At 38.9% G+C, this 144,179-nt stretch overlaps 2 protein-coding genes and 1 pseudogene across 6 annotated transcripts; all 3 read left to right on the top strand.

The window, feature by feature from the left end:
- Window positions 1-35,447: 35,447 nt before the first annotated feature.
- Window positions 35,448-116,515, top strand: ATP13A3 (ATPase 13A3). Of its 5 annotated transcripts, XM_063089202.1 has the most exons (35): window positions 35,448-35,586; window positions 36,366-36,409; window positions 40,146-40,260; window positions 60,794-60,892; window positions 62,228-62,401; window positions 63,084-63,266; window positions 63,502-63,572; window positions 65,144-65,224; window positions 66,417-66,486; window positions 67,912-68,046; window positions 68,557-68,629; window positions 70,272-70,403; window positions 71,619-71,798; window positions 71,939-72,096; window positions 73,044-73,232; window positions 75,193-75,254; window positions 78,554-78,704; window positions 80,997-81,113; window positions 81,723-81,740; window positions 81,828-81,981; window positions 82,508-82,628; window positions 85,210-85,334; window positions 86,939-87,105; window positions 87,634-87,756; window positions 87,836-87,915; window positions 89,313-89,355; window positions 89,447-89,556; window positions 89,861-89,957; window positions 90,856-90,928; window positions 92,518-92,695; window positions 94,049-94,236; window positions 96,030-96,118; window positions 99,088-99,168; window positions 100,717-100,806; window positions 113,094-116,515. In XM_063089202.1, the coding sequence occupies exons 4-35, from the start codon at window positions 60,842-60,844 to the stop codon at window positions 113,289-113,291; spliced, it is 3,762 nt and encodes a 1,253-aa protein (XP_062945272.1). In that variant the 5' UTR covers window positions 35,448-35,586; window positions 36,366-36,409; window positions 40,146-40,260; window positions 60,794-60,841; the 3' UTR covers window positions 113,292-116,515. The 5 variants fall into 5 exon arrangements, with proteins under 5 accessions (XP_062945272.1, XP_062945264.1, XP_062945283.1 ...); XM_063089194.1 differs by lacking the exon at window positions 40,146-40,260; XM_063089213.1 differs by lacking the exons at window positions 36,366-36,409; window positions 40,146-40,260.
- Window positions 116,516-122,112: 5,597 nt separating this feature from the next.
- GP5 (glycoprotein V platelet) lies at window positions 122,113-123,699 on the top strand. The gene has a single exon (XM_063088990.1). The coding sequence runs from the start codon at window positions 122,113-122,115 to the stop codon at window positions 123,697-123,699; it is 1,587 nt and encodes a 528-aa protein (XP_062945060.1).
- Window positions 123,700-130,488: 6,789 nt separating this feature from the next.
- Window positions 130,489-134,852, top strand: LOC134385459 (heterogeneous nuclear ribonucleoprotein F-like; annotated as a pseudogene).
- Window positions 134,853-144,179: the final 9,327 nt, after the last annotated feature.

Raw genomic sequence — 144,179 nt, 5'->3', positions numbered from 1 at the left:
TTTCTCTTTACATCTTTTGCCCACAAATTTAAAGCCTTTTCCATCTAACTAAGCACAAATCACACACTGTGGCTGTAACTTTTTTTTTTTTTTTTTTAAAGATGACCGGTAAGGGGATCTCAACCCTTGACTTGGTGATGTCAGCACCACGCTCTCCCAAGTGAGCAACCGGCCATCCCTATATAGGGATCCGAACCTATAGCCTTGGTGTTAACAGCACCACACTCTCCCGAGTGAGCCACGGGCCAGCCCTGTGGCTGTAACTTTTGAAGTTTGAAGGGTAACAGCAAAAGTAGTACAAATTTCTTTTTCCTTCTTCACGATTTCATGAATAGAAGATTTGTTCTTGGTGTAGATCTTAGCAACCTCCACATATGATTTTTTTCTTTCCTTATGAAGCCGAGAACTTTTACCTTTTAACTTTATGTAAGCCCTTTACAGCTTCTCTTTGGCCTATATGAATTGCCAGCATCACTGCTCTTGTTCTTTGGTGCCATTACTAAGTAAAATAAGGGTTACTTGAACACGAGTGCTGCGATATCGGTTGATCTGATAACCAAAATGGCTACTAAGTGACTAACAGTATGGGGTGTGGTGGCAGTGGGGAGGATGTGGGTAGCAGATATAACGTGGATATACTGGTGAGTGCAAAAAACCCAAATTGTTTTCCCTACTATACTCTCACAACGTCCTTCTTCTAACAACAGATGTGTGGGGACTTCTCCCTACCAGCAAGCAAGCAATCAGTTCTGCAGCAGACACCAGCTGGGTGTCCTCCAACTCAATTATAATACTATCTACCTGGAGATAGAATCAGATCCTACAGGTTGAGGGCTCAGTCTCCAAGACTGCCCCCTATTTCCAATGCCAATGGCAAGCTCTAGGTTGTTTTACCTGTGCTTCTGACTGACTGGCTATAAACCGGGGTTCCCGTGATCCTTTCTTTGGGTTTGATTAATTTACTACAGCAACTCACAGAACTCAGGGGAACACTTACATTTACTGGTTCATTATAAAGAATATTACAAAAGATCAGATGAAGAGATGCACAGGGTGAGGTGTGGAGGAAGGGGAGCAGAGCTTCCATACCCTCCCCAGGGGCACCACCGTTCAGGATCCTCCATGTGTTCAGTTATCTGGAAGCTCTCTGAACTGTGTCCTTTGGGTTTTTACGGAAGCTTCATTACACAGGCATAATAGAAGCATGGACAACTGTGTAGAAATGTGATCGGACAAAAAGGGCATGATCTGGGCCGGCCCATGGCTCACTCGGGAGAGTGCGGTGCTGATAACACCAAGGCCACAGGTTCGGATCCCTATATATGGATGGCCGGTTAGCTCACTTGGGAGAGCGTGGTGCTGACACCAAGTCAAGGGTTAACATCCTCTTACCAGTCATCTTAAAAAAAAAAAAAAAAAAGGTATGATCTAACACTAATGGACTGAGCGGGGAACCTAGCAAGGCCTGTTTCTTAAGAATCTTCTTGGCCTCTCTGTGCAGCATTTCTTCATCCTGTGTATGAGGGTCCCAAAATGGGGTCTTATCATCTACAATCAGACAAGGTGAATCAGAGGATTTCTTAATGACTAGCTACAAGACAGAAAGAGGAGGAAGATCAGAGTCCTGCCTTGAGGAGTCAGGAACCATGGACGAAAACCAATGAATACATATATATATCATAATATCACAGCTGGACAAAGGGATGACTCATGTCCTGGGCAAGACAGAATGGGACAGTGAGAGACTTCGTCATGCTACTCAGAATGGCGCACAATTTAAAACTTATGAATTGTTTATTTCTGGAATTTTCCACATAACATTTTCAGACCTCGGTTGACTGCTGGTAACTGAAACAGTGAAAAGTGAAACTGTGGATAAGGGGGGACTACTGTATATAAATGCAAGGGACTCAGTCTTCATTTGTGTATCATATGATCCAGAGCAGAAAGTGGAGGAGGAACGTTGACCTTCCTCACTCTCCCCCCCCGTATTCAGTTGGCTCTTGTTGGACAGCTTTCCAAGACAGTAAGCATTTTTTGAGGGCGTACAATGTGTTCTGGAAACCTGGAAAGAAAGATTTTTGAGGACTCTTGCCCTGTAGGGAAGTTTATAGCCCAGAGAGGGCGTGAGAAAGGAACAGAAAAAAATCACACTAATAAAAGGAATCATATGATGTGTTAAAATCCTGGAAAAGCTGATACTAATTTTGCCTTGAGGCAGAACTTAAAGAATTCCACCAAAGAATGGGAAGGAGGGGGTTGGCCAATTAGTACAGTTGGTTAGGGCATGGTATTGACAACACAAGGTCCAGGGTTCCATCCCTGTTACTGGCCAGCTCGCAAAAATTAAAAAAAGGAGCAGGATTGAGGAAGGATGAGCGGGTGGAAAAGCCTTCTTTTTTCCCATTTTAGCCACAAGAAGAGAATTTCTGGGGCCCTTTACCCACCTTCACTAGTTTTATTGCCTGGGCTCTGTACTAGCTATTCCAAAAAGAGAATAGGCCAAAGTGTGTACAACGTTCTGTCCAGTAATAAACTGAAGTGGTTACTATGTGCAAGGAGGTCTGCCAGACATTGTCCAACCGTCCTCTTTATTTCTGACAACAACAAAATGGTGGTGTTATCACCGTTTTACTAAAAAAACTAGGGTTTGGAGATAAAACTTGTCCATGGTCACACAGCTAGTAAGGGGCTACCCAGGACTGAAGCTGAGTCTGCCGAACTTCAAAATTCACTCTCTTTTCCTCTACTTCATATGGCTGATTCGGGCTGGTTCTAAGGCTTGACGTGGTACAATCAAATACACACATACACAGCAGAAATTTAATACTTGTTTAGTGAAAAAATGGATACGTTAAAAAAAAAAAAAAAGAACAAAAGACTAAACTTCTCAGTAGGGGACAGTTACCAGGAAGCCCTGCCCTGAACATCCTGCAGAGGGAACTTATCTGCCTTCCTACCACCATATCATCAGTCAGACTCCAGGTGCAGAGGAACATTCCCCAAGCCAGGAGGAACATCCCCCTCTCAAACTGAAGCTGAACGTCTAGCTGGAGTGGCTACAAGTAGTTACCAAGTTGCAGACTCTGTGCTTGGTGCTGCAGTTCAGCAGGGATGATGCACGGCCATCAGAGGGCCGGCCCGGTGGCTCACTCAGGAAGGTGTGGTGCTGATAACACCAAGGCCACGGGTTCAGATCCCTATATAGGGACGGCCAGTTAGCTCACTTAGGAGAGTGTGGTGCTGACAACACCAAGGCCACGAGTTCGGATCCCTATATAGGGACGGCCAGTTAGCTCACTTAGGAGAGTGTGGTGCTGACAACACCAAGGCCACGAGTTCAGATCCCTATATAGGGACGGCCAGTTAGCTCACTTGGGTGAGCGTGGTGCTGACAACACCAAGTCAAGGGTTAAGATCCCCTTACCGGTCATCTTTAAAAAAAAAAAAAAGAAGTGACTTCATTTTTATTTTTCTTTAGGTTCTCTGCGTGGCTTCATTGCGTATTTTTCTCTTCATTGATTTCTCTCTCTCTTTTTGCTTTGTTTTGTTTTACTACGGAAAATTTCTAACATAAACAGAGACAGAAGCGGTAATGAAACCGTATAATCCTATCACCCATCTTCAACAATTAATGAGTCATGGCTAACCTTATTTTCTCACTAATCCCTCCCTGTATAATCCTGAAGCAAATCATATCATCATATCATTTTCATCAATAAAGATTCCAACATGCCTCTTAAGTCCTTTTTACTTGATAGGTTCTCCCTCCTCATAATCTATTTTTTAAAGAAGCTGGGTCATTTATCTCATGGGATTTCTCACAGTCTGAATTTTGGCAATTGCACCCAGTGGTATCATTTAACACGTTCCCCATTCTCGGCATTTCTTGTAAATAAGTAGTTGGATTTCAAGTAGTTGATCAGATTTAGGTTCATGATTTTGGCAAGACTACTTCCGAACTAATTTTTTTTTAAATCAGAAAACACCTATTATCTGGTAATATCTGGCTCTTTGTCTTTTGACAGTCATTGATGATCAAAGTCCAGGTTCATTAATTCATTAAGGATTGTAAAATGGTGACGTTTTACTTTATTTTTTTCTAAAAGATGACTGGTAAGGGGATCTTAACTTTTGACTTGGTATTATCAGCACCACACTCTCCCGAGTGAGCCACGGGCTGGCCCCAAATGGTGATATTTTAAACTCTCATTTCCTTCTTTGTTTAATAACTGTGTAACATCCTCCCCACCCCCCAAAGAAAGCTTTCCCTGATCACCTAAGTTATATTTGTAAGAACCCAAATGCCCCAAGGGATCACACCCTGATCACATAAGTCCTTCTCGGCCACACCCCATCATGGCGCTGGTTGCCCTCTAAGTAGGGATTGTATTTTAAGCCAATCAGCCTTCCCTAGAAGCCCTACATATATGTGTGTGTGCCGCCTAATAGACGTCAACTGGTGTCGACTCGTCCTTTCAATATTTATCACTGGAAAGTTAAAATAATCACTTCTTTCTCTTTATTTACCAACTTTTAAAATAATAAATAAATCCCTAGCACCCTCCAAAGGTGACCAATATATTTAACTAAAAAAAAAAAAAAAAACATTATGGGGCTGGCCTGTGGCTCACTTGGGAGAGTGTGGTGCTGATAACACCAAGTCAAGGGTTAAGATCCCCTTACCGATCATCTTTTTTAAAAAACCACACAAAAAAACCCGTTATGAATTCATGGTTTTAAACATATATGATGAGTTCCAATTCATTGCAGTTATAATGTAAGAATCTACGTTTTCTTACTGATGCTCAAATTATCCTATCTTTGGCCAGTGGGAGCCTCTTCAAGTTGAGTCCTGAGTCCTTTTGATATCACCCTATTGTCCTTGATAGGTTTTTTACTATCAAGTGTATACTATGATGTTCCAGGCTCATCTTGTACGTTTCTGTTCCAGGAGCCGGATCTGGAATCAGCCATTTTTCCAAGGAACCCTGTTTTTTTTAGTAAATGGCATTTAGAGACCACATTCTGTGTGCAAGGAATGCTTGCTCCTGAATTGGTAATGGTTTCCACAAATAATTTTTTACAAGAAGATACTTCTGAGTTCTTACAGATATTTCTATTTCAAAAGACTAAAGGCTTTCTAATTAACTTTATTTTTTTATTTTATTTTATTTTTTTTAAAGATGACCGGTAAGGGGATCTTAACCCTTGACTTGGTGTTGTCAGCACCACACTCAGCCAGTGAGCGAACCGGCCATCCGTATATGGGATCCGAACCCAGGGCCTTGGTGTTATCAGCACCGCACTCTCCCGAGTGAGCCACGGGCCGGCCCCTAATTAACTTTATTGATCTTACATCCATACCTCCTTTCTCCCATGTCAAACATCCCACTTTTCAGAACAACTAACATAATTACTCATTGCTTTATCCCATGATATATACAAAACAGTTTTACAATAACAATAAAAAAACTACCACATTTCACATTTCATTACTGAAAACAATTTCAGATATTTTGCAAGATTTTTCTGTTTGGTTTGGTTTGATTTGGGTTTGGTTGTTAGCGGATACCCCCCACTAGGAGTGTACAGTCAAATTCCTGATATTTAAGTTCATTTGCAATAGTTCCTCACTATGTAGTTACACCACCAACTTAAATTCATTTGTTTCATTTTGTCGAAGCTAATTTTATTTTCTAATTTTTTAAAATATTTACAAACTTCTAAAATAAGTCTACACAACAAGACACAGTTAGAAAAGTCTAGCTTCTATCTCAGTCCTCTCCATTTCCTCTTTCCTCCTATAATATATATACATATTCATATTTCCCTCCACAATATTAGCATACTATAATAATAACCTGGCCTTTTACTCATAATGCTATATCCTGGGGATCATACCATAGAAATATGGAAACACTCTTTTTCCCAGATGAATAGCACTTCACTGTGTATATGTGTAAGAACCCAAATGCCCCAAGGGATCACACCCTGATCACATAAGTCCTTCTCGGCCACACCCCATCATGGTGCTGGTTGCCCTTCTCTTCCCTATTCTCCTTCCCTCCGGCGCGAATCGCACACCAATCAGCTCACCCCAAGCCCCATGCGGTATGCTAAGTAGGGATTGTATTTTAAGCCAATCAGCCTTCCCTAGAAGCCCTATATATATGTGTGTGTGCCGCCTAATAAACAAGCTCTCTCTGGATCCTCAACTGGTGTCAACTCGTCCTTTCAATATGTACCCTAATTTATTCACCCTGTCCCCTATTGATGGACATTTAGTTTCTTCCAGTGTTGCTTCTACCAATAGTGCTACAATGAATACCCTTGTGTATAATAATTTTCTTCTTTTTTTTTCTTTTTTGTGGCTTGCCGGTATGGGGATCCAAACTCTTGACCTTGGCGTTATCAGCACCATATTTTCCCAAGTGAGCTAACTGGCCAGCTCTGTTAAATAATTTTTGAATTTTGGACTATGCATCTTCAGCATGGATTCTTAGAATTGAAATTTCTGGGTCAAAGGGTGAATGTCTATGTAAAATTGCTAGATATTGCCACATTCCCCAAGAAACTTATTTCTGATGTGTAAGGAATTACAACTGTGACTATACAAAGAAGGGATAAGGAGGTGGAGGAAGGAAATTGAAACCTCCCTGAAGGGCTGGCATCAGTCCTTCAGCAGGAGAGACCCACCTTGACAGGTGGTTTGTTCGCCTGCTGCTGAGAAGATTAGGGTGCTTCCCACCACTCCCAAATCCTCAGGGACAGGAGGTATGGTGCCGCTTCCCCTCCCTGAGCCCACTGCTCCTGTTGCCACAGCCTGCTTTATCAGCTCCATGGAAGGCAGTGCATATCTTAAAGCAAAATCAGTCTCATAAACTAAAAAGTGGGAAATAATGTTGCAACTTGCTAGTATCAAAGTTCAGTCAGCTCTCTCCCTCAGGAAATCAAATTGAGATCAGGAGAAGGTGCCACGTGGCCTGCAGCTGTTCATTTGAATAAGACAACCAAGGGCAGAGCTGACCACCTCCCTTGGCTGGAAAGATGGCAGACCGTGTTTCTCTCAGTACTGTTCTTTCAGCTTCTGATGACATCAAGGATTTCCTGGAGAGGCCCCTGAGAACAGAGCAAGCAGCTTTTGTTTCTGAGTGTCTCCCTACAGAAAGGGTGTGCCCTCTCTGCTGCAGGCACCGTCTGGTGAAGTGTAGATCTGCCCAGCCACTTTATATCACGTGCCTGCAAACTGAGGGCTCCATCTCTGATGCCATTGCCAGACTTGGCCGCGGTCTGCCTTTATTGTCACCATGTGTGGAGAGACCTTGCTTTGTGAATGAGGCTCTCCATGTCCTGAAGATGGGGTCCTGTCTGCATCACTACCATGATCTCTAGGGTCCCTAGTACTGACACTCAACAGCTGGCACAACTGGAGAAGCCCTAACATGCGAACTCCTTCCAAGGCTTTTGTGAGGATTTACAGATGAATGGTTGTGACATGGAGCCCTTTGTAAAGTATAAAGTTACATATAGTTATTGTTATTATTAGAGCAGGCACTAGATAGATGTTTAACAAATGATTAAACAAATGGTGGTGTTGGGGGAAAAAAAGCATGATGGGAATAAATGTTCCAAGAGCTTAGATTAGTGTATGGGGATGGGGTGGGGACACTGAAGAAGGGAGATTGGAGGATGGGAGGATTTGGATATGTTGGCAAATGGGAGTGGGGAGAATTTCTGGAAAGGGAAAAATTGCATCAGCTCTCAGTTTAGCAACAAGCACTACCGTCATCTCTTGGTATGAGGGGTGATTGGTTCCAGGACCCCCTACCCCCTTACCAAAATACACGGATGCTCAAGTCCCTGATATAAAATGGCATAGTATTTGCATACAGCTTACGCACCTCCTCCAATATGCTTTAAATCATCTCTAGATTACTTATAATACCTAATGCAATGTAAATATTCTATTCCAGCTGATATACTATATTGGTTTTTATTTGTATTTATTTATTGCTGTATTGTTGGGTTTTTTTCCTAAACATTTTGTATCTGCCCTTGGTTGAATCCATGGATATGGAACCCATGGATACAGAGGGCCAACTGTATTTATTTGCAGCAACATCCTGGTCAAAGCAGTTGTATAAGGAAGTTAAGGGAAATAGGGTCCAAAGTTAACTAAATGATAGCTAACAATGATCAAGTGTCACTTTGCGCTGGAAAGTGAGCTGAGTGCTTTACCTGGATGAACTCATTTAATCCTCATGACAGCTCCATGAGGTGGTTACTATTATCATCCTCAACTAACAGAAGAGGAAATTGAGATACGGTGAGGTAAATTAACTTACCTGCAGGCTAGTAACACATTCAGAGCCTTTAATTCCAAGCCAAGAATTTGAACTACCACAAGCAGAGGGGAGCCACTGAAGGGTCTTGAGCAGAGTTAGTAGTATTGGTGCTTCAGAGAAAAACAATATGGTAGAGTAGTTAGGAGTTTGGACTTAGGGACCAAACGACCTGGTTTTTTAAAGTCCCAGTTCTGTTACTTGCTAGCTGTGCAATCTTAGACATATTATTTAATTGCTGTGTGCCTCAGTTTCCTCATCTATAAACTGGGGATAATAAAGACATCCAGTTTATAAGGTTTCTATGAGGACTAATTGACATAACACGTGTAGAACACTTAGAATAGTGATGTCACGTATGTGTATGATGGCTGTTAGCTGTTATCAATATGTGAGCTATCTACCAGGAGAACTGGAGAAAAGTCAGAAGCAGGGAGGCCAGCAAGAGGCGTGGACTGAAGCAGAGCTGCCTGGGGTAGTGACAACTGGAATAGAGAGTAAGATTTTTTTTTTTTTTTTTTAAAGATGACTGGTAAAGGATCTTAACCCTTGACTTGGTGTTGTCAGCACCACGCTCTCTCAAGTGATCTAACCAGCCATCCCTATATAGGGATCCAAACCCATGGCCTTGGTGTTATCAGCACCATACTCTCCCTAGTGAGCCACGGGCTGGCCCTGAGAGTAAGATATTCTAAAGTATGATTCAATAGGATTCATTGATTAGAAATGCAGGATAAAGAATAGTTTAGAATGGCTCTCAGGGCTGGCCCATCGGTCATCTTTTAAAAAAATAAAAATAAAAATAAATAAAAATAAATAAATAAATAAATAAAGATGACCAGTAAGGGGATCTTAACCCTTGACTTGGTGTTGTCAGCACCACGCTCAGCCAGTGAGCGAACTGGCCATCCCTATATAGGATCCAAACCTGCAGCCTTGGTGTTATCAGCACCGCACTCTTCCGAGTGAGCCACGGGCCGACACTTACTGGCCATCTTTAAAAAAAAAAAAAAAAAAAAAAAAAGGAATGGCTCTCAAATTTCCAGTCTTATTAACTGGGAAGAAAACGGCTTCTAGGGCCGGCCCGTGGCTCACTCGGGAGAGTGTGGTGCTGACAACACCAAGTCAAGGGTTAAGATCCCCTTAACGGTCATCTTTAAAAAAAAAAAAAAAAAAAGAAAACGGCTTCTAATAGAAACAGGAAAACAAGAGGAGCTAGTTTTGGGGGAGAAGACCACACCTGGGGAAGGTGGGGGACAGAGGGAGTGGTGGTCAAGAGGACCCTAGGTTTTATTGCCAGTTCTGCCACCAGCTGGCTATGTTACCTTGACAAAAGCCTCCTTCCTTTTCCAGGCCTGAGTTTTCCCTTGAGTCAAATTAAGCTTTTACACTTGAAATCTCAAAATTCTTCCCCAACTCAGATATTCTCCTGTTTCACCTGGGTTATCTCATAGTGCCTGAAAAGGAGGGTGGTGCTGACTGCCAGGCTCCTATGAGCCTCTTGGAGGTTCAAGGTAGGCAATCGGAGGAAGCAGCCATGTAAGAAGAGGGAGACTTTTCTTTCTCCACACTCCCTTAAATGTTGTACCTGAGGCCCTGCAATAGCCCCCTCAGCCAGGCTCTCCAACACAGCCTCTTCCTCAAATCCTCCCACCTCTCAAGAGATTCTAGGCTTGTTGTCAGAGAAAGTCAACTGCAATATTTATTTGATTTAGCGGCACTCTCTTCTACTTGATTGTTTCCTAACTTGGGCTTTGTTTTCCTACCAGATTAGAGAAGAAAGGATAGGTTGTTTTAAAAGTTCACTGTCCTTAATACTGGCATCAGAGATGCAGTGACAGTGAAACCAGAACCCTTGGGGGGTGGCAGCAGCCCCACAGAACTTGTGTTTACCCAGAGGGTGCACCTGAGGGGGCGGAGCATCACTTGCCCAGGTGTGTGGCCTGGACCTGGCCTCAGGCAGGTGCTTAGTGCCTTCCATTCAGGACACCCTGTAGCAGAATGGGCAGGCACTCTTCTGGGAAGAGGTGTATTTCAAAATAGAGTTCCACATAAAACAAAACAGAATGACAAAACCAAGGCTGAATAATGACATGTTGAATGCATGCCAATCAACCTAGATAGAAACAAACACCTGGGGAGACATTTTTTTCTCAAATAAAATACCAGTTATACAACACCACAGAGTAGTACTGCAGAGAGCTGCCATCTCCCCCTGTTTTTATTTTATTTTTTTTATCTTTATTTTTCTAAAAGATGACCGGTAAGGGGATCTGAAGCCTTGACTTGGTGTTGTCAGCACCATGCTCTGCCAAGTGAGCTAACTGGCCATCCCTATATAGGGAACCGAACCCTTGACCTTGGTGTTATCAGCACCACACTCTCCCAAGTGAGCCACGGGCTGGCCCTCCCTCTGTTTTTAGCTGGCACCTGTGCCTAGACCATTTTCCTCATGTTGTAACAACATTTAGGAGTAAACTTAGGAACTGAAAATTAATTCTAATATACAGGGATTGACAGTATTTTAAAAACTTAATTGGCTCTCAGACTTAATGATCAGAGGGAAATTTGACATTAAGTTGACTTCTTTTAGTTCACTCAGAATCATCATTGTCATTCCTGTCAGCAAACATTTATTGGGCATTTTTGTATTAAATAAGATCCTATTTGTAAAAATTATTTTATACACTTTAAAGTACTGTGTAAAGATGTTAATGTGCTTGGTGAATTCATAGACTGCAGAAATATCATGCCCCACATTTTAAAGATAGGGAAGCTGAGACCCTGGGAAGCAAAAGACTTACTAATCATCTCTCCTTCTTTTGAATGATAGCCCCAGGCTCTCCTGATTCAAGGAGATGAGACAGGCAAGTAATTGATAATCTAGCTCAAAAGAGAGAACACTGAGAAATTAAACCCATTGTGTTTAATTCTTCATTTGTGCTTCACTTGAAGAGCATGTCCTGGTGCTTCTGAGGGTGAACTGGTGACACAGGAGCTCAGATCTTCCAAGCAAGTTTGAAGAGACAGTAACGAAATCTAAAAGAGAAGAGTGATTGGATATAGAATTGTATCCATGGCTCCCTGGATACCTATAGCAGGTTGCTAAAAACTGGCAGTGACTGAGACCATGCAGGTGCCATCTAAGGAAACCTAAGCTGCAGGGTGCCTGGCCTTCTGAGGATCCCAGTGAGGTGCAAGGGTACCTGGAGCATAGTATTATTCATATAGTCTTTCATTCACTCATGTTTATGAAGCACCTACTCTGTTTCATGCCACAGGATCCTGGCACAGAGAGCAAACAGGAGTCCATGGAGGCTGGCTGTCAGCATAGGGGCCAACAGTGAGGAAGTAAGGGCAGAACTGGAGACACATTTACACCTTGTGAGTGGAACCAAAACCATTCATTCAACAAAAACATCTGTCAATCATCTTCTATATGCCAGGAATAGTTCTAGACATGGGGGAGAAAGCAGTGGACAAAATGCCCTTGTAGATATGACATTCTAGTGAGGAGGGGGATATAGACAATAAATAAACTACTGTCTATAAGATGGCAAATGGTGATTAATGCTACAGAGAAAAATAAATCAGGACGAGAGATAAGGAGTGTCAAGAAGAAAAGATTGCAACTGTAGGGTGGCCAGCAAGGCCTCAGTGAGAAGGTCTTAAGTAAAGACCTGAAAAAGGTAAGAGAAAAAGCCATGGGGCTATCTGGTGGAGGCAGAGGGCACAGCAAGTGCAAAGGCCCTGAGGTGGGAGAGTGCCTAGTGCATCCTAAGAAGATCAGGGAAGGCAGTGTGGCTAGAGCAGAGTTGGGGGTGGGGGTAGGAATGGTGAGAGGAAGTCTGAAAGCTATGACCTTGTAGACAAGCTGTTGGACAGACTTGGACTTTTTACTCTGAGGGAGATTGTAGAGAGGGATTTTAAAAGTTAATACCTGTGGCCTGGCAGGTTAGCTCTCTTGGTTAGAGCATGGTAACACCAAGGTCAAGGGTTGGATCACCTTACTGGCCACACATCAAAAAAAAAAGTTAGGGCCGGCCTGTGGCTCACTTGGGAGAGTGCGGTGCTGATAACACCAAGGCCACGGGTTCGGATCCCTATATAGGGATGGCCGGTTCGCTCACTTGGAAGAGCGTGGTGCTGACAACACCAAGTCAAGGGTTGAGATCCCCTTACTGGTCATCTTTAAAAAAAAGAAAAGATAAAAGTTAACACCTAGTCGGGGGCTAGCTATCTCTATAAATGTATGGCTAAAGACACTGGGGAAATAACCAAGCCCAATCAAGCTGATCAGGGTACAATCTGAGTAAAATCTAAATACTTATCTTGTTCTGTAAGAAAGAATAGGAAATTTCTATTCTTTATGGAGCAGTATCTTTGGAGTCTAGAAGAAAGAACCTTTGGGGAAGGTTCATATCTTCCTAAACTTAAAAACAATGGAAGAAATCACAGAGAAAAGATCAATAGACTTGATAATGTACAAATGATGAATTTCTGCAAATTAAAAAAATTAAACAAGAAATTAAAAGGCAAACAACAAACTGGGCAGAATATTTGCAGCCAGTATAAAAATTAAAGTTGACATGTAAGAGATAAGCAGTAGTATATACGTAAGCCAGTGAGAAAAACAAAACTCTTCAAAAGACAGATAATTCACAGAAGAGAAAATACAAATAACTAACAAATATTTACTTTAAAAAGTTTAAACTACTCATTTATGGAAATAAAAATTAAATGGGATATTATTTGTGCCTATTAAAGATGACAATGCTCATGTACTTTCATGCATAGCAGGAGGTAAGATTATCATAAATCTTTCTAAAAAGCACATTAGTAAAAAGCATCATTCCATTCTTTCCATTTATCTAACAAATGTTTATTGACCACCTACCTCATACCAGGCATAGTTCTCAGAGGTGGGAATAGAGTTGAGAGTAAGAGTTCTGGCCTTCATAGAATCTATGTTTTAGTGGTAGGGGGAGAGATAACAAGCAAAATACACACATGCACACACTTACACAAAAAAATTATAGATGATGTCAAATTCTAAGAAGGAAATTAGAACAGGGCGATGATGCACACAGTGGTGTTTCCTAGATCTGGCTGTGATATTATTTTATATATATATATATATATATATATATATATACACATCATAATATATGTGGAGGAAAACATAAATATAAATATGTATATATAAATATAAACATAAGCATAAGCATAAGCATAAATATATATATATATATATATATATATATATATATATATATATATATATATATATATTTTTTTTTTTTTTTTCCCTCCACAGTTCCTGGCTCCTCAAGGTAGGACTCTAATCTTCTTCTGCCTTTCTGTCTCGGAGCTGGGTTTTAAGAAATTCTGTGACCATCTGGTCTGATTGTAAATGATAAGACTCTTATTTTAGGAAAGGTCCTGTCTCATACCCAGGAGGAAGGAATGCTGCATAGAGAGACCAAGAAAAACCTGAGTAGACAGCTCTTGCTGGGTTCTCCCACTGAGTCTGTTAGTGTTAGATCATACTTTTTTTGTCCAATCACATTTCTTCATAGTCACCCACGCTTCAATGATGCCTATGTAATGAGGCTTCCATAAAACCCCACGAGCACAGGATTCAGAAACTGTCAGGATAGCTGAATATGTGGAGAATCCTGGAGGTTGGCTTGCCCAGGGATGGCATGGAAGCTCTGCTATCTTTCTCCCATACTTCACCCTCTCCATCTCTTTATCTGCATCCCTTGTAGCATCTTTTGTAATGAACCAGTAAACCTAAGTAAGTGTTTCTTTGAGTTCTGTGAGTCTCTCTAGCAAATTAATCAAGCCCAAGGAGGGGATCGTGGGAACCCTGATTTATAGCTGGTCAGTCAGAAGCACAGGTAAAACAACCTGGGCTTTCCATTGCCATTTGAAATGGTGGTAGTGGGGCAGTCTTGGAGACTGAGCTCTCAACCCGTGGGATCTGATGTTATCTCCAGGTAGATAGCAACAGATTGAGCTGAAGTACACACAGCTGGTGTCCACTGAAGAATTGTTTGGTGTGTGGGGAACTCCCCCTCCTCCCACATTTGGTTACAGAAGTCTTCTGTGTTGATTATTGTGGTGCGAGAGTAGAAGAAAAACGGTTCATGCTTTTTTCTATCACTTGCCAATATCATTCTCACCACTCACTAAGCAGAATCTTTAGGAGAGAGGTCTGGGAATCTTTTTTTAACCAGCATCCACAGGCGACTTCAATGACTGCCGAAGTATCAACCTGGGAAACATGGGGGGAAAGCGAGGAGGAGGCAGAGAGTCTGTCCTGTGGCCTAGTCATTCCACAGCTGGGAGTCAGTCTTAGTGAGATAATCAGAAACATGGGCAAATGTTTACACACTCTGGAATTACTTCTAATCGCCTCTGGTCTCTCATTTCCCCTCTCCACCCCTTGCGGGAGTCACACTGAAATGCTTGCACTTCCCCCAGATGTGCCTCATCCTCTCTCAGGTCTCCAGGCCTTTATATGCTGCATCTTTCTACCAACCTTCCAGAATCGGCTAAGTGTCACCCCCAGAAGCATTTCCTGTCACAAACTGTTATAGGCTGAATTGTGTCCCCCCACATTCATGTGTTGAGGCCCTGACCCTAGTGTCTCAGAATGTGCTTGTGTTTGGAGGTAGGGCCTATAAAGAGGTGATTAAGCTACAACGAGGCTGTTAGGGTGGGCCCTCATCCAATCTGACTGGTATCCTTATAGGAAGAGGAAATTTGGACACACAAAGAGACACCAGGTAAGAAAACAGCATTTTGTTTCTTTATTAAAAAAAGAAAGAGAGACACCAGGGATGCAGGAGCACAGAAGAAAGACCATGTCAGGACACAGCAAGAAGGAGGCCATCTGCAAGCCAGGGAGAGAGACCTCAGAGAAAACCAGAACCACTGACACCTTGATTTTGGCTTTCTTTTTTTTTTTTTTTTTTTTTAAAAAGATGACCGGTAAGGGGATCTCAACCCTTGGCTTGGTGTTGTCAGCACCACGCTCAGCCAGTGAGCAAACCGGCCATCCCTATATAGGATCCGAACCCGTGGCCTTGGTGTTATCAGCACCGCACTCTACCGAGTGAGCCACGGGCCGGCCTGATTTTGGCTTTCTAACCTCCAGAACCATGTGATGCTTTGTTATAGCAACCATAGCGAATTGGTACACTATCTAAGTCTTTTCCTCTTTGTACCTCCTTTTGTCACCGTATATTAATTGTAGGTGTCTGCCTCCCAGTAATTTTTTTTTTGATTGTTTGAGTTTCTGAAAGTCCAGATTTACTCATTTTTTTCTGTATCCTCAAACCCAGCCCAGCGCCTGACTCTTGAAAGGCAAGATCCAATAAATGTAGAATGAATTAATTATATGAATGAAAACAATATGCAATGTCAAGGACAAACAATGAGAAGCAGGATAAGCCAATTGTGGCATGTTCACATGACTGAAGTGATGCTTACAACCAGGTTTTAATAACGTGGAGGAAATGCTTATGTTTTTATATTAAGTGGGGGAAAAAGTGAGATTCTACCTTCAGGATGAGCACAGCTATATTAAAATAAATCAAAAGCAGGGGCTGGTCTATGGCTCACTTGAGAGAGTGTGTTGCTGATAGCGCTGAGGCCATGGGTTCGGATCCCTATAAAGGGATGGCTGGTTGCCTCACTTTGAAGAGCCTGGTGCTGACAACACCAAGTCAAGGGTTAAGATCCCCTTACCGGTCATCTTAAAAATAAATAAATAAATAAATCAAAAGCAACTGAAAGGAAATATGCAAATATCCATAGGCCTCATCTGGACAGTGGGATTATAGATGTTTGTCTGCCTTCTTGCTTCCTATTTCTGAAATTTGTACCTCTGGTGTTTCCCATTGAAATTCTCCTTATAGGGGCTGGCCGGTTACCTTAGTTGGTTAGAGCACAGCCTTACAATACCAAGGTCAAGGGGAACTCATACCAGCCAGCCACCAAAAGACAAAAAACAAAAAAAAAAAAAAAAAAAGAAAGAAGGTAAAAAAGAAAGGAAGAAAGAAAGTCTTCATATAAATATGTCCAGGAAGACTCCACGACAATCTGTACTTACCTCCTTTGTTGTGTATTCCTCTTTCTGTATTCCAAATTCCTATTTTCTTATTTTTCTTTTTTACTAAACTAGACTATAAACTCCTTGGAACAGTAACGGTGTTTTTGTACTATTGTTTCTCCAGTCCTGGGCACATTTTAAAACAGTCATTCACTAAATAATTCTTCAATGAATGATGGAAACAACAAGAAAGAAAGCCTTTTTTGAAAAGGAAACTCTCATCAAAGCTCTTTTCCTTATGTCTGTGACAAGAGAGCAATATATGAGCAGAAGTGTTGGTTTGTCACTCTGAATGAAGGCCAGGAATGATTCAAGTAACCTCGCACCAAAAAAAGGGATGGGATTGACCAACAGGGAGGAGAAGGATTTGGTGATTTGAGAAAAGTTTCTGAAAGGCCCACATGTGCAGCATGCTGAGAGTGGGGAAAAACCGGACCACATTTTTTCTGAGCTTTTCAAAATCCTTTACCAGTCAATCTACTTGTTAATGTACAACTTCAGGTCATGGTAAGATAATACATGCATGCTTACAATGAAAAGTTACAAGCAAAACACACAGAATGTTTAGTTGCCGCAAGCTAACACTTGTTCCTCTCTGAAGTTTAACTTCAATTTCTGGCGAAATTTAGCAATGAATACTCACACCCACACTTGTGGATGAGAATAGACCAACACCATAAATACTAGGTCAGTAACTCCTTCCCAAGCTTAAAAGCTGGGGAGTGACTGTTTGTGGGACCCACCACTGAGCCCCCCACCATAGGTTCAACACCCTGGGTTCACCTTAGTTTCACTGACACACTCAGAACAAGGTGAAACCCACTGGGCCTGAAGCAAAGGTGGGGATCTTAGAAAAACACAGCTGCATGTTTTAGCTCGTGTGTAAATATTCCTCTGCATCATGTGCTTGCTGTTTTCTGATTTGCTTGGCTCTGAAAGCCGAGCTTTCAGGCTTTAAACTTAATCCCAACAGACATGAATTGATGCCTCTTAATTATGGCCGTGATGTAGTAAATCAACACCCTATTAGGAAGTCATTCAAGTATTAAATATTTAGGAACTTATTACAAGAGAATTGCAACATGTAAGTCCTCAGGCAAGAAGAGATGCTGGTAACCTGTTTTGTGTACAGAGCAGTGCTAACTGACCCTGCAAAACAGGGCTAAGCTACCAATCATATGCCTATTCATACAGTTCATCAAACCAAAAGTTTAAGCCCCACCTTTTAAATAACTGTAAAACATGCAGTATAATCACCACTCCCAACTTTCCTACTTAATTCTTTTGCCTCTTTGTGGTCCTCTTTATCAAGAATTAAGTTGAAATTATGTACTGATTTACAGAGAGAGAATATTCATTCATTCAGCAAAAATTTTCAATATTGAGTACCTTCTCTGTGCTGGGTACTGCTCTAGGCATTTGGGATATGTCAGTGAATAATAATAAGATCTGTCCTTGTGCAGCTTATATTCAAATGGGGAAAACTGACAATAAACAAAAAGCATAATAAACAAGAAAATTGTATAGGGCATTAGAAGGTGACAGGTGATATGGGAAAAATATGTAGCAGGACCAGAATTGCTGGTGGTGGGGGTGGAGGGAGTTACAGTGTTAAAGAGGGTGATTAGGACAGGTCATTCAGAGAAAGTGAGACCTGAAGAAGGTCTTGAAGAAGGTGGGGCAGTTAGCCAAGCAAATATTTGGAAGAAGAGCCCTGCAAAGAGGGACCAGTCAGATTAAAGGCCCTAAGTGGCATGTGTGTGTCATGTCAGAACCCTAAGGAGATGTGGTGGATGAGGAGTGGCAGGTAGAACAGTAGGTGGGGATGTCAGAAGGGGAAGAGGGGAGAGGAAGCAGATCAGGTAGTGGTTTGTAGCCTGCAGAGGATGTTTATTGGCTTTTCTAGTTTACATAGAAACTGGAAGATGTCAAGTGACCAAAGAAGGAGAGCTGGTTCTTTGAGTAATCAGAGCAGAGACCTGGGAATCAGGAGACCTGGATTTTGCTTCTCCTTCTGCTGTTATGTTAATTGCCTGACTGTGAACAAGGCCTATTTCAGAGCTTTTCTCCAGGGTCGAACTAGATCATTCCTAAGGCTTATTTCAGTTTTAAGGTCCTATGACTTTAGGCAACCATCTCCAACATGTGATTGGAACAGCAGGGAAATGTCTGGCAGTCCAAAAACTTCATGCATTGGCAGCTACCAGACCTAAAGTCCCCAGACAATCCTCAAGGCCTCAGCGTTTTTGATGGAAGCCCTTAAAGAAATCTGACAAGAGCTACAGAACCTCTTCTCACAGAAATGTAGAGCTACATGTGCACACAGAATGTTGCTAACAGCTGTAGGGAGTTCATGGAGTCCTTGAAGCACAGCCATGCACCCTCTTCCCACCTCCTTCCCATCCCCACCCCCTCACCAATGTGATTCATGGGCTAGTGGGCTACTCATTCAGAATCCTGGCATTAAGGAAGCTTGTTAATTTTCCCCCAACTTTCTATTATGGAAATGTTTCATGAATTCAGAAAAATTGAAGACTAGTGCAACAAACTCCTGTACATCTTACACTCAAAGTTTTAAAAATTATAATCTTTTACGATATTTACTTTATCTATTTATCATCTTTGTTTTGTTTTTGGCCCATTTGAAAGTTACAGATATCATGTCACTTTATCACAAAGTACTTTCAGCATGTATCTCTCTCTTTTTTTTTTTTAAAAGATGACCGGTAAGGGGATCTTAACCCTTGACTTGGTGTTGTCAGCACCACACTCTCCCAAGTGAGCCACAGGCTGGCCCTTCAGCATGTATCTCTTAAGAATAAGAACAGTCCCTTATTCTACCACAACACCATTATCACATCTAAGACTGTCAGAGGGAGCAGGACTGAAGCCGTGTTGGGACCTAAAACTGCATGGGCATTAGGGGAAAAAAAAAAAAAAAAGATTTCTTTTTCTTGGCATGCATTTCTCTGGAGTTCCCTCTTTCCCATGGTTATTTGATATTTTGAAAATTGGTTACTGGGCACTATGACATTATTTGCATAGATGTAAAGCAGTTTTCCAGTCAGCCTAAAGTGGCAGACTTGTCACGTGGCACATACTATCCAGACCCTGAGAAACCAAGGAAGACATCAACAAAGCTATGCTGATTTCACCCTGAAGCAAATCAAAATCCTGCAAGACCCTAAGATAACAAGAATGAGAACAGAAGCCAGGCTGGTTCTTGGCAAGAATTTGCTCCTGGCCCCTTACACGTCCCCCTCCCTTCTGCTTCCCTCAACCCCCTTTTTAAAAAACTCCTCAGTAGATCTGAGTCTTTGAGTTAGGTTTAGTCTGGCTGTTCTCCTTCAGGTTTACCAGAGAGATGGGTTAGCCTAGTATCTCTTCTTGGGTCATCAGTGTTCCTGAATAAAAGCTGACTTCCACTTTGACCAACATTTGACTTTTCGGTCATTTTTTTTTTTTTTTTTTAATAAAAGATGACCGGTAGGGGGATCTTAACCTTTGACTTGGTGTTGTCAGCACCATGCTCACCAGTGAGCTAACCGGCCATTCCTACACGGGATCTGAAGCCATGGCCTTGGTGTTATCAGCACCACACTCTCCTGAGTGAGCCACGGGCCAGCCCCAAATTTTGTTTTCTTTTTAAAGATTGTTTTGGTGATTCATGATTCCTTGCATCTTTTTCTTTTTTTTCTCTTTTTTAAAAAAGATGACTGGTAAGGAGATCATAACCCTTGACTTGGTGTTGTCAGCAGCATGCTCTCCCAAGTGAGCTAACCGGCCATCCCTATATAGGATCCAAACCCATGGCCTCAGTGTTATCAGCACTGCACTCTCCTGAGTGAGCCATGGGCCAGCCCAATTCCTTGTATCTTCATATGAATTTTAGAATCAGCTGTCAATTTCTGCAAAAAAGGCAGCTGGGATTTTAGTAGGGATTGCATTAAATATGTAGATCAATTTGAGGAGTATTGCTACCTTAACTATTAAATCTTCTGATTCATGACATGGGGTGTCTTTCAGTTTATTTAGATCTTTAACTTCTGTCAGTGATGTTTTGTTATTTTCAGTGTATACTTTGCACTTCTTTTATTAAATTTATTCTTAAGTATTTTATTCCCTTTGATACCATTGCAAATGGAATTGTTTTCTTTTCTAATAATGTGGAAATATAATTGATTTTTGTATATTGGTAATGTATCCTACAACCTTGCTCAATTTTTTTATTAGTTCTAATAGTTTTTTTGTGCACATTTCTTAGGACTTTCTACATATGACATTATGTCATCTGTAAATAGAAATAATTTTATACCTTCCTTTCCAATATGGATGCTTTTTTTTTCTTTTCTTGCCTAATTACCCTGGCCAGAACCTCCAGTAGTGGTAAGAGTGAACATCCTTGCTTGTTCCTGATTTTAGGGGGGAAAGCTTTTAGTCTTTCACAGTTAAGTATGATGTTAGCCAAGGGTTTTTTGTAGATGCCCTTTATCAATTTGAGGAAATCACCTTCTAGTTTGTTGAGTGTTTTTATCATGAAAGGGTGTTGGATTTTATCAAATGCTTTTTCTGCATCTATTGAGATGATCCTGCAGTTTTTGTCTTTTATTCTGTTAATACAGTGTGACCATCTCTGTGTAAGCAGCATTCTCTGTTTCAGATTCTTGTATACAGTAATAATTAAGAGAAATGGCTTAGGAGGGACACCCTGGTCCTTCAGTTTACCTGGCTATGTAAACTTGGTCAAATCCTCTCATGTTTAGGTTTCTTCATCTGTAATATGGAAATGGTAATCCCTTCCCGGATACCTAGGTTATGTTATTATTAGGATTATTTTCTATCATTAAAATATCTAGAGCAGAGGATGTGAACATATCTAAAGAAATGACATAAAGAAATATTTTCTGTTAGTGCTTTGTATAAGAAATAGGAAAAGGAAATATATATATATATATATATATATACACATCTCCAAAGTTCTTTTTTTTTTTTTTTTTTTTTAAAAGATGACCGGTAAGGGGATCTTAACCCTTGACTTGGTGTTGTCAGCACCACGCTCAGCCAGTGAGCGAACCGGCCATCCGTATATGGGATCCGAACCCGGGGCCTTGGTGTTATCAACACCGCACTCTACCGAGTGAGCCACGGGCCGGCCCCACATCTCCAAAGTTCTAAGGCAGGTATTTGAGAAATGTGATGATCTTTTTATGTGTGAGTTTGATTAGGCTATTGTTATAGGGCACAGGCTCCCCCAAATTGATACCAAACTCAAAGATCTGGCTGTCTGCTTCCAGATAAAAGCAAACCACTCAAAAGTCAAATGGTGAAAATGGAAGTCAGCTTTTATTCAGGAATACTGGTGACCTGAGGAGAGATGTGAGGCTAACCCATCTCTCTGGTAAACCTGAAGGAGAATGGCCAGGCTAAAGCCATCTCAAAGACTCCGATTTACTGAGAGGTTTTTAAAGAGGGGGCTAAGGGAATGGAATGTGGGAAAATGAAAAGCAGGAGTGGGAGGACCACATGAATAGTGAGGGCTTCATGCAAGTTCTCAGGTGCAACATCTCACCAAGGCTCCATCCGGTTTCTGCTCCCATCTTTGCTGTTGTCTCAGGGTCTGGTTGGTATGTGTAAGTCTGTAGCTTCAGGCTGACTAGAAAACAACTTCACATTCATGTAAATCACATCATTGTGCCCCATAACCAAGGTTCAAAATATCAAATAACCATGGGGAAAGAAGGAACTCAGAGAAAAGCATGCCAGGAAAAAAACTGTGTTTTCTAAAAATTTGCCTACAGCCCATCCGGTTTTATGTACCAACATGGCTTCAGTCCTGCTCACCCCAACACTATGTGCCCAGCTATTGTATTTTATCTTTTTGTACTTTTTGGCTGGCCAGTATAGGGATCTGAAGGTGTTACCTTGGTGTTACCAGTACCATGTTCTTCCAAGTGAGCTAACTGGCCAGCTCCTTCCAGTTATTCAATCAAACACTTATCTAGGTGTTGTAGTGAAGGTATTTTGTAGATGTGATTAAATCATTACTTGTATATCAGCAAAAAAACCAAAAAAGTAAAAAAAAAAAAATTCCATGATCAATGGGAGATTAGATAATCTAGGTGGGCCTGATCCAATCATTTCCAATCATTTGAAAGGCCTTAATGGCAGAGCTGAGGCTTCCTTAAACAAGAAATTCCAGTCTGCCTTTTCTGATGGCCAGCCCTGCAGAGTTCAGACTTGCCTAGACAGCCCCCACAACAGTATAGGTGAATTCCTTGCAATAAATATCTTAATGTCTATCTCCTACTGATTCCACTTCTCTGGTTGAACGCTGATTCTTACAAGGAGGGCCAAGTTGGCTGGGAAGAAAAGTTAAGAATTTTAAACCTCCTTCTCCTACATTTATTAAGGCTATAAGCTAATTTTTTTTTTTTTTTAAGATGACCGGTAAAGGGACCTTAAACCTTGGTTTGGTGTTTTCAGCACCACGCTCAACCAGTGAGCGAACCGGCCATCCCTTTATAGGATCTGAACCCGTGGCCTTGGTGTTATCAGCACCATACCCGCCCGATTGAGCCATGGGCCGGCCCCACAAGGCTGTAGGCTAATTTATTCAATATTGTTTGAGTGGCTACGACCTGCTGGTTACTATTCTAGTTGCTGGGCTATGGGATTGAAGTAAATAGTTTCTGCCTTCATGGAGGTTATACATCAGCAATAACGTTTACTGACCACTTACTGTTATATGTAAGGCACTGTGGCTACATACTGTGGGGGATAAAAAGGTGAACATGGCTGAATGTTTTCTCTTGGCGCTTGTGATCAGTCTGTGAATATTTGAATTGGCATGGAGGAGGGAGAGCTGAGTATGATTTTTATTTGCAGAGTAATTTAGAAACAAAATTTTTAAAGAAGGGATAAAACTAAGAATTTCAGGAACCCAAATGAGCTATTAGGGATATTTGAGATCCTTAGTGTCCTGAGTCTTCTTTGAAATTATGTATATTCAAGGGATGAAGATCGAAAGTTTGTGTCCCCACACCAGCCAGCCAACAAAAAAAGGAAACAAAACAAAACAAAACTTAAGTTCATGTTTATTTAAAGGTACCCTAAATAAATCATATTTTATTTTATTTTATTTTTTATTTTATTATTTTTTTTAAAAGATGACCGGTAAGGGGATCTTAACCCTTGACTTGGTGTTGGCAGCACCAAGCTCAGCCAGTGAGCAAACCGGCCATCCGTATATGGGATCCAAACCCGGGGCCTTGGTGTTATCAGCACCGCACTCTCCCGAGTGAGCCACGGGCCGGCCCAATCATATTAAATTTTAAAAGGAACTTCTAGTAAAGTTCCAAGAGGTTTCACTTTGGTTGCCTTCGCTGGTAACATGAGCTGTTTAAATGTTGTTGGGAAAACATAGGAAAAATGGTCAGGGCCCCTCAGATGTTCAGAATCTTGCTGAGCATTTGGGCCAGCCTCATGACTCACCTGGGAGAGTGCGGTGCTGGTAGTGCCCAGGCCATGGGTTCGGATCCTGTATAGGGATGGCTGGTGCGCTCACTGGCTGAGTGTGGTGCAGACAACACCGTGCCAAGGATTGTGATCCCCTTACCAGTCAAAAAAAAAAAGGAATTTTGCCAAGCATTTGATGTAAACAGACATATGCGCTCAGGTGTTCCTTGGTTATCGTCTAGTGTAATTGCGCATGTGCACCCAAGTGTCCTGGGTTATGGACTTAAGTATAAGGATGAGTGGCTCTGATCCATGGTGCCTGCCATCCCCGGGATGCCCCCCCCCCCGTGGGGGGGTGAGTCTGGGGTTGCCACTACTCAGCTGCTGCTAGCGCCCCCAAGACCCTCTGCAAGGCCACTGCTGCTGTCCGACCTGTAAGCTGCTGCTGCTGAGGAAGCTGAGGACTGAGCTCAAGTCATCTGCCAACAGCCCCTGGAATCTTTCCCAATTACTTAGCATGGACCTGCATGTGAGGGGTCTGGGGGCCCAACCTGGCATCTGGTGACCCAGTCTGTACAATGGGTTTGGAGGGTTGGAGCCCTAGCTCTGACAACATAAATGGAAACTTAGTATAACTAAAATAATAGCTAAAATAATGAAATATTTTGGCTTTAGTTGTGATTTGCCTTACTTTACAAGTGTATTTAAGGAGTGTAGTGACAAAGAGCAATGTGGGAATAGCAAGATGTTTCTGGCATTCTCTGCCTTTTAAAGCCATGCTGTTTCATTTTGTGGCTGCAGCTATTGTGGAAATTGCAGAACCTCAAGCCATTTGAACTCTGCTTCCTAGGCTGAATTAGATTACAGGTAATCTCATGGTGGAGGCGTGTTTTGAATCGACTCACTTTTGAAATGTTTATGAAAGAAATTCTTTGGCAATGGGACTTCCACACTGGAGGGGGCAATCTGTTGGGCAATTGCCTTACTTTACCAATTCTGGTGAGGCATCTTTGCTTTGAGAAAAGAAACAAAAAACAAGAACAAATGGGCTCTTTTTTTTTATTACCGTAAGGAAGCAACTGTCTTCTGCAAACAGAAGATAACAGACAGCCTTCTGGCGATCCTGATTGCTCTGTGGTTTACAGTGCAATGAAAATCTACCTACCTGAGTGGGGCAACCAGGTGCCAGTCTGACCTACGATCCTTCCACTGAGCAATTCTTTCTGGTGCCAGAAGCCTGAAGGAAATGCAGTCAACCACCTGTAGCTGGGCTTGTTCTGAGTTTTCTCTCGAAGCCAGAACTACTAGTTCTGAAAATAGGTCACAATTGACTGGCAGTCCCTGAGAGGCTCACAGGAAGTAGCTGCAAAGGTCAGGGAGGTTTTTAACCACGATACAGGAGGCCAGTGAATGACAGAGTTTAAGGAGCTTCTCTGCCTGGCATTTGAAACAGCCATATGGAGGAGGTGCCTCAGAGAAAGAGTGACAGGTGTGAGATGTGTTCCTAATGCCTCAGCCCCATGAAAGATTGCCCTTGCTCTTGTTATAGGCATCGGGAGAAAATCACCCTTGGGGACTGATATAGAAAAAGAGAAAAAGATTTTTATTTCCAGCGCGGCCCCGAACAGTTTTTTTTTTTTTTTTTTTTTTTTTTTTGTGACCGCGCTCAGCCTGAGCGAACCGGCCATCCCTATATAGGATCCGAACCCCGCGGCGGGAGCGCTGCTGCGCTCCCAGCGCCGCACTCCGAGTGAGTCCGGTAAGGGGATCGCAACCCTTGGCTTGGCGTCGTGTGCACCGCGCTCAGCCAGTGAGCGCACCGGCCATTCCCCTATAGGATCCGAACCCGCGGGAACGCCGCTGCGCTCCCAAGCGCTGCACTCTCCCGAGTGCGCCACTGGGCCGGCCCCTGTTCTTGGTTTTTATTTTTTATTTTTATATTTTTTAAGATGACCGGTAAGGGGATCTTAACCCTTGACTTGGTGTTGTCAGCACCACACTCAGCCAGTGAGCGAACCGGCCATCCGTATATGGGATCCGAACCCGGGGCCTTGGTGTTATCAGCACCGCACTCTACCGAGTGAGCCACGGGCCGGCCCCGTGTTCTTGGTTTTTAAAGCTGCAAGTAAGGCAACTCGGTCGAGCGACCACCTCTCCAGGAGGTATTAGCCAACTCAAGCAAACCAACAGTATGTGAGCTAATTTTGCAGTTAGCGGAGCTCCTCCCTTCCCACCCCCACTTTCCCGCCTAACTTTCACACAGTGGAGGGGCTATCTTAAGTGGCGTCGGTCCTGCTCTTAGAAAAGAGGGCATTACTTCACTCTGCTGTACAAAAAGCTCATCTCTCTATAGGAGGATCATCATGCAGGACTCAAGGGATGATCGTGAGGGACTTACAGCATTAACTTTGGAAACCCAGTACGATATTCCCAAAGGGAGAGTCAGGGTAAAGGCTCAGATAGAAATTGTATTAGTCTGTTTTTGTTTCTCATAACAAAATACATTGAACTGGTGATTTATAAAGAAAATGAAACTTATTGCTTACAGTTTCTGAGGCTGGGAAGTTCAAAGTCCATCTGGTGGTGGCAACAGAGACCCAGGGGTCTCACATTGCAAGATAGTGGAAGCAGAGAGAGAGCAAGACAGACTCTCCTCTTTTTTCAGAGCCCTCAGAACCACACCCCTGACCACCATTTTTAATCCATCCACTACTGCATGGTCCTACAATTCAATAACCTCTTTACGGCTCCACTTTCAATTACTATAATAGGAATTCCCACTCACTTACCAGTCACAGTGGGGACTAAGTTTCTTTTTCTTTTTTTTTAAAGATGACCAGTGAGGGGATCTTTACCCTTGATTTGGTGTTGTCAGCACCATGCTCAGCCAGTGAACGAACCGGCCATCCCTATGTAGGATCTGAACCTGTGGCCTTGGTGTTATCAGCACAGCACTATCCCGAGTGAGCCACGGGCCGGGCCTGGGACTAAGTTTCTAATACAGAAAACTTGGAAGACAACTCAAGCCTCAGTGAGTTTTGGGGGGACATAATTCAATCCACTACAGAAATATTTTGAGCTTTATGGATCATATGGTCTCTGTCACAACTACTCAACTCTGCTGTTGTGACATAAAAGCAACCACAGACAATATGTAAATGAATAAGCATGGTTGTGTTCCAGTAAAACTCTGTTTATAAAAACAAACAGCTAGCTTTGTCTTAGACCCCTAGAGGGTAAAAGCATGGGCTCTGGAGCCAGGTTCAAATCCTGACTCTATTACTTGCTAGCTGTGTGAACTTAGAGAACTTAGTTATCTTCCCTGTGCTTTGGTCTCTTCATCTCTAAATTGACAATAGTACTTAACCCACAGTGTTGTTTATATGATCAAATGAGGGGCTTGCCGGTTAGCTCAGCTGGTTCGAGCACAGTGCTGATAACACCAAGGTCCAGGTTTCCATCCCTGTACCAGCCAGCTGCAAAACAAACGAACAAACAAAAAGATTAAATGAGGTAAATTTCTAAAGTACATAAACGGTGCCTCACAGTAAGTGCTATATAAGTGTTTGTTAGATAATTAAACAAACTATGAAGTAGGTAATATTATTCTTATTAAAAATTAGATTAAAAGAAAGAAACACATGACTTTTTAAAATTGAAATGTAATTCTTTATACATATTTGTGGGGTACAGAGTTGAATATCAATACCTGTGTACAATGTGTAATGATCAAGTCAGGATAATTAGCATATTCATCATTACAAAATGTAATCATTTGTGTTGAAGACATTTGAGCTCCTCTCTTCTAGTTATTTGATAACATGCAGTAAATTAATATTAATTATATAGCTCGACCATCCATCAGTAGAACTTATTTTTCCTAACTAGCTTTTTTTTTTTTTTTAAAGATGACCGGTAAAGGGATCTTAACCCTTGACTTGGTGTTGTCAGCACCACGCTCTCCCAAGTGAGCCAGCCGGCCATCCTTATATAGGGATCTGAACCCATGGCCTTGGTTTTATCAGCACCACACTCTCCCAAGTGAGCCACGGCTGGCCCTCTAACGAGCTGTTTTGTGTCCATTAACCCATTTCTTGCCACAGTCCCCCCCCTTCCCCCTTTCCCACTTGTAGTAACCACAGTACTGTTCTCTTCTTCTGAAAGTTCAATGAGAAATACATGACTAAGACTAAGACGAAGTCAGTTTCCCCATTTCCAGTACAATTGCTCTTTTCTCATCAGAGGTCAAATCATCACATCTAAACACAGAGAACTTCCCTGTAACAGCTTATGAGTCAGGCCTTGATCCTTAAAACCATAATTTTAAAGACTTCTCTCTCCATCCACGTGAGGAATTACTATAAGCAGCGGTGTGCTGGAGCTGGTTTTTACTGGCTCACTAGAGCTGATTGCTACATTTCTAGGAATTTTGTGAACCAGATGTTAAACTGTTGGTAGATTGAAACTGGCTGGGGCGGGAGTATTTACACCATGAAATTGGCAGGTGCTATAGATTAGGGCTTTTCATCTCTTGGAGGGTCAGTTTACCAGCAAACCACAGGCTCTGTGCCAGCAGTGAGCACTCCTCCAGCAGAGGCCCCATGTCCTAAACAGTAAGTTGGTAAATAATATTCAGTGGCATGTGACCTACCATATCTTAGGGCACCATGGCCTCAGAATGCCAGACCCATGGCTTTTGCTTCGTGGCAGAGGCAAAAAAGATTACATGCTTTGCTTTGGAACAGAAATGAGTCAGTGGTGGCCCTATACTCTGATTTCCAGACATCTGACTCACAGCTCTGCTCTCTGTTCCTGTTCCAGTACACACTCACACCCACATGCTCTCACACACATGCACTGGCCCACATGGTTCAAGCTAAATAGGGACAGAATGGCTTAGGAGGCACTAAAAGAAATATAGAGCTGTTTGGCAAACATCGTAATCAAAGTACTTTTAATGGTCACTTTTTCTAGGAAAGGCACTGTGAGTGCTGTGTGTGTGTGTTTTAAGCCATTTCTTAAGGTGTTCTTCCTAGTCTAAACACGTGACTTAGAAACTTTTGTGGAAGCAGCAGAGGGAGTACAAAAGAGGGCTGGAGTCAGTCAGAAGGACTCTTAGGACACTTTCTCTCATGAAGTTGTGAATCTCATTTTTCTTCTCTATAAAATGGGAATCATAACCATTTCATTGCTAGTCTGACATAGTGGTTTTGAAAGTCAATGATAATTTGTTATTCACTTACTCAGCATACTTTTTTTTTTTTTAAAGAGGACCGGAAAGGGGATCTTAGCCCTTGACTTGGTGTTTTCAGCACCATGCTCTCTCAAGTGAGCCACGGGCCGGCCCTCAGCATATTTATTTTTGAGTACCACTGTGTTCTCTACTAGGTGCTCAGGATCCAGAGATGGGGGAGTAAGGTCTTTGCTCATGAGGAAGACAGAGTCTGGGTGCTTAAACAGGTAGTCCGAAGAGTTTGCATGCCAGAGGATGGATTACTATGGCTTCATTTGGTCATAGTGGTCAAGAGTTTGGCTCTGGAGCCAGGTTGCCTGGGTTCGAATCCCAGCTGTGCTGTTTACTAGCCTTGTGACCTTGGGTGAGTTACCTAGCATATCTTTTTCTATTCTGTCAAATGGGATTTTAAGCCTCCCCCAGTTTTATCTGTAAACAGATAATAATAGTACCTATTTCCTAGGATTGTTATAAAGATTAAATGAGATAATACATGTAAAGTCTTCAGTTTCTTCATCTATAAAAATGAAGATAATGGTAACTACTAATTTTTGTATTGGCATTGTTGTGATGATTAAATGAATAATACCTGAATATCCCCATGGCAGACAGCCACCAAAATAAATACATAAGTAAATGAAATAATACATGAAAGCATTCAGAACCATCCTTAGAAACAAAAACATGAATAAGACATAGACTAATGGAAGACACAACACTAAACATTATTCAAGGTGGTAAATGCAGTGGTAAAAATACACACAGAAGATGGATTCTTAACTTAGCCTGGGAGTCAGGGAAGGCATTTACAGATGATGTTTAAGATTGTAAATTAATCAATCAATTAATCAGATGATAAATATTTAAGTGTCTACCATATGCCAGGCTTCATCTAGTGCTGGGTATGTAGTGATAAATCAAACTGACTCAGTCTCTGCCAGCAGAAGCACTAAGAGATAGCTTGGGTTGGGGATGAGGAATGCTTAACACACCCCTTCCCATAATTCCAAAAGTCCTTCCTGCATTCACAAAAATGTACAGTTGATATTTTGTTTATCTTATGTGATGTACCATGCAAACACAGCCTGAAGATAAATCCTCATTTTTTCTTCTAAAAAGATTGCCACTTTTAAGCTTCTTCTAGAAAAATTCTGGGGCTACTACTGCTCCCCATCTTCACAAAGCTTGTGGTCTGGTGGGAGACACAGGTTTTAAATTTAAAATTGTGATAATGATTATAAAGAAAAAAAATGGAGGTCATGAGAACATAAAAGAAATGAATTAGTGACCAGGGGAAGCCTTTCTCAGGAACTGATGTATATGTATTTAAGCCAAGAGTTGAACTTGTAAGAGTTAGCCAGGCATAGAAAAAAGGGAAGAGGTTGTGCAAAGACCCTGAGGCGGGAAAGAGCTTGGTGTGATTGAGGAACTGAAAGAAGTCCTGGTGTGGTTGGAATGAGTTGGGGAGGGGATCTGGGGTGAGAGGACAGTGAGGGTGGAGGCATGCTGGTGAAGGGGGAGAGGTGGGCAGGCCTCATACAACACTGGGCCTTGTGGGCCAAAGAAGTTCACATTTATTCTAAGTGAAATGGGATGCAATTGAAAGCTTTAGTTAGGAGCTATGTTCCAAGCCACACACAGTAACACTTCTGCTACTGTGTGAGAATGGATTGGCGGCTAGGCGGTGAGGAGGTTGGTGTCAAGGGTGGAAGTGGAGAAATCAGTTGGGGGCTAATGCAGTAGTCCCAGGTGAGAGATGGAGGTGGCTTGGATTATTTTAGTGACAGTGGAGATGAACAGATGTGGAAGTATTTGAAATGGACTTAGTATTGGGTTGGATATGAGTGGTGGAGGAGAGGGAACTGTAAAGAATGACTCCCAGGTTTCAGGCTCGAGCAGCTGGATGGGTGGCAGTGTCTTTGCTAAGGCCAGGAAGGCTGGGAGAGGAGCCGGTTTGGGGAAGAAGGGCAAGAGTTGAGTTCTAGATAAGTAAATTTATGAGATGACAGTGAAACACCTTGTAAAAGTGATAGGGGGGTATAGCCCAGGAACCCTGAAGCGAGGCCTGGGCTGTGGGAATACAGTTGACTTATTAATGTAAAAGCAGATGATGGCTACAGCCATGTTGGATGAGGTGACCTGGGGGAGAGCACAGGGATAAGGGCTTTTATCCTTTTTTGGGGTTCCAGACACCTTTGAGAAGCTGATGAAAGCTCCACCTCTTCCTTTTAAAGTATTTGCATTCAAGTTTAAGGAACTTATAGATGAAGCCCATCCATAACTCTTCCAAGGTTGACAGACACCAAGTTAAAAAAATAAAAAATAAAAAACTTGTGTACAGAGAGGAATGGACCCCAGGTTGAGCCTAGTAGAACAGCAATTTATTTTATTTTATTTTTTTTAAAGATGACTGGTAAGGGGATCTTAACCCTTGGCTTGGTGTTGTCAGCACCACGTTCAGCCAGTGAGCAAACCGGCCATCCCTATATAGGATCCGAACCCATAGCCTTGGTGTTATCAGAACCGCACCCTCCCGAGTGAGCCACCGGCCGGCCCTAGAACAGCAATTTTTATGGGGAAGGAAGAGAAAGCACTCACAAGAGGTTGAGAAGGAGCAGACAAAGAGAAACAGGAAGGAGGAATTCCAAAAGAGAGTACGTTATTAAAACTAAGAGAAAAGTGTTTCAAGAACGGGAGATGCACACTGCTGAGAGGGCTAGAAAGAGAAGGCCTGCAAACTGTTCACTGGAGTTGGCAGCAGTGGTGGCTTCTGGGAGGCCTAGTATTGTAGCTGTGGAGTGTTAGCTTTGACCTCTGGAGCGAGGAAAGATACACCAGATGCAGGTGTGGGAGGATATATAAATTTGTGGATGGGAAGATTAGAGTGTTCCCTGTTGACGGTCTGCATTTTCTTAGTGAAACAGGAGGAAAAGTGACAGTGAGAGCGGAGGGCAAGCAAGGATGGGAGTTTTGCAGATGGAGGAGCTGGTAAGTAGATGACGGGAAATTGTGAAATGTAAAGTCAGAGCTTACTAGAAGAACTGTTTTCTATTTGTGGTGGAGATCAGGGGTTGAGTCTTAAAGCGTGAGTAGGCTCAGAGAAGGGAAGGGCTAGGCCCAGCATCCAGATCATCATGGACTGAGAATCAGTAAGCCTTCCAGAGCTTCTCAAGACTTACGCCACTACTTTTCTCTCCCCTGTCTTGGGCTTCTCCTCTTTCTCTGGCTGATTCTTTTCCTTCAGCCTATAAACAAGCTCATCCTTTCCTGATGCCTCAGCATCTGCTCCCAAATCAGAGTCCAAATTCTTTTCTCTACATACGCAAAACCTCTGTAGCAAGAAAGTTTTTGAAATATTCAACTGCTCTTTTTTTTCCCCTGTAGTTTTTTTCTTTCCTGGCTGTGTGTTGTCTCACTTTGGAGATTTTGGCTGCATCTTGAATTCTGGGGCTCTTTGTGGTCTTTTTTTTCTTGTGGTGGTGGCTGGCAGGTACAGAGATCTGAACCCTTGACCGTGTTATACCACCACACCCTAACCAACTGAGCTAACTGGCAGCCCCACTTGTGGTCTTTTAAAAGCTTGAGTTCACTGTCAGGTTCATGCTGCATAGCTTGGAGTTAAACAGTGCAGCCAGAAGCCTAGGGGAACCCCTAGGATTTTAATTAGGGGTGCATTGTAGGTAGTTCACTATGGAGGCAGAATGGAGATTAGTTTGTCAGAAGACTGTCAGAAGGCTGTTGCTACAGCAGGCTAGAAAGGAACAGCAGTAGGAATTTGAGACGTTTTAAGGAGATGAAGTAGATAGGACTTGGTGACTGGGTAAGGAAGAGGGCTAGATTGAGAAGACTCACTTATTCCCAACTTTCTAATTCCGATGACCATGTAGATGGTGGTACCAACAGCTGAGGGAAGGTCAGCTATGAAGGCAGAAGACAGGTTCAGTTTTGGACATGCTGAGTTTGGGATATCCCTGTGACATCTAGATAGAGCTGCCTGGGCAGACAGTTGGATATTTGGTTCTAAATTTTGTGGAAGAGGTCTGGGCTGGAGGTTGCTGATTTGGGAGTTGAAAACATGAAGGTGGAGGCGATTCCCTAAAAGTGAGTGGAGTGAGAAGAGCTGTGGGCGTTGAGTGGACTCCTGTATTTAAGGTGCAGATTCACAACTGGTGACACTTAAGTATCCCATGAAAGGAGGCAGAGTCCTTACTTATGGAGATGTGATCACTGGGAGAGTGCACCCTTCTGGAAACCAAGGTAGTAGAGAGATTCCAGAAGGTGAGAGCCATCCAAAGTGTCAAATGTAGCAGAGAGATCCAGAGAGATAAGGCCTGAGGAAGGCCTGCCAGGTTTGGCAAAACGAAGGTCAAGAAGTTACTCTTGCCTGAGCAGGGTGAAGGGTGTGAGTGGGGGAAGGAGAAGCCAGACTGCCAAGCGCTGAGAAAGAAGGAAGTGGAGGCAAGCCAGCGAGACCACTATTTTAAGTCTGCCTGAGAGGAGCACTAGGAAGGTAATTGGAGAGGGCACTTCAAGTGGAAAAGTGGCTTGATGGTTTTGTTTTTAGGACTCCCGAGCTTGTTTAAAGGCTGGGGAGAAACAGTTAGGAGTCAAGAGAGCAGGAGATTGGGGGAGGGGTTTTTTAAGGCCCAGCTCCATCCAGACTGCTTTCTTAAGCTTTGTCCAACACTTCCACACCCCTTATCTCATTTAATCTTTTCAACACGGTGAGGTTTTAAACAAAAGGCGAGGCTTGAAACAAAACGGTGAACCCAGAGGTTGGGAAGAGACAGCTGTGGACCCACTTCGGTTCAGTGTTATGTCCACGCCACTATACGTGAGGAAATGCCACGGAACTGTCCAGCCCCACACAACCTAGGGAGACGTGGTGGGGGTGGGGGTGGGTGGGGAGGGCGTGCTCTTTGCTCCCGATAAGGTGTTTTCAGTGCCGTGGACTAGAGGCGGTGTGCTGCTCCACATGAGGCGTCACCATGTCCCGTGGGGCAGGGGTGGCAGCCCCGAGAAGAGTCCAAAGGCTGAATGCTCCCTGCCTCTGGCAAGGTGTCTCCAAGGTGGAGAGAGGCCGCGTGCAAGCTGTTCTAAGACGCTCAAGCAGCTAAGAGTTCTGTTAGCCGCAAGGCGGAATAACAATAACGGTGATGGCCGGACATCACTGGCGTGGGCTAGGTAGACCCAGGGCCGAAAGGTGGTAGGAGCCCGAGGCAGCAGGTTGGCTGGGCACATTCCCGAGTCCTGTGCGCGTCGCCGAAGGGACGCCGCGAAAACCAAACCAGCGATGTGGATATCCGGCCGGGGCTCTACCCTGAGATAAATCTTCCGCGGAGGGAAGTATTTAATTTGCATCTAGCACTGCCGGAAGAGACAACTTCCCGCCGGAGGCGATCAGTGGGCAGGTGGGTGCTTTCTCTTGTGTAAGCCTCCAAGTCCTCCGCCCGAGGCCGGCGCGTAGAACCGGTTGTCAAATGTGAATTACCGTTTTTTGTTTGTTTGGGGGAGAGCTAAAGGAAATGAAAAAGACCTGGATAGGGAGGCTAGGATCTGGTTTCCTCTCCACCATTCTAGAACAAGCTTTCCTCATGACCGTGACTCTGGGCAAGTCGAGTCTAGTCACTGCGCCTCAGTTTCCCTGTTCAGTGTATGGGGATTTGAACTATAATCTTGTCTCTGCAGTGCCAGGACGGTAAATTCCACCTCCTTCCGCCAAAAGAAACCACCTTCTAATAGCAGCCCCCGCCCTAACACCCAGCCCTTTGAGGCTGCCTTTACCTAGCGGTCTCTCCTTCCCGGACTATGGAAAGGCGACAGTCGCGGGGGTGGGCGGGTCCTGGGCCTTCGCCCCGCCCCTCAGGCGGGCCCGCCCCCTTACGTTCCCTCGCGCCCCTCTGCCCTCGGCGCTGGGATGAGGCAATCACGTGACCTCACATCCGGCGCGGGAGTCCCGAGCTCGCAGCGCGCTCTCCGCAGCCTGCCTGCAGGCTGTCCCCGCCGCGTGATCCCGGCGCAGCCGCGGAGGGGAGGGGGGTCCGTTACGTCGCTGGCTGCGGGAGGCGGTTTCGGAGTGCAGACCGCCCCCCTCCCTGCCCGCCTCCCCCTGCCGCCCTCCCTTGTTCTCCTCCTGCCAGGCTGAACGCCGCCGCGGGCGCCGAGGAGGAGAGCGTGGACACCCCTGCGCCCGGCCCGGCCCGGGCCCCGCCGCGGCGCCTCCCTCCCCTCACCCCGAGCCGCAGCGCGCGGCGGCGGCGGCGCCTCGAGCCCGAGCGACCCGCGGCCGCCGGCGCCGGCCGAGGGCGATGGGGCTGGGCTGAGGCGAGGCGAGGCGGCGGCGGCGGCGGCGACAGCGGCGGCCCGGCCCCCCGCGGTCCCTTGGTTGCTCCGGCCGGGAGGCCGCGGAGGAGACGGCGCGGCGGGGGTCGGTGAGTGGCCCGGGCGAGCGGGCGGGTGGTGGTGATGGGGGAGGTTGGAGGAGGCGAATGGTATTGTCGAGGGTGGCGGGTGCCTGGTGAGTTTACGGTGTGCCTTCTCGCGCCGGAATTGGGCATCACTTCTGATGGAAGGTGTGTGTGGTGGGAAGGGGACTCTGAAACCGCGGAACGTGTGGGACACGTGAGGCGAGGAAGAAGGATCCACGTTGTAGGTGTGGAGGCCTGGTGTGGACACGCTGCTTTCGGGGAGGGCTCGTGTGTGAGGGCCCGGGAGCGGGATGGTGATCTAGCCCTTTTAGAATGTTCGGAAGATGGTGTGGTCCTGTGTTCGAAGGTAGAAGTGTTGGCAGGGCTCTTGATGGGTTTTTGCGGGTGCTGACGGAAGGAATCCGAGTTCGTCCTTAGCCTGGGAGCAGTAGAGCTCCTTGCTAATCACCGCATTTCACAGTTAAACTAAGTGAGGCCCAGAGAGGAAAAGTGACTTCTGACTTGCCTAAGGCCTCTCACTCGGACTCTGCGGCAGTGAGGACTAGAACAACCCGGGACCCTTTCCTGTAGTACTTTTCGTGGCCACTCTTTATGAGCTTTCCTTCTCATTCCCTTCACAAAGTCAGGTTCTAGTGGAAGTATGCCCTCTGGGTTTTTGTGGGGTGAGGTGGGGTAGGGATAAGAGGGAGAGAGTCGGGTTGGGGATCGACAGTTACTCAGTTCTGGGCTTCCCGATTTGGAAAGCTTTTGTGACAGGTGTTTATTGTTCCCTCTTCCCGCAGATCTGACAGAAACATCTTAGGATCTTGGTGTTTGGACATAGGAGGTATGAATCACTCACATAATTAACCACTTTTAATCATCACTGTCTTGAAGCTATGTTTAGTGGTTATATTAGTGCAAAATGAATGGGTAAGGAGTCGTAAACCTAGAAACAAAAACCTGTGTTCCTCTACGTATGCTTCTGAACTAAATGAGTAGAACATGCTTGAGTATATAATGGCTATTTTAGATCTATGCGGCAGGAAGTTAGAATTTTTAAAAATGTAGGAAATACAGGGACTTTAAAGATTATTGTCGAACACTGTCTTCTAAAAGTTTTGTTGCTAAAATAAAGGTGTTCTGTTTTGATTATTTTATTTTTTTTGGTGTCTGGCCGGTACCGGAAACCGAACCGTTGACCTTGGTGTTATAAGGCTGCGTTGTACTGATTTGATTCTTTTTGAAGGGCAAGTACATAGTTAAAACTGCTCTACCTTTGGTTAGAACTCAACTTCTTTACCAAGGCACATGTATTAATTTTGTTGCACCGGAATATATGTGGCATTCTTTTCCCTAGAGAACCGTTGCTTTGCTGAATAGGTTACAGTTGTCAAAATAGATGTGTATGGGCCTCCCATCCTGGTTTAACAATCCCTTTTTAAGGTAAATCAGTTTCTGGAGTTGTTTGAAATAGTAAACCTATTATTAATGATTGTTGTAGAATATAAGTTTTGCTACTTTCCTTGTTTTTGTGTTATTCACCATTTATATCAGGCTGAGGGTGAAAAAGATAAGTAAGATTTTTTAACAATGTTAGAACAACAATGCCTGTTTTTGGTCAGGAGATTAGATAGGAAAAGTGACACTGTTTGGTTGCTTCAATTTATAAGTAGTGCAATTATAATTAAAAAATATTAAGTAGCAGTATATTTGAAAATAAAGTTGACAAGCTTCAAGTTGATGCAGTGTTCAAATTATGTTGTGGGAGGGCCAATATCTTCGTCCAGGCTAATCAGTAATCTTTATTCGGAAGACCTCTAGTTATTATTATTATTTTTTTTAAAAAGATGACTGGTTAGGGGATCTTAACCCTTGACTTGGTGCTGTTAGCACCACGCTCTCCCAAGTGAGCGAACCGGCCATCCCTGCATAGGGATCCAAACCGGTGGCCTTGGTGTTATCAGCACCATACTCTCCCAAGTGAGCCACGGGCTGGCCCAGACCTTTAGTTATTAAACTTCTACTTTACAGCTGGTTTGAGATAAATAGGATAAATTCCTACATAGATAGGAAACTAGATTTGTAGTAATTAGAACATAGTTTTGTATGCCTGAATGTCTAAAGAGTCTTCTGTTAGGTTTTCTACTTGGTTCTGCTGGTGAATTTTCTATTTGATTCTGCTTATCAGATATTAGAAATAAAATATTTATGCTGGTTTTAGTTGGCTCTTAGTTTTCTCTTTTAGGCAATATCAGCTTCCCATCTATGTCATATTTCAAGTATGAATTCTCATGTGGATAAGAAGTGTGTATTGGCAGCTACAGCATGTTGTAGTGGAAAGAGAATGGACTTGGGAATCAGACCTGAGTTCGATTTCTGATTTTCTTAACTAGCTTTTTAACTTTGACCAATGCTAATATTACTGAGTGAGCTTATTGTATACTAGGCTCTGAATTAAACACTTAACATGCATTATCTCACTTAAACCTTGTTTTACAAATGAGGAAACAGGTTCAGAGGTGTTAAGTTGCTCAATTACATACACCTAACTTCATAAACCTAGAAATAGAAACCTCTGTGTCACATATAGTAACAGAGTTAGGATTCTGGCGGTCTTCCAAGTCCCTTATACTGTCAGTTGCTTAACTTCTTTGTTCTTTTTTCTTCTTTTATTGACAAAGAATACTAATACATCAGGGAGATTTGAAGATTAGCTGAGAATACATGTAAAGAAAGGAGCACTCTTCCTGGCACATAATAAATAGTTTCTTTCCCCATCTGTTCCATACACTGAATCAAACTATGCTTGTACAGCATGATGGGTTTGTAACCAGTGTGAATATGAGGTTTTAAAATATGAATATGCTTTATCCTAAGATAAATAGTAATCTTAAGAGATGTGCTCTGTATCATGTTACTATAGACATATAACCTACTCTGGTCAAACTCAGTGAGAATGAGCAGTGATATGGGGGCACTCTGTGGATCTTTGTCTTTATTCTGTATTTTTTCTCAGTAGTCTGGGTGATGGTGGAAATAAGAACTTTATACTTGTGAATGACAACAAAGTGGTTATAATTTCTAAAATCTTGGAAGACAGAAATAGAATCTCAAAATGATTTTGATAATGTGGTTTATTTAAAGTGGATTCTGTTTGCTGATATACTTGGTGACCTGAGTATATAAGTAATAAGTACTGAATGGGAGACCATATATGTGACTGGATCATAAATTGAATAGGAGTTAGCAGCTTATCACTTACTAAAGAGAACACTTTTAATTCACAGTGGCATGCTAAATAAAGATAATCTAGTGCCTGACGTTTGTTAAGGTGACATACCTGCTGCATCACCAGAAGGATTCTAGTGATGGAATGTATTCTGAGTTTGTTTTATTTCATCTGGTTAAATCTGGATCCAAGAAGTAGCTGATGGATTTAGTCTTTTGTTTTGGAACATAGTTTGTGTGAATGAAGCTAATTGGTCTATGGAGAGAGTAAATCTGTAGTCATCAAGGCCATTTTCTAGTTAACCCACACAACTAGTTCAGATAAACATGCAAAGAAATAGAAAGAAAATAATTGTTAGATTTTTATTTGAATTTTGTTGATCTTCATATTTTGAGAGTAAAGAAATAAGAGATTCAGAATTGGGGCACATATTTTAGTAAAGATTTAGGCACACACACAAAAAAAGGTTCTGGGCTTATTTAATCTTGAGAAAAGTAGGTATTTATAAAGTAGAATGCCCTGAAGTTGATGATTGCAAAGTTAATGATTGTAAAAGTTATGAGTTAAATACACTTGTATTAGTGAGATTAAAAATAGAGGTAATGTGAGATGTCATGAATAAATGGTAATTGGAAGACATAATCAGTGATATTTAAAAAAATGATTTTATGGTTATCAGTAAGGCAGAAGAAACATGGAATGAAGGAAAGAGAGAACTGTCCAGATAATCAGTGTCTGAGACTCAGGAAAGTTGCTTGAGGATGGGGATTGCTGAAGAACAATTCTCCAGAGAGAACTACCCCAACACCATGTCTGTTAACATCTTAAAGTCTGTTAACATCTTAAACCCACAGGGTCATATGGGGCCTTTGTTAGAGTCAGAGATGGTTAATAGATTAACTCAAATAACAAACTTTAAGACAGCCAAATTAATCTGTTAATTAGAATTTTTCCTCTTGTTGACTCTTACTCTCTGTGTATCTTGCTTTTAAATGATCAATTGACACTCAGAGAATAGTTAGGTAAGAAATTAAATTTCCAGAAAAAATGAGTGAACTGTGAAGTAGAATTTGCTGATTACATGGTGTGGAATTTGCTAATGTCTATAGAATCATTCTCAGAACTTTTAAAGAAAAAATACATATAACAGGGCTGACTGGTTAACTCAGTTGGTTAGAGTGTGCAGCCTTATAACATCAAGGTCAAGGGTTTGGATCCCTATACCGGCCAGTCGCCCCCAAAAAGAAAAGTACTTATAATTTATTGTTGGGTGATGAGGTGAAAGACAGTTCTGTCTCAGTGATAGCTAGATTGACTCTTTTATTTAGTTTTCCTTATTTTCTTCACAAAGCAATTGGGCATTGAAGTAAAGAGGTATGAGATTGGAAGATGATAATGCTGAGAGGTCATAGATTCTTTAGACAAGCCCCTTCTTTTTACAGAAGAGGAAACTAATATCTGGAGAGGTAAGTGACTGCATAAAGGATTTTGGGTTAGAGCCTACGTCCTTCCCTTAGTGGGTATTCTTTTCACCCCTGCCTTTATTTTGAACTTTGTAGTAATGGCACTTCTCAAAACTAAATTTTTTTTTTTTTTGGCTGAGAACCAACTTTTAAGGGTTGCCTTTGACTGCTTGATAGACTTCTTAAAACTATTTTTAGTTTGTTTTAAAATGAGTCATGGAATTGCTCCTACATATGTATGTAGGGTGGCTTTATAGCATCCTTGCTCCTCTATTTTTTTAAATTTGTGAAATAGGATGAAAAATACCCGAGTTATTAATTTATTTGGATATTAATAACAAGTGTTTTTGTTCCTAATTTTTTCTGATCTAAAGAACTGAGTAAAGTGGAATCACATTTTATTTGGGGCCTTTGGGTCTAAATTATGGTTTAAGATAGAAATCATGTGTAGTCAAAATTACTCTTGAAAAAGTCCTTTGAAAAGGCACCAGTTTGAAAACTGGTTGGAACTGACCTACTGTCTTTCAGTTCCAGCAGCTTTAGAAGAGGTTACTTTTTGTGTGAATTGGAAACCTAATCAGCTATGTGAGATGCCTTTTGACAGGTGAATAGGACTGTGGATTGACTGAGGAACAGCAGATTTATATTCTTCATTTCATGCTCACTCAGGGACAGGGATGTAAAGGCAGGCATCTTAACACCATTATTTAAATTATTTTTCTCTCTTGTTTTTCTCTCCTTCCACCCCCAACCCCAGTATAGATAGTTGAATTGGTTTAATTAAATGCATGTATGATGTAACTCCACAGTGTGAATAATGGAGAAAGAAATTAGGTGTTATGAAAATCTGCCATCTCCCGAGGGTTATACCACACAAAGTATCTAGCATAATTAAAAGGCTATTAAGTTGGGAATATTGGGAGACTATTGGTACTTTGTGTAATTCTAGGTTGATACTCAACTACTTTGAGTGTTTTTAAGAGTTAATGCCTTTTTTACTACTAGCAAGGTCTGCATTGTTTTAAAAGAACTATATAAATTGTAATGCTTTCCGTGAAATTTAAATTATTTGAACTTAAACATCACCCTGGGGATAGCACAGTAAGAAAACATCAGTCTTTAAAAAAAATTGTACTGGCTAAAGATTTAGCAGTCATGTGCCCTGGGAGAGGGCATAGTGTATTGGGAAAAAATGTGTATTTCAGAGTCACATTCAAGTGATTTTGAATTAACAGCCCCATCATTTACTAGCTCTGTAGTCTGGGTCAAGTAAGTCAATTAGTCTTTTTTGATTCCCTCATTTGCAAAATAGAGGCAATGGAACATACCTTAGAGAATTTTAAGGATAAGAATCTGAGTAAATGGTAACTTACTGTCTGTTAGTTTAGTAACATTTAACATATTCAAAACAAGTTGTGTGTGTGGTTGATGATTGCTGGGGTTTTTTTTGTTTGTTTTTGTTGTTAACTAGAGCAGCAGGCAATAATGACATGATTCAGGCTTTTCATAGGGAGAACACAACACGATTTTGCATCTTTAGTGGCAGTATCTGAAAAAGGTCATCAAGATGTTAACCTCAGGTAGTCTGATGTACATTTTATGTATATTTTAGTCTTTCTCTTTATGTCTTAGGGTATGTTGTTAGCTTCTTTTCTCCCTCAGCCTCTATGTTACTGTTACCCAGTGTCTGTTCCTGGCAACATTATAAAATTTAAAACTATGTTTAATTATGTTTATTTAATAGAATTTCATTTTCATTTAAAAATACTGATAAGTGAAATGTTTATACATCTTTTTTTTTTTTTTTAAAGAAAACTTAAAATTTTATTTTACTTTTGTGGCATTTGGATTGATTTCTTTAAACATGGGTCACTGGTTCCTCATAGACCACAGATTTTTCATCCATCTTTATATCGTGCCTGAGCTTCTTAAGCCATAGGTTTTTAAAGCTCAATTTATAATTTGTTTTTGTCCATGATTTCCTAAAGTTTCTCCTTTTTTAATGTTTTCTGGTTTTCCTAAGCATAAGAGATGGTAACTTTATTTTCACACTAATTATAATAATATAGTTTAGTTTACTAAATAAAATGTAAATTACTATAGGCAAGTAGCATAATTTTGTTTGGAGCACTTATTTGAATCTCGCAAATTTTTAGTTAAAAGATATTATTTTATGGGTCTCTTTTATATGAAAATATACTTTTTATAGTTATCAACACTGCCTTAGAGTTAGTTGAAGAGCAATTTTGAGCTTCCTCAAGGTTGTTTTCTGCTCAGTTTTGTGGGGATTGAATAAACTACTTAATTTAGTCAGGATCAAAAGCATCTTTTTTTGTTTGTTTGTTTTTGGCAGCTGGCCAGCAAAAGCATCTTAATGAGTTTTTCTTTCTCCAAATCTTTTATCTTTGGTGCAGTCCACAGTGAATGACTCTTTATCATGTTCCCTTAAAAGTTGTGGCAATTACCAATTATTGTAGAGCATAAGAGTTGTGATTTTATAGGCAGGAAGGAGGCTTGGTTAGGGCTCTTGGTTATCCCCTTAAGATTCTGTTGGCACATCTAACTATTCAATACTATGTATTTTAGTTCTTTTATGTGCCGAGCACAGGGTTAAATGCTGGGTATACACTGATGAATGAGTTCTACTATCTCACAGATAAACGATCCAGTAGGTGAAGACAGTACTGCTGCATTGCACACGTTCGGAGGACACTGTTCACATTGTATATTCTTTGGGAATATGGCCTCTTGTCCTGGCCTTGGGTCTCTTTCAGTTGAAAAAAGTTCAGAATCTTTATCATGTCAAACGAAGCCCTTCTTCATAATCTGGTCTTGTCCCATCTCTTCTTAGCTCCATTCTATCCCTTATCAAAGGCCACTCAGCCAGTTTAAGTAACTTGTATTCGTGGCATTTTCTAGCATATGTCACCTTAGTACTTCCGGATATGGTGATCTCTCTGCTTGGATTCCATCTCTCTGTTTTTCCCCTAATATTTCCCCTCTTATTGCTAGTTTGCTTGATGAACTTCATATCCTTCAGGTCTTAGATCAAGGGATAATTCTTTGAAGGCTTTCACGTTCTTAGTTCTCTTCTCCTCTTCTTCTCTATTCCTCTTCTTGCTTCCATTGCTCACTATTTTGTTTGACATATGTTTACTTATTTATCGGTCTAGCTTACCAGACTTGGTTTCTCAAGGTTAGAAACTTAATCTTTATAATCTCCAGCATTTAGCCCAGTAGTTGGCACATGGTAGGCAATAACATTCTAATAAATGACTTGTTATGAAATTGGAAGTGGTAATAAATGATAGTGATTCTTGCTAGAATGCTAATTTAATATTTACAGATTTATTTTGAAATGTTAGGAAACTTGGGCAACATCTTGGTTTTCTCAATAAATTTGTCTTTTAATCAAGCAACAGTTTGGGATTAGATTTCAAGGCGCTATTTGGCTGGAATAAGGGCACTGTTTTAAGATCATTGGTGACTATGTTGGTGAGACTTTCTGTCTAATGTAAAATTAACCATAAGTGGTCTCTAACTAAAACAAACAGCAATTCAACCCAAGAAGAATGGGTCATCTGTAGGATTGCCATGGCTCCAACTTCAGCTCTGGTCTGCCAGCAGCACCCACTGCAGCTACTGTGCAGGAGTGGATGAAGTGAAGAAGTGGGAACATTGCAGGGAAGCTCAGTCAGGGAGAGACTCCCAGACTCTTACACAGGCCGGCTTTTCTGAGTGCTATAACTGTGATACCCACTCCCTATATCATCTCCATACTTCTTTTTTAAAATTTTGTTACTAAGAGATTCATCTTAGGTTTGTCAGTTTTGAGAAGCTGTCACTCATATATGGATTAACTTATGAACAGAATGACTCTTGATTAAGAGACAGAGGAAGTAGTTGATCCGAAGAACATAGTACTGTGGTGGGGGTTGTGTAGGGTTATATGAGGTCACTGAGGAACCTGGAAAGAGGGTATCAGGAGAGCTGGGAAAGGGGGATAGGGATGAGATGTGGGAGCATGCCAAAGACAAAACTTTGTTGTAAAATTTTGCTCAGAAAAAGAGGAAGGACTCCACTTCTTCCTCACTGTGGTCTTGTGCTGTCTCATTTATTCAGCTCCACTGCTGGTTGCTGGTCTGTTTCTCAACCTTTTAAGTTTTAGTCTATAAGTTCAGTATTATTGGACAAGTGCTCTGACACATGCAGAGGTAGGACAAAGGTGGGAGGAAACCTCTGCTAGGAGGTGGAAAGGACAATCAAAGAAAGAGTAGTCACTTGAGCTGGCTCTGGAAGGAGCTCTTCAATCCGACTAAGTTGGGGAAGAGCATTCTTGGCAGAAGGAATAATGTATATAAAGGAAGTCAGGAAACAGTAGGGCTCTGAGGAACTGCAAATTGTGTTATAAATGAATGGGATGTGGGGTTTGTAAGGGGTGAATGATAACCATTGATGAATGACAGATGGTGTTTACAACTAGACAGGGCCAGATTCTTCAGAATGTTACATGTCTTGCAATGAGTTTTGACTTTGCCCTTGAAGCCAGCTGGGCCTCTCTTCTTTCCAGTTCCCCATGGTAGGGAAATATGTAGTATTGTGCATTTTAAGACTTCGAAATCTTGCTAGTTAGAGGCCTGTTTAACTTTAACTCAGTATTTCTTCAATTTTCAAAATGTCTTCTGAAAATTTTTTTTTATTTTGTAGGTACTCTTTTATCAGTTTGGGAAATGCTGCTGCAAACAATAGGAAGCTGTTGAAATTTGAAGCACAGAGAGAAATGATCATATCTGATTGTATATAGATTTGAATGAGGGAGACTAGGGATCAGGACCTGAATTGAGGCAATGACAATGGAGATAGGGCATGGTGAGGTGGATTTGAGAAGGGTGTTAAATAATTAAGCTTTAGTGCCCAGTTGAATTCAGGATGCGTGAGATAGGAAGATTGTAGGATAATTTCCGAATTCCTAGCATGGCTTTTTAGGCAAATCATTATCATTAAAGGAGTAGAGGTAATTGGTGCAGAGGAAGGAGAGGCGTGTCATATTAGTCCATTTGTGTTGCTTATAGTTTTCAAGGCTGGGAAGTCCAAAGTCCATAGAGAGACAGAGAGAGAGACAGAGAGAGAGACAGAGAAGAGAGAGAGAGACACTCTCCTCTTCTTTTAAAGCCCTCAGAACCACGCCCCTGACCACCATCTCTAATTCACTCACTACTTCATGGTCCTTCATGGTCCTATGATCCTATCACCCCTTCAGGGCTAAGTTTCTAATATATTAAACTTGGGAGACAATTCAAACTTCAGTGAGTTTTGGGGGGACATAATTCAATCCACTACACATGTAGTTTTTGGAAGAATTATAAAACGAACCTGTTGAATTTTAGCTGTTTGCAAACATGTATAGTAAACAGTCGAATCTGTGGACCTGGAGCTCATGAGAGATCAGTGCTGAAAATATTAATTGGTAGTTACCACTGTGGATAGCTCCAATAGTGCCACCCTTGGCCCCTGATGAGATTGTTACGAAGACAAGAGCCTGGGGAATAAAAATTAAGAAGTGGGCAGAGGAAGCAGAGGCTTGGTAACCTGGCTACCTGCCCCACGACCCAGGCTAGTGTAATGTGAATTGCAGTTCAGCAGAATTGTGGGAGGTAGAAAGGGCATTTATGGGCCATCCTGGGATCCTAGTCACTATTTCCTTATGGAAAATGTATGGTGAATACATTTGGAGCAACAACTAGTTTTCAAATGAATTTTTGGAAAATAGCCCATTGAAAGATGGTGCTGCTACATGTCATTCCTTAATTTGCTGGTAAGGCTTTTTGATGTAAAGTGACCCCATGCTTAACTTTCTAGAGAAACGAAAAAATGTTAATCTTGGTTAAGTGAAGATTATTTTTTTCCTGTTTTTAAAAGACTATATTGATTGAAAACTGGCAAGTAAATAGATAATGCCTGTAAAAGTCCTTTGTAAACTAAGTATCCCTGTACAGATGTCAGCTACTACTATTTTGGTTGCTATAATACCCGAATATGTTGATTTCCCCCCCGCCCCAATCCTGGATAGTGGATTAGAGGATGACCATTTATGGGAAATTAGAAAGTTAACATTTCTGTGATGGTTATACCATGAGTAAGGCCATTATCCTCTTCAAGGGCAATTAATATTACTATATATTTGAAATATTTGTTGAATGTAAATGTTAAGGACTTTGTATTGCCTTTCTATGCTGACTCAACATGACTAGGTTTCAAATTAGGACAAGGAGTAAAGTGGGAAAAAAAAAAATTCATGTAAGTTAAAAAAAAGTTGACTCGGGCCGGCCCGTGGCTCACTCGGGAGAGTGTGGTGCTGATAACACCAAGGCCACGGGTTCAGATCCCATATAGGGATGGCCGGTTGCTCACTGGGTGAGCGTGGTGCTGACAACACCAAGTCAAGGGTTAAGATCCCCTTACCGGTCATCTTTTAAAAACAAAACAAAACAAAAAAAAACGTTGACTCAAGTGCCTGTCAGTTACAATTGTAAATTTACAGGATTGTACTTTTTGTACAGAATAATTTTCTAGTGATTTTGTGCTTCATTGTGGTTGGATCTTCAAATTGTGATGTCTAGAACAGTGAAATAGGAACTATGCTGTGGTATATAGATCGTGAGTAAATCTGATTTTGCTTTCTTGCAAATAATGCAATAATCCTGAAGTGAACCATATTCAGTTGATGGAAAAAATCATTTTTAGGTTTGCTAATAAGAAAAATGAATGTTTTTGGGATTTATATGTATTTCCTGAACATACTGAAGACTTAGAAGTATAATCCTTTGGAAAGTTTGCTTCTGTTCCTTTTTTTTTTTTTTCCTATTCTACTCTTCCTTATTCCTATGCTCCCTGTAACCCCCCTTTTCTCATCCTAGCCCTTCTCTACTGCTCTATTTTGGTACCTTTCTGAGAACACTGTTACTTTTTGTTTCAGTATGCAATTACAGTATGATATTTTTAATCAGCAATTTAAACTCAACATAGTATTACCAACAATGCACATTACTTAACTGAGATGACAATAGTATGAATACTAAGATCAACTTTGAGCATGTGTGCACGGTAATTGCTGCATCATGGCAGTCACCTGCTGATAGCAACAGTAAGGTTTCATCTAAGCTGCATCCTGATTTTAGCTGTGGTAAAATGTGAAATATGAGTCTGAGAATTAGTGAATGTTCACCTTTCAAAGACCATCTTTAAATTTTTTAATGAAATGTCAAATTCTTTGGGACTTTGATTAATAACATTGCAGTTTAAAAGAAATAGCCACTGATTTGCACTAAAATGGAAGTAACAGTTATTTACATATTATATTACTCAACAAACTCAACAATAACTGTTACCTTACCTCTGAACTTAAAATTACAATTTTTAGTTTGGGGGAATTAGGCTCACTTATTTGGTTTGTTTACACAAGCTGTTTTTGGAACTCTTGGTTTGTCAATTCCTGTTGTATTAAATGCCCAACCACACAATTTTTTTTGATTGATTTAAAATACTCTTGTTTGTTCTAGGTGTTTTTGCTTCTAAGTACCCACTCTTGCTCCCAAGGAAAAAAGCATAAAACTTTTATGTTGTTTTTCATAAGTCTAACCATGTGGAGGAATTTGAAGAAACCATTAATGGTAACCTCTGCCCTACAATAATACATAACACCTTCTGAGGGAGTGTTAACAGTTACTTACACCTTTCTTTTTGCTCCTTTTAAAATACATATCTATAGAGTTTTTGATTGTTACAAAATAGTGTATTAGACATATTCCTTTTTTTTCTGTCTTTATGTATTATGTAGATCTGTCTTGTTCTCTACACGTAGATTTAACTCATTCTCCTTAATTCCATAAGTTATTCATCCATTCTTCTTTTGATAGACATTCAGGTAGGTTCTAGGTTGATTTTTCTTTTCCTGTTTTAAACAGTGCTGCAGTATACTAGTTTTCTACATACATACTTATATATAGGTAACATGTCATGGACTTTTAAAATTGGGATTGTTGGATCAAAGTGTGTGTAGATTTTAAATTTAAATACAATATACCGTCAATTGGTTTTCCAAAAAGGTAGTGCAAAAACCAAAACAACCCCCCAAAAAACACACATACACACAGAACAGAAAAGTAGTACATATTCACTCTTAATAGCAATGTGCAAGGGTGTTCCTTGTCTGTATTTTTTTTTTTTTTTTTAACCAGTTAGTGGGCAAGTAATGTATTAGTACATAATTGTATACTTTAAATATACCTTCTTGTTCTCTAATAGGTTCATGTGCTCTTAAGTTGTTACTGTGCTCGCTTCCCTTTCTCCACAACATTATAAGATCCCTAAATTCTAGTTTCAGATAATTGTGAGTTTGGGAGTAATCTGTGTAAAGGGAGTAATAATGCATCTGCCTTCCCCCTCCCCATTTTCATTTGTTTTGTGTTTATTACATGTGTTATTTTTCTGTTGAGACACATGAATACAGGGGCTCTTTTAAAAAGGCAACCCCTCCCTTTCATATCAGGATCCCCAGTTGTACTAAAAAATCTTTTAAAAGTTTTCTCATCTTTACTCACCTTGGTGACTTTGGATAACTGCAGCTTTTCTATTTATTAAGGCTTGTTAAAACTGTCATCTTTTTTTCCTGCCAGTGTTGGAATGTCACCTAGTGGTAAAAGAGTGCAGCAGCAGGTCACATACAAAGGCAATGATTGTGTAGGTCAAAACTTTCATGGTTGAAATCTGTCATAGGAATTATCCCGTCTGCCTCATTTTAATGGCACAGAAGTTGAGGCCAAGACAGGTGAAGGAACTTGCACTGTAGTTCATGTTGAATTCATTGTCATTTAAGGACAAGTTAAAGCTAACTCTTGAGTTCTGTGTTCTTTTTGTTTGTTTTTTTTGGGCGGGGGGGACTTGTACTTGGATAGCCTGCTGTGTTTAATATAGTAATTAACCTGGCATATATGCTCACTTAATACTTACAGATGAATTAGTTTGATAAAATAATTTAGAATTTGCTACTACTTAAGCTGTATTAAGGGCTCATACTTTTCCTCAGCTTGGCCAAAATGTAGAGGAGAAATAAATAAATCTAACCAACTGTTTCTTAACAGAAATGTACTTGTTAAAGGATGCTTTTGAATGACTACTTTCTCTTGACTGGGGTAAAATAACATAAGAGAGAGATCTAGGCAAAGAGATAGTCTGATAGAGCATCGTGAAGTGTTTTGAAGATTCCTACATTGTAGAATTAGAAGTTTATGCATACACTCAACCAACAGTTCAATCCTCCTTCTGGTAAAAGCATTTAAAAAGCACTAAAGTCTCTCCCTCACTTTCACCCCAACCCAGAGGTAGCAATTGTCACAAATTATTGATATATTTGGCTTTTGATTATCTTAGGGTGGGTGCTAGTTTTCTTTATAGGTCATTTTGGTTCAACCAGTTTTGAATATTCAGTCTGTAGGATGGGCCTTATCATTATTGCCTATTATCTGCTGCAGCATTTTTCATAATAGATGGTAAGATTTTGAAATCTGTCTAGCAATTACAACACTTTCATAACTTTTAGCCTTGCATGTGGAGCTTTGAAAAGTCATAAGAAAAATTTAAGGGGAAGTATGAAAGTTTAAAGACCAAAGTAGCTTGAATAATTGAAATAGAAAATCTCTCATTTACATAAGTGGACATTTTAAAAACAGACTGTTTTATTATGAGGTATGAGTTTTTATACATTTTCTGTTTTATGAAGAGAAAGTAAAATGTAGAGATCATTTGTCAGTGCAAAGGTAACTTTTTCTCTTTTTTACGAAGTACTATACATTTAGACAAAAGCCACCATTTTGTCTGATGATGACAGTCTTACAATATGGGGTGTCTCTCAGTAAAAGGGTTGATTTCTTCTTTTAAATAGTGCATATGATAAAAGTGATAAAGATGTATGCAAGAATGGTATAGTGCAGGCTAAACCCATTCTTCATATTGATCCTAACAGATTATTATGTTATCTTTCCTAATTATAACTTATTTTATTACAGCTATCATATTGTTTTATAACATACAAAAGAAAAAGTACACTTATACAAAGACTACACTTTACAAATGTAAATACAGTCTTGGTTTGGTGTATATTGGATACAATGGTCTTCCTTAAGCCTAAACACAGAAACAAAAGCATGCATTATAAGAGAAAGTCCAAGATGGGAAGTGATAAAATGGGTATTGAGTAGAGCTTTGTTAAAATTTAGCTGGTATCCTTGTAAAATTTCCATGTATTCATTAAATTATATTATGTCATTCTTATTGTTAGGAGCTGACTTAAAGTTAAGTTTTGCCCTCATAAAGAGTTGTCGCAATTTGGTTATTGTAGTTGGAAGATCCAGACTTTTTTCATTCTTTTTACATAAATATTTGTCTGAATATTAAAATTGAAGTTGTTTAGTGTGGAGAGTTACGATTTTACATGTATTACGGCATATTTTATTTCAGCTGCAAAAGGTAGAACTGCTTTTGGATTACAGAAGGTTATCTTAGTTGCTGTGGATGCTATAAATTTGAAGATAAAATAATAATCAGAATGCTAGCTGTGCTGTTTATACTTCAGAATCTTTAAATCCTTTGCTTGTAAGGTCCTTAAAGATGGGTTTATCAATCTTTATTTAACATTTGTAGGTATATTTAATTCAGGGGGAAAAAAAAACCAAACTAGAACTGCAAACCAAAGTAGGAGGATTCATTTTCTCATTCAACAATACAAGATGTCCCAAACGTCTTAGTGCAGTTTTAATTTTTAAAACTCCAGAAGTATATATGAGTATGTTGAAAACATAAAAAACACCATTGGAAAACTCAGTTACCTAAGTTTTTTAATACTTATTTAGTTTTGTGAATTTTGAATAATACATTTTTAATGTTAGTTTTTTATTTCAACCTTGCTGAAGATGGCAACATTGAAATAAAAAATTAAATTAAAAATTTATTATTCATACTTGGTTTGCTTGAAGCTTTGCTTGAGTTACAGATCATCCTCTAAGTAACCTTGTGAAATTACCTACTTTGGAATTCTAGGCATGTATGTAGAATATCCTTAACCCCCAACACTCTGCACACTTATTGTTATAATATTATTGTTATAGCTCATGAAAAACTCAGGTTTGAAGCAAAGATGTCTTCGAGGTTTGGGGGTTTCTATGCCTGTTGAAGCCAACTTGTTTTAGGAAATAAGATCTGACCAACTTTTAGCCTAAAAGTTAGCCTGGATTATGCTTTAAATGGTTCTTAGTAATTACATAATGTGAAAAAATTCAGTAAATTTTCAATAATTGGCATATTAAATTTAGTGAGATTTATTCCTGTTAGCTTCACTTTGTCCTGTACTGGTTTTTTTACTCATATGGAAAATTAAGTTCATTATAAATTCAAGGAAGGGTTTGGTTAAGCACAATAGCCTGTAAGCTTCTTGCTATTTAGATAACATCAAAACTCAGGCAAGCACTGTGGAATTAGGACTTCAGTGAGCTACCCTGATATGGTTTATTCAAATAATAGGAGCTCTACCAGTAACAGTCAAATGGTAGAAGGGTATATCTTCTGAAAACCTATTTAAAATTGGTGAATTAAGAAATTCTACATTTTAATGTTTTAATCATTTTGAAAGCAGTTCAAACAGAACCCGAACAGAAATACTTGAATGGATTTTTGTGCTTAGTTTTATTTTTATCTATAAAAGCCAGCTTTTGAAAGCCTTGCTAATACCAGCAATTGGAGGAATGGTGATATAGTGCTATTGGTAAGATAAATTTCTTTAATTTGTTTTCTATGATGAATTGAAAGCAATTGACTTGATTAAAAAGCACATGTACTCCAGCAAACTACCAAAGTTATACCTTCTTTAAGTTAAATGGATTTTAGAAGTTCTCTCTTAATGCTTCAGATGTCTGATTAGATTATATGGTAGAATAGTATTTAATAGGTATTTTCATCTTGATAAGCAGTGCATTTTAAAATATGTTTATACAATTTTTTATCCATGGAGTCATTGAAATAATATAAGGGCTTTCTATTTTGTGTTTTAAAAATTTAATACACATTTTCAGTATACATGTGTTTTATTTATTTATTTATTTTATTTTTTAATTTTTTTGTCTTTTACATGTGTTTTAAATGTAGCAGCTGTTGCAGTTGTCTCATTGAAGTTTACTAAAAGTTTGTGAAATGTGAATTCTTGGTAATTTCCTATGAGATATATAATGTGTTTAAAGTGAATAATAATTGATGGTTTTTACATCAATTTTTTATTTAAATTTTAACATTTTAACTTTTGATAAGACTTAAGAACTTTGCCTTAAAATAACTAAATATTAAAGAAATAACACTGGTAAGAAGAGTAATTATATACTCTGGTCAAGAATTGTATTTTGAAAAGTATGAAAATAAATTGTTATAGGCAGTGAACTATCTGTAATAGCTCATTTAAAAATAAATTGTAGTATCCTTTCTTGCCTTGATTAAGTTTTAACTGTACAAGATGAGATGAGAATATAGTTAAGCTGGACTAAGGTGAATTTGTTCAAGAGATATTTGGGGAAAAGACTTTAAATAGTTGTAAGTACATGGGCTTAATGTAAACATTGAATTTTAATGGCGGTTCCTTTTCTAAAATTATAAAATGCATGCTTATTTATCTAGTAATATATTCTACATTGAAAAATAAGGATTTACGGAAGTGGGAAGTACATCTATATTTCTAGACAGTGAATAAAAGACTGCAGTGAAGAAGAAAGAGTAAGATTCAAAATCCTACAGTAAAAGTGGGGTGAATTAAATAAAGGTTTATCAGTAATGCTTTGTACATTGTAGGTTAAGACAGTGGATTTGGGACTCTTAGAGGCAGAGTTCTTAAGTTTTACGGCCCTTTGTGCCAGGAATGAATGTCTTCTGAAAATTTTCTTCTATCCAAAAGCTTCAGATGGGTAGTTTTTATTTATTTATTTTTTGAAAACCTATCTGTTATGGACAGTTTCTACATACAAGGGTACTTCAAAAAGTTCATGGAAAGATTTGTATTATCTTTTAATTCTGTTTTTTTGTAAGCTTTTTGAGGTACAAAAAGCTCTGGTGTTAAAAAGTAGAAAGATTACAGCACTAATGGACTCTTATATAACCTTATATAACCATTCACCCAGCTTTTAACTCAGGTTAAACAGTTATGCATGTTTAGCAGTTTAGCGTGGCCATCCCCTGACAGGTAAAGTTGGGTTTTTTAATTTAAAATTTTTTTATGTAGAAGTAACTTCAAACCTACAGAAAATTGGGGTATTGGTATAAAGATGTTTATTAAGTTCCTTGATTATCTTCCTCATACCTGCAGAATCTGTAGTGACATCTTCCCTCTTATTCCCGATGTTGGTAATTTGCATCTCTCCTGTTCTGTTCACCCTTTTTGATGAGTCGTATAGAAATTATCAATTTTATTGATCTCAAAAAACCAGCTTTTGGCTTTGTTGTTTTTTCTCTACTGTTTTTCTGGTATTTTATTTCATTGATTTCTACTCTGAATTTTATTTCCATTTAGTAGTTATTCTGTTTCCCTTTAATGTTTCTTTTTTATTTTCTTATTGGAAGCTGAAGTCATGACCTTTTTCTTCTCTTCAGATATTGGAAATTAGTGCTGTAAATTTTCTTCTAAGTACTGTTTTAATGGCATCTCTTAGAGATTTTTTTAAAAAAACATGTTTAAATTTCTCTAATTTGCTCCCCCTCCCTCTTTCTTTCTTATAATTGATTTATTTACATCAGGATCCAGACAAGTTCTGCTTGTTACATTGGTTGCTATGTCAGCTGTCTCTTAAGATTCTTTTAATCTATAGGTTCCCCCTTCATCTAATTTTTTTCCCCTTTTACCCCATAACGTTTCCCAAGGTCTGGGTTTGCTGGCTCCATCCCAGTAGTGTCATTTAACATGTTCCACCGTCCCCTGCATTTCCTTGTGATTCGTGGTGGATCCTGAGGCTTGGTCTCACTCAGGTTAGATTTGGCTTCAAAGGTATATATGTTCTTACTGCAGGAGGCCCATTATGTCTGATCGTCTCTCTGTGATGTTAACAGACATTGATGATCATTTGCTAGATGCATTATTTCAGTAGGGGTTTGCCAAATACCCTATTCTAATTATTTATTCCATCTTTATTTACTAGCTGGGATACTTCAATAGATAGAAATGTTCCCTCTTCAGCTATTTATGGTTACGCTCAGGAACAATTAATATAGGAAAGACAGGATAAATGCTTGATTCTTCCATTTTACTTACTAGTTTTAGAAAAATGAATTGTTTCCCTATCATCTTCCAAAGAGACTGAGGGTTTGTTTGCTTTCTTTTGATTGTCATTATGGGTTTTTGTGGTGGTAAGATTTAGTTTCTTTCTCTTTCTCATTTGCATTTTTGTTCTACCAGTGGATTTTTGTTCTTTCTTGTGTATTCTTGGTAGTGATTATTTTTTCAGATTCCAGATATAGGACTCTCTTGATTATTTCATGCAGGGCTGGTTGTGTGATGGTGAACTCCCGCAGTTTTGTCTGTCTGGGAAATATACTATTTCACCCTCATTTCTGAAGGATAGCCTTGCTGGGTATAGTATTTTTGGCTGGTAGTTTTTCTCTTTTAGTATTTTGAATGTGTCATTCCATTTTCTTCTGGCTTGTAGAGTTTCTGTTGAGAAATCTGCTGTGAGTCTGATAGTGTCTCCCTTATAGGTGACTTGATACTTTTCTCTTGCTTCTTTTAAGATTCTCTCTTTGTCTTTGAGCTTTGCCAATTTGACTATAATGTGTCTGGGAGAGAATCTTTTTGGATTGAATCTGTTTAGGGATATTTGGGCTTCCTGGATCAGAAGGTCTGTGTCTCTCCCTATACCTGGGAAGTTTTCTGTTGTTATTTTACTGAATAGGTTTTCCATGCCTTTTCCTTTCTTCTCCCCTTCTGGAACACCCATGGTTCGAATGATTGTGTGCTTAAGGTTGTCTCTAGCTCTCTTAGGTTTTTGTCATTTTTTAAAATTCTTTTTTCCTTTTTTTTTTATTTCATCTGCCTGGGTTATTTAAAAAAAACTATCTTCAAGATCAGAAGTCCTATTTGTTCTAGCTTTCTGCTTAAGCTCTCCATTGTTTTTATTTCACTGAGTGGATATTTCAGTTCCATGAGTTCTGCTACATTCCTTTTTTAAGGTGTCAATCTCTTTGTAAATTTTCTCCTTCATATCCTGGATTTTTTTTCTCATTTCATTATGTTGTCGAACTGAATCTTCTCATATCTCAGTGAGTCTCCTTAAGATTGTTTTTTTTTTTTTTTTTTTTTTTTTTTTTTAAGATGACTGGTAAGGGGATCTCAACCCTTGGCTTGGTGTTGTCAGCACCATGCTCAGCCAGTGAGCAAACCGGCCATCCCTATATAGGATCCGAACCCGTGGCCTTGGTGTTATCAGCACCGCACTCTACCGAGTGAGCCACAGGCCAGCCTAAGATTGTTGCTTGGAATTCCTTTTCAGTCATTTCAAGGGTTTCTTGCTCTTTTGGGTGTGGTCTTTGAGCATTACTGTATTCTTTTGGTGGTATCATATTTTCTTGGGTTTTGATATCTCTAGAGTCTCTATGTTGATGTCTGGTCATCTGGTAGAGCAGTTGCTTCTTTTATTACTCTGGAGTGGGCTTTGAGGAGAGAGATGTCCTCTTCTTTTTCTGGTTTCCACTGCTGACTTTCTTTGTGTCAGTGCAGTCAAGTGTCTGGTGGGATGCCTGCATGGTGGCTGTGACTACTGCTGTGATATTGAGCTTCTTTTGTGGCAGCTGTGGCTGTGGTTGTAGCTGTGGTGGGACAGCCACATGGAGGAAGTGTTTTTGATGTGCTCCTTGCCTGCTTCTGAGTGGGGAGGTGCTGCCTTGGCTCCTGCTTAGGACTCTGGGCATGCTCCTTGCCTGCTTCTGCGCAGAGGGGGCTGCCCTTGGCTCCTGTCTAGGACCCTGGGAATGCTCCTTGCCTGCTTCAGGGCAGGGGTTGCTGCCCTAGCTCCCAGGACCTGTGGCATTCTCCTCACTTGCTTCCAGATGGAGGGTGCTGTCCTTGGCTCCTGCCTTGGACCACAGATGTGTTTCTTGCCTGCTTTTGGGCGGAGGGGGCTGTCTGCATCTCCTGCCTCAGATTCCAGGCATGCTCCTTGCCTGCTGCCAGGCAGAAGGGCTTCCCTTGATTCTAGAGATTTTCTACTTTCTCATATTGATTTCTGGTTGAATTGCATTGTGTTCAAAACATACATTGTATGACTTGAATATTTTTATGTCCCAGAATGTGGTCTTTTTTGGTAAGTGTTCTGTGTACATGTTAAAAGAATGTGTATTCTGCTGTAGTTGGGTGGAGTGATTTACAAATGTAGTTGGGCAGGTCCACCCAATTGATAGGGTTCTTCAGATCATCAGTGTCCTAACAGTTTTTGTAATCCACTTGTCTGTCTGTTATTGAGAAAGGAGTATTGAAATGAAATCTCCAAAATTCTGAATTTCTTTCTACCTCCTTTCAGTTTTATTTGTTTCGATTCATATATTTTGAAGGTCTAAGTGCATGCATGTTTAGGTTTGTTATTTTATTTCATGAATTGACTCCTTTGTCATTGTGAAATAACTTTACAGTCATTCCAACTTTATTTTGAAGTGTTTGCATGATATATCTTACTTTTACTTTTAACCTACGTGTGTCTTATATTTAAAATGTATTTCTTGTAGGCAGCATATTGTTGTTATCCTTTTTAAAAACGCAATTATAATCTCTGCTTTTTAATTGCTTTGTTTAGACCATTTTTATTTAATGTGATTATTGATATTATTAGGTTTAAATCAACCATCTTGCTATTCTTTGTCTCATGTCTTTTCTCTTCTTTTTTTTCTTTGTTTATTAGATCAGTTGAGTATTTTTTTTTTTCCCTGACCGGTAAGGGGATTGCAACCTTTGGCATGGTGCCATTTGCACCATGCCCAGCCAGTGAGCACACTGGTCATCCCTATATAGGATCTGAACCTACGGCCTTGGTGCTACCAGTGCTGCACTCTCTCAAGTGAGCCACGGGGCCAGCCCAGTTGAGTATTTTTAATGGTTGTGTTGATTGCCATTGTTAGCTTCTTTAGCTATGAGTCTTTGATTTTAGTGGTTGCTGTAGAGTTTATAGTATACATCTTTAACTTATTAGTTTTTCTTAATGTGGTATTAAACCACTTGATGTATAAGAACCTAAGAACCTTACAACAGTATGTTTCTGTTTTTCCCTGTGTTTTGTGACATTGCTGGCATGTATATTTACCCATATAGTTACCATTTCTGGTGCTCTTCATTCTTTTGTGGAGATTCATATTTCCATCTGTTATTTTTTTTCCCCTACCTGAAGGATTTCTCTTGATTTTTTTTTTTTTTTTTTAAATAGTGTAGGTCTGCTGATGATGAATTTTTTTCAGCTTTTGTGTCTGCAAAGTCTTTATTTCACCTTCATTTTTGGAAGATATTTCCTCTGGGTATAGAATTCTTTCAATAGTTTATTTCTCTTAGTACTTCAGAGATGTTGCCCACTGTCTTTTCACCTGCATTGTTTTTGATAAGAACTCTAATGTCATTCTTATCTTATCCTCTTTTATTATTAACATGTCTTTTCTCTGGCTGCTTTTGAGATTTTATTCGTCAACTTTTCTTGAGCAGTTTGATGACATACCTTGGTGTAGCTTCTTAATGTTTCTTTGCTTAGTGTTAGTTGAACTTCTTTGATCTGTGGGCTTATAATTTTCATCTAATGTGAAAAATTTTGATCATTATATCATTACATAATTTTGGGTCCCCCTCCACCCTAACATGTTTTTGTTTGTTTGTTTGTGGCTGTTACAGAAATAGAGCCCTGGACCTTGATGTTGTCAGCACCATGCTCTAACCAGCTGAGTTAACGATCCAGCCCCTTTTCAGGTCTTATTTTTAAGCTTTGCTAGGCAGGACCAGAGCAGTTTCTGTTTTGGGCTAATTGTATCCCAATGCTGAAGCAAAAACCTGTGAATACTCTCCCTGATTCCTTGTGACTAATGGGATTTTCCACTACGGTTTGTGGGAACAGGCACTATTCCCAGCCCTGTGTTAGCCCTGGTGGTCTTTACCCTTAGTCATTTTGGGTGATTCTTTACTTGGCCTTTGTTAGTTTTCTCACATGTAAGTGCTGATCAGTATTCAGCTGAACATTCAAGGAGACCATTTTGCAGATCTTTGGTGACCTTTCTCTATACAGATCTCTCCTCCAGGTTTCTGACTTGCAAACCTAGTGGCTTTGGTGCTGTGCAGATTCTGAGCATAGTCTCCTCAATTTAGGGAAACTGCTGTGCTCTCTCTGGGTTCCCTGTCTTCCCTTTTTTGTGGCTCCAAACTTTTCAGTTAGTAAACTGGGACAATTGTAGAGCTTACCTGGCTTTGCTTCCCGTCTCTCAGTTATCAGTTTCCTTCATTGTCCAATGTCTAATTCTTGGAAAACAGTTACATATTTTGTTTTGTTGTTGTTTTCAGCAGGAGGGCAAATCTGGTTGTTGTTTGGAAGCCGAAGACTCTCTGTATGAATTTGACATAGTTCCTCCCCCCAAGAAACACATTGTAGGTGGTGTGAGGGGAAATGGGGATCAGAATTGGTTATTAAAATGACCCCAGTGAATCTTGATTGATGATCCTGAGATTCATTCCAGATCCTAAGGAAAAATCACAGACTAAAGGTTAAGAACCCCAGACTAGTATTCTTTAGTGGGAACAGTGTCAGGGGCAGAGGGCCTTTGCCTTACCCTTTGAAAAAGGTAGGTATGTGTAAGTTTGGATTATACCTTATGTATTCAGGCAGTGACAGCTGATCTTTTTGAAGGGAAGAGGTGGGGCTTGCTTATTCTCTCAGTAGTCTACAGCAGCAGCATAGCCCTTGAGAATAACTGCCACCTCAAGTCATATTGATTTCATAGATCATTATTACCATGGTGGGATGACTCTAGTAGTATGCTTTAGGGCTATAACACTGCCTAGACTGAGAAGAAATTGTTAACAAATTGCCCTAAGGGTTTTGCATGATAATGTGGCTTGTTTTAGAGATGTTGGACCAGATACTTCTAAGGCTTCTCCTTTTTCACAATGGCACTGAGTCCAATATTTTTATTATTATTTTGTTGAAGATATAACATCAAGAGGTTTCAGCTGCCATGTATGGGATTAGTTTAAAATCTGCATTTGGTTTTTACTTTGCTATAAATTTGTATCATGTAAAAAATGAATAGTTATTGCTATCTTAACACAAATTCTTTATCAGGTCGTTCAGTTATTTTTGAGTGCTTACCATGTGTCAAGCCTGCTGTGCTCTGGATGATGAGTGGAGATATGGAATATGAAATGAGGGAGGTAATATTCCCCCTGTGTTCTGCAGAGATCAGCTTAGTCTAAGGCAGTGGCTCTCAAACTTTTTGGGTTCACACTCTTTTACACTCTTGAAAAATTACTGTGGACACTAAAGAGCTGTTTATGAGGGTTATATCTATTGACACCATATTATGAGTTAAAACTGATTTTAAATATTAACTTATTAAAACATACCAATGAACTTACTACATGTCAAATAACATTTTTCTGAAAATGTTTTCTAAAAACAAAAAATTAGCAAGAAAAGTGGCATTGTTTTACAGTTTTTAAATCTCTTTAATGTGTAGCTGAATGTCTAATATTTGAAATACAGGTAAAAAGGAAAACTGCATCAGTGGGCTCAATGAATTTTCTCCCTAGACAAGCTTATGGGTATCAGAAACAATCAGAAGATTGCTGCATGGACTTGGAATCAGAACAGAGGAGTCAGTTGAATACTCTCTAGCAGGAATACACTTGCCGTAGTGATTGACCCTAGGTGAAGGATTACCATTCATGTAATAGGTGCTCAGTGAATATTTGTTGGATGATTAACAATCTTTGAGAGGTTTTTGGGTTGGTTTCATTGCTGGTGCTTTACCTTTTTACTGTACTTTAAGGAATAAATTGATTTGTGTGAAGTCCTTTTAGCTCAAGATGGTTAAACCAGGCTGCTTCCCTGTATTGGGGGAATGAGAAAGGAAGATTCTATAGTAGTTTCTTCCAGAATTTAAATTGTTCTTTATCGAGGCTGTTGCTAATATAAATTAATGATACATGCCAAATTTTGTGGTAGTAAGTAATGCAGGTTTGAGAACTGGCATACCATTGAAAATGTCAATAGAAGCAGCTAGCACTTTAGTGACTACTAAAGTATCAATTAAGCTTTGACATAAGTATCACAAGAAATCTTTCCATTAGCAAGTGTTCATTATTGCTTCGGAAGAATTCAAATTTAAGCAAAATATTTTAAAAGAACACATTGATGGTATAATGACAATTTATAGAATGAAATTATGTAATCTAATAAGATAAAATAATTCACTAACATTTTTCCTTTTCTTCCTGCAGTTACCTTCAACTGTTCTGAAGCAGACGACCTTTCAAACCACTGTAGATATGGACAGAGAAGAAAGGAAGACTATCAACCAGGGTCAAGAAGATGAAATGGTAAATAGCTTTCATAATTTACTTGTGAAGTATGAAGAATTTATCTCTGTAATTTATTATTTTAGGGAGTAGAAAAGTACAATTATACAACAACAGCAGCTAAATCAAGGGGGTTCTTTCCTGGCTCTGGTTTTGAGTTGGGATTATGTAATATCTCTATTTGTTCGTTTTGCTGTAATTCCTTTTTTACTTGTGGACTGTTAAAACTTAGAGGAAAGAACTGTGTTTTTGCATTTGGTGATTTAAGTTGTTACCTTAGCTAATCCTTAAATATAATCCCAAATAAGAATTTCTAACTTTGATTTATAAAAAAGTTTAAGGATCAACTTAATAAAAAAAAAAAAAATTCTCAGATAAAATAGAATATGCCCTGTTAAATGTGAATTTCAGATAATCAGCGAATAAATTCTTAGTATAAATAGGTATGTTACAAACATTGCATAGGAAAAACACAAAAAAATTATTAGTTATCTATTTGAAATTATAAATTTAACTAGGCTCCCTGCATTTTTATTTGCTAAATCTGGCAACCCTTGTTGGGGGTGAGGGTAGGGGCTGAAATGTTGGAAGTAATTTGGGTTAGGTGGACAAATTGATCACTCGTAGTGGTATTGGGACAATTAGGAAATCACGTGGAAAAAATAAAATTAAAATCTATCCCATCTAAATACAGTGTGACATTCTGGATTATATCCTGGGACAGTAATAAGGCATTACGGGAAAAACTGATTAACGGTAACGCAGCAGTGGTAATCTTTTGATTTTGACAAATGTACTGAGATGTTAACATTAGGGGAAACTGGGCAAAGGGTGTGTAGGAACTCTGTAATATTTTTGCAACTTTTCTATAAATCTAAAATTATTCCAGAATAAAGTTTATTTTTTTAAAAACCATACCTTATAACAAGATAAATTTTGGAAGAATTAAAAATGTACATGAAAATGAAATTATAAAAATTCTTGGAAAGTATACAGTGAATATACCATGAGCGTATTTCAAAAAGTTTGTGGAAAAATGGAATTAAAAGATAATACGAATTTTTTGTGAACCTCTTAAAGTACCCTTGTATGTTAGTAGGAAGGAATTTACTAAGCATAATATCAAATATAAAACCCTAAAGTATAAATATCAATGATTATAGCTACTTAAAAGTATAACCTTGACAATAAACTTGTTAAAAACAAAATTTAAAGGTAAATTTTAAATGGATTGGGAAAATATTTACAGTTTATGTGACAAGACAATAGTACCCATCTGGAAAACAAACAACCTGGGAATTTATTTATTGGCTATATCATTTGATAATTAATCTTGTGATCACTGTGTCCATGCAGGAGATTTATGGTTATAATCTGAGTCGCTGGAAACTTGCCATAGTTTCTGTAGGAGTGATTTGCACTGGTGGGTTTCTTCTTCTCCTTCTCTATTGGATACCTGAGTGGCGGGTGAAAGCGACCTGTATTAGAGCTGCAGTTAAAGACTGTGAAGTGGTGCTGCTGAGGACTACTGTAAGTTCATAAATTTATTGATTGTTTGAGGTGTAAAATACTTTGTGTATACTTTGTTTAAAATAATAATGAAGGGAACATTGCTGCTAGGATGTAATGAAGAATGCTAAATCTAGCATTTCTAAAGTATCTGTCTTTGAAGTGAATGTTACTACAGTGATTAGAGTTTAAAGGAATCTTAAAGATGATCACATCTACCCTCTTCTTTTTATAGCTTTTGATGCTCTGAGAGATTAGATGCTTGTTTGTCTTTTAAGGTACTGACTCTAGGATTATAGCACAGATCTCTCATTCACTAGGCCAGTAGCCTATCTACTATGTGATGCTGGTGCAGCTCAAGCTTTTTTTTTTTTTTCTTTTAAATCCCAATTGGAAGAATTTTGTAAAAGGTTTTAACATCTAGTGTCGCATATACATGGGTAAATTAAGAAATTATGATCTTTTATGGACTATTGATGTGTGTGTCATTGAAGTATGTCATAAAAATGGTGAGCAATGGAAAGCACTTCATGTTTAAATTTATACATCTTCATGAACTGGTTTAACATTTAGTGAGTAAGAAGTGATGCTTTCTCAATGAGGGATGAATAAATAATATAATGGAAAGAATGGAAAATAAAATACATGCTGTTATATACGTAATTGACTCTTCATCTTTCTTTCTCCCTTTTGCTCTTCTAAGGATGAATTCAGAACGTGGTTTTGTGCAAAAATTCGCTTGCTTTCTCTGGAAACTCAGCCACTTTCCAGTCCAAAATGTGTAGCTAATAAGGTTTCAAATGGCCATGCAGTTCATTTAACTGAGAATCCAGCTGAAGAGAATAGGCATGGGATGAGTAAATATTCACAGATTCAGTCACAACAGGTATTGTGATCTTAGTGTCAAAAGTTTCTTTTAAAAACCAGAACTGTTATATTTTATGCTATGCATATAGCCTATAGTTTTGTGTTTGCAGTTATTATTGCTTGAGATAAATTTATGTGGATATAAGTCATATATCCCTAAATATAGCACAGTTTTGGTGTTAATAAAAGAAACATTACATGTTACAATAAGTGATGATTTGCTTTTTGATGTGGCATTTGTGTATATTCTACAGATTCGCTATTTCACCCACCATAGTGTGCAATATTTCTGGGATGATACCATTCACAATTTCGATTTCTTAAAGTAAGTATCTTTCTTTTGTTTGGATTATATTATTAATATCTCTATGTTCTAGTTAGGAAAGAATCCATTCTAGTGTTACATAAAATTGAAGAGGTTTTTAATGCATAACAATTATTCACTTATTTATTAACAACTTCCTGGTGTGATTTAAAGACTAACCATTTAAAAATAAATGTCACCTACTACTTATACCTTGGCAAAATTTACACAAAAGTTAGAATCAGTATGAAACCAAAATTTCTCTGAGTTCTTTCATTTTCACCTCAAAGTGAATTTTGACTACACCTCATAGCCTATATTTTAACTAAGAGTATCTGGACTAATTCCTCCTAATTTGATGACAGTTCCACCCAGTTGTACTTGAGGAATGTAGTAATAGACAAACAGAAACTTTATTTTACTGTGTGGATGAAGAATGGGACATTGTCAAATGTGTCAAGCTGTTGGGTGGGACAAATTGGAGTAATCCCTTAAAATTTACTTTTTGTAAAACACTCATTGCTTAGAGTGCCAAAGGAATCCTTAATTCTACCAGTACAAAGAAGAATCATATTATGAACATTTAAAATATTCATGCCTGGATTTTTCCTTAGACACACTAAAAAACTGAAATATTCCAGAGTGGGCATGGGCATTTCCACATGCCTAGTTCTAAACTATTTCTGATTAAGAACCATTGCATTAAAGAAAACTGCCAATGAGTTGCCATTTTGTTAAAAAAATTTGACTTGTGCTGTGATCCCGCTGCCAAAAAAGTGAAAAAAAATGTCAAACCTATTTGCTGTGTGGCTTTTGCCAGACATAGAAGCTTGTAAAAACTTCTTTCAATGAAAGAAGTGAATTATAGAGCTTAACTTTTTTGTCCGAAAAAAACGGAAAAGGATTAGAATCAAGTATGTATGAGATTTCTTTGCTTTAGAGTTCTATGACCAGTATCTCAGTTAAAATAAGCATAATTAAGACATTTTGGGGAAAAGTAGATATATTAGTTGAATCCCAGTTAGAACTGTTACAGATTTTAGACATTGTTTATGATTCAAATTTTGTACTTCTAACCTAGGTATTCAGTTAACTCAGGAAAGGATTTGGATTGGTGCTTTTGTAGAGATGGAAGAAAATAAATAGGATTGCTTAGTTTGAAGCTAAAATTGAAAAGGAGAAACTATGTAAATAGAAAGTAAAAATCTTTTCATCTTCAGTTTGGAGTTCTCAACTGCTTAACCTTAAATTTTATTGCTTTAATTATTAGCTCTTACAGCTCTGGCACAGCCTTAAAGGATAATGATATTATTATAAAAACTTGAGTATTTAGAACTATCTTACCATGTGATAAATACATTGGATAACTTAGAAGTTGTTGTGTTTGAGATTTAGACCTTTTGTTATTGTTTTTCTTAAGAATTTGAGATTTTTAAATACCCATTCATTACCTCTCAATTTTTGCTAAAGGGTTTCTAAGAAATTAGGAAGGAAATCACCCTTTTAAAATCAGGCAGATAGAAAAAAATGAGGCGTTAAGAAATTTGGATATTTAAAACTTTGTTTAAAGTAAAAACTTTGGATTTATTTAGGGGACTGGATGAAGGTGTTTCTTGTACGTCAATTTATGAAAAGCATAGTGCAGGACTGACAAAGGGGATGCATGCCTACAGGTAATTTTTATCCAACTAAAGTTAGATCTATTCTCAAAGTTCCTAAATTCAGTAGTATATATAGTCAACCCATTACCATATATAGTTGTACATATTAACAAGTATTTAAATATTATAGACATAGTTGTTGAGAACTTATTGATATTTTATTTGAGTAAGACTGTCTCTCAGTTTAAGAATTATAAAAATGTTAAAGCTGATATTTTGAAGTTGATATCCCTGAAATTATATTTCATCAATTCTAAGGTGTATATTTTCCCAAATTTTAACGTCTCTGAAATTGGGATGTGTCATATAATTTGTGGAGTTTCATCATTTACTTAACAGCATTTTGATATTTCTTGATCATAAATAAAAGTAATGTTATGTCTTACAATTGGTAACATTTTAGATTTTCTGAAATATATGATTGAGAATGATAGGTATGAGTTCAAAATTACCACAATGAAAATTTGTAAATTGGGAGACATAATCTTTTTCATAGTGTTATTCTTTGTTAAGGCATAAAAATGTACAGGTGTATTGCGTATTTTAAAGATAAATGCCATCATCAAATTAAATTAGAAATTTTCTTATGCTTCTGCAGCATATTCTTTCAAATGGTTAGAACATAATAAAATTTACTTATTCAGACTTATACTACATAAAAGGCAGTAATTACTGTTTCATATGGAAAGTACTATTGTAACATAAGGAATTAAATGGAAGGATTTAAGCAACTTTTCAAAAGCATTTTTTCCTAAAAGTCAAATGCACTATGTTTTGAAGCATACATTCCAAGTACAATATTCTTATCAGAAGAATAGTATAAGACCCCTCAAATTTATGTAATCTCTTGCAGAAATTACTTATAATTCAAAATTATTAAGACCTATTGTGTTCAAGGACGGAGAAGAGAGCCTTTAGCTCACATGGCTGTGACAGACTAGTGGGAAAAATTCTCACAAGCAAAGATGTAAGACAAATAAAATAAAATACTAGCAGAATAGTTATTCAGTATTGATTTCTTTGATTTAAAAATTCTCCGTAGGTAGAGAATTTGAATTGTAGGACACAAGTGTTTAGAAACATGAGTTTAAGAGCAATCTGTGGTTTGAACTTTAACTAATGCGGTGCCTTTCCTAAATTATATTATTATTGTACAATATGATGTAATATGATATAATGCTATTATTATATTTTCCTGTTATAGAAAATTGCTTTATGGAGTAAATGAAATTACTGTGAAAGTGCCTTCTGTTTTTAAGCTTTTAATTAAAGAGGTAAGACTATTGTATATAACAGCATATGTGATCAGTAGATTTGTTAATTTGGAAAGAGTCATGATTAAGTAATTAGATGTTCTTGATTTTCTGTTTTCTAACTTACTGCTTATTATTTTACTTGGAAGGTAAAGGTAGAGAAACAATTTTGGGCATGAATTATCTTTTTATTTTGTCTTATTTTGCTTTTTATCATCTACTGGGTTTTCTTTCCTTTTTACTCTCAAGAAGTTGCACATCCAAATCTTTCACTATCTTTTCATTTTTAAAAATAATTTATCATGTTTTCTTCATGTGATATGTTATTGGAGAGTAGGCATTGTACCAGAAGTTTGGAATACAAAACATGGCATGATGATCGACCTTAAAGAGCTTGTTCTGTGTAGTCTGGGAGGAAACATTAGTTATTGCAGTGACTGTTAAGTTTTAAGTGCCATACGAGGTGTGAATACAGGATTGTGGGCATGTAAAGGAAGGAAGTAACTTTGCTTAGCAGAGTTAGGCTTGCCAGTCTTCATTCTGTTTTTTGACTAAAGATCAAAAGTTAGTTGTGTTGGATGAATACTTTTAGTAGAAATAAGATTGTTTTTCTTCAGTTTTTGAAAGTGCCCATATAATGTTGCTAACGAATATAGGATAGTATAGTGATTAAGCATTGGAAAGCGTGATTTGTAATATGGTTCTGTCAGTAACTAGCTTGATCTTTAGAAATCTTTTCTCTCTGCTGCTCCTTTATCTGTAAAATTGGAATAAGTTCTTTCTAATGGTCTCATTTGATTTTGAGGTAAAATGGTACTATATATATATATATATATATATGTGAGTTTATTAATAAGTGAACGTTTGTTTCATTTGATTAAAAGTTTTGTTTCTTTTAGTAACCCAGAGCACAGTAATTTTGGAAATAAATGTGTATACTTTGTTGCTAAAGCAGACTGCAAAACAGCTAAATAGTGTTTTCCAGCTGAATCTATATTTGGGTTTGATATGAATCTAAATAGATGCAAATAATTTAAATTAAGCTTATTTAGCCAAATTTTGGTAGTTTATTATTATTTTTTTTTAAAAAAAGATGACCGGTAAGGGGATCTTAACCCTTGACTTGGTGTTGTCAGCACCACGCTCACCCAGTGAGCAAACCGGCCATCCCTATATGGGATCCGAACCCCGTGGCCTTGGTATTATCAGCACCACACTCTCCCGAGTGAGCCACGGGCTGGCCCAAATTTTGGTAGTTTAAAGGTAAACAAGAAAAGTATGTTAAAGGCTAACATACCACCCTACTCTTTAGAGTAGTACTTGTTGCCCTAATACTATAGAACTTATTCTGTAAGTGTCTTGTTGGTTACTGCTCAATGAAAAGTTGGAGAATCTGCATAGTTATAATTATCTCATTTAATTTGACTTAAAAATCTTATTTTTTAGGTTCTCAACCCATTTTACATTTTCCAACTGTTCAGTGTTATACTGTGGAGCATTGATGAATACTATTACTATGCTCTAGCCATTGTGATTATGTCCATAGTATCAATTGTAAGCTCACTGTATTCCATTAGAAAGGTAAGTTCAAATTTATTTAATTTATTAATTTATTTAGTTTATTATGGGTCTGTATTTGTATTTTGCGATAACATGTAAGATGTGTAGAATAGTATTTGGTACAAAGTAAATATTCAATACAGTTATTATTTTAGTTGTATGAATATTTATATACTCCTCCCCTCCCCCTACCTTTTTCTTTTTTGGGGGGGGCGTTGGGGGAAGGCAGATGCTTTTTAGAGTCAGACTACCACTTGACTGCTTAGAGCCATAGGGATCTATAATTGTTTATCACAGACTGGAATACTGGAAGGCTGATTCTGATGTTTTCAGGGCTGTTTCATTAAAGTGCTTTTTATTTTGTCTTGAGCTAAAACAATGAAAAATCTTTGAATCTTTGACTTGACATTTATAAAGTCAGAGTAATATGTGTTTATTGTATGAACTTACCTTATTTTTTAGCACTCTTGCTTTTTGATATTTTTAGTGGGTTTATATTGGCTAGTTTTTAATTTCTTTTCCCTCTTTCAGCAATATGTCATGTTGCATGACATGGTGGCAGCTCACAGTACTGTGAGAGTTTCAGTTTGTAGAGTAAATGCAGGTAAGTACTTTAGGTGACTGTTGGAAGAATAAACCAGAAAAAGGTACCCATTAAGCACTAATGTGTGAAGTAAGCTCAATGTATGATTATACATATACATTCTTTTGGGGGCGGGGGGCGCTGGCCAATATGGGGATCTGAACTCTTGACTTTGGTGTTAGAACACTGGGCTCTAATCAACTGAGCTAACCGACCACCCTACATTCATTTTTTTGTTTTTTAAAAGATGACTGGTAAGATCTTAACCCTTGACTTGGTATTGTCAGCACCACGCTCTCCCAGATGAGCTAACCAGCCATCCGTATATAGAAATCCAAACCTGTGGCCTTGGTGTTATCAGCACCACACTCTCCCAAGTGAGCCAGGCCCTCCTACATTCATTTTTTAAGAACTAAAAATATGTGTTTGGATTCATGAGTTTGTATCAAATTCAATCATTTATATAAAATTGTATTATTCTTTTCTTTTTTTGTTTTTTTACAATGTGACAGGTACTCTCTGTATTCAGTCTAGTTGGAAAGACATGATAAACACAAACAGTAAAGTGTGACAGGTGCTATCATAGGGAGAGGTTAGGGAACTTAGTATTAGAGCTTATTTCCTATAGGTGTCAGGGATGGCTTCTTTGAGAAAATATTTTTAACAGGTGTCTATATGAATTAGCTAGATAAAAAGGTAGGTGAGAAGTTGGTAAGGTGAGAGAGAGAAGGAGAGAAGAGGGTTCTAAGTGCACAGAGCCCTGGAAATTAGAGATTGTGTGGTGATTGTAAGAACTGAAAGAAATTCAGTATGGTACACGCAGCAATAGATGACAGATTGCCTTCTAAGGCACGTTAAGAAATTTGGACTCAATTCAAATGGCAATGGAAAGCAATTTGGGGGGGAGGAGGGAGAGTGAGAGGGAGAGAGGGAGAGAGAGAATGCCTAAATATAAGGTGATCCTAAAGAAAAACCTTTACCCTTGGGAAAAAGATTTTTTTTAAAAAAAAAAGATTTTAAAATCTTTTTAAAAAGTGTTTTGCTCACTTAAATCTTTAAGAAAACAATGAACTAGATAAAATATCATAATGTTTAGTTTAATAAATTTAGTCATTTAAAATAATATCTAAAAAGACTAATTTGGGAGTGTTAAGAAGGCAGTGAGATTTTAGAGTTATAAAACTCTAAAGAGTGGTATTGAGAAAAAGAACACTATAAAAAATGCTGTTGAAAAGAAAATAGGCTAAATTTTTCAAAGCTTTCTTCAGTTTCCATGGAATTACAGAAATCTGAGTTTATTTTACCTGTTTCGGAGGAATCTCCTGTGTGGACTCATTGTGTCTGTTTTCTAAGATGGCCGATAGCTAAAATTGATCATAGGTAGTTGTCATGGGTTTTAAAGTGCACCCAGTTGCTTGGTCAGAGGGGACTTGGTGTCACCAGTGCTTGGTTCGTGTCCCATCAGGAGACAAATGAACTGACACACCATGCTTTGTTAATCTAATCATATTTGTCGAAACTCTGTTTTTTGGGACTTTGGTGTTTAAACCCATTATGTTACTAATTTACCATTGGGATCAGGTGACCTTTGGATCAGTTGTTTGCTGTATTTTTATTCCAAGTTAATATTGTTTTCAGATGTTTCTTTTTTCTTTAAAATCAGAAATAGAAGAGATCTTTTCTACAGACCTTGTCCCGGGAGATGTCATGATTATTCCTTTAAATGGGACAGTCATGCCTTGTGATGCAGTACTTATTAATGGGACCTGCATTGTAAATGAAAGCATGTTAACAGGTAAACTAAATTAAATGAGTAAATATCACGAGTTCTTTATAAAGATATTAAGATAAAGTACTGAGTAAGCGTTTTCAAAATTGTATCCTTAAGAATGTCATGAATGTGATGGATATTGAAGATTTTTTTATTCTGAGTAGACCAAATTCTGCATTATACTCATATCTGATACTAAATCACTATGCCTGCGTTGGCAACATCTCTTGGCCTGCCTCTGGCCACTCTTTTGACATGAGGAAATGGTTTATGGTAAGGGAAGAGGGAAGAAATTCTTGGCCCACAGAGAATGTACCATATTAGCTTTCCTATTCAATGTGTAAAAAGTGGGAGTAAATAAAGATTTTGTGATTTTCTTGAACTGGGGAGAGGTAGACTTTACAATGGCTTTCCTTTGGAAATTCGCAATCTCAAGAGAGAGCTTTATATCTTTCTTAGTCATGTGAATTTTTTTATTATCAGTCAATCTGGCAAGAAAATGATTCGTAAATACTACATTTGAAACTCTTAAGAGTCTTACCTTAAAACACACACTCATACCTAGAAATTCCTACACACTTGCCTTCTTTGGTGCAAGAAGTATAAATACTACAGAGAATTAAATTTAAAAAGAATTTGGCTGTTTGTGATTGTTTGAGAACACCTGTACTATTCATTCTTCTCTTTGTTGCCCAGATGCCTTACTTGTGTGTGTGTGTGTGTGTGTGTGTGTGTGTGTGTGTGTGTGTGTGTGTGTGTGTGTGTGTGTGTGTGTGTGTGTGTGTGTGTGTGTGTGTGTGTGTGTGTGTGTGTGATGATGGGTGGGGAGTTAGGAGTAGGTCTTCACATCTCTGTGTTCTTGAGGTAACAGAGTGCTTTCCAATTCATTTCTTAAGGATAAAAGAACAACTGCCTTGTCTTTGAAATTATTTGAACATTCAACAGTACAGTTATTTCCAAATATAAACAAGTATTACCTTTGAGTCACAAATCACTTTCTGGAATTATTGTGGGAGACAAAGCTTGGTATTTCTGGGTGAAACAGTGTGGTAGACAAAAAGCTAATTGATTAAGCTATGTTATCCACATACAGAACTCTTTATAATAGGTTGCTATTGTAAACAGTATGGTGACATTTAGGATATTTAACAATTTAAGATTTTTTGGTGTTTGATACTGATTTCTATGCTTTCTTTTAAATAATTTATGAATGAACTTTGAACTTTTTTTTTTTTATAGGAGAAAGTGTTCCAGTGACAAAGACTAATTTGCCAAACCCTTCAGTGGACCTAAAAGGAACAGGAGATGAATTATATAGTCCGGAAACACATAAACGACACACTTTGTTTTGTGGGACGACTGTTATTCAGACTCGTTTCTACACTGGAGAACTTGTCAAAGCCATAGTAGTTAGAACAGGTAGAAAACATTTATTTAATCTCTTCTTGCATGTCTAACATATTTTATACTGACTGAATGTTTAAAAAGAAATTTTGTTTTGGGAGATAATTCTTTCCTTATAAAAGTATGTCATTTTCTTCTTTAACTTTTTTTGAAAGGATTTAGTACTTCTAAAGGACAGCTTGTTCGTTCCATACTGTATCCTAAACCAACTGATTTTAAGCTCTACAGAGATGCCTACTTGTTTCTACTGTGTCTTGTAGCAGTGGCTGGCATTGGGTTTATCTACACTATTATCAATAGCATTTTAAATGAGGTATGTACATTGGACACTTAATAGGGTTTGATCATTATTTATCACATGTTGGCTACGGAGGATTTGGAATATGGCTAGTGAGACTGAGAAACTAAATTTTTAAGCTAATTTAATTTTAAATTAACTTTAAAGAAGCTATGTGTGACTAGTTGCTTTTTTTTTTTTTTTTTTTTTCCGTGACCAGTAAGGGGATCACAACTCTTGGCTTGGTGTCGCCCGCACCGCGCTGGCCATCCCTATATAGGATCTGAACCTGCGGTGGGAGTGCCGCACTCTCCTGAGTGAGCCATGGGGTTGGCCCTGCTTTTGTTTTAAAAAGCACAGATTAGAACATTTCCGTCATAGCAGACAGTTCCTTTGGATGGCTCTGGTTTAGATGGCCTTTTACTTGCTCTTTTGTGACTTAAAAAAAAAAAAAAAAGAGGAAAAGGAAAAAACCGCATACTTACCAAAAGTTTTATTTTTTCTTTTTTTACCTGTGGGATAGAATATTTAATATTAAAATGATTTTTGCTTACTTAATTGAAGACACCTCTAAGGGACCTTGTCAAATTTCTTTTCCTGTAGAGTCTGGTACAGTACAGTGCTTGTAGGATGAGTCAGTATGTGGCAGTTTGTTGAACTAACTTTGAAGTGTGTTGTGTGTGAAGTAAATAGGGCTATAAAAAATGACAGAATTTTTTAAAAAATACCTGTAATTCTACAATTGATTGAGCTTTCTATTTTGCAGAATTTTTCTTTTTTTCTTTTTCTTTCTTTCTCTTTTTTAATAGCCACTACAAGAACCAGTGCAAAATATCTGAAGGGGAGAAATGATAAGTGGGTAGTAGATATATGAATACACATATATATAAAATTGAAAATGGTTTATAGATTTTCACTAAAGAAATACCCACATTAAATATTTAATATTGGGGGTTTGACATTCATTTTTGTGTTAATTGTAGGTAGAAGTTGGAGTAATAATTATCGAGTCTCTTGATATTGTTACAATTACTGTGCCGCCTGCACTTCCTGCTGCAATGACTGCTGGTATTGTGTATGCACAGAGAAGATTGAAAAAAATCGGTATTTTCTGTATTAGTCCCCAAAGGATAAATATCTGTGGACAGCTGAATCTTGTTTGCTTTGACAAGGTTGGCTCATTTTCATAATCATTCTTAAAGGTTACTTATTTTGTAGGTTTTAAATATTTAGATTAATGTTTTCCATTTTGTTTACTCATTTGTACACATTCTTTTTTTTTTTTTAAAGGTGACCGGTAAGGGGATCTTAACCCTTGACTTGGTGTTGTCAGCACCACACTCTCCCAAGTGAGCTAACCAGCCATCCCTGTATAGGGATCCAAACCCTTGGCCTTGGTGTTATTAGTACCATACTCTCCCAAGTGAGCCACGGGCCGGCCCTCACATTCTTTAATATTCCTCTAATTGTTCTCTTCCTCAGTTTATTTGGCATATGCATCATTTTTGCATATTATTTTTTCAATTTTTAATACTTTGGATATTGCTTATTTATTCCGATCTGTGATTAACTCTTCATATCCAGAATTATAGTAGTAGTAGTAATAGTAGTAAGAAGTAGTTGTAGTAGTAATAATAGTGAAGATTTTATGATCTTTCTGTTTTTAGATAATTCTTATTTAACAGAATATGCTCCATACATATTTATTTACTATGATTTTATTGCTTTTAAATATGTATGTTTAGTGTTACTCTATGTTTTTAGTGAGTATATATTTTAAAATTATGAAGGCCACAGATTTTAGAATTTTATGTGAAAATGACTGATTGTATGTATACCTTTGCGAAATATACCTTGCCTCTTAAAAAGGTTTCCTGTTTCCTGAGCTGAAATTGGTTTTCCTGAAAGTTTTATTTTGAGAATTAAACCTTGAGCAAAAAAACTTCCATCAAGCTCTTCTGGGTAACTGATATGATAAGAATTTGATTTTTGCGCATTTCATTATTACAGAAAAAAAAAGTGAAACATGCTTTTTTTTTAAAAAAAAAAAGGTCATATACTACCATGACTGTTTAATATTTATCTGTTCAGAAAATTTTACTTATGCTTGTCTTTTTTGGAAACTTTATTATTAAAGTTTTTAAGTAGACACAAAAGTGGAGAAAAGATACAAGTTTAATAAACCCCAAACTCTCATTTACACATTACCCAGCTTTAACATTTATCAACATTTTGTCAGTCTTCATCTATCCTCTGATTTTGAAGGGGGCAGCATCAGATATATTATTTTGTCCATAAATACCTCATATATGTCTCTAGAAGATAAGGTGTTAAAAAAAAATACATAACCGCAACACAACTATCACACTTAACAAAATTCACAATTCCTTAGTTTTATGTAATACCCATTTCATACTCAGATTTCCCTGCCTGTCTCAAAAATGTCTCAAATTTTTAAATTTTGATTTTTCAATCAGAATCCAAGTAGGGATTATTCATGAGTTACAGTTTATCTGGAACAGTTGCCTTTCGTTGCATCTGATCCCCAATCATTTTGTTGAAGAAACCAGGTCATTTAAATATTGGATTTGGCTGATTGCTTCTTTCTGATGTCATTGAACTTGTTCCTCTCGACTCCCTATATTCTAATCCCTCCCTCTTTTATAGGCAACCTTTATTGATTAATAAATAGGTTGATTGGTACATTCTTCCATTGGTTTTTTTGATAATATAAGTGTATAAATATAGTTATACACTTATGCCCCATCTCTTCTTACATAGAGGAACCATACTATAAGTACTGATCTTGCTATACGTACTGTTCTGTACCCTTCTCCCCCTCCTCCCTCTTTGGGAGAGGGGAGCTGGCCGGTAAGGGGATCCGAACCCTTGACCTTGGTGTTATAACACCACGCTTTAATCAAGTGAGCTAACTGGCCAGCCCCATTTTAACCATATGTTTTGGAAGTCATTCTCTATCAGTATAGTATACAGAGATCTTGCCTGTTTCTTTCTTTTTTTTTTTTAAACTGTAATACTCCACTGTGTATATGTAGAATAGTTTTTAATGATATGTGTCTTTTTCTATGAGGCATTATTCATACGTCATGCATGTGTGTTTTTTTTTTTTAGACTGGAACTCTTACTGAAGATGGTTTAGATCTTTGGGGGATTCAACGAGTAGAAAATAAACGGTAAATATTAGCTAGAGTTGATAGTTTATTAGTTGATATTTGATAAATATTTTAACATATGCAACATTTAATCATATAGAAAATAATAGACTACTGTGTACCTACCACCAAAATCAAACAGTTGACATTTTGCCATACTCGCTTCAGATATTTTCTTTTAAAAGATTAAAATATTATAGAAACCGCTGAAGTCCCATTCTGTTTCCCTGTCCCTACCACCATTCTGAAATTATTTTATTTTTATTTTTGCATATTTTATATTTTCACTACATATATAACATATAAATAATATATATGAGTGAAATATACTGTATATGTTTTTGCTGCTTTTACCCCCTTCTTAATACTGTTTTCAAGATTTATCCATGTTGCTATGTGTAGATCTAATTTGTTAATTTTTAACTGCTCTGTAGTATTCCATTATATGATTAAGCCATAGTATCTGTTCTACTAAGGGACAATTTAGTTTTTTCTTCTTTTTTCCATGTACTTTCACAAATAGTGCTGCAATTAAAATTCTTACACACAACTCTTTTTGAGCATGTAGTTGAGTTTCAGTAAGCTAGATCCCTGTAAGTGTAAATTCTGGGTCATAACACAGGCATGGCTTCACCTGTACTAGGTACTGCCTAATTGCTAAGTGGTGGTGCTTACACTGTCTCCCTCAGTGGATAAAGATCGTGTTGCTACATATCCTTGCAAAACTTAATATTGTCAGACTTGCAATTTTTGCCAAGTGTGGATGGATATGAAATGAGTATTTCATTGTGGCTTTATCTGCATTTTCCTTGTTACTTATAAAGTTGAGCATCTTTTCATATTTTTGAAGGCAGGGTCATTTAACATTCTTCTGTGTATTTTCTGTTTATATCCTAACTTTTCTATTGTGTTGGTAGTCTTTATTTTATTCATTTGTTAGAACTTTGTTGCATTTTCTGGGTAGGAATCTTGTTCAGTACTATGTGTTGAAAACATATTCTACCAGTCTCTGGATCATCTTTTTATTTTGTTTTTGTTGTCTTTTGAAGCTCAGAAGTTTTACTATTATAGATGTGTTTATGTCACTTTTTCCTCCTCAAAAGTCTGCAGATTTTGATTTATATAGTTTGAGAGACTGTATTGTTTGGTTAATGTAATTTCAAGAGTTGTTACATCTTCTTGCTAAATATTATGTCACATTGAGACCTTATTTATTCCTAGTAATGCATGTTGCCTTAAATTTTATTTTGTCTAATATTTTTATAGCGACATACCAGCTCTCTTTTGCCTAATGTTTGCATAGTGTATCTTTTTCCATCTGTTTAGTTTTCAGTCTTTCTCTGCCATTGTGTTCACATATTTTCACCTCAATTTATGTGCTCATTTTCTCATTCTCTTGTATTTCTCTTTCATTTCCTGAGAATTTATACATTGTAATCTTTTGCTGCTTATCCTTAAATTATTAATATTTAGACTTTAAAGTTCATGGGTATCTGTATTGTCTTCTAAACCCCAGAAACCTATGGATGTAGAATACTTTGTTTATTGCCCTCCGCTGCCCCGCTCCCCACCTTTTTTTTTTTTAATGACAGCTGGCCTGCACGAAGATCCAAACCCTTGACCTTGGGTGTTATAACACTATTTTCCTCTTTTCTTATATATATTTGTTATGTAATAGTTTATGATTATAATTTTGGTTTTATACAGTCTGAATGCTTAGATTTGTCTTAGTTTACAAATATCTTAACCATTGTATCCTATTCCTCTGGACTACATTCATTAGTTTTGTTTCACTGTCACTCTTGAATAATGGTGTAATTACAGATTTCTAGTTGTGTTTTCTTAGCGTTTTTAAGGTGTCATTCCATTTTCTCTTGACACCGTTTGTTATTGCTACTGGGAAGTCTTAGTCTCTTTAGTAATTTCTTTTCTTTCTGGTTGCTTTAAAAATATTTTTTTATCCTTAATATCTGCAGTTTTGCCATGGTATTTTTATTTGTTTGTATAGGACTCATTTTGCTTCTTGATTCCAAGGATTCATGTTTTTCATAAATTCTGGAAATTTTTCAGCCTCTTTCTCTTCCATTATGTCCTTTTCCTGTGCTTTATTTTCTCTTCATCTGGGATTCCTAACCGTATGTTGAATAAGAAAATTCACTTGGCTCTTTCCAAATCTGCCCCTTCTTCCCTCTGGTGTTTTGTTCTTTCTAAGTCTAATATAAAAAATGCCTTTTTTTTTTTTTCATTCTTCAGGATTGCCATTCTTTTATCTCAAATTTATGGGATTCTAATTACGTATTTGTTATGTCTTTTGACTGTCCTGGTGAGTTGTTTCCTAGTGTGTCTTTAAGTTATGGACTCATCCTCAGCAGGACTTTTCTGTGAAACTTCTTAGTGGCTGCATTGTGGGAGCGAAACTTCTTAGTGGCTGCATTGTGGGAGCTCCCATCTAGAGAAGTTTTGACTTTATTTGGCCACGAGCCCTAGTGGTACCAGTGGTGCCGTGTAAGTTGTAATGTTACACTTGTAATTTGGGGATTTCTGGGCCATGCAGTAGCATATATTCAAGCCCATAACCCATCCTTTATAATATGGTATTTCAGAGGTTTGGCCTTAAAACCAGACTTCCTGTGTTTCAATCCTTGCTCTGCTACTTATTATGGGCTTTATAACCTTGGATGAGTTACCTAACCACTCTGCTTCAGTTTTCTCATCAATAATGGGGATAATAAAACACTTCCCTATGGTGTGAGGATGAAATGAGTCAGGGTATGTAAAGTTCTTAGTGCCTGGTTCATAATAAATATTGCATAGATATTAGCTGTTTTTTTGTACTTTGGGTGGGGGAAAAGAGACAAGCTTATTCCTAGGTATGCCTTTGGGGCTGTGGGTTAATTTTTTTCTAGTCAACCCTTTCCCAAGTATGTATAGCTCTTCAAGGTCACTGGCTTTCTTAAGTGAGAGGGATTCTCTCAGTGCCAACCCCCCACTTTGTATGGGGCCAGGATATTTTTTTTTGCCCCCTCCCTGGGACCAGGATTTTGTTTGTTGTTTCTGTGTGGGTATTAAAACCCAAGTCCTTAGGGCACTGAGGTAACTAACCTCCTCCCTTCCTTATTCTCCACTAGCAGCCACAGCAATATCTCATATTCACACCCCTCTGTTTTTCCTTTCTATTTCTGGCGCTTGAAAATTTCCTTTTCTTATGAGCTCAGCTTTGGATTTAAAAGACTTTTAATCACAAAACCTGAAAAGGCCTGTTAGAATATTGTCTTGAGTCTTAGGATTTATGAATCTAATTAAGTGTATTTTCTGTTTAGATTTCTTTTGCCAGAAGAAAACGTTTGCAGGGAGGTGTTGGTAAAATCTCAGTTTGTTGCTTGTATGGCTACTTGTCATTCACTTACAAAAATTGAAGGAGTGCTTTCTGGTGATCCACTTGATTTGAAAATGTTTGAAGCCATTGGATGGGTAAGTTTAATATTTTAAAGTATAAGAAAACTTTAGGAAAATATAGTGAAAATGAAATTATATCATGGAAGGATTATTTCTGCTAATTGTTGTTTTTTCTGCTAATTGTTTTGATGACAGTCTATCTTGTACCATAAAAGGAACTAAATTGTAACTTTTAAAGATACATTACAGGAGAAATATTTATATTGTATAAAACATGTCTGTTTTAGTTAAATTAACTCATTTAAACACCTTTAATATAGGCTGACCAGCTCAGGTCCCTGCTTTATGTTTATAAAGATAAACTAGGTATCAACAACTCTTCCTTCTATTTATGCCATTGGTAATTTTAATTTCTAAGTGCTTGCTTCTGTTTTCTGGGTATTACCATTTTACAGCATTCAGTTCTTCTTTTATAGATGTAATAATAGTTTTTAAAGTTCCCTTCTGGCTTCTGAATTATTTATTTTCTCTGAGGTCAGTTATGGGGATCCAAAGCCTTGGCCTTGGTGTTATCAGCACACACTCTCCCAAGTGAGGTCAGCCTGGTTTGGTTTTTTTTTCCTTCCTATGTTTGTTCTCTCTCTTTCATGCTTTTGATTTTCATTGTACACATGGATGATACTTTTCTATTCAAGAATGAGGGTCTGATTTGATAATTCTGGTTACTTGCAGTGAGGTTTTTATCCTTGCCCATATGTGTGTTAGTCTGTTTTCCTGAGAAACGTCTCCCCAGTTGGGATGGCTGACTGGGGGACTTCCTGTGTGTCCAGGGTGGGGCCTCATCAGTAGGCATTCTTCAGTTTCAGAGGAGCATTTGCAGAGTTAGTCTTTCAGTTACTTTCCTCACCTCCTCTCACCATGCTTTCACAAGCAGGGCTTTTTACTCTGGAATGCTAACCCTCATATCCCTCATAGGAACAGCCCTTACTCTTCTCAGATGGGTAGTTGATATCTCTGTAGAGTCCCTGATTTTTTATTTTGTTTTGTTTAGCCCAGGTATTCTGGCCGATAAGAAATGTTCCTACCTCTCCTGATATCCTCGTGTGTTTATTCTGGGCTACTGTTTCCTTTCAGTTATATCAATCAGTATGTTTCAGTTACATCAGTCAGTATGTTTTAGTTTGCCCTCTGTATTTGAAATCCCCTCTCCTGCTTTGCTTTCTGTTACTTTTACTTTTTTTCTGTGTCTCTCTGTCTCTTTCTTTCTTTCTTTGTATTTTGTTAACATTTTGAAAGGGCGGGAAGTGAATGACAAGTGTTCTAACTGCCATCTTCCAAAAACTCTACTCTTGAAATTTAATTCACAGAAGGAGGCCTCACTTCATTTATAGAGAGAAATAGGGCTGATTTATCTTTGATGTCCTCTAAAGCTTTTCTCAACTGAATAGATTTTCAGTAGATTTAGCTTTGAGTGTTTATGGATCTTTTAAAAAACTGGCTGCCTAAGTAAGTTTGTATAATAGGTTATTTTGTTGGCCCTAAAGTATTTTGATGTTTACCGGATGCTTTGGAGCTTGACAGTAACCAGATCTTAAGTATCAATGGAATGGTTTCACAAACCAGGCATAACTGCTACTTTATATGATTCACATCATATAATGTAAGATGCATTCCAATTTCGTAGTTGTTAAAATGTGAAAAAAAAAATGTCTTAGAATTGTACAAAATTGGTTAATTGCTTATGTTTCCCTCCCCATTATTTTCTCATGGATAGATCCTTCCAGTTATAGAGTCAAAATAGTTTGTTTCTCTTGTATGTGTTTAATACAATTTTTGTTTGAATTTCTCCCCCCCCCCAAAAAAAAGTCTTAAAATAAATTTCAAGGGGTTAATATAGTAGTAGTTTAACTAGTAGTGTTTAGGCTGAAACTCTAAACTCACATCTTTGTACTTCAGCCTGTTTCCCACCCAGTGGTTCTACTAACCATATCTGAACTCTGTATACTTTTGAATCCTTTCCTGTTAGCAGAAAGGAGTCCCTGGATGATAGACTGAAAATTTTGGAACTGTAAGAACCTTTTCTTTTAGGAGAGAGTCTCTAAATCCAACAGGTTGAAGGAGTGAAGTGAGAGAAGTTTGTCTCTTTTTATGGCTTCTAACCTCTGTCTCCCCTATCCCATGGATAGTTAGGTATCTAACTAGCTTTGTTTATATTTTGTTTTACTTATATTAGTGATCTAGTAATGCTCATTTGTTCCTTGAACAGTAATTTTTTTAATTCACCAAAAATGGCCCTAATGTTCTGTTTAAAAATGGAACCAGTGAATTGAATTCTATGAGGCAAGTGTGTTGATGTTTTCCTTTCAGATTCTGGAAGAAGCAACTGAAGAAGAAACAGCACTTCATAATCGAATTATGCCCACTGTGGTTCGTCCTCCCAAACAACTGCTTCCTGAATCTACACCTGCAGGAAACCAAGAAATGGTGTGAAATCATTTAAAGTTAGATAATTCTGTTGATGCTTACTTATATTTAATTCTTATTTTGAAATGTTGCTAGAAGAGGAAGTCTTACATGTCCTTTATTTAACTCTTATGCAGATGTGAATATTTTAACTGTGTTTATCAGAAACTACACCATTGATGTGTTGCTGGCATTCTTTGTAAAGTGTTGAAATTTAATTCCCAGTACCATTACTTTTTTTCCCCTATTTACTGATCAGCTTAGTGCCTTGTGTTTTATGTACATGGTTATTAATCCTTTTAGATCATATCTGTATTCCTAGAATGTAATAAAAATATATGGAAGGATTTATTTTTAGGTTAATTATTTAATATGTTCCTGTTAGTTTATTTTAGTGCTTAATTTGCTAATATTTTCAGGAAACCAGACTATTTGAAAATGTTCAAAAACATACTTTTTAAAATGGGATTTAATAGAGAAGGAATTTTGAATTTGACTTTGAAATAATCAAAGCTTCGTGTTATTTTCCAAATAATGTTTTGTGGGTGCTTAGAAAAGTTTTTCTAACTTTAGTATGTTAATGAACTTAATGTGTACTATTTATTTATACTTGTTTTGTTTTGTTTTTAGGAGCTGTTTGAACTTACAGTAAGTGAAGAAACTTGTTACCTAAGTACATTTGTTTTTATTCTTAAAGAGTAATAAATGCTTTGTGCATCTTTTGAAATTATATAGGCTATTTATGAAATAGGAATTGTTCGCCAGTTCCCATTTTCTTCTGCTTTGCAACGTATGAGTGTGGTTGCAAGAGTGCTAGGGGATAAGAAAATGGATGCCTACATGAAAGGAGCACCTGAGGTCATTGCCAGTCTTTGTAAACCTGAAACAGGTAAGGAAATAACTAGGCTTCAGATAAAATTCTTTTTTTCTTTCCAAAATAACCTATTATTTGAATCAAGGAAGACTTACAGGAGAGGCCACATCTGAAATAGGCCTTGAGTGATGAGAAAGCTTTCTTTCTTTATTTTTTTTTTTCTAATTTTATTTCTTGTTTTTTTTTTTAAATTTTATTTTGTCGATATACATTGTGGCTGATTATTGCTCCCCATCACCAAAACCTCCCTCCTTCCTCCCCCCCCCCCCCCCCCACAATGTCCTTTCTGTTTGCTTGTCGTATCAACTTCAAATGATTGTGGTTGTTATATCTTCTCCCCCCCCCCGGTTTTTTTTTTTTTTTGTGTGTGTGTGTGTGTGTGTGAATTTATATATTAATTTTTAGCTCCCACCAATAAGTGAGAACATGTGGTATTTCTCTTTCTGTGCCTGACTTGTTTCACTTCGGATAAAATTCTGATAATTTGAATAAGCTTGTGTTAGCAAGTCTAACAATGAAATTTACTTTTTCTTTTAAAAAGTTCCTGTTGATTTTGAAAAAGTTTTAGAAGATTACACTAAACAGGGCTTCCGAGTGATTGCTCTTGCACACAGAAAATTGGAGTCAAAACTGACATGGCATAAAGTACAGAATATTAGCAGGTAAGTTTGAATGGTTTTCCTATAGTTTTTCCAGTAACACATCATTTATGTTTATATAAATCATGCACAAATATTTGCACATAGTTGGGTATTTATTAAATATTTATTGAATGTATGCAAATATATATAATGTGATATTATTTTAAGTGATTGGGGTAAAAAAAAATACTTTTTTTTTTTTCATTAATTTCCTTTCATTCTGTATTGACTATTTGCTTGTGTTTGCTTGTGTTACTGTAACATGTTATTGCATGTTCTTCCTCACAACTCTTTGGAACTATTTTCTTTTCTTTTTTTTTTTTTTTTTTTTGACCAGTAAGGGGATCACAACCCTTGGCACGGCACCACGCTCAGCCAGCGAGTGCACCGGCCATCCCTATATAGGATCCGAACCCGCGGCCTTGGCACCACCAGTGCCGCACTCTCCCGAGTGAGCCACGGGGCCGGCCCTGGAACTGTTTTCAGTTTGTTATATATTTATCGATTGCTTCTTATGAGTCAGGCATGTTCTAGGAAAAGTAAACATAATTCTATAGGAGTTTTATTTTTCCCAAGTGATCTTTTTGCTTTTGCCCAGTGGTTGGATCCAGGTACAAATTTGGTCAGAGTATCATGAGTCACAATAACCAAAACTATCTACTCCTCCCCAACCCACCCCTGCAAGTTAAATGGCACTACTAATGTCATGTTTCCTTCCATGTATAAATATGGGTTTCACATTCAAGGATGGTTACTTTTGCTGTACCTGATATGGACCTACCCTTTGAGGATAGCATTTTTGTTTAGGAATATTTCATGACGTACCTAGCATTTTGTAAGCAAAAAGAAATACCGTTGGCTGTCCTGCTAATTCCGCCAGTTTAGGGGAGGTAGTCTAATTATGAGTATTAAAGAAAAAAACCCTCAAAACTCAAAAACCTCTGCTTGAGAGATCTGATACATACGCATGGTTGGGAACCACAAATGTGTAATTTTACATCCTAATTCCTAGAAAGGGCACTAATTTTCTTATGTCTTTATAGCTTCACCTTTTGCCATTTTCCCCCTTAAAGACTGCTAAATTGTCTATGATTCTTGAGCCTGTCATATTCAGACATCCTTCCCTTGGATAGGCTGTTCCTTCTGCCTAGAATACTCTATCCCTCCCTACCAACTTTCCTCTCTCTCTCTACTCTCCTTCCTTCTCATCCTTCACCTGAGACCTTCTCTATGTTTGTTCCATTCTACGTTGTATAGGCAAGTTTTAGCATTTCTCTTATAGCTTAAACCTTTATATTTTGAATGTTACGCTATTCATTAATTAGAGGGCAAGATTTCCGTGAGAGTTAAGAAACCACCTGAAGCCAGAAACTAGTGCCTCGTAGGAAAATGGCTCAGTGCTTTTGACCCAGTAGTTTCATATTGTTATAGCTTTGTGCTTTGAAATGCAATTTCAGATTTCAAGATGTTTTTCTTCCATTACTACCAGCAGTCTTGTTTATATTTTAAGTTTCCTAACAATTCTTTAATATCTTTAACACCCATTTTTATAGATATATATTACAAAGATGTTTAGGTTTCATAGGTGTGTACTTCAAGCACCTTTATTATTGAATTTTTATGTAGTAAAATCATTTGGTTATTGCAAGTCTGAAATTCTAGTTTCTACCCTGAAGCCCTCTTTTCTCATTGAAGAAAAATATTTCTGTGATATAAATTTAGTAGCTAGAGAATTTTTACAAATGCAGCTATCCCTGAACAGACTTCATCTCCATTGTAGTGCTGAGGCGCATGTTATTTTCACATTTATCTCTCTGGCTGCATATCTGTTTCCCCACAAAAGCATCTTGAGAGTAGAGATCATGCCTTTTCATCTGAGACCTCCCAGAGACTAGCAAAGTGCATGGTGCATAGTAGATATTCCACTATTTGAAGAATAGCCTGTTGGTTAACTATATTAGTTGTTAATATTCTGAAAGACCTATCGCTGGGTCCTGAGTAGATCTCATTGTTAGGCTGCTAATGGTTCTTGTGTCACATTTCCAGGATCAAGAATTGTTTTATAGAATTCATTGAAGACTTGGTAATGAATCTGCTATAATCGTATCAAATGTGCTTATAGTACAGTATTTTCCTTTTCTTTTAACATTTAAATTAGGGTATATTTTATGGGGGACAGTAAAGAATAGATATATTCTTATGCAGTTTTAGAGTATACAAGGTGAATATTCTTTAGAAATAGAATTGTTTAGTGTTTTATGAAGGTATTCATTTCCAAATGATTCTTTACATTTTATGTTTCAAAGGGTAAAATTTATTTATTTATTTCAAATATTCATGAGATAAAAGGTTGATTGTCCCTCCTCCTGCCCATGATGTGGGGGACAAAGGGTAAAATTTAATTTCAAAAATACATTTCTTGGGGTTTCCAGATTTAAACTTTTTGTAGTTTTGAACTCATAAATGCACACATAGTTTATTCAGCATATAAAATGTTTTAACTTGTGATTTATAGATATTTTAAATTGCTTTATCAACATAAAGAGAACAATATTTGTTCTCTTGACTAAACCATTATGTGTTAAAACTTCTTTTTCTGCAGAGATGCCATTGAAAACAACATGGATTTTATGGGATTAATTATAATGCAGAACAAATTAAAGCAAGAAACCCCTGCAGTACTTGAAGATTTGCATAAAGCCAACATTCGCACTGTCATGGTTACAGGTTAGACTTTATAAAAGAACACAGAAAAAAACTGAACATGACTCTTACAGTTCAAGTTATATAATGTTAAGGAATGATCACTTAGTTATAAAAGCATGTTATGTAGTGGTTCCATCCTATGTTGTCTTATTTCAACTCTGCATATTTTCCCAAGGTTTAAGATAACTTTGCAGTACTCTTTGAGTCTAGCAAATTCTGTTTATAGAAAGTGTAGTAAAATAGTGAAGGGCACATTATAAAAATTTAATCTCTGCTTTTTAAATTTCTCTTTAATCATCTATTACTTATAGCACTTATTGTAGTTTGCCTTGTGTTATTTGCAGATTTGTTTTCTCTACTAGAATGTAAGATTCTTGAGGGTTAGGAATATATTTTATTCATTTTGGGGTTCTCTGCAATTTTTAGAACTGCCAGGTGCATAGAAAATGATTAATAGATATTTGTTAGAATTAAAAGTTTATACATATTTATTATCCTGTCTTGAGTTCATACTAGTGAAAAATGCTTCTTATTTGGTTTGTTTTTGTTTTTGACTTCTATGTCTGAATGATTTTCCTGGTGTTATACTGTTGATAATATTAGGTAATTCCTATTCCTTAGCTGTTTGAAATTGTGATAGCTTCATTTTTTTTGTTAGCAAACAATTGGATTTAAGATATCCACTTTATGGCATGTATGTGTTCAATAAGACTTTTACAGAAAAAGCCTGTGTATAGTATGTTTTAGACTCTGAGATCCATCCAATAGCATACTTCTTACCATATAGCTCAAGGTAACTAAATCTGTTAGCATCCCAGCAATCCTTAGTTTTAATGTCTTCTCCCTCAAGGTAGTTTTCATCTGGATTTCCTCTTCTTTCTCTGCTGTGGCAGAATGTGACCTTGTGTGTCAAGGGTCACAGGAAGATTCCCCTGGAAATAGTGTGTGGGAATTGGGCGAAGAAATCTCTTGTCCTTCAGTTCTGGTAGCAGTGGAATCCCCAAACCTTTGCCTTTTTCTCTTTTAAGATCCTGTCCTCCGGACAGACCCCATACAGGCCAGCTGCCAAAAAAAAAAAAAACTTTCCTGTCTTTGCTTCTCTTCAGTTCTTGCCTTGTCCTGACTGAGAGGTTGTCTCTTTTTCTTCTTGTTACATCTGTTCATACTACCTTTCTTAACTTTTTGTTTTGTGTACTCTTTCTTTTGTAAATCATCATTTTCTGTGATACTGTGCTAGTGTTCTTGAACAGACCACCAGTCACTTACTCCTAGGTTATGACAGCAGATATTTATTAAGCACCTGTTCTGTATGTAGCACTGTGCCAGTGTTGCGTGGGTACAAATAGTGCGTGACTGAAAAAGATGTAGAATTGTATGTGGCTTTGAAGATTGCGGGTGAGACTGTTCTGACTATTTAGCATATATGTGCTAGTATTATTTGAGGCTTCCTTTGATAAGTATGCCCCGGTTTTGTTACTTTTCAACTTCAAGGGTAAGGATCATACATTATTCTCATTCATCCCAGTCAATTCATGAGGACTATAATAGATTTTCAGTAAGTACTTGCTTGATGCATTCATGTTTCCATTTTAATTTTAATACATTTAAAATATTTTGAAAATTAGGTGACAACATGTTGACTGCTGTCTCTGTGGCCAGAGACTGTGGAATGATTCTACCTCAGGATAAAGTCATTATTGCTGAAGCATTACCTCCAAAGGATGGGAAAGTTGCCAAGATAAATTGGCATTATGCAGACTCCCTAACGCATTCATCAGCAATTGAGTCAGAGGTAATGTCAAGATTTATTTTTCCCTTTTGAAGCTTGCTTGTTTGAATTTAGTCTGAAAAAATAAAAAGTGGTGCATTTAAATACAATAAAGTAAAAACTAAGTGAAACCAGAAGCCTGGGTGGGCTCTTTAGTTATTCTGATTCATTAGGGCTGGGGTAGACCCAGGAATCTCAATGTTTAAGTTTTGATTTATCCAAAATTGAGAACCATAGTTTTAAAAAGCATAAGAATCCCAAAATATTTATCTTATTTTTAAAGTAATTATTGATAAATGATGCAGGTGGTCTGTATTTCATGGATTGTTTCAAATTGAAGTTATTTAATTTTCCATAAGTTTCTTGTTTTGTTTGTTTTAATAAATGTTAACCTTAAATTTGCTTTTTTAAAAAAAATTTAAATAAAAGTTAAACTGTCAGTGTCTTGTGTAAAGCATCAAATGAAAGCAGTTTTGGAACAAATATATTTTAAATAGGATTGTGTTACTTGCTTTGATTGACTAACTATTGTTCTGAATGTCTCATACACAGGCTATTCCCATTAAATTGGTCCATGATAGCTTAGAGGATCTTCAGGTGACTCGTTACCATTTTGCAATGAATGGAAAATCATTTTCAGTGATACTGGAGCATTTTCAAGACCTTGTTCCTAAGGTAAGTGATTTGGGTTTATGTATGTATTCACCTGAAAACATTGGGAACAATATTTTTAAGAAATTCATATTTTTTTCAGTTAATGTTGCATGGGACTGTGTTTGCTCGTATGGCACCTGATCAGAAGACACAATTGGTAGAAGCATTGCAAAATGTAGAGTAAGTATTGGTGGATTTTTTGTTTGTTTGTTTTTGATAAATTATAGTTTCATTTTCAATCCCTGAAAAGTAACTAATATTTCATATATATTGTCACGTATAGGATATGTGAGAATTTTAAATGACTCTGTAGAAGAGTCTCATATGCTCGTTTATTTAGCTGAAGTACAATATCCATAAAAAGGAATGAAATTCTTCTGTTTGCAGAAACATGGAAGAACTTGGAGAAAATTATGTTAAATGAAATAAGCCAGGCACAGAAAGAGAAACACCACATGTTCTCACTCATGTGGAAGCTAAAAAAGTTGACCTCATAGAAGCAGGGAAAAGAATAGTAGTTTCTAGAGAGAGAAGGGGGGAGGATGGGGAGATGATAGTCAATGGATACAAAATTGTAGAGATAAGAGGAGTAAGATCTAGTGTTCTATAGCAATATGGGGAACTACAGCCAACCACAAATTACTGTATAACTTCAAGTAGCTAGTCAAGAAGTTGTTGAATGTTCCCAACACAAAGAGGTAACAAACGTTGGAAGTGATAGGTATGCTAAACACCCTGATATGATCATTGCACACAGTGTAAGTGTACCCAAATATTGTATTATACGCCATAAATATATATAGTTATCATGAGACAATTAAGAAAAAAGAAAAAAAAAATTTCAGAGACAGAAGTAGATTAGGGATTACCAGAAATGGGTCAGGGAGAGGAATAATAAACCATTACTTTATGGGTCTAGAGTTTATGTTTAGGATGATGAAAAAGTTTTGGAAATAGATAGAGGTCGTGGTTACATAGCATTGTGAATGTAATTAATTCCCACAATTGTATGTTTAAAAATGCTTAAAATGGAAATTCTTATACATGTTTTACCACAATAAAAAAAAATAATTTAAAAAAAGAGGCTCATGTGCTTGTTAATTTAGCTGAAATACAATATCTGTAATTCTTTCTCCAGGTAATACGGTAGAGTACGTTCACTGTGCGGTAGAGTACATTCACTCAGGAGCTCTATCGTGATAGAAGTGACTTTATAGTTTTAGTAAGCAGTTATGTTTCCAGTTTTTAAGGGATAAATCTTTACTGATAACCTTAAGTGTAGTAAAAACTGTACAGTCATAAGCCCTTTACTCTGAAGATGAAGAAATTGAGATGCCAAAATGATTTGCCCATATTGTGACAGGAATAGGACAATAACCCAGGTCATTTTATTTGGAAGCTGGTGCTGTTTGTCAAGCAACATGACTGTGGTCATTGTAATGAAAAGATTCATTAGTTCCACTGGGGAGATCTTGGTCTGTTAGCTCTTCATAATACTGTATTGGAGAAATCTTAATGAGTGAAATGTTGTGTATATTAAGAAATTAATTAAAATCCTAAAATTTGTTGTTTCTTAGTTACTTTGTTGGGATGTGCGGTGATGGTGCAAATGATTGTGGTGTAAGTATAGTTTTTGTGATTTACTTTTGTAGTTCTTACTCTAACCTAAATCACATCCACAAAACCTAATTAGTTTTCTTGAAACCATTAGGCTTTGAAGAGGGCACACGGAGGCATTTCCTTATCAGAGCTCGAGGCTTCAGTGGCATCTCCCTTTACCTCTAAAACTCCTAGTATTTCCTGTGTGCCAAACCTTATCAGGTAGTATAAATTGAAAATTTTCTCTGTCTCTTTGTATCTTTTTCTGGTAATGTAGATGGGAAAATTATCATAGGAAGTAATATGAATTTGTTTTAATGGTATATTAGTGCATTTGACCTGTACCTTATTAGTAACAGATTGATTGCTATTCATTTCTTCCAATTCTGCTTTGGCTTAGTTCTTTTGGTAAACAAATACATCGTTGTAGCTGAAACATGTTGATGTTCATCTGTCAAGATATAATTATGGTTTGGAGGAGGAGTTTAAAATGTTTTTATTCATATGCCAACATTTCTTTTCACAGGGAAGGCCGTGCTGCTTTAATAACTTCCTTCTGTGTGTTTAAATTTATGGCATTGTATAGCATTATCCAGTACTTCAGTGTTACTCTCCTGTATTCTGTAAGTACTAACATTGTACACAGTGATGGCACTTAATGTTAAGACACTTAAGATATTGAGCATATATGTTTGATTTTTGAATGCATCCATTAATAATGGAATTTATGTAAGTAGTATCTTTACATTTACCTTCAGTTTACCTTAGTTGGAGTAGCAGATTGAAAATCTCATTAATCTAGAAGAGCATTTTCCTTAAGTCCAACAACTGTGGCTTAAGCCTTATGAATAAATGGTGATTGTATTCTTTTTTGCCTTCAGTGCAGATTGGACACCTTTCTTAGAATTCTTCAAAATGTCTAGCTGTGGCATATTTCATAATTGTAGTTAACTTTGCTATACGTTTCTAGGAAAAGGCCAGAATGAGAAAGCATGTTTCAGCAATAGTTTATAGGACATTATGCATTTGGAGAAAAAAGCATAAACAGTGGTATTCATAGGTACTCTATCAGATTTTATAGTTGAAATCTCACTGTAGATTTTTCTCTAAATGAACATTGGTGACATCCCAAGGAATCTTTGAAATTAATCCCTTTTGTACCATTTGTAGAAAGTATCAGAAGGGATGGTGTAAGATATTAAGGAAGCTTCAGTATACTAACTTAATATGTTGAATGTTGAATATTTTGAGTAAAAATTTTTCTTTTTGCCAAAAATCTTTTTAAAGGTTTTAGTAAATGAATTTTAAGGAGATGCCATTTATACTAATGTATTAAATTGAATGTTTATAAGTAATGTTATGTTTGGTTAATTTCAAAGGCAAATGTATTTCATTTTTTAAGCAGGTCCAAGTGACATTTTGAACTTGTCACTATTGGGAAAAAACTAAACTAAAACCTGGGGACAATGCTATAAAAATCATTCTTGAAAACTAATTATGTTTTGAAAATTCCTTCTGTAGATCTTAAGTAACCTAGGAGACTTCCAGTTTCTCTTCATTGATCTGGCAATCATTTTGGTAGTGGTATTTACAAGTGAGTATTTTGCTTTGTTATTGATTTCAAAGCATATGAAATTCTGTGACTTATTAAACTGATAATTTTACATCAGCAATTGTAACATAGCTCATACCTCTCCAGATTCCCCATAAATGTCTTCTTTTATTGCCTTGTTTATTGTTTTATTCTCTCTCCATTTTTTTTCCTGAAATATTTGAGAATAAGTTTTGAGTCATCCTGTCGCTTTGCCTCTGAAAATTTTAATGTATATTTCCTAAAAGCAAAGCCATTCTCCTATGTAACTAAACAGTTTAAAAGATCAGGAAATTTAACATCGATATAATATTATCTAATCCAAAGCCCATATTCAGATTTGTCATTATCCTCATAATGTCCTTTATACCTACCCTAGATTAGAACCAAGATATAATTGAGGCCCACAGATTTCATTTAGTAATCATGTCTCTTTTTAGTCTTCTGTAATTCAAAGCAGTCCCTCAGTCTTTTTTGGGGCACCCTGATATTGACATTTAGGAAACAATAAAGGCCAGTGAATATGGGTTTGTCTGATTTATTCTCATTAGACTCAGGCTATGAATTTTTGTCAGGCAGGAAGATCACAAAAGTGATGCTGTGTTCTTCTAGGTGCATCATATAAAGAGGCACAAGATGTTGGTTTGTTTCAGTATTGGTAATATTAACATCAAAATAAATAATGATGGTAATGAAATATGACCCATTGAATCAAGTATTTACAAGTTTATCCATACTAAAAATAAACAAAAGCTTTTTTTTTTACAGCAAAATGCTGACTAATATAGAAGGAATATTGGTGAGACCCTGGTCTTATTGACATTTTAGGCACATAATTCTTTGTTGTGGGGAGCTGTTCTGTGCATTGTAGGATGCCTAGCAGCGCCTCTGGCCCTGGCCCCCTTCCCACTAGATGCCAGTAACGCTGTCCAAGTTGTAACAACTGAAATTATCTCCAGATGTTGCCAAATGTTCCCCAGGGTGAAAGGTTGAAAAGCACGTAGTCAGACAATGTTTAGTAGATGTTAAAACTAGCGAATGAAAGTTTGAAGAGGATCAGGATTTTTACACAGTCTCAAAGTATCTTTTCACAAATTATTAATTATGAAGGGAAAAATAGAAACTTTACAATGGAATACTTGGTGGATACCACCTTAATGAGAGATTAAAGCCTCTTTTCATGTTACTGCTGTGTTTATATTGCTTCAAACCTTCGTCAATGTCCTCTTTAAGAAATTCATATTTTTTTTAACTATGCAGTTAAGGATTCAGAAAATAATGGAATCTCTTAAAGATATGAGTGGTGATTAATTTTATCGTTTGTGCTTACATTTAGTATTATTTTATTTGTACTAATGTTTGCTTTGAATTTCAATAAAATAAGTTACTCCTGAGGCATTTTTGAAAAAACCTAAATTGTTTACTTTTACAGATTACTTAAATACTTAGAACACGTGGCTTGGTTTTTGTCGTTTTTTTATATTAAAGCATTGTTAGACAAAAACATTTTTAAAGTTCCTGAGTCTGATATGTCTTTTGCAGTGACAGATTAGTATACATACCAATCTTTCTCCACTTTCTTTTCAATGTAGTGAGTTTAAATCCTGCCTGGAAGGATCTTGTGGCACAAAGACCACCTTCAGGTCTTATATCTGGGGCTCTTCTCTTCTCCGTTTTATCTCAGATTATCATCTGCATTGGATTTCAATCTTTAGGGTTTTTTTGGGTCAAGCAACAACCTTGGTATGAGGAGTGGCATCCACATTCAGAGTAAGTGGGTCAATCCATGGAAAATGTGTGCAACGTATATGATATAAAAATGAGTCTAGAAATTTGTGTAAAAGTTTACATGCAGCATGAATAAAACACTTAAATAATTTGGCCTGTATTTGCCTTTATATCATGGTAACTCCTTTTGTCTGTAAGAATATGGTCAAGCAAGGTCCTAATACTCATCACTATCAAGATGGGACCTTAGACCAGTTTCTTAATTTGCTACTGAGCCTTCCTTTTCTTATCTGTACAATGAGAAAGTTGGAATTAATCTCTAGAGTCTTTCTAAACCCAGAATGTTTGTGCTTCTAACTTTTCTAACCCTAGTATAGGAAATGGCATTTTAAAACATTGAAAAAAAAAAAAAGGTATTAAGTGCTTCTGCTATTTATTTGTAGAGTGCTTCACAGTTCACAAATTATGAAAAAATTATTTTAATTAATTAAACACGGAAGCTATTAAGGTAATTATATAGAATTAAAGTTTTAGCTGTAAACATTTATTTTTAATTTTCTTGATTAAGGGAGAATGTCTTTAAAGATTTTAGAAAATTTTAAGACATTTAACATTACTGTTTTCTTTTATGTGCATACAAATGCTGCACATGAAAAGATAGAAACTTTCCAGAGTTTATTTGTAGCAGATTACCATTTCATTACCACTTACGAGAGTACTTCAAAAAGCTTGTGGAAAAATAGAATTGAGAGATAATATGAATCTTTCCATAAACTTTTTGTACCTGTGTTTATAGTAGTTTAATGTTTTGCTAATGGATGTTGGGGACTTCTCATTCATAGTTCTTTGTGCACCTGACAGTGCTGCCCACCTGGAAGTAGAAATGAGGGAGAGCCATAGCTAGAGAGTAGTGAGGACCATCTCAGTGCCAAATGCTTTGCCAGGCATTTACACAAGTCATCTCACTCAATCCCCACGGTAACCCCATGATGGAGCAGGTGGGACCCACATTTATAGGTGAGGAAATAGGCTCAGAGAGATTAAATAATATTTCTTCAGCCATTGCTAAGTAGAGCCAAGGTCAAACCCATGGTTTGTTTACCTTCACTATGCTAATATTACTCCCAAAATTAAAAAAGTGCTGGTGGGCTTATTAAATATTTCTTATTTGATTCTAATTTTTTAACTGATTGAAGTGTCTGCTAAAGAAAAAACTCTTGTACTCTTCTACCTATTCTACATATCTTATACTGATATCGTTGGATCTTTTGCTGTAAATGGCACCTTATTTCTATTTGTTATAATAATAATTCAGGGCACTTATGGTAAAGTTGGTTTCTTTTGGGAAATGGCTGTTGTTTTTACTAATGCATAAATTTTTTGCATGTCTTCTAGTGTTTGTAATACAACAAGAAGCCCATATTGGAATTCTTCACACTTATACAATGAAACCGAACTCGATACACATAATATACAAAATTTTGAAAATACCACAGTTTTTTTTATCTCCAGTTTTCAGTACCTCATAGTGGCAATTGCCTTTTCAAAAGGAAAACCCTTCAGGCAGCCTTGCTACAAGAATTGTAAGTTTGGCGTTTATTGTGATTTCTATCCTGCCTCCCCCACTTTAAAAATAGTATAGAACCGAAGAGATATAACTGTCCTTCCATAGTAAAATAGATTTTCACAGATAGAATGAACATAATGACTTAGATGTTCACTGTCTTGTTTTACTTTCATGGTAGTTGCCCCCCAAGTTAAAAATTAAAGCCATCAGTACTAAATATTCCTGGTTTTCACATTCTGTTACTTTTGGGCTCCAACTTTTATTTCTGTAGCTCATTGCAGACGGAGTTAGAAATGGAAGCAGGAACAAAGGTTCCTCAATTGAAACCGTGGGTATTGTACTTTCCTTCTGAGTGGTCTGCACAGCACCAGTTGTCTTTTCTCCATTTCTGACACTGGTACGGTAACTGTCTACCTCTGGAATTTTTCATTTCTTTCACCTTTGCATGCCACTGCAGAAGGGGCCAGTGGAATGGAGGCTTGTGTCTATGTGGGCTTGTCTGCCTATGGCAATAAGATATAGCATTTTGATTGATCAAAACTAGAGTTTATAGGAAAAACATCAGTTACTATATATAAAATGCCAGCTTTTAAAGACTGAGAATATACTAATTAATATATGGAACAACTTTTAGACTTTTGCAGTACCTTGGAGTGAATAGCTGTTACTCTTTTGCTATAGTTGTGAAGAAATGGCAGTGTTCTGGTTGGCAACATGCCAGGTCACAGATTTTGGTATGTTATAAGAGCAACAGCTAATAGCATGTCTATCTCATGTTAGAGATTACAGTGCATTTTCACATACATTATCTTCTTTTTTAGTTCTACTCTACGTGGTTTGTAGGGCAAGTTTTATTTCTTTATATTTTGGACAGATATGATTGAAATCTGTTTTTACTGGAAGTTTTTCCCTTTTTCTTTTGGAACTGATGTTTCTTATCTGACAAATAACTATATTACTATTACCTATTTATTAGTCATTTATTACTATACATTGCTTTACATTTTGAGTGCTTAAAAATCTACTCTTTCCTACAGGATCCTCATCATCTCCTTGTTTTATAGATAAAATAATTTGACTCTGAGTGACTTGTTCAGGTTCATGTAGCTTTGTGGAAGAATCAGTCTTTAAAACAGAATCTAAATCTTTAACTTAAGGAAAACTCTCCCCTGGCCCGCAATCACCACCAACACAGAATTTATTTTGATAGTTGTCTTCTGGTGAAGAATATTCGTACTTTAATAGGATTACTAAGCAATCACTGACCATGCCAGGAGAATGCAGAAGCTGAGAGCATAGTCTACTAGACTCATATCTCTCTAAAGTAAATACATGATTTTTCCTTCATGGTTGAAATCCTTATTGATTTGTAAATTTTGTGTGGTTATATAAATCTGCCAGCTATCCACCTCTCCTGTCACAAAGTATGCCCTTTTTGAATAGTGCCTCTTTTTCTCTCCATGCTGAACAAAGATAGATTCAATTATTTATTTTCTCCTTCTCATAGAAACGTTGGCACATTTTTAGAGGTGGGGTCAAGGGGGTGGCTCCAGGAGAGAGACAGATGAAAATTTGAGAAACACTGTTTAGACAGATGTAAGAAGCTGTGAACATGAATAATTTTTTTTTTTTTTTTCCTGACAACATGCATGTATCAGGAACCATACTCTAAGAAATAACAGGGAACATGCTGTGTATTTTATCAACTTAAGTAATCAAAACCAAATTTGGGATTGACAGTATACCAGCTGTTATTGGATGTCTTTTTATGTGAAGGAACTTCCTAATTTGTTTTACTTTCTTTTCCAGATTTTTTTGTTGTATCTATGATTGTTTTGTATGTTTTCATATTATTCATCATGTTGCATCCAATCGCCTCTGTTGATCAGGTTCTTCAGGTAAGGCTCAAGCACATCATTTATTACTGGTTGTCTGATGGTTGATAGTCACCAGGATGACAGTATTAGTAACAGGAAGTAACACATTAGTATTACATGAAATTTAAACAACCAAATGGACTGCTGGATGTTTGGTACAAGGACTTAAGATCTGTCCCTCTCCTGGGCTCTTTTATTACTGGAAAAAGAGGCTAAACTGTCTGTATTTTTTTTTTCCAGGATCTCTTTATATTTTTTAAGCTGCAATTATGTTACCCTAAAGATACTCTAAAGAGAATACAGAGCATAATTAAAATAGCAGTTTTTATTGGCTATACCTGTTTATTCACTGCTTCTGGTTCCATTTCCCTTTGTCTACAAACTATTTCAATAAATGTCCCTTGGTCTTTAAAAACAAAAAAGCCTTGATTCCTATATCTCATTACTCTTCTGTCCATTACCAACCTATTTCTTGAGTAGACTACACGTGCTGCCTCTTCTTTGCTGGCCATTTAGTTCTTCATTCTTTTCATTAAAAACTTTATGAATGGTGAAATACTTGTTTTTTATACAAAAAAAGTACACGTATTTAAGTTGTTAAGCAAAATAATGATAAAATAGTCATAACACCATGAGTCCATCATCAAGCTTAAAAAAAAAAAAAGGTAATATTACCAGTCAATAAGGTACTCTCATGTACCTTTCTCCAAACACCCCTATTCTAATTTTTTTCCCTGATTCTCTTGCTTTTCATTATATACTTACCATATATATGTGGACTGATATTCAAATATTGAACTAACTTTGCATTCCTAGAATAAATCTTATTTGGCCATAATGCACTCTTTTTTAAACCCTCTGGATTTGGATTGCTATGATTTTGTTTTGGGTTTGGCCTCTGTGTGAATAAGATCAGGCTTAATTTTCCTTTCTTGTGCTATCGACAGGTTTGGGTATTAAAGTTATACGAGCTTGGGCCGGCCCGTGGCTCACTCGGGAGAGTGCGGTGCTGATAACACCAAGGCCCCGGGTTCGGATCCCATATACGGATGGCCGGTTCGCTCACTGGCTGAGCGTGGTGCTCACAACACCAAGTCAAGGGTTAAGATCCCCTTACCGGTCATCTTTTTAAAAAAAATAAATAAATAAAAGTTATACGAGCTTTATGGGATGAGTATTCTGTTGTATGGACTTCTCCATAATTTGTTTAACTAGTCCCTTTTGGTAGATATTTAGATTGTTTCTGGTGTTTTGCTAATAAACAATGCTGCATTGTAAATCTTTGCACGCTTCATTAAGGACAAATGTATATTTATAGGCTAAATTGGCAGAAGTGGAATTGCTTGGTCAAGGGTAACTAGAATTTTAATTTTCATAAATACTGCATTACTGAACTTTGAAGAGGTTGCCATGTTATGGTCTTACCAGCATTGTATGAGTGTTTCCTTACATGGTTCATTGTGACATTTAGATAAGCACTTTAAGCAAATGAAGAAAACAGAACATTTATTTTTCTTTTTCAGCACATGTGCCTTCTGCTTCACAGCCAAACTTTATCTTGAAATAGCTACATTCATCTTACCTTTCACACTCTCATCCACTAGTGTGGCATTTACCCTTGCCCATCCACCGAAACTGTCCTTACCAAGACCATTAACAGCCATTTTGTTGGTGGAGTTCAGTGGACTTGTCTCCTTAAAAATTTTTTTTCCAACCTTGCTTGACTTCCCAGCAGTATTTGACTAGTTAGCCATGCTGTCATTCTTGGGATATTTCACCCTGGAATCTGCTCTTTTCTTAGCACTATGACTCCTCATTCTCCTCCTCTATTGTGGTTTCACTCCCTCTGCCTTTAATGTTTCTTAAATATTAGTGTTCTTCACTTTTCTTACCTCTCTTTTTATTCTACACATTCAGGTGATCTCACCTATAGTCATGGCTTCACACATAATTGTCATCTTTTTATTAGAGACTCCCAACTTTATACCCTCACTACTGAGTTCACCTGTCACTACTGAGCTGTAGACCTGCACATTCATTGACATATTGAATATTACTTGGGTGCTCCACCCAACAGTTCCCTCAAATTCAACATTTTAAGAACAAAACTCAGGATGTTCTTCCTCAACCCTGCTTCTTCTCTTTCTCGGTACCACTGTTTATCCAAGTCAGAAGTGTGTGTGTGACTGCCCTTGTCTTTTCCTTCTCTTTTCACAGCTAGTCACCTGTTAGGTTCCTTTCTTTTTCGTATTCTGAATCTCTGTCTTTACTCCAGTCCCACCTGCCACCACTCTTTTGCTAGTGCTCTAGTTCGAGCTGCTATCATCTCTTGTACAGATCATTTTAGCAGTCTCTCTCCTCAAATCTTTCTTACTGGAGCAATAATGTTTTTTCTAAAATGTATTAGATCCTGCCACTCCTTAGCATCTAGCATAGTATTTTAGGTACTCGATAAGTATTTACTAGTGAAAAGGTTGAGTGCATTAGTGGGATTTCTGTTTGTTAGGCCTTAGAAATTAATTAGATTTTAAAGTGAAAACTTAGATTGCATTTCTTAAATTAATCTCTATAGTTCTTTTATGAATTTGTTTTTATTATAATGTGAGTTTTGACTAATACTTCATTATTAGATTGGTGTCTACCTCATTTTTTTTTTTTTAACCTCCTTGTTTAAAGACAGGTTTTTATTTTAAAATAGAGACTTGTTTGATATTCATGATCTAGTAGAGCATGGGCTTTTTGAATCTGAGCAAAATAGAATTTGACTCTATGCTTAATTTTTTTTAACATTGAGTTACTTAAACTTTGACTCCTATCATCTGAAAAGTGGATATTTAATATATTCCTTGTGACTTTGTTGAGTATTAAGTAAATAATGTGTAAAGATGTTTGGTGCATGATAGGAATTGAGTAAATTTGGAAATTATGATATAATGCTATAGTATCAACTACATACAACAATTTAACTTTTAAAATTTTTATCTTAACAGATAGTGTGTGTACCATATCAGTGGCGTGTAACTATGCTTATCATCGTTCTTGTCAATGCCTTTGTATCTATCATGGTGGAGGTAAGCACTTCAGATGGTCACGTGGCCACCTTGTTTTAGGATTCTTGGGTGGTTCAGTGGTAAATGGGGGAAGAGGAGAATTAACATTATGGAAGCCCACAGAATCTCAGTTTCATTTTAGGCAAATTCACTTACCCTTCTCTTCTGACTTTCTCCATGAACTGATAGTAGTCCTATTAAGGGATCTGACTTAGCTGCACTCATGCAGATAGGAGAAAATGAGCAGTGAGATGAGAAAAATTAGTGGTGAGTAGAAAGGAGAGAAGTTTGGTGCCCTAGAGACCAATGAACTGATGAACCAGTGGCCATGAAATCAGAGTGGGCACATATTGCGTTCTGTGATGTATGGTAAAATCTCTCATTTGAAGAAGGAAATGAGAGGGGACTTTCTTCAGGATGTAATGAATATTAACAAGGGGCTGGTCTGATGGTGGCGGGTTTCAGAACTTATGAACATTAGTGTCACTAAAGTTTGTATGCAGCCCTCACTGCTAAATGACTGGCTCAAAAAAAAAAAAAATAATAAGTTTATCGAAAGTATGAAATAATGACTATTTGGACTTACCTAAATTCAGCATTGGTTACTGGAACTTCCTCCCTGGTATTTACTTTTGAGCGACCTCTAGAGGTCTTTTATGTACTCTTTGATTCATTGTATATTGTATAGTTACACTCCCATTAGGATTGCCTTTAGGCCAGCTTTTCTAAAAGGAGTTAGCAAGTTTTCATTTGCTGCTTATTAATAAACTTTTGTCTGTTCTCAGAACTACTATCATAATTCACTCCTACAGGAGCAATATAAGAAGAGGAAGAGGGAGTACAGTTGTGATTTTTAAGTTAAGGGTTTCATAGCGTAAACTTTTGAATCAAAATTAAGGTAATTTGTGGGGAAATATGTATATTTTAGTGGTAATAGTTCTAGACTTAGAAATTATGCTAAAAGTTGACTCAATATAACTTGGGATATGGTGGGTAGTATGGATATTGTCCTTGTAAAGTTGCCCAGTGGAATGTATTTTTTTCTGTTTTATGGATTTAGAAGCACATCTAAGATACTCTCCTCTAAAAGTGTTCCTTTTTCTACAATATAAGTTCATCTTTTCACTAAAATGTTATTTATAATTCTTACTATCTGAAGAATTGTTTGTGTTGGATGCTGATAAAATTATATGTATTTATAAATGTAGATATGGATAGATAGATAAAGAATTAATATAGATACTAATTCAATGAAAATAACTTGTTAAGATAAAGACCTCAAATTATCAGCATTGTTTTAATATGGGAAAGACCCGAGGATTCATATAAAAGCCATGTGGAAAATTTAGAAGTCCCATTTCATCAAAAATTTTATGATGATTTATATTTGTTACAAAAGTCCTGTTGTTATTCTTTATCCTTTTGCAGTATTAACTGAAATTCTCTATCTGAAAACCAAATCATGTTTTTCACTCACGATGCAGCATTGTGTGAGCCTTTTTAAATGTACACATTAATCAAGAATGACTTAGTCATTATTAATTCTTAATTCACTGAAATATCTCTCAGAACTTCTTCCTTGACATGGTCCTTTGGAAAGTTGTGTTCAATCGAGACAAACAAGGAGAATATCGCTTCACCACCACACAGCCACCACAGGTTGGAAATCAGTACTTACTATCAATTCTTCGCATATATCTAGGCTCTTTCAGTTGTGTACTCTGCATTTTGTAGGGTGTTTTGTTGTGTGTTACATCAGCCTTTTTCCTTGTGCCTGGCATTTCATTTCTTGTAAGGAGTCCTATAAAATTCATGGCAAACATTTGTTATAAGTTTTTCTGAACTTAAGAAATTTCATAAGTCTCTTTTCCATTCCAATCTTCTGTGTGTGTAAAGGTCTTGTCCTCAAAGGTAAGAATTAACTTTTCCATTTCTGTCTGCTTTAACTTTTATGGTTTTGATTTTCATGAGTCCCAGTAGAAGCTGAATGAGATTCATGTAAACAAAGTCTTGAAATGGAACTGGTTTCTTCTTGGATCAAAGTCCAAAGGCCAAAATTTTGAGGAATTATTTCTGATTTCTTGTCAGTTACTGCATCTTAATTTTGGGTGGCTTTTTGGCTTGCTCCAACATATGTTTCTCATCAGAGATTGATATGCTCATTTTTATACAAGCCGTGGTTTAGGACTTTTGACTTTTTGGGTCCATTAAGTAGCCTGTTTGAAAGGTATCACAAATTCTGTGGGGAAAAGTGAAGAGAAACAGATAAGTAAGACCTATTTCCTAGTGTTATGTTAAAGTATAACTTTTGATAGAAAATACAAATTAGACTTTTTTTAAACCTATACCACTGAATCAAAGTTTTGTGAGCCAGCATTTTGGGGTATGGAGAACCTAGCAGTATAAAGTCTCACCCCCTCATTATCTTAGCCATTGCTCTTTGTAGGTGGGTGAAGCGTTTTACAAATGTGAGCTCTAGGTGTTTCCCTCATGCAGGTGTTTCCCCCTGCAAGGTTCAAGAGGACACCCTGTCATTTCTGAGTTGGTTCATTCACTTATTTTTAGCCACCTTTTACCAAAGTGGCAACTTCCTGAGCTTTATTTTGGTAATTCACACAGCTTGATTTTCTGGTGTAATACTATAGGATTTATAAGAGGTCCTGTAGAGTGCCATTTCTATTTTTGAATGCTTTTTTAAAATGATGAATAAATGATGGTTTTACAATGATGAGATAAATCTAAATCAGCTTCAATTTCTTTTTCTCAAAGCAGTGTAATGCCCAGTTGTTACTAGTAGTGGGTATGACCAGAGCTGTACTAGGGGGAGTTCAAGTACTTTAGCTAAATCTCATCTGTGTCTATATTTTTCTCCTTTTGGTTACATCACTGCATTACTTCAGAACATTAACTTTGGCTCATATCATTAGTCCTCATGTGAAATATTTGTATTGGTGAGGTCCAAGCCTAGGGGAACATTTGAATTGAGTTTCACCTTTTATCTAAATAGGAAATGTGTGTTTCAAAGAGGAGTCATACCCCGACTTAGTCAAACATGGGTATTTTAAGGCCCCTTTAAAATATTTGAATTTTCATCCCTTCTCACTTTTTAACCAAAATTAAAGGCACAAAATTCTATCAAAGTCTCTTAATTTCTAAAAGTCTTTAAGTAAGTGTCTGCCCCTTATTTTTAAGAGAGTCTCTCCTGTGAAATTCTCTCTCTAAAGTGTTCAGGGGAAAGAGTGAAGGGAGAGAGTGGTTCAGAGTAGGTAGGCTCCAGCATGCCCTGTGTGTTGATGTATTCAGAGAATCAGTAAGTAGACAAGAATTTTAGTCTATCATTTCTATGGTCATGATTCAGAGAGCATTTTTTAAATTAATGATTTTAGAAAAGAGAGTTCTTATAACCTCTTAGCACAGAATTACATTCGTCTTCTGACACTTCTTTATATAATGTGGTTTCACTGTTCATATTTGTGACCCTTCAAGAGCCAATCAGTTAGTTATTTTACAATAGGCTGTAGCTCCCAGTCAGGGGCAATTTCCCTTTCAGGGGACATTTGGCAGTGTCTGGAGACATTTTTGCTTGTTACAATTGAGGGAGGGGGGCTGCTACTGGCATATAGTGGGTAGAGGCCAAGGATGCTGCTACATAAATATCCTATAGTATAAAGGACAACCCCTCACAACAAAGAATTGTACAGCCCAAGATGTCAGTAGTGCTGAGGTTGAAAAACCCTGCCATAAGAGAGAAGGAAAGTCAAGATCAGAGTGACTTGCTACTCTTAGGACTTCCATGGTTGCTGTATGCCCCACCTGCCGCTGTTCTACATCTGTCTATCCTGTGCTTTTTTTTTCTGCCAAGAAATCCATGAGTTCATCTCAAATTGCAGCTCCCAACCTTCTATACTAATATCTTTTCCCTTCTTACCGTATATACAGGGACCATTTAGGTGGGTTGAAAGCCTAGTCTCTAACCCCAGACTAGGCTTCAGGCCTTAGACAGTTGAATTGGGAAGTAAGAACCTAACCTGGAAGTCTCTAGTAACCCTGTCTGCATAATACCTCCAAGATCTTCCCTATCTTAAGGTATTTCTAACTCCGTTTATACCTGAAAGAAACAGCATTCTGTTGGCTTGCCCAGGTTATGCATCTCATGAATGGCAGAGCTGGGAGTTGAAATCAGAGTTTCTGATTTTAAGAAAAGTGTTTTTTCTACTTTGTCGTACTACCTCGAATATATCACTTAGGGGCCATAGAGATATTAACTAATAAAATGATCAAATAACAAAATGGACACAATATCTACTGTTATCAGTACCTACTCTGTGATAGACATTGTGTGAGGCATTTTGTTTGTATTCTTTCTAATTGTTACAGTAACCTTAAGAGGTAGGAATGTCTTTAGTTTCTCTACCCCTATTTTCACAGGTGAGGAAACTGTTAGAACTGAAATTCAAATTCAGGTTTATCTGGAACCATGACTATAATATTCGTATACCACAAAACTTTCATCTATTCTTAAAAACCTAATAAACTTTTAGATGTCATTTTGTTAGACACTTTAGACATTATGTTCTACCTGGGGCCCTGAATATTCATGTAGCCAACCTAATTTAGTTACAGGAAGTAGGATTTTTACATAGCAGTAATTAATTTCCCATAGTAAATGTCTATAGAATCAGATTGAAAACAGGTTAAGTAAACCATCTGCAGATAACCAAAGCTAAACGTTTTTTTTCCTGATACCCTCTGACAAAAAAGATTATTGATATATCAGTGATTTTCAAGTCAGGATGTTCATCAAAAATGCCTTGAACTCTACTCTTGACCTACTGAATGAAAATCTGCAGTGGAGGTGCCCATCATCTGTGGTTTTCTATAAGCTTTACCCCTGTTTGAGGAGATCTGTGCTGTATATTCTCTTTAGAAGCATTTATGCCTATGTTGTGTCTGGTAAAGTGAGGCCACTTAATAGTGGATGATGTGGAATTAGAATCATACTCTGATGTAATGTGATCCTGCCTGAGGATTTGTGCTTGACTTATGTTTGGTGAAAAATCCGAGTGTTAACTGTAGTCTTTATGCCACTTAGAATATTATTTGAGCTTATTTAGATAGAGTGCTAATTCTGATTGTCGGTATTTATCTTATATTCAGGATTGGTATGGAAGAAGACTTTTATGAAAACCACAGTACCATTATAACATTTTTTTCTTTCAAGGGTGGCTTTATATTTCACGTGCTACCCATGAAAACATTTCCTAAATGACACTGCTCAGAGTAAAGTAGCATTGGGGTTCTAGAATGAACAGCACGGAGTGGTCTAAAAAACAGGGGAATTTTAACTATTGATTTTTTTGAAAGTTCCAATTTTACATGAACTTTTTGAAGTACCCTTGTGTATGTGTGTCTTAAATTTGAATACACTTGGCTTTGGCTTTCCTTAATTCAGCCTGCTATGCATTGCCCTTCAGTCTGGCAGACCATCTGGACAAGGCCTATTATGGTTCTGCTTTTTTTTTTTTTGAAGTCAGCAACCAATGTTAGCCTTTTTCTGTGATCTTTTAACAATGCTACTTGACATAAAGTGACAGCTTTCAGATTGATTTTGGAAAAATGATCTTTTCCACAATTAGATTGAAGAATTTAAACACTTTGGGAAAAAGTAAGATCCAACTAGTGAACCATCATCTCAGATTAAACACAAGGGGTCTTCAAAAAGTTCATGGAAAGATTAGTATTATCTTTTAATTCCATTTTTCCACAGACTTTTTAAAGTACCCTCACATTGTTTGTTCTATATATGCCTACATTAGAAAGTCATGGTTATCTGTTATTTGGATCACCTGAAGAATCCTTCTATAGTGACTTCTGTATCCTAATGCTAAATATTTTCTTGTGGGTTTAAGGTGATGGAAATATAATAACTCTCTTTTTAGTGATGACAACAAAGAGGCTATACTAGGTGAATAATCTTCAAATCTTTTTTCTCCTGGGATGTAATATAGCTTATTTGTGACCACAATTTTTACCTTTAAATTCTTAGTAGCAGTGCAGCTTACTGTGTTTTGTTGACAAACTAAACTAGAAGATGACCTTTAAAGTAGAAGGCACTGATTACTGTGTATCATGCTCTCAGTGGTGCCTTGGAAAAGAGAGAAAGAGTAGTAGGTTCTTGGTACTAGTTTTAATAACATGAAACACATGTTTCAAAATATGTATTATAGCAAATTTGCCTTTCTTGATCATGAGGTCTTTTGGATGTTAACATTAGCGTGCGTATCTCAGTTATGTTATACTTCCATTTTGTGGGATTACTTCAATTGAGATTAGAGCTAAAAATTGACTGTACTTCAGAGGTGAATATAACTACTTCGGGTCTCAATATAGTCATTTGGTTTTTATTTCATATATTTCAAATTTCTTTTTTTTTTTTTTTAATTTTATTTTGTCGATATACATTGTGGTTGATTATTGTTGCGCCTTACCAAAACCTTTCTGTTTGCTTGTCGTATCAACTTCAAGTAATTGTAATTGTTATATCTTCTTCCCCCACCCCGGTTTGTGTGTGTGTGTGTGTGAATTTATATATTAATTTTTAGCTCCCACCAATAAGTGAGAACATGTGGTATTTCTCTTTCTGTGCCTGACTTGTTTCACTTAATATAATTCTCTCAAGGTCCATCCATGTTGTTGCAAATGGCAGTATTTCATTCGTTTTTATAGCTGAGTAGTATTCCATTGTGTAGATGTACCACATTTTCCGTATCCACTCATCTGATGATGGACATTTGGGCTGGTTCCAACTCTTGGCTATTGTAAAGAGTGCTGCGATGAACATTGGGGAACAGGTATACCTTCGACTTGATGATTTCCATTCCTCTGGGTATATTCCCAGCAGTGGGATAGCTGGGTCATATGGTAGATCTATCTGCAATTGTTTGAGGAACCTCCATACCATTTTCCATAGAGGCTGCACCATTTTGCAGTCCCACCAACAATGGATGAGAGTTCCTTTTTCTCCGCAACCTCGCCAGCATTTATCGTTCAGAGTCTTTTGGATTTTAGCCATCCTAACTGGGGTTAGATGGTATCTCAGTGTAGTTTTGATTTGCATTTCCCGGATGCTGAGTGATGTTGAGCATTTTTTCATATGTCTGTTGGCCATTTGTATATCTTCCTTAGAGAAATGCCTACTTAGCTCTTTTGCCCATTTTTTAATTGGGTTGCTTGTTTTTTTCTTGTAAAGTTGTTTGAGTTCCTTGTATATTCTGGATATTAATCCTTTGTCAGATGTATATTCTGCAAATATTTTCTCCCACTCTGTTGGTTGTCTTTTAACTCTGTTAATTGTTTCTTTTGCTGTGCAGAAGCTTTTTAGTTTGATATAATCCCATTTGTTTATTTTTCCTTTGGTTGCCCGTGCTTTTGGGGTCGTATTCATGAAGTCTGTGTCCAGTCCTATTTCCTGAAGTGTTTCTCCTATGTTTTCTTTAAGAAGTTTTATTGTTTCAGGGTGTATATTTAAATCCTTAATCCATTTTGAGTTGATTTTAGTATATGGTGAGAGGTATGGGTCTAGTTTCATTCTCCTGCATATGGATATCCAGTTATCCCAGCACCATTTGCTGAAGAGGCAGTCCCTTCCCCAGTGAATAGGCTTGGTGCCTTTGTCAAAGATCAGATGGCAGTAAGTGTGTGGGTTGATTTCTGGATTCTCTATTCTATTCCATTGATCAGTGTGTCTGTTTTTATGCCAGTACCATACTGTTTTGGTTATTATAGCTTTGTAGTATAGCTTAAAGTCAGGTAGTGTTATGCCTCCAGCTTTATTTTTTTTGTTCAGTATTGCTTTGGCTACGCGTGGTCTTTTATTTTTCCATATAAATGTCTGGATAGTTCTTTCCATTTCTGAGAACAATGTCTTTGGAATTTTGATGGGGATTGCATTGAATTTGTATATCACTTTGGGTAGTATGGACATTTTCACAATGTTGATTCTTCCAATCCAAGAGCATGGGATATCTTTCCATCTTCTTGTATCCTCTCTAATTTCTCTCAGCAGTGGTTTGTAGTTCTCATTATAGAGATTTTTCACCTCCTTGGTTAACTCAATTCTTAAGTATTTTATTTTTTTGGTGGCTATTGTAAATGGGCAGGCTTTCTTGATTTCTCATTCTGCATGTTCACTATTGGAGAAAAGAAATGCTACTGATTTTTGTGTGTTGATTTTGTATCCTGCTACTGTACTGAAATCATTTATCAATTCCAAGAGGTTTTTTGTAGAGGTTTTAGGCTGTTCGATATATAGGATCATGTCATCTGCAAACAGGGACAGTTTGACTTCATCTTTTCCAATCTGGATGCCCTTTATTTCCTTCTCTTCTCTGATTGCTCTGGCTAGTACTTCCAACACTATGTTGAATAGGAGTGGTGAGAGTGGGCATCCTTGTCTAGTTCCTGTTCTTAAAGGAAAAGCTTTCAGCTTTTCCCCATTCAGGATGATATTGGCAGTGGGTTTGTCATATATGGTTTTAATTATGTTGAGATACTTTCCCTCTGTACCTAACTTATAGAGGGTCTTTGTCATGAGTGAGTGCTGAATTTTATCAAATGCTTTTTCAGCATCTATAGAGATGATCATAAGGTCCTTGTCTTTGACTTTATTAATATGGTGTATCACATGTATTGATTTGCGTATTTTGAACCAACCTTGCATCGCTGGGATGAATCCCAGTTGATCGTGGTGAATAATTTTATGTATGTGTTGCTGTATTCTGTTTGCTAGTATTTTAGTGAGGATTTTTGCATCTATATTCATCAAGGATATCGGCCTGTAGTTTTCTTTTTTGGTTATATCTTTACCTGGTTTTGGTATCAGGATGATGTTTGCTTCATAGAATGAGTTTGGGAGATTTGCGTCTGTTTCAATCTTTTGGAATAGTTTGTAAAGAATCGGTGTCAACTCCTCTTTGAATGTTTGGTAAAATTCTGCTGTGAATCCATCTGGCCCTGGGCTTTTCTTTGTTGGGAGCCTTTTGATAACAGCTTGAATCTCCTTTATTGTTATTGGTCTGTTCAAATTTTCTACGTCTTCATGGTTCAGTTTTGGGAGCTTGTGTGTGTCCAGAAATTTATCTGTTTCCTCCAGATTTTCACATTTGTTGGCGTATAGTTGTTTATAGTAGTCTCGAATGATTCCTTGTATTTCAGATGAATCAGTTGTAATATCGCCTTTTTCATTTCTAATTTTTGTTATTTGAACCTTCTCTCTTCTTTTTTTTGTTAGCCATGCTAATGGTTTGTCAATTTTATTTATCTTTTCAAGAAACCAACTTTTTGATTCATTGATCTTTTGTATTGTTTTTTGGGTTTCAATTTCATTAAGTTCTGCTCTGATCTTAATGATTTCTGTCTGTCTGCTATCTTTAGGTTTGGATTGTTCTTGTTTTTCTAGTTCTTTAAGGTGAAGTGTTAGGTTGTCCACTTGCCATCTTTCCATTCTTCTGAGGTGAGCATTTAATGCAATAAATTTCCCCCTTAATACTGCTTTTGCAGTATCCCACAGGTTTTGGTATGATGTATCATTATTTTCATTAGTTTCAATAAATTTTTTGATTTCCTGCTTGATTTCTTCTTGGACCCATATGTCATTAAGTAGAATGCTGTTTAATTTCCATGTGTTTGTATAGTTTCCCGAGTTTTGTTTGTTATTAATTTCTAGTTTTAATCCATTGTGGTCTGAGAAAATACATGGGATAATTCCAATTTTTTTGAATTTATTGCGACTTGATTTGTGACCTAATATGTGATCTATCCTGGAGAATGATCCATGTGCTGATGAGAAGAATGAATATTCTGAGGTTGTTGGATGGAATGTTCTGTAGATATCTGCCAATTCCAATTGGTCTAGAGTATTGTTTAGATTTTGTGTTTCTCTACTGATTCTTTGCCTAGATGATCTGTCTAATATTGACAGTGGGGTGTTCAGGTCCCGTGCTATTATGGTATTAGTGTCTATTTCCTTCTTTAGGTCTAATAGAGTTTGTTTTATAAATCTGGCTGCTCCAACATTGGGTGCATACATATTTATGATTGTTATGTCTTCTTGATGGATCAGTCCTTTTATCATTTAGTAGTGTCCCTCATTGTCTCTTTATGGTTTTTAGTTTAAAGTCTATTTTGTCAGATATAAGAATAGCTACTCCAGCTCGTTATTCTTTTCTGTTTGCATGGTAAATCTTTTTCCATCCTTTCACTCTTAGTCTATGTGAGTCTTTATGGGTGAAGTGGGTCTCTTGTAGGCAGCATATAGTTGGGTCCTCCTTTTTAATCTAGTCAGCCAGTCTGTGTCTTTTGATTGGGGAATTTAAGCCTTTTATATTAAGAGTTGTTATTGAAAAGTGTTGATTTATTCCTAGCATTTTATTGATTGTTGTTTGGTTGTCTTAGGTGTCTTTTGTTCCTTGCTTTCTGATTTACTGTTTGGTTTCTGTGTTTGTTGGTTCCTTAGGTTGTAGATAGCATTTTTGTTTGTTTTCTCTTCATGAATGCCATTTTTATTATACTAGTGGGCATTGATTTTTCTTGGGTTTTTATGGCAGTGGTAGTTATTTTTCAGGAACCAAACCCAGTACTCCCTTGAGGATTTCTTGTAAGGGTGGTCGTGTGGTAGTGAACTCCCGCAGTTTTTGTTTGTCTGAGAAATATACTATTTGCCCTTCATTTCGGAAAGATAGCCTTGCAGGGTAGAGTATTCTTGGCTGGCAATCTTTGTCTTTTAGTATTTTGAATATATCATCCCATTCCTTTCTAGCTTTTAGGGTTTGTGATGAAAAGTCTGATGTTAGCCTGATTGGGGCTCCCTTATAGGTGATTTGATGTTTCTCTCTTGCAGCTTTTAAGATTCTCTCTTTGTCTCTGAGTTTTGCCAATTTGACTATAACATGTCTTGGAGAAGGCCTTTTTGGGTTGAATACGTTTGGAGATCTTTGAGCTTCCTGGATCTGAAGATCTGTGATTTTTCCTATACCTGGGAAGTTTTCTGCCACTATTTTGTTGAATATGTTTTCAATGCAATCTCCGTTTTCCTCCCCTTCTGGAATACCCATGACTCAAATATTTGAGCGCTTAAGGTTGTCTGATATTTCTCTCAGATTTTCTTCAATGTCTTTGATTCTTTTTTCTTTTTTTTTTTTGTCTGCTTGTGTTATTTCAAACAGCCCATCTTCAAGTTCAGAGGTTCTCTCTTCAACTTCTGTAAGTCTGCTGGTTAAACTCTCCGTTGTGTTTTTTATTTCGCTGAATAACTTCTTCAGTTCGGCAATTTCTGCTACATTTTTTTTCACAGCATTGATTTCCTTGTACATTTCTTCTTTCAGGTCCTGTATACTTTTCCTCGTTTTATCATGATGTCTAGCTGAGTTTTCTTGTATCTCATTCAGTTTCCTTAGAATTATCACTCGAAATTCCTTGTCAGTCATTTCAAGGGCTTCTTGTGCTCTATTGTCTAGAGTTTGAGATTTATTAACTTTTGGTGGTGTACTTTCTTGATTTTTTGTATTTCTGGTATCTTTTTTTTGATGCTTATTCATTGTGGCAGGGGGTTTCACAGTCCACTGGTTTGAGACTATTGACTAAGATGTTGCTGTGGTTGCCTATTTGGTATGGCTACCTCCGTGACTGCTCAGTTGGCCTCTAGTGCCTTATGTGTGTGGTTGCCTCGGGTCTTGGGCCTCTCCGGGGAGCCACCTCTCTGGTCAGCTTGGACTCTGCCGGGCTGCTGGATCACGGGGGCGGTATCGCAGGGTGTGTGGTCTCTGATGAGCTTCTACTTCCTGTGCAGGACTTCTCCCTGTTCCGTGCGCTCTGGCCCGGGCTGCTGGATCACGCAGTGGCGGCCCCACAGGGTGTGTGGTTTCTGTCGAGTCTCCGCCTCCCTAGCTGGATGTCTCCCCGCTCTGTGTGCACTGGGCCGGGCTGGGACGTGTCTTCTGCAACCCTCGTTTATCAGCCGTGCCTTCAAGACCCTGCTCAGCACCGCCTCGCCCAGGAAGTCTACCAGGTTTCTGCTAGGCACAGACGACTGGTTGCTCTGGGTGCCTTTGTAGCACTGTGTAGATCTTTCTCAGGACTTATCACCTTCCTCCTGGTATCGCGGTTATTTGTGTACTTGTCTTATCTCCCACACCAGAGCGTGAGCTCCTTGGGGGAGGAGCCCGCAGCACATGGTTCACCTTTGAATCCCCCCGGCACGGACTGACTCTGGTGCCGCCCGCAGTCAGCTCTCTGGCAGGTTCAAGCGAACTCGGGAACTCTCCGTCCACACTATTCCTAACCAGAAATCGGTTAGGCGTTTTTCCAAACTTGTGGCCACAGAGATGGTACCTGCCTCCCGGTAACAGGAAGTTTGCCGGGGGCCGGAGCCCAGGGTGCGGTGGAGTAACAGTCGGCCCAGCCCGTACTTCCTTGCCCTCCGGACATTGGCCGGGGACGCCCCACGCCACCAGCCCCGCCCGAGAACCATGGAGGGAGTGGGAGGGGAGGCCGGCCTGCAGGCCCCGGGAAGCCCCGTGCCGGGGCAAGCAAGTGGGAATGCTCAGTGAGGAGCCGAGCCAGGTGAGGACAGGCCTGGCCGAGCCGCGCCGGAGCCGCCACCACCTGAGAAAATGGAGTTAGCCCCGGGGCCGGTGAGTGGCCCAGTGGGGCAGGCGGAAGCCGAGCGGGCGTCCGCCCCCCGAGTAGGGCCGGGCCGGGTGTCACTCATGGGGCTGGGCCGGGCCGGGAGGCTCCCTCTCTGCCTCCACGTCGTCGCCATCCCCGTCCTCGGCTGCCGCTGCCTCGGGCTGCTCACTCAGTCCCGCGGCGCAGCTCGGGCGCTCCCAGGAATCTTCTTTTATGCCGGCCTGAAACCTCGAATCCTGAATACGGCAGCTGGCTGCTGCAGTTAAGAAACAGTTCTTTCCCTGCTCCACACTTCAAAGCTGTTGCCGGTAAATGAGGCAGCCTCTCCTGCCAAGGGCAAAGTGGCAGTCAGCCCCCCAACCGGCCACCAGCAGCGGTCCTCCCTTAAGAGATGGCCTATTTCAAATTTCCAATGAGATTCTGAGGGTAACTTTCAGCCCTGTATTGGATTTATATTTCTATACATTAGCCAGGAAGTCTGCTCTCTCGTTCTCCAAGGATTATTTATCTAAGATCATGTCAATTAAAAGCATCAGGATTGATCAGAAGGATTTCAATGACAGCAGAGCTTTTCATAATGAAATAATACAAAGAAATAGTTCTTGCTTTATATTCTTCTATGGACCTCTTTTCCAGTTGTGGAGCACTGAGGGGAACCATCACTATAAAATGAAAGTATTGTTTTTTATGTTTGTGAAGATGTGGTTTTAAAAGATGTAATTGACATTAAACATGGTATTTAAGTCCTAATTTTGACCTAACAAAATTTACTTCATGCTTCATATTTTGAAGGGAGATATTAATATAATGATATTTTTACACTGCTTTCTTCCAAAAGTGATCACGTGGCTAAGTTACTAGGAGCAACAGTACCAAAAGACAGTTTGAGATAGAACATGAGGCTTTCCAAATTAAATATTAAAAATGTTTTCTCTCTCTGAATAGTTTGTAACGTTATTCTTAATACATTAGATATTTTGTGTCATAGAATCCAGATCTAGAAGTTATTTAAAAAATTTATCAGTACACAAGAGAATAAGTACATAAAACTAGATAAACTGAAGTGAATCACATTGACAACCATAATCTAATCTAAAAATAATTTGTTACTAAGAAATTGAAACTGACTTTTTTTACATGAATTTTTTCATTTGGTTGCTGTGCTCAGATTTTATTTTTCTGTGTTTGTATGCTTTAACAAACTGGTTAAAAACAGCAAGCCCTTAATCAACTAGGGTGTCCTTTTTTCCTTATTTTCTCAGGAGTCAGTGGATCGGTTGGGGAAGTGCTGCTTGTCCTGGGCCCTGGGCTGTAGAAAGAAGATACCAAAGGCAAAGTACATGTATCTGGCGCAGGAGCTCTTGGTTGATCCAGAATGGCCACCAAAACCTCAGACAACAACAGAAGCTAAAACTTTAGTTAAGGAGAATGGATCATGTCAGATTATCACCATAACATAGTAATGAATCAGTCTCAGTTGTATGCTAGTAGCAGTATGTAGGAGAATGTGATTTTAGGATTTTCTGATCCTGTGTGTCAGAATGGCACTATTCAGTTTATGTCCCTTCTGATATATTAGCTGATTTGAGAGCTTTACTTTTTAAAAATCAAAACAGAAAAAGGTATTGGCCTAAAAGTTAAATTAACAATCAATCTGTAAAGTCCTGTATCTTGATTTAGTAATCTAAATATTATATACATTTCCAGAATTTACTTGTTACCCTCAGTGATATTCTTTATATTGGGTACAGGAGAAATTTGGTGTTTGATAGATTTTTAGACATTAACTTTTGAGACGTTGCCCCTTTAAATTTATTTTCATAACTCCCTTACTAGAAAAAGTCTGTATGTTTATATACAGGCGCTAAATTTGTGATTGATTAAAAATAAAATGGGTATCAATTAGCCTTTAGTGAAAACATCTTGAAAGCCTCCTTTCATTTGATTCCAATATTTATTCTGAATAATCTATATAAACATACACCGGTTCCCTTTGATAGCCTGGAGTTAGGAGTGAGTTTGTCTGATGTTGTTTATAGCACAACTCAGGTAATTTCCCTTTATGGTTTTTATATTTTCTGTACAAACTGCCTGGGTTTTATTTTTCTAATCAGCAAGGTGCTTCACTGCCCTCTTGAGATGTCCCTCAAAGCTATTAAATGGATCTTGTGCTATGTCTGGTGTCAGTAGTCTAATTTGCTTCAGTTAAATGTTGTAGAACCTTTTTCACTGGGAAAAAAGATGATTTCCTTTGGCAGTAGATGTAGATCTATCTTTCAAACATCTCTTCATACCCCGCCTCCCCCGCCCCCCCGCCTCAGGCTTTGTATTGTCTTTTTATTTTTTTCTTCTATGTTTTTAATCACTAAAGACATAGGATAATAGTGAGTTATATTTTTTAAGTTAGAACTTTACCTCGTAAGATTTTTAAGGTTTGGTGTATGTCTCTCCTATCAATAATGAGGCTTAAAAAAAATAGTGAGTATTGGATTTGAATGACTGCTGTTTTTCCAAAGCAATATGAACTTGGTGAGAATTAGCTTTATGCCATTAGGTGGCGCCGAAGGTCAGAGCGTACCTATTTTGGATTGGATAATTAACAAATGAACATATTTGTGAAAATTTCTGTAAAGAATAGACATTCATCGAGCCAAAAGAAACGTGGAAAATATTTTTTACCTTTCTCTTTTTCCTGATTAATGTTTAAATTCTAAACAAAATTAAAGTTACTTTAAAAATGCCATTGTAGGTAGGATTCAGCAGTTTGGCAATGCCCAGTTGTCATAAATACAGGAAAGTGATATTGCTGTGAAATGGACACTGAACCATTAAAACAATGTGACATTATCCTGTGTTCTTCCTTAACCAGTGCTTGTGCTTTCCACTTCTAGCTGATCACTATTTTCCTGATATATATTTAACAATTTACCAAATGTTACCCAGAATTGTAGAACCAAGTGGTTCTCGTTATGCTGCAAAGGCCTGAATGATGTTTAGTAACTGCAGAAAAATGTCAGTTACACTCAGGATCACTGTTATTGCTATTGCCACTGATAATTCTTACACAAATATAATCAAAGTTTTCCATCAAAATGTATAATACAATATTAATTCACATTTGATGATAAGAACACATGTTCCATGAATAATTCTATGAAGCTATGCATCTTAGACCTCTCGAGCTGTGAATTAGCACTGTTTTCTATAAGTTACTTATTCTCTTGATTGTTTTATAGTTTCCATATTTGTTTTAAATAGGCCCAAGTGTTATTCTTTAGTGATTTCCAGAACTGTAAATTTTATTCCTTGGTTTAAATACTGAACCATATAATTAATGTAATTGCTAAGTAGCAGCTTAAAAATTCAATTATCAGATTGTCTTCAACATCTTTAAGAGCATGATCATAAAGAGCTATTTTTGACACCCTCCTTTTAAAAATCATTTAGAGTTAATAAGGTTTTTATATCTCATCTGTCCATATTGTTTTCAAAGGAATGAAGTTTATAGGTAGTTGGAAAAGCATTTATAGAAAGTTAGATTTGAACATAGACAGGGTGGGTTATTCAAGTGAACAATGTTATTTGAAGAATGTCTATGAATCCAGATATGGATCATGCTCAGTGCCATTGATAGGCTGAGTCCTCTCTCTGTAGGTCACCATTACATAGTAATTTTGTTCTGAATTTCACATTAAATTATTTGAGTGTATACAGGCCTAAATTTTAAAATCTGTACATATATTATTTTGATGTATTAAGATTAATAAATATCACTGACTTAAATTTTATTTATGCACATACTTAAAGGAGAGAAATGTTTGGGAAAGTAATTGTTTAATAATGATATGTAACTTTTTAACTTTTTAAATAAATAACAAGATTTTTAATGTGTGTCTCCCTCAGGGTTGTTTAAAGTTTTTTTTTCCTCCCCAAATATAAATAGTGGTAACTATATGTTTTATATCTTTTAGCACCAACTGCTGTAAAGCAATGCTGCAAATAATGCTTGAATAAAAGTGGCTAAGCCAACAACAAAATAAATACTTTTTATAGTAGTTTTATAATCCTTAAATTTGAAAGCTTTCCAAATTGCACTTGCATTTAAACAAAACGGTTGCAGTTTTTACTCTATTTATTTTGTTTCCCAGGTTTATGAAGGTACTGCACAGTTTTAAAGGCATGGTGAATAATATATCAATGTTTATTTAGTCTGTTCCCAAAACAGCTATAGATAACAATAGCCAGCAAAGAGCAAAATTAAAGCTTTAGAAGACATTCTGTTATTTCATGCATGCAGTTTTGACATAACTGAAAATAATTTTTTGTATATTTATGGTGGGAGGTGGTTGGGAACTTCTAACAAAGTGGGGTGTTGGGTTTTGTACAGTCTGTGGGCATTTACACATATTTTTTAATGTATTAAAATTTGGTAATTATGTGCACATTAAATTAATAAAATAGTTACTTCCTGTTATGATTTGTGAATTCCCTATGACCTTGGATTTTTTTAAAGTAACTTTATATCAGAAATGATACTGCATCTTTATATTTTTAAAATTGTATTGCTGCTCAAGAATGGTACCCTGTTGTCAAAAGGCATACATTCATAATTGTACATTCAGCATTGTAAATAAACTTATGAAATCTTTTTTGATTGAAACTTCAAAATAAAAGTGTAAATGAATGTAGTGACATTTTTTCTTATTTTCCCTGACTTTATATATTTTAGTTATGTGAATACTACTGTCTCTGGATTTATTTTCCTGCTTAATACTTCCCTCTGTTTCCTTTCTTGTTTTCTTTCCCTCCCCAAACTTTGGATTTTTTTAAGCAAGTATAACATTCCATATATCACATCATGTCTGTGACTGTCCTAGGGAAACCCACCAGGCAGATAAAATGTAGAGCAAAATGGTCAGTGTCAGAAAGTTTGAGGGAAATAGTGAAATATAAGACTAGGGACTTATAATCTATTAATAGTTGGGAGGATCAAACCAAAAGCTAATGCCGCGTAAGATGTGGTAATTTTGAAGTGAAGTGGCATCCATGGGTGCAAAAAGAGCACTGTGAGAAGAGACAGGGAGAGAGAAACTCGAGCTAACTAGTGGCCATAGAAATCCTTGAGAAGGCAGGATTTGTGTTGGGCCTTTGTGCTTGTGTGGGAAGTGTTTCCAGGTATCCCAGGTTGTTCTACAGGAGGCATGCAGCCTCTGCTATGGGCTGTGTGGCTGGCTTCAGTTTGATGGATTGTGTGGGTGAAGGCCTAGTTTGAACCCAAGTTCTTTCCAAGCACTATTACGGTTTGTACATCATACGATCATATCACCACAGTCTGCTGGTATGGGCACAGTTTTGCATTTCATTCCTTCTCCCGACATCACTGCAAAGTGCTTTATTCTGAGTGTATATTGCAGGGAAAGATGTAGTGAGTCCTAGGAACTTGAATAAGTCTATCCCTGGGCAAAGTTGAGCTTGTGGTGTGTCTGGCCTCTGAGTTTTCCCCCACGGAGGTAAAAAGAGCATATCTCATCCAGGCAGATACATACTTTTGCATGGCCAAACCCTTTAGGCCAGGGCTCTGACTTACACAACAGCTGCCACTTAGGACAGCAGATTGACCTGTTTCATGAATCCAAAGTCTAAATGTCTTGAAACACTAGAGCCCTCAACTTCGTTCCTTAAAATAGTTCTTATTACCCTGTCAACTTGCTCAATGGATGGACTAAGGGTGTTCCCCACTGCCTGTGACCTCCAAACTCACTTTTTTCTTTCTGGGCAATCAGAATGTCTTGCTCTCTTCAAAGGACAAAACTTGGAAGCCATTCTGACTTCAGGTCTTGGGGAAACAGGCTAAAGAAGCTTTGCCAGAATTTGACTCGAAGTCTTACTCTGTTTCACAGCACACCTTCCCATTCTATCATGTTGGCTCTCTGACTGGCATTTTCACGGGCAAAGGGCCTTTCATTTGGTGTGCCTATGCATGACTGACTCACTGGGTCACCAGAGTAGCTGTTCTGGGATCTCAGATGCTTCCCTTGATCAGAACTAAAAGACCTTCTACAATACCTGGCAGAGGGAGTGTCTCTTCCCTGTGTTTTAGGACTGAATGACTTAGAAGATAATTTGTCGGTGTAGCATTTACTGCGCTCTGACTGCATTTGGCTATATCAAAGGCTGACTGGGTTCCAGTGCTTCTTCTGCAACGCCTGCAAATGTCATGGGTTGGGGGACTTCTTTTCCATCCTAGATAAAATAATTTAGGAACCACTTTTTAAAACTTTTTATTTATGTTTTTCTTAGTAGGTAAACTAACCGAAAGGAACCTTTTCTGCTACGCCACTCTGCTCTATAATTCCAGAGTTAAATGTTTATTCTTTTGTAATTCAAGCACTGGCCTTCACTTTGTTTTCATGTTAAGAAATTTTTTTCTTATGCTTGGCCACCTTGCTTTTTGTGGTAAAATTTAAAAAATTAGCAATATAAGCACATTTTTAAAAAACTCAGCCTCAGAAAGGTATACAAGGGAGTTTACCTATTCCCTGGTTTCTCCCTGAAAAGGTGAGTACTGAAGTTTCTTGTTTCTATCATTCCAGGAGAAAAAAATAGTATATATCCTTATCTATATTTTTAAAAATTCTACACAAGTAGGGTACCATTTTATATGCCTTTGTTTTGTCATTCAATATATCAGAAAGTTATGTCAGCACTTGCAGCTCAACTTTATTCTTTTTAAAGTCTGCAAGACATCCCATTGTATTGAAGTACCATAATTTAAACAACTAGTTCCCTATTGATGGCCTTAGGTTTTCATCTTTTTCTATTACAAACAATCCTGCAATAAATATTTTTGTGCTCATATCTTAATGGCCATATTCATAGGATATGTTTTTAGCAGTGGGACTGCTGGACAAAGGATATGTGTATTTTAAATTTGGTAGATACTACAAAATTTTCCTCCAAAGCTTTGCACCAGTTTATATTTCAGCCAGTGTAGTATGAGAATGTCTATTTCTTAACATTTCATAAAACTGGAGTTTTTAGGCATTAAACATTAAAAGGTTATCTCGGTGGGGTGTTGGTGCGGGGATTATCAAAAAAAGAGCCCAGAAAGTAACCCCTCACATCCATGAGATGTTGATTTATGGTGGTGCTAAAAACATTGCAGCTCTGGAACAAGAAAGGATTTACTTGTGTACGTATCCATGGCTAGGAAGGACAGCTCCTCCTAATGAAAATAATAATAATAATTCTAACTCACATCATACACAAAAATCAATTCTAGGTAGATTAAAGACCTAAATGCTAAGGACAATACTATAAAACTTAAGGCAGTATAGGGGAATATTTTTCTGACTTGAGAGGAGGATTAATTATAATAGACAAAAACCACAAATCATGAAAGAACAGATTGATAACATCGCCTATATTAAGACATAAAAAGACACCATAAAAAAAGTAAAAAGACAAACTATAAACTAGTTGAAGATATTTGTAACACTTATAACTGACAAAGGGTTGATATCCAGAATATATAAAGAATGCCTACAACACAGTTAAAAAGGACATAAACATACATGTTTTGCATATAGAAAAACGGGCAAAAAACAAAACACCCACATTTCTCAGAAGACGAAGCACAAGTGGCCCTTAGTATATGAAAAGGTGCTCAGGTTCATTATTTTTTTCCATCCCGCCCACCCTCCAGGGGGAGATCAGGTTTCCACTCAAGCGATGGTTCCCACTCCCCGCAAAGTGTTTTCATGGGCACACCGGGCGCCTGTTACACAGCGCGCGCTTCTATGAGTCCCTCCCCAGATCTTTCTGGCCCCCTCCCAGAGATCCCACACGTAGAGGACTCCCCTGGAGACCATCAGAGACACCACCACATCCCCTCCCGTGACCCCCAGGTTCGCACCCAGTACGACTCTGTACTTATGGAGAAACGTGCCAACGAAACCCACCTGCACACACGCTCTCGAAGGTGACCGTCCTCCAGGCATCTGCAGAACCCTTACCTCCAAACCACTCCAGGGTGACCTCGAGACCCCCCTCCTCTCCCGCCCTTGCAGGATAAAGAGGAGCAGGGGAGGGCTCAACAAACCCCCGGCAGGCAGGAGAGAATGCCCGCTCCTCACGCCGCCCCCGCAAACCTTCCCAAACCTGCCACTCGGGACCCTGGGCTAAGACGACCTCCCAAGACCGGATCCGGATCCCAGCTCAGGCAGTCCGTTAAAAGCTTCAACGAATCCAGTGAGTCCCTTCCCCAGCCCTAATCCCCTCTGAGTAGAGGGAGGCTGCCATTATTTACATTGCCCAGAAGGGAAACTGAGGTTGCGCAACAACAATCGGAGGGGCTGGGTCTGGAACCCAGATTCCGAGCTCTTCCAGAACCTCGCCAGACAGAAACTCAAACTCGTTATTAAACAGGGAAATGAAACATTAAACCATGCTAAGATAATCATTTCATATGAATGGCAAAAATTAAATTAAAAAATCAGTATCAAGTATGGGCAGAGATATGAAGCACAGGGACTCTCGTGCATGGTAGGTGGCATTGTATATCGGTACAACCCACCTTGGAAATCAGCTTGACATACCCAAGTTAAGTTGAACATGTGAACCCAGTAACGCCATTCTTGAACATGTTATGGAGAAACGTGTCTATGAAACTCGTCTCCACACACGCATGTTCAAGAATGTTTTAAGCCTTACTATTCCTAAAAAGAAAAAAAAAAAAAGAAAAATGAGTGGAGCATTTGAGAATGTTCTTGGCCTTATTCCTAAAAGGAGAAGAGGGAAAGAAAACCCAAAAAACTGGAGCAGAGAATTGGGGCCATGCTCCACAGAAAGGAAGACCCAAAGGATGTGTGGCCCATCTAGGGGTGTCACTGCTGCAGTGACCCAGCTGTGTCACTAATGAGTCCAGCATCACAGTCATATTGTGCCATTTATGGAAAAAACTTCTCTCCCTCCTGCTCTTATCAGTCAGCTTTGACAGTAGGACTCAGGTTATATATAGTCTCTCTTTCAGTTTGAAGAGATCTGTCATTAGAAACCAGAATATGCCCTCTGAGATAAGGGCCTTTCCCTGACTTTTATTCTGGTAAAGTCATTATCCTCAGGATGCAAAGATCCCTACCTCTTCCTCTGGAAAGTGCTGAACCACATGCAAAGCTCTAAGCCTCTCAGTTGCTTTGGGGTGCAGAACCATTTCAGGTAAGGCCAAATATTTTATAAATTAGTACAGGAAATTAGAGGGCTGAGTTAGTCTATGTGTGCATAAGAAGTAATTTTTTAAATTTTTAAATGGACACATTGTAGTTGTAAGAAGTAAAATTTGGTACAAAAACAATTTGTGTAAAATTTCACTTGGGAAACATTGTTTTGGCAGATTAGTATTATTGTGTGTGTTTCTCAGGTAATTCAATGCCAGGAGTATTAATTTTTATTAAGCGTCTTAGAACAGTAGCTCTTTATTTACGGTGAAGTCACAAATATCACCCTCAAGTTCTAACTGTGTGATTCTAGTTAAGTTACTTAACCTCTCTACCTCAGTGTCTTCATTCTTGAATTGAGGATAACAATAGTACCTACCTCATATGGTTATTGTAAGGATTAAATGAATATAATATAAATAAGTAAAGTGCTGAGAACAATGCATGGCATAAAAGATAGGTTTCTTATTATCTGCTCTTTTTTTTTTTTAGCTTAACTGTTGGCTAAGGGTGCTCACTGTTGTGGGTGTACTGGGGAAATAGCACGATTGTGATCAAAAGAATTAGGTGTTGGTGGTTTGCAGACTTTGTGCTCCCTTCATGACTTTTGGTTAAAAAGCTGGCTCCACTCTTGACTTTACAAAATACCCAGAGTTGCCTGGGTATGTCGTAAAGTCATACTCTGGATACGTTATAAAGTCAAGAGCAGAGCCTGCTTGCATGTGAGAATGATTATTTTAATTAGTTATCTCTACTGTAAAGATTTTAAAGTATTGGCTATTCTATGGCTTAAAAACTCTTTAATCTCAATGCTTTAAACAGAGTAGAAAATCAATAAAACAAAAGAGTGACACCTTGCAGTGTAGAATAAATGTTATCATCCCCCAGGGAAATCTACACTCCTAAGAAAAGAGGGGGACAGTTGTATCTGGACAACATCCAAAGTCAGCGAGAATTCTGGCGAAAGGTTTGTGCCTCTGCAAAATGTGCAGGGTTTCAAGATCCAATATGAGCGTAACAACCCTTGTGTGTTGACCACAGATCTCCCACCGCTCCCTTTTCAGACATGCTGAGGAGGACCCTGCTGTGCGCGCTGCTCGGGCTCCTGCGCGCCCAGCCCTTCCCCTGCCCACAAGCCTGCAAGTGTGTCTTCCGCGACGCCGCGCAGTGCTCGGGGGGCGACGTGGCTAACATCGCCGCGCTGCGCCTGCCCACCAACCTCACGCACATCCTGCTCTTCCACATGGGCCACGGCGCCTTGCAGAATCACAGCTTCAGTGGTATGACGGTCCTGCAGCGCCTCATGCTCACGGACAGCCACATTTCCGCGATTGCCCCCGGCACCTTCAATGACCTGATAAAACTAAAAACCCTTAGGTTGTCGCGCAACAAAATCACTAATCTTCCAGACGCGCTGCTGGATAAGACGGTGCTCCTGGAACAGTTGTTTTTGGATCACAATGCACTTAGGGGCATTGACCCAAACATGTTTCAGAAACTGGTTAACCTGCAGGAGCTCTTTTTGAACCAGAATCAACTCGTTTTCCTTCCTGCTACTCTCTTCACAAATCTGGGGAACCTGAAATTGTTGGATTTGTCGGGAAACAACTTGACCCACCTGCCCAAGGGATTGCTTGGGGCACAGGCTAAGCTTGAGAAACTTCTGCTGCACTCGAACCAGCTCGTTGCTCTGGATTCGGGGCTGTTCAACAGCCTGGGCGCCCTGCTTGAGCTGCGGCTCGACACAAATCACATCCGATCCATCACCCCGGGTGCCTTCGACCGCCTGCGGAACCTGAGCTCCTTGACTCTTTCGAGGAACCAACTCGAGTTTCTGCCCCCTGCACCCTTTCTTCATTCTCACCATTTGACTCTGTTGACCCTGTTCGAGAACCCGCTGAAAGAGCTCCCGGTCGTGCTCTTCGGGGAGATGGCCGGCCTGCAGGAGCTGTGGCTGAACGGCACCCAGCTGCGCACCCTGCCCGCCGCCGCCTTCCGGGGCCTGGCCGAGCTCCGGGTGCTCGCCCTGCACTCCAACCGCCTGGCCTCGCTCCCCGACGGCTTGCTGTGCGGCCTCAGCAGCTTGCGCCAGGTGTCGCTGCGCCACAACAGGCTGCGAGCCCTGCCCAGCGCACTCTTTTGCAACCTCAGCAGCCTGGAGGAGGTCCAGCTCGACCACAACCAGCTGGAGACCCTGCCTGGCGACGTGTTTGGGGCTCTGCCCCGGCTGACGGAGGTCCTGCTGGGGCACAATCCCTGGCGCTGCGACTGCGGCCTGTGGCCATTTCTGGCGTGGCTGCGGCAGAACCCAGACCTCGTGGGCAGAGCCGAGCCCCCGCGGTGCGGCGGCCCGGGGCAGCGTGCCGGCCTGCAGCTCTGGGCCTTGCCGGAGGGTGGCTTGGGGTGCGCGGGCACCGGGGCAGACAACTCCTCGGAAGCTCCGGTTCACGCTGCTTTCCTGCTGAACAGCTCAGAACCCTGGGCGTGGGCCCAGCCGGTGGCCACGGGCGAACGTCAAGGCCATAGCTTGTTCTGGGGTCTTTGTTTTCTGCTTTTAGCCATTCAGGCCATAATAACCGGGGTCATTGTGTTTGCTATGATTAAAATCGGCCAGCTCTTTCGAAAATTAATCAGAGAGAGAGCTCTTTTTTGAGTCAATGAGAAAACCTTGCAATTAATTAAAACGTGGCCAGAGTATTGCTAGATGTGGCTCTGGGGTGAATCCAAACAGGCCGCTGCCGTCTTCCTCTGCCCGCTTTCTGCCTCTTCCTGTACTTCTCCCTCCGGGTCTCTCCCCCTGAATCCCTCCTCTCGGTCTTCCCCTCTTCAGAGCTAGCCTCTACATTTCTAAGTTGCGATCGCTTGCCTGCCTCTGTCTCCCCCACTGTTGTACACTCCTGGGCGGCCGTGGATTCTGTTTGGCCCATCCTCGTCCCTCTGTGCCTGGCTTGGTGTCTGGTGGAGGGAGGGGGCTCTTCACTATTTATTGAATAAGTGTACAACTTCAGACCAGGGCCTGCCTCCTGCACATAGGAAGTGTCTGGCAAAACGTTTGTGAAATGAATGAGTGGATAAAATGAATACGTGATCCAAGGGATGATGGCTTTTTCTGGGGGAAAAGCTGTATTGCTCTCTTTACTTTAATTTGTTTGTTTGTTTGTTTTTGAATGAATATTTTATTAAAAAGCTCTCCAGACTATTACCAGATCTGTAGGAACTAAAGATGCACCATTTCTAATCATGATGAAACAAATGATGGTGACACAAATGTCAATCTCTCAAGTCATGTGGCCATCGTAGCAAGTCCAAAAATGAAGAGACTGGCCTCGGCTTTCTCTGCCAGTCAGTTCCAGGGAGCAGACCCAAACATAACTGTGTGGCCAAAACATCTAGCCTCATTACATAACAATTATTATTTGTCTATAAAATGAAATTCTGTATAAGAAAGTCAACAAGTTGCATTTCTTATCAAAAATCTGTCAATTAACTAATTAATTGTCCATTAAAAAAATATTATCTACATAGTATTTGTTCCAAAAATGTTTAATCCAAATCAATTTAGGAGGAATTAATTAAACCATTCTAGAATATACAACAAAACGGTTAGCCTACACTTCTCCAAAATTCAAAATAACGAAAGTCTATTCTAAACTTATGAGAAAACAAAGGATTGAAAACCAAACTCAATGTACAAACATTGAATGGGTACTGTAACAAAAATTAAAACCATCTCTGAGAGATGAGATGTTTTGGAGACAACTGGGGAAATTAAAAAATGGAATGTATGTTATTTATCAATATTATATTTCCTGGGTGTGATGATGATATTGTGGTTATGTATGTCCTTGTTCTTAGGCAATGCATGCTGAAATATTGGGGGTAAGTGTCATGATGTCTACAACTTACTTCTATTTATTTTTTTATTTTTAATTTTATCTTTACTTTAATTTGAAAAGTAGAAGTTTTCCGGTTCTTTCCCCTGCCCTATTTTTCTTATTTTATGTATCTCCCACCTATGGGCTATTGGGGAGAGCTCTAGACTCCATTCATTCAGTGACTGTTTTCGGGGTAGACCTCCTCTGTGATAGGCTGAGAGATACGGAAGATCCTGAAGAGCTCAGGATCCTGGGACAGAAGCCATTACAGCCAGCGGTCAGGGCTGTGAGCCCAGCACTGGGAAGGACAACAGGGAGGGGGCGTGGAACCGATTTGGGGGAGGAATAGGAGCTCACCCACAGGCCAAAGCTTGGGCTTAGGAGGAGCCTGATGACTAGGAGAGTCAGTGTGTGCCGGGAAGTCTCCTGAAACTGCTCAGCATGCTCAGGTAGCCTCCTGTGAGTTTCCACTCCATTTTGACAAGGGGTCGGTTTTCATTTCCTGGAACTAAACGCCACCTCATTTTCCAAGCATTTATGGAGCACCTAACGTGTGACAGGTGTTCATGAATGTAATGATAAGCTTGGTTCTTATTTAGCTCATATCACATTCTCATTTATTGTTCCAATTGAAAGCAGTAAAACCCTTGTTGCTTTGATTGGATGTCTGTGCTTATGAAAGGCAGTGGTTAAAACATGGGCTGGAGACTTGACAACTGTGGGATCAAATCCCAGCTCCACCTCTTACTAACTAACTTCACGGACTTTGGGCAAGACACCTACATACATTCTTTAAGCCTTGGTTTCCTCAACCCTGAAAAGGGACAAAATAGTACCTGCCTCATAGAGTTGTAAGAATTAAAGGCAATAAAGCATGTAATGACTTAGCCCAGTGCTCTTCATACAGTAAACGCTCAATAAATATTAGCTATTATAACTCAAGAATGAGCAATTAGGGCCTCAACCACACCCCCCCTACCCACAACCAGCCGAGTGGTGACCTCCAAGCCACTGTAGGAAGCCCCTCAGTCTCTCCTGAGCTGGAGAGGTGGGGGACCCGAGGGCCTCAACCACACCCCCCTGACATGTGTAGCCAGCCCAACAATGACCACCAAGCCTCAGCAAGAAGGGCCCCGGGTTCCTGAGCTGGAGTGGTGGGCGTCAAGGGCTTTTGCCACACCCCCCCTGATATCTGCACCCAGCCCAGCAATGACAAAGCTACTGCTGGAAGCCCCCGGGTCTCCCCTGTGGGAATGAGGGGGGTGCCACAGGCCTCAATCCTGCCCCTCCTCCTTCCTCCTTCCATCCCATTTCCTTCCCCTTTCCCCTCTTCCCCTCCCTCCCAACTGTTCTGCAACAACATCGTAGAATGTAAAAATATATTAATAAAACTACATTTTCTTTAAAAAAAAAAAGAATGAGCAATTATTACTGGCATCATAATTTCTAAAGAAGAGCTTTGAGTTGTTTTTTTTCTCTGTGTATAAAGGTAAGAAGAGCAAACTTTCTCAAACTGGGGGCTACATTCATTTTAGTCCGTCTTCACCTGCAGGTGGTCTCAGCTCTGTGTGGTCAGGCTCTATGCTCACAGTCCAGAACAATGGGTCCTGACAACACCACCAACGGGATGTGGAGCAGGGAGATCCTGGCATTTGTAGGTGCACTTCTCCTTCAAGATCAAGTTCAAGTGTCTCCTCCGTGGGAAATCTTCTCTGCTTGCCCAGCAGACTAAAGTGTTTCCTGCTATGTGCTCCCCAATTGGGCACAGGCAAACCTCCATACCCCACATTTGGTCTGGTCACCCTTCACTCTAGGGTGTCGTCACTTTAGGGTATCTGTTTAATGTGCCTCCTTCACGGTAAGCTTCCTGACTAAACCTTATATTGTTTATTTCCACTGCTCCAAATTTTGAAACTACCTATAGCATAAAATCCAGACTCCTTTGATGGAATACTTTCATTCTAAGCACTACACTCTCAGGCAGGCTTCCTAGCTCTCTAAGCTTCTGTTTCTTCACTGATAGAGTGAAGATAATAATGGTCCTTACCACTGTTGCAAGGATGAAATGAGATAGTCCAAGTCAAATAGTTAAGTCAGAGGCTGGTGCTTATGGGGCTCTACAGAAGTCAGCAATTCGGGTTAGCTCTTTCAGAACGCACTGTGTTCCGACATTCTCCAATGCCTTCGCATGTATTCATCCATCCAGCAAGTATTGGTTGAGTACCTACTTTGTACCAGGCACTCTTCTAAGTGGAGGGATAGAGCAGTGGATAAAACAAAGTACACGCTTCCATGGGGTTTTGGTGTCTCCTCCAACCCCAACATCTCTCCCAAACTCCTGGCCATTATCTGTACACATTCAGAACAGCATGGAGGACAACCAGCTTTATAAAATCTTTATACTTTGTTATATTTGCTTCAGATATTTTTTAACAGATTAAAATACAACAGATTAAATTGAAGGCTCTCTTCGTTTCACTCCTTAGCGGTAACCTACTTGATAAATTTGGTGTTTTGCATCCCACGCATGTTTTTATACTCTTGTTGCTACAACCCCGAACAAGCTGAAGTCATGCTTTTCAGGTTTTCAAATTTTATATAAATGATGCTATTTTGTATATAGCATTGTTCAACTTTTTTTCTGAGCTAGAATACTGTAAAGATTTATCCATATCATGCATTTGGCTCTAGTTCATTCATTTTCATAGCTATGTAATATTATAGTGAATGAATATACCATGATTTATCTGTTCTTTTGTTAATGGGCATTTATTACTAGTGTTTTTCCTTTTTAAAAAATATTCCCCATTACTCCACATCCTTTCCTACTCTTGATAATGTCAGAATTTTAAATTTTTATTAGTCTGATAGGTATAAAATGTATCACATTGTTGTTTTATCTTATACTTCCCTGATAAATAGTGAAGTTGAGCTTATTTTTAAGTGTTTGTTGAAATTTAGATTTATTTTTTGAGAATTATCTGTATATATACATTAACCAATTTACAATGGGGAATTTTGTCTTTTTCTTATTGATTTGTAGGAATTCTTTTTATGTTTGTGTTTTGTTTTGTTTTAATTTTAATTTTATTTTTTTCACTGTACATATTTATGGGGCACAATACATTGTCTCAGTACATGTGTATATTGTGTACTGAGCTCATCAGAATAGTTAGCATATCTACCATCAAAATATTTGTCATTTCTTTGTGGTTACAACATTCAAAATCCCCTTTTCTGGCTATCTTGAAATATACAATATAATATTATTAGTTATTGTCACCCTATGACACAAGAACTTACTCTTCCCATCTAACTGTGACTTTGTAACTTTGTACCAGTGTATCAACCTTTCCCTGGCCACCTCCCCCCCACCCCCCTCCATTTCCCTGCCTCTGGTAATCACTATTCTACTCTCTATTTCTCTTTTTAATTTATTTTTCTTAATTGACCCATGATAATTGTATGTTTGTGGAGTACAATAGAATAATTGGAGGCATTCATACTGTGTGCAATGATCATACCAGGGTGCTTAGTATATACATCACCTCAAATGTTTGTCACTTCTTTGTGTTAGAAACATTCAACCTCATCTTGACTAGCTATTCAAAGATACACAGTACTTTGTTGTTAACTGCAGTCTCCCTGTATTACTATAGAACACTAGATCCCATTTGGTTTGTAGGAATACTTTACCTGTTCTACGCACAAATCTGTAAGTCATATGTTTTGCAATGATCATTTTTCAGTTGTAGCTTCTTCTTTCTTCTTGTTTACGCTGTCCTTTGTCGAACAAGTTTTCTTTTTAATCTAGTCAAATTTAGCAATAAATTCTATGGTTTGTGCCTAAAAAAAAAATTCTTAAGACATTCTTCCTATTCTCAGGTCATAAAAGTAGTCTCCTATATTTTCATATTTAGGTGTTTAATCTACATGGAATTTATTTTTGTATAATTTGTGATGTAAGTAACCAATTATATTTTTTCCAGATGTATATCCTATTGTCCCAGACCATTTATCAAATAGTCCATATTTTCCCCACTGATTTGCAGTGCCACCTCTGTCATTTATAAAGTTTCCACACATGCATGGGTTGGTTTCTGGGTTCTGCAGCTTAAACTGTTTGTCTGTCTGTCTAGTCCCATATTATACTCATGGTCTTCATTATTGGAGCTTTAATAATTTTTGGTATGAGGTCACCTCTCCACCTCATTCTTCTTCTATTCTTGGCCCTTTGCAATTCTATGCACAATTTCAGGGTCAGCAGGTCAAGCTCCACTGAGAAATTCTGCTGGGATTTTGATAAGAATTGCAGTGAATTTATAAACTTATCTGGGGAGGAATTTGCATTTTTTTAATAATACTTAGTGTTCTTACCAGTAAACATTGAGATATGTTGATCAAATCAGTATTACTAGCATATATATTGTTACAAATCGTAATTATCTTTATGCCCCTTGTCCAATCGCTCCCCACCCTCTCCCCGTCCCCCCTCCCCCGTCTAATCACCCTAGATTTCTTCTTTCCTTCTGAAAGAGTAATGGTTGCTCTGTTGATTTGCTGCCCAAATGATCTGTCCAATGCTGAGAAGCGTGATCATGTCCCCCAATACTATCATAGAACAGATGTCTCTTCCGTCACTCTGAAATGGGCTCTGTGGGGAGAGATATCCTCCTCCTTTCTTTATCTCTACTGGTGACTCTCCTTGTGTCAATGCACTCCAGTGGCTGGCAGACCATCTGTGTGGTGGTTGTGGCATCTAGCCGCCTTCGTGGCGGCCATGGTTATCGTGGTGGCTGTGGTGGGCCACTCACATGGAGGAGATGTTTTTGGCATGCTCCTTGGTGCTGGTGGTGTGCCTGGTTGTGGAGAGTGTCTGATTCCCGGCTCCATACCCTGGGTCCCCGAGGGGGTCCTGAGGCACTGGTATGGTGTGCCTGGTTGTGGGATGGGGGTCTGGTCCCTTCTCCATGCTCGGGTCCTCAGGCAGGCCCCGAGGTGCTGGCACGTGGTGACTGGTTGTGGGAGGGGAATCCATTCCCCTTCTCCATGCCTTGTCCCTGGCTGGCCGGAGGCACTGCTGGTGTGCCTGGGCCGGAACTAATTTTTTGTCCTTTGCTCACTTCTAACAGGAGGGAACTTCCTGTGGGAACCAGTACTTGAGCTGTGTAGTTGAGCTAAATTGCTGCTTTGCTGCTACTTCCCTAGGGAAGACTTTTTGTGCAGATCGTGGTTTAATGGTTGACCTTATAGGTACTTCTGGCTCTTGAGAGATCCAGTGCACCTGGGTTGTGTAGAAACTCTGATCTGGGCCTGAGTTTTTTCATCAAACTGCACCCCATGCAATTCTACATTCCTGACCAGTCTCCTCTAAGTGGTCCTGCACTGATTGGGGGGTGGGTTGGCTGTCCTTGCTGTGTCCCAGTGTTCTCCCAGTGGGCCTGTTTCTCCCACTGCCTGTGCTCCAAACACTTGCCATGGGATGGGCTCTGTGCTGGTCCCTTGTGTTGACTCCCCAGCCTGTGAATGGCTCCCCTTTTTCAGCTGTTCTGGCTTGTCACTCCTACATGGGTCCACGGTAACCCTGTCTGTGGTCTTGCTGTCCTGGGGGCCTCCAAGCCTTTCTTCTCCCCTGCCACCTCCAAGCAACTCCATCTGAAGGGCACAGCTGCAGCTTCTGCCGGCTCCTGTTCCATGTGCTCAGCAGTTCCAGCCTTAAAGTGGCCATGGCCTGAAATGCTCAGAGCAGTTTTTTCTCTCTCTCATCATGGCTTCTCCCACCTTCATGAACTCCGTAGGTCTCTCCTCCTCTTCCCTGAGCTCCAGCAGCCCCAGCTTGGTTGATGTTACATTTTTATAGTTGTAAATTGGTTGATTTGTGGGAGAGAGTGACGCTGGGAACCATCTATTCTGTCATCTTTACTGGAACTCCTGTAACCATAACTTCTTAGGTTAGATACTTAGCCCATTAATTTTTATTCTTTCTTCTTAGAATGAAAGTTCTAAACTATAGAATTTAGGCTATAAATTTCCCCTAAATACTGCTTTAACAGTAGTTCTGAAGTTTTAAACTGTAGTATTATTGTTATTGTTAATTTTAATTCTCTGTTATTATTTAGCTCTATATTTTCTCATTTCCATTATTATCTTTCTCTTTGAATTAGAGGTTATTTAGAAGTGTGCTTTTTATTCCAAATACATGATATTTTTTAGCTTTCTATTATTGATTACTAATTCAATTGTCATCTCTATGATCCCAATTCTTTGAATATTTTCAAGAGTCATTTTATAGCCTAGTACGTAGTCAGTTTTTGTAAAGTTCTCTATGTGCTTGAGAAAAGATTATATGTATTCTTTTCTAAATTGGGCTCAGAATACTATATATCCATTAGATAAGTTTGTTAATTGTGTTGTTAAGGCTTCTATAAACTTACTAAGTTTTGGTCTGTCAATTAATTACTAAGAAAAGTTTGATTGTGAATTTGTCAATTTCCTATTATCTATCAATTATACATATAATCTATATTTTTACATGATATGTATAAATAATATAGTATATATTATGTTATTAATCACATAGAAGCTTAAAATTATTACATTTTCCTGATGAATTTAACCTTTGGTAATTACATAGTGTTAGTTTTTATCCCTACAATGTTTTCTTTTTAAAGTCTATTTTATGTAATTTTTTTTTTCCTTTGGTAGCCACACCAGCTTTCTTTTGGTTAGTTTCTCTGTGGTATATATTTTTCATTCCTTATTTTCACCTCTCCTCTTTAGTTTTACTTTAAGTGTATCTTTTGTAAGCAGGATACTGTTGGATTTGTCTAAATTTTATTTAGATCATAGCCTTCTTTCTATTAATAACTGATGTTGATCTGTTCACATTTATTTTAGCTGGTTCCCGACGTATTTTTATTATAAAGCTATGTTGCATTTTCTATTTTCTGCTTCTTTCCTTTGCTTTTTCTACCAGCCCTCCCTTCTTTTACGCCCTCTGGTGGGTTGATAAAGTTTATATTATTCTCTCTTTCCCATTTTTAAAAAATTTAGTGATTAGCTTTTAAAACACATGCATAGTTAATTATAAACTTTTTCAACAAATTTTAAAGTATTCAATCTTTTTTTTCCTCCTTCCAAACATGGCATGGGTTGTACTACCTTAACTCCTCACTGAACACACAGACAACTGTTTTCAGTATCTTCTTATTTAACTTTTGGTTTGTCCTTCTAAAACTGAGTTTTAAAAAAATTGTGTAGTTTAATTTACTGATGTTATACCTTTCTCCTTTTATATTAGGTTGAACCTTATGAAATTTCTGAAATTCAACTTTTTTTTTTTTTTTTTTAAGATTGCTGGCCAGTATGGGGATCCAAACCCTTGACCTTGGTGTTATAATACCATTCTGTAATCAACTGAGCTAATTGGCCAGCCCGAAGTTCATGGAAATATTTGTATTATCTTCCTTTTTGTTGTTGTTTTTGGTTTGGGTTTTGATGGCAGGCCCATTGGAGGACTTGAACCCTTGACCTTGGTGTTATAACACCATCAACGATTTTTGACCAAAAAAACAATAGTTCCATGTGATTCAGCTTAAAAGTTCTGGCACCATACATAGTTCTTGCAGTGAGAACATTTGTATCCTAAAGTTTTACCTTTTGTCTGGTCCCATCAACTATAGACAGTCTCTATAAATGCCTTTCTCTGTAAGTTGACATAATTGTTCCTCTTTGTCCCATGCCCTTCTTCTCCCTTTCACCTCCCCATTTCTGTGAAGATTTACCACTTTTGTATTTTCTTATCATAGTTAAAATCTTGATGATTGTTGAAAAACTAAGAAAAGAATATGGAAGAGTCGATGTCATTGTTTCCTTGTTTCTATAGTCTCAAGTAGTACACTGTCATTACATTTCTTTTCTAGTACTTCCTTCATTTTTCTAGAATTTCTAGAAACTATTGTGGGCCTTCTGCCCAGCTGTTTACTGGAACTTCTCTTCACAGCTTTCATTAGTTGCTTTCAGTATTCCTAGATTCCGTGTCTTCCTTTCTTGTTTACTGTCTCATTTTATGACTACTTAGGAAAAGAGATACAGAAGGTATCCCCTTTTCTGAGTCCTTGCCTGCAAATTTCTCCATTCTTTACTCTCACACTTCATTGCTAGTTTAGCTGGGAAGAGAATTCTAAATTCAAATTATCTTCTTGCACCAAGGTTACTAGTGAGAATTTGTTGCCATTATTTTTAAGTGACCACTTTTTGTCTTTGCGGAAGTCTTTAGGATCTTCTCTATGTCTTCTGTGTTCTAAGATCAGTCTAACGTACCATGCGTTGCTCTTTATTTCATTCACACTGATGGGCACTTCCAGGGTCCTCTGGAGAATTGTGTCCTTAAGTTTTGTGAAATTCTCTTATATTTCTTTGGTAATTTTTTGTCCTTACTTTTAATCTTTTTTCTCTTCTCATTTCTCTTATCATTTTAATCTCTCTTTTTTGCCTTCTGGGAGACTCCTAACCTCTATCTAAAAATGCTTCATTAAAATTTTAATTTCTGGGAGCCCTCTGCATTGTTAAGCTTTGGGTAGAATTTGGGGTTCTGTGGCCCAAATTCCACTGTGATTCTGTGAGCCATGGCACCTGCTGGATGAAAATAGAAACCAGTCCTGATCTCCACAGTGGACAATTCATTACATACCGAGTGGCCCCCTTAGAAGGCATCGGTGGTTGTTTTTTAAGCCACAAAAAGCTGCACCCAGTCTTGTCTGACATGTGCCCTGTCAAGTGTCTATGATGCTGGCTCTGAGGGAGGTGAAGTCTTTGTGGTCAAGCCCCATGGCCTGCTGTGGTCCTGCTCTGTTGAGGATGTGCAGAACTTCCCATCTGACTGTATGATTTGTGATGGGACTGCAGATGTCCATTTCATCTGCACTAGAGAAGGGACGCAGAGTGGAGAAGCTTTTGTTGAACTTGAATCAGAAGATAATGTAAAAGTGGCCCAGAAAAAAGATGAAGCATGGGACACTGGTACACTGAAGTATTCAAGTCCCTCAGAACCAAGATGGATTGGGTGTCAACACACAGCTGTCCCAACAGTGCCATCACTGCCAACGATGGCCTTGTGTACCTTTGAGGACTGCCATTTGGACACACTAAGGAAGAAATTGTTCAGTTCTTCTCAGGGTTAGAAATCATTCCAAATGGGATCACATTGCCTGTGGATCCTGAGGGCCAGATTACAGAGGAAGCCTTCATGCCTTGCAGTTTGCCTTGCAGGAGTTAGCTGAGAAGGCTCTAGTGAAGCACGAGGAGAGAACAGGGCACAGGCATATTGAAGTGTTCAAGAGCAGTCAGGAGGAAGTTAGGTCATACTCAGATCCCCCTCTGAAGTTCATGTCTGCAGTGGCCAGGTGCCCATGACTGGCCTGGCACAGCCAGGAGGTACATTGGCATGGTGAAGCAAGCAGGCCTGGAGAGAATGAGGCCTGGTGCCTGCAGCGTGGGCTACAGAGGCTACGAGGAGTGCAGCGGCTCAGTGATGGCTATGGTTTCACCACCGACCTGTTTGGAAGAGACCTCAGTTATTGTCTCTCGGGAATGTATGACCACAGATACAGAGACAGCAAGTTCACAATCCAGAGCACCACCGGCCACTGCGTCCACGTGAGGGGGCTGCCATACAAAGCAACTGAGAATGACATTTACCACTTCTTTCCACTCAACCCTGTGAAAGTCCACACTGTGATCAGCCCTGATGGAAGATGATGGGCGAAGCAGATGTTGAGTTTACCACTCACGAAGAGCTGTGGCAGCTATGTCCAAAGACAGGGCCAACATGCGGTGCAGAGACATAGAACTCTTTTTGGATTTGATGACAATGGGAGACAGCAGCCGGGTGATGCAAGGCATAGGGGTGTCATGGAGAGCACGGCAATGAGTGGCTCTTGCAGGACCAGCTACAGTGGTCAGAACGGCATGGGTGGACCCGACCAGCTTCGTAGGAGCATTTGAGTTATTTCAATCAAATTTTCACAGGCAGCCAACAAGCACTGAAGAACAGTTCTCACTCTAGAGGAAGCTGGGAGACCCATTTCGCACCATGAGTTTGTGAAATCTGGATTAAAAAATTACCTCTTCAGCGTTTTCTCATGCAAGCTTTTCTTCTAGCATGTGACAGTGCACAAACTAAAACTATATTGAGCTTTTCTCAGTTAGCATCTTGGTAGTATTCTTCAGTGATGTTATCTCAGTTAAAGTAGTTTAAGTATGTTAAGTGTGGATCTTTTACTCAGCATCACAGTGAACTCTTTGGGGAGATGTGCTTTTCTGGAAAACTCAAAGGTACTAGATCCCCATTTCGAAGAGAAACATTTCACATGTTGGTTCGCCTGTTGGTTTTTATTTAAAATTGTTTAGGTTAAGTTTAAGCTTTTAAAAGTTAGCTTTGAGAATTGAGACACAATATTAATATTGTAGGAATTTGTGAGGCCTCGACTTAATTTTCTTTGTACTCTGATTTCCTTTCAGTGTATTTTGCTAAGTGAAGTTGGTTAAATTTTTTGTTAACTAAATTTTTTCTTAAAGACTTTTTCACAATGAAGAAGTTTTAATTTCTGCAATTGTGTTTTTAATTACTGATATTGTTCTTTGTTTTTAAAAATAAACTCTTATGCTTATTTTATGAATTGTTGTTTTTTTTTTTTTTTTTTTTTTTTTTTTATACAAATTTTTTTTTTTTTTTCTTTCTTTTTTTTTTTTTTTCCGTGACCGGCGCTCAGCCAGGGAGTGCACCGGTCAGTCGTATATAGGATCTGAACCCGTGGCGGGAGCGTCGCTGCGCTGCTAGCGCAGCACGCTACCGAGTGCGCCACGGGCTCAGCCCTGAATTGTTAAATTGAATTAAGTTTGGCCTAAAGCTGCTTTCATACACATTTTATGTTTGGCCTGAAGCTTTCTCTGTTCATAGTGAAATGTAATGTAGGATGTGTAAACAGACTATAACCTAACATACTTCCGCGTGTAAGTATAAGGAGTAAACTCTTGCAAAGAGTTGCTGAGTCTCAACCAATCATTGCAGTTGAACCTCCAGCTAATCAGAGGCTGAAATTTGCCAAAACATGACCATACAAGGGAAACACTGACTGCAGACAATCAGGTTGTTGTTTCTGTACGTCACTTCATTTTCTCTGGTTATAAATATGACCTGCACATGTGATCGGGTGAAACATTCTGGACCACTCCATTCTAGAATCACAATTAAAGCCAATTAAGAGCTACAAGACTAGACTTGTCATAATTTTGTCTTTTAACAGGATGCAGGGTTTTTTTTTTTTTTTCCTTAGGATACTAGAGTTTAAAATTTTTGTTTTTGAAGTTCCCCTTTACTTGCTAAACTATACACTTTGTCTCTGAAATATCTTCATTGTTGTTGTTTGTTTCCTTGCTTGTTTCTCTTAAACCTGTGGTTGTCAGTTTGTATTTTAAAAGTGAGACAATAAAATTAACCCACTTTGGGAGATTTGTGCACATGGGCAAGATTTATTGACCGGCAAGCTTCATTTTAGGGTGCTGGTTGGCAAGCTGGTTGTAATACTGGGACCCTGTACAAGCCACAATGTTTGTGAAGGGTTTTCTTTAGGACCTTGTAATTTCTTCAAATAACTGTATTGTTTGTTTGTTTACCTAGGGATGGAAGCAGCGGCAACTGTTTCATATACTAGCATTCGAAAAACTCCATGGCTTTTATTCCCACATCTCATACCTGTCCTGCATCATGCCAGGTGTCATCAATTTTCAAGGGATTCTTGTTAAGATGGGATCTCTCTGGCCGCACTGACTATGGCTTCCTCCCCCTCACCTACCACACCTTCAACTGTTCTGCCCCACAAACTTGCTGAAATCATTGATGATCCTCTCCCGTTCCCCGTGACCCTGTGGGTTTATACTATTTCAATTCCTTTACTACTACCCAACTGAGGTCCTTGGGAGGAGAGGGGATAACTGAGTTCGATCAATCTGCATGTTTAACTGAAAGTCCATCCATTTCTATTCTCCAAGTTTCCAGCTCTGAAAGTTTTCTTGATTTCTCCTGGGCAAAATGGGGTCCTCCTTGTCCTGGGTTCCTCCTTCACTTTACTCCCACCTGTTGCGTGCTGTAACTGACTTCTCTTTCTGGAACCACTGCAGAGTGGGCTCTGAATCTCTGCTGGCATTGGAGCTGACAAAGTCTGTTTCAGGAGAAGTCCCTCTGGGCTTCCCAGCTTTTAAGCATCACCATTACTACCGGGCGTACCAAAGGCACGGAGATTCCAGGACTCACTGCCCAATAGCTGTGCACACCCTCATTAGGCATCTGGAATGTTACAAGATGATTCTATCATCATCATAAAGAGACAAACATTAATTGAGTTAAGTGGCTGGGTCCAGAGTACGGGAGGCTGAGATGCCTAAGGGAAAAAAACAATGAACAGTCTCTGTCCAGTGACACCCCCTCCACCCCTTCTACCTCTCTGTTGAGAGAGGTGCTGCTTCCAGCTGCTCCCTTGCTTTTATTACCCCAGCACAGATACTGAGTTTTCCAAGTCCAGTCCTTGGGAGGGTTCCGTGTTTCAGTTCTTCCACATTCAATGAGCCTTTATTAAACATCTAATACATACCTAATGTGGTACCATTAGGTCAATTTTCCTAACCCTTGCAACTACCCTGGGAGGCAGGTATTATTATCCCACTTTACAGATGAGAAAACTGACAAGTAATGTGCCTAAAGTTGTGATGGGCTGAGCTGTCACAAGAGCTTGAGTCTCCTGACTTCTGGCCTAGAGCTATTGTAAAACATCCTGCCCCCACTTTTCCTGGTATGGACTAGGTCAGCTGCCCAACTCAGGGCCTGCTGATCACAGGGATGGAAGTCCCAATAGGACACTCATATTCATGGTCATAGACATCCTGACCTAGAAGTTCTAGTCTTTCAAGCTTAGTGGGGGCTTGCTGAGAGCTGAGCATTTATTTGTGTGGAATACGGAGGAAAAATGGGTGGAGAGAGGTAGATGGAAGGGGAAGTGAGAGAAAGAAGGTAGAAATTTAAGTGCAGGCCACTGCGGACATTCACTGCAGGTTCAACCCTGACCCAGCAGGAGCCACCCAGAGCCTGTGGGAGGCATCTTGGTTGGTGGGAATGGCAGAGAGTGGGTCTCATCTCTGCTCCTGACTCAGTTTCTCCATCCTCTCCAGGGTGTTATGACAGTCAAAGACAGTGCATTGTAGACTGAAGTTCTGCTCAGCAGTGAGGGGCTCCCTTGTTCCTGGCACACCAGGAGGGCAGGGTGGTATGTGCTTCATCACCTCCACACCCCAGAGCATGACTCAGAACAGTCCCGCCTGGCACAAAGGAAACCCAGGAATGAGGGTGCTAACAGAGATACAGAGAGGTAACAGGGATGCAGGAAGTCTTCTAGACAAGCCTTGCCCATGTCTCTGTCCTTCCTTCCTTCACAGACCCCACAGCCCAGAGATCCCACCCTCTCCTGACTGCCACCGCAGGAACCACCTGACTGAGGCCTGTCAGAACCCCAGCTTGTTCTTGGGAGGAAGGCAGAGTGTTGGGCCTCATCCTTGGCTCCAAGCCCCTAGGAGTTTATGTTCCCAGTGACATCAAAAGAGAAATAGAAAATGTCAGTATTTCTAAGTTTTTGTCTCTTCAAGTTCAAGTTCAAATTCACCCTCAGTTCAAATTATTGTCAGTCAATTTGTAGGACAGGAGTAGAGGAGATGGCATCAATGAAATTCTGCAGACCACCCAGCTTTGAGAATGGCATTGCTCTACTAAGCTACTGGTCTGGCGACCTGCCCAGAGGCATTTAGGAACACAGTCTATCCAAGAATAAGCCTGGGAGAACTTCTTGGACATACCAGACCCCTGTGTACCATGTTCCTCCCACTGCACAGTACCCCTTTGTGGTCCAGCTAAAGTAATTTTGGGCACTGTGAGATTTATTAATATTTCCAGTGATGATGAAGACATCAGAGCTCAATTTGAGGATGATTCTTCTGTCAGAGCTGTCAATAGGACTGAACAGAGAAGATGGGCTTCTTGAAAGGTAGTGAGACTCCCAGCACTACAGACAATCAGGCAGATGCTGGCTCTTTCTGGAAAAGAGAACAAAGAAAGGCAAGCAATCAAAAAAACCGAAAACTAACCATGCCTTATTGTCTCCATGGTTCATGCAAGTGCATTCTTCTTTATTAATCTCTTTTCTTTTTTATATTGGAGTCTCCTGCATAAAACTCCTGCAAAGCCTTAAAAGATCTATTCAAATGTAATCATTCCGACAGGCAGAGTTAGTTGTTCCGTGCAGGAGGCAGAATAATGACCCCCAGGTGAGCCCAATGTAATCACAAGGGTCCTCCTAAGTGAAGGACTGACCTGCTGGGTTTGAAGAAATGCAGGCAGCCTGTACCTAAAAGATGGAAAAGGCAAGGATATGATTCCCCCTAGAGCCTTCAGAAGCAACACAGCCCTACTGACACCTTCGTTTTAGCCCAGTGGGACTCTTCCAGGTGTGTGATAATTTGTTACAGCAGCGATAGGAAAACGAATCTTGTGCATCTACATGTCTCAGTGACAGCATCTGGCATATTTTACTGTGATTCTAGAGGTACTGATTTCCTTCACTAGGCTCCCTGGGGATAAAAGCTGTGTATTACTTAGTTTCTCTCCCATGGTGCTCGTACAGGGCTTGGCACATAGCAGGTGCTCAGGTTAATTCTCTCCTGAATGGATGACTATGTCACACACGCTGTGCTATTGAGGGATTCCGCCTTTTGGCCCCACTGTCTTTAAGAGGGTTAAATATTCTTCCTTATTTAGTTTTGGAAAATCAGGATTTGCCATACATATTTAATTATTATGAGCTATGGGTGCCTGTAATGTTTCTGTCTCTGAATGAGTGTGGCTTTCCTGTCTGGGTCTCTGAAGCTTGGATCAGGGAGTCAAGACATAAGATAACAGGAGGGAGAAGGAGCATGTGGATAAGCCACCTTCTTGGGTCTCTAGAGGGAGGGTGACTTGAAATACTGGCCCTGAACTGTAATGTTCTGTTCAGTCCTGGGAACCACAATCAATCAAGCTGAGAGAGTTTAGCAGAAAATAAACAGCATGGAGGGTGGGGAGGAGGAACTAGGATGAAGGACAGGAGCCATGGGGAGACTGGTCAAGAGAGCCAGGTGTGTTCAGCCTGGAAAAGAGGATTCAGGGGTGCTGGTCACTGTCTTCAACCAGTTACAGGGCCAATACAAGGAAGAGGGAGGAGACTTGTTCCATGTAGTTTCAAAGGGTAGAATAAGCATCAATTGGTAGGAAATAGGGGGTGAGCTTTTTTCTGAGTCCCAGGAAGCACTTGGTCAGTGTGTCCAGGGCTGGAATGGCCTGTCACGTGCTATGAGCTCTGGCCTGGGGAGGAGTTCAGGCTGTGAGACCAGGCAGCCATGAGACAGAAGGAGTCCCAGGGTTTGATGGAGATGGGTGTGGGGCTGGAAAATGTTCAGGATCCCTTCTACCTCACTCGGTCCGTGGTTAATCACCACTGTCCTGAGTTGAACTGGGTGGATATGGGTGTATTCTCCTGCCCAGGCTTTGGTCACTTGAGACACTGGCCATGGCCTTGTTGAGCTGGCCTGTACTGAACAATTTGTAGGCATTGTGTTGGCTTGGGTGCTTAATACCCTGGGGTCAGTCCCTCTTCTCAAACATGTAAAACCAGCTGTACCGATAACAGGCTTTTGGTAGCTTGCTGTTTCCAGGGGAGGGAGGCCTGTCACCTGCCCGCGGATGCCTCCGTGGGTTTTTTCTTCCCAGCTGGTTTTGGAAAAGCTCAGTGGGAGCTTCACACATAGTCCTCACAGGGCCGGCCCCTACAAACTGAGGGGCCACAGGGTGTGTCTGATTTTCTGTCCCTCCCCAGTACTCTTTATTCCAGACACACATATCGGCCTCCCCAGGGCGGCCCCTCAGGCCTTCCCTTCCCAGGAGCCCTTCAGGCTTCTGGCCTTTCCCTCCTTTGTCACCACTCAGCTCTCCCGTGTTCCCTTCCTTTCCTACTAAGGGACCCACTGGAGGGCTCTGCGCGGTGACTTGCTACTGAGGTGTATTTGTCCGTTTTTGTTGTTTATAGCAAAGTACACTGAACTTGGTGATTTATAAAGAAAATGAAATTTATTGCTTACAGTTTCTGAGGCTGAGAAGTCCAAAGTCCATTTGGTGGTGGTGACAGTGACCCAGGAGTCTCACATTGCAAGATCGTGGAAGCAGACAGAGCAAAAGACAGACTCTCCTCTTCTTTTAAAGCCCTCAGAACCACACCCTTGACCACCATTATTAATCCATTAGCTACTACACAGTCCTACAATCCAATCACCTCTTCAAGGCTCCACCTTTCAATTACCATAATAGGATTTCCCACCCTCTTCACAGTCACAGTGGCAGCTAAGTTTCTAATACATAAAACTTGGGGGACGCAATTCAAGCTTCAGGGAGTTTTGAGGGGACATAATTCAATCTACTACATGAGGGGTGAAGATTCATAATGCTGTGGCGGGTCACCTGGTCCTCCACTGAGGAGGAGACCTGACAGATCACATGAACCATATTCAGACTTCAGATATGGGATTCGGGAAGACAGAAAAGCAAGGAGGTGTTTCCAGATGCACATCCTGTTACTTTCGCAAGCACATTTCAAACCGTCACCCTGCTACTGACCAGCTGTGTGACTTTGAGTGAATTCTTTGCCCTCTCAGGGCCTTAGTGTCCCCAGCTGTTAAAGCACAGTCTGGACCAGAGGGCCCTTCTGACACCAAAGCTGAGGAACCCAGGGGCTGTCTTCTGAATCGAAGTGCTTTTCCCTCTCACTTTCCTTCCCTTGTCCATCTGCCTTTTGCTTTCAAAGACACATCTCCGGCATCTGTCCCTTCCCCCATCCCCAGGCTGAACCTGAATGGCTGGTGCTACTCATCTCCTGCTGATACGCAAGTAGCTGTGGAAAGAACACTTTCCCAGAACAGGTGGGAAATCGGCATATGTGCCTACCACAGTGTCCCCATCCCTGTCTCCACTGCCATCGCCACACTTTGCCAAAATGCATCTTGGCTGGTTGTTCTCGTGGCTCCTGTTGGAGGGTGGCCCGGTGAGGTTCTCTGGGAGTCCCTGGTTCTGCCCATGCCGTGGCCAGACCTGAGGCCCTCTGCGAACTGGGAACACTGCTTGTGTGCTCCACAGCAGGTGTCCGCTGCCCTGTCCCTGCCCACAAAAAGAAAGCCCATCCTACGGCACCTTGGCACAGAATCTCACTTTTCCCAGTGCAACAATAAGAGATCCCCTGGTTATCATGGCCCCACTGTTAGCCTTGCTGATGGCTGGGAGTAGGTGTGCTTGGAACAGTCACGGTGAGAACATGGGTGAGAAGTGCTTTGTGACTTGCAAAGCTCTGTGTGAGGAATGGCTCCATTCATGAGGGCCACTGACCACCCACAAGACACAGAGAGGCAGGCTCCTCCTGGGAATTGGTCTCTCCCTGGTAGCACTTGGGGATGCATGTGGGGTCATCAGGTGCTATTGTACCTGGGGTCAGAGGTGTTGAGTTCAGATGTTTCCTGGAGAAAAAGGGAGGGGGAGGGGATGAGGGAGGAGGAGCGGAATGGAGAGGGGAGGAGATGACTGTGGACTCCCGACTTGGCTGTGCCCCTCACTGCATGATACTGGGCAAGTTCTTCTTCTCTCTAGACTAGTTCCCTCCACTGTAAGGTGAAAAGATTCATTTCCATGCCATAGAAATCCACATGTTCTTACTGTGGCTCTGTGAACTCAAGGACCTCGCAGCCTTTGGGTTGTCCTGGGATGAAGGCAGCAGGGAGAGTGGAGTGGTCTAGGCAGCTCAGTGATTGGGTGTGGGAACCAGTGGGGCCATCAAGCTCCCTGCTGGCTGCTACCCGCACCTCCTTTATCCAGGAGAGTCCTCCAGAAGAAGTAGAGCTTATTTACAAGGACCCATCCTCACTGTGGGGACATGCCTTCCCAAGCAAGTCACCCTCCTGACTGGCCTGCAGTGTCATCCTCTTAAACGGAGCCCAGCCCTTTAAACTTGGTTTATAGGTTGAGTCACAGGATGTCACTTAAATGCCTACTTAGAAACCAATTTCTGCATCTTCCTTTCTTTCTGGGGAATTCCTGCTTTTGCTCATATCAACCAAGTGGTTCCTCTGTTGTTCCTTAAAGACCCTCTCCTTTTAGGTAACCTGATTTCGTAAAGTGAGGTCGACTTTAGTGCAGTGGGTCTGTATTTTCTGGAGACGGAAAGCCCTGTACCTTGACACTTGGCCGAAAGGGCAGGGTTGGGTCTCCTGACATTTAAAACTCAGGTGAGAAGAATACTATTTAGGGAAAGTTACTGGAAAAAGACATGTGGTTCATCCATGGCTCCCATAGCCTAAAATGCATCCCTCAAACAAGCCAGAGGTGCAGAGAGCTGGGGTCCAGACCACATACATTGGCCCTCAGTAGAATTTGCTTCCTATTTTGTGGTTCACATGGAGGGATGTTGTAAGAATCAACTCTGTGCAACTCATGGCTCTGCATGTTAGGATGTGTGTTGTTGGGGATGTTTAAACTAAGTGACAAAATGTCCACTGTGCAAAGACCCTCAGGAGAGACTCTCATCTGGCCCATGTCCCAGGGTTACTTACACTCTCCTTCAGCCACTCCTCTTTGGATCTGGCTGTGTAAATGGACTTGTCTTATTACCTACTGGAAAGCTTAGAGGCAAAGGTAGAACCCACTTCAGCAAGGCTCCCCTACCCCTTCCTACCTCTCTGGCTGTCTCACCTGGGTTTCTCATGCAGGCTCAGCCTCTTGTCACTATCCATTAAATGCTGAGAGCCCACAAAGCATCTGCCCACACTCTCTTCTCAATCTCTGCTGTCCCCTTGGGAAGGTTTAAGAAGGCCTTGGCTTCCATTGCCTTCAGTATCAGGACTGCGATTGCTGCATGTAACAGATGTGCTGATGACCCTGGCCTGGCCAAGTGGGGGATGCTTTCCCGAAGTGCCTGTCAATGAGCACAGAAGCAGACCCTCCAGGGCGGTGCAGGGACTACACAGCGATATCAATATCGACATTGATGTCTCCACCATCTGTGGCCTGGGGCATTTGTCTCCATGGCTGTGGCACCTCCAGCCTCATGTCTGCATTCCAGGTGGGGAGAAGAGAGAAGAGGAT

This window comes from Cynocephalus volans, chromosome 1 (genome assembly GCF_027409185.1).
Source record: "Cynocephalus volans isolate mCynVol1 chromosome 1, mCynVol1.pri, whole genome shotgun sequence".
Classification (NCBI taxonomy): Eukaryota; Metazoa; Chordata; class Mammalia; order Dermoptera; family Cynocephalidae; genus Cynocephalus; species Cynocephalus volans.
This window is presented reverse-complemented; position numbering and strand designations above follow the sequence as displayed.

Coding starts and splice junctions, on each gene's coding strand:
- GP5 (XM_063088990.1), top strand. CDS start 122,113: ATGCTGAGGAGGACCCTGCTGTGCGCGCTGCTCGGGCTCCTGCGCGCC.
- ATP13A3 (XM_063089213.1), top strand. CDS start 60,842: ATGGACAGAGAAGAAAGGAAGACTATCAACCAGGGTCAAGAAGATGAA. Junction 78,705..80,996: donor TGTTTGAAGCCATTGGATGG/GTAAGTTTAATA, acceptor TTTTCCTTTCAG/ATTCTGGAAGAAGCAACTGA. Junction 92,696..94,048: donor GAGTGGCATCCACATTCAGA/GTAAGTGGGTCA, acceptor CATGTCTTCTAG/TGTTTGTAATACAACAAGAA.